Source organism: Candoia aspera, chromosome 1 (genome assembly GCF_035149785.1).
Source record: "Candoia aspera isolate rCanAsp1 chromosome 1, rCanAsp1.hap2, whole genome shotgun sequence".
NCBI classification, from domain to species: domain Eukaryota; kingdom Metazoa; phylum Chordata; class Lepidosauria; order Squamata; family Boidae; genus Candoia; species Candoia aspera.
This window is the reverse complement of record NC_086153.1, coordinates 50486090-50630268: the sequence shown is the minus strand read 5'-3', so window position 1 is coordinate 50630268 and position 144179 is coordinate 50486090. Positions and strand designations below refer to the sequence as shown.

Genomic DNA, 144179 nt, shown 5'->3' with positions numbered 1-144179 from the left:
AAAGTGGATGTAAGGCTGAATGTATGTAGAAGCGTCAGAGATGAGAAGTAACAAATGATGTTCATTGGGTTTTTATTTTAATAGGAACCTACTTTATTTAAATATACTGTAGCATTCATTGTAGTTTGAAATTTACAAGGCAATGGCAATTAAAATGGGCTAAAAAGCACTAAGAATATATGGTTAGCAAAATACACCATCTTCCTCAATGCTTTTTCAAAAATTCAGGCATAAAATACATCCATGGGGATGTGCTCAAAAACGCTGGCTGCTTTGGTGAAAGAAAGAAACTCACAAACTAATACTGTATGCAAGAGAAAATGACCTTAATGTTGGAAAAAAACCTTTGAAAAATCAAAACTGATAGATTAACTAATGCCTACTGAAAATATATTGATTTGCCTGCCCATCATTTGTGGAAGTACATTTTTTAAAAAAATTGAAAATGCATTCTTATATCAGAGTTATATAATGGTCAAAAAGAAGAAAGCCATTGAAAACATTGGCTAGATCTTCTTTGCAAGAATAAAAAGCATCTTGTTGGAGACCCAAATGGCAGCTATACTGATTGCATAGTACTGAAAGCATGAGATCCTTCACAACCTGGCTCCAATTCACTTCTGATAATTAGATATGGCTGACTGGCATGCATGCTTTGTATGCTAAAACAGTGCAAAGACAGCCTGTGGCATGTTTCAGTATCAGTGCATCAAACAGAGAGGGGTGAGATTACTAACTGGCATATAATTATCATTCATTATTTAAAGCAACCTGCTTTAAGTAATGCAATAAATAATTTACAGAGAAGACAGGTAAATTAGACAAATGCATTTGGCACCAGTTGGCTAATTTCATTCTCAAGTGTACAGTATTAGTTTAACACTTAAGAGACCTAAAGCTTAGTTTCATTAATATTTATTCTTTGTCTGAAGTGGGTTACTTATTCTGTTGACAGAATGGATGGATATGTAAAACCATGCAGAGCAAGCAGCCGAAATGTTCCCCTGTATTATTGTAAGAATGCCTTAATCCGCTTTCAACCCCTCTTTCTTTAAACATCTGTCACATAAAATTGCCTCAAGCCAAAATTCCACATAATGTTGGAAATTCTTTGCCTGGAACACACACAAAAATATGCCAGTTCCCAATGGGGGGAAAAATCATTCTGGACTTACTTAGGAGGGTACAAAAGAATTCAAACTGTGATGTGAAGATTAACTGCCTTTCTTAGAAAACCCTTCTAAGGTTTTCTAATAGCTCTTTTCTGTATTTACAATGTTATGATGTCTGAGGTCTTAACTGAATCAATGGTCTTAAAAGATCTATGGTTTATTTACATAGGGATTCATAATGATGAACATAATGGGAGTAATGGTATGGCTTTGCACTGTTTTCCTTAAGATGGCGGGGAAACCCAGTGAAACAACTGATTAGAGCTGTTATGGAATACTCTTTTCGTTCTTTTCTTTAGCTTACCCTCCATGGGAAGCTGAATGGAGCACCCAAAATTCAAGGAAAGCTTTCTACGTTAGATAAGGCCATGCAGGTCGTGGTGAGAAATTTTGAGAAGAATGGAAGGAAAAGCAAGGGGTTTGCGTTCTTTGCTGAATTTACAAGCAAACCAAATTGAATTGCTTGCATTTCCAGTTAAAACAGACACAAAAACAGGTAGCTGGTAATCAGATAGCCGTTGCCAGTCAGAAGAAATCAATCTCCCCCAGTTTGGCCCTTTCCTGTTGTGCTGTATTAGTGCTCCCATCACCCAACCAGTTGACCAACCTATCCAGAAATTGCCAATCTGGAACAGCCTGATGAAGATAATTCTGGGCCGGAAGGACAAAGAGATGGAAAGCAGTTTCCTGTATTTCCTCCTTAGCCCACCTCCATATTTCACCCGTAACATTCTCTGGAGTAGAGTTCTGGGCATGCAAATGGTTGCCAAGAAGTTGAAGAATTCAATATGCCAGCAATATCTGTGCCACTGAGAAAAAGTCCCTCTATCCTTGTGGGGGGAGATGGGCAGTGATAAAAAAAAATCGATAAATAAACAAACAAACAAGAATTACTGAATACAGCTTGGGTTTTTGTTTTTGTTTTGTTCTTAAAAAAATTCCTAACCAGAATTACTGTTTTGGACACTTTAACATATAATGCTAAATGATGGTTTCATAGTTTTGGAAAACCAGTGCAACGAATGGTGGGCAAGAAACACACACAACATATTACTAAAAAATTCTAACAACTATGGTGCAGCCAGTTGTTCTTTTGATTTCATCTTACATTCTCCATGCTCTTGCTATAACAACTCTTGATAAGTTAACCATTTCTCTTTACCTGCTGTTTCTTTCCTGTAAAATGCTTCTTGTGGTGAGACCCATAAAAGCATTTTCAGGCACAGTCTGAATTTATATCTATTTCATATTCTCAATATGGCACTTCTAATATAATGATTCTTAAGATCTACATTAACCTTAACATTATCATACCATAAGATCTAGCTGCAAAAATCTGAGTGACCGCATGATGGCAGTCACCTTTATTATATACTTCGCTGCCTTCTAGTGGTCATTCAGATTTTTGCAGCTCACATATAAGAGCCTTAAATAACTGGTACATTAGTTAAATAAAGCACAGTGCTGTATTTTTAGAAACGTTCTTTGAAACATCTGTTCTTAAATTAATATCAGAAAGTCAACATTCACCTTACTGAATTTGTCCATCTACAGAATTTTAAATTTCAGTCCTGATAGAGATGGCATACTATTTGAATGCAGAATTCAAGGGCAGATTTAATGCCATTCAAATCAATGAACTTAACTCCCTCCACCAGAGAACAATTGTCAGCCATTATTTTAATATCTCCATAATTCAACCATATGGTTGAATCCTGCTGAAATGCATTATTTTGCTCTTTATTTTTTCTCCTGCATGTACAGTAGTTCCTTCCAGATTCTAGACACAGCTCTGTGTAAATTGCTACAATTTTATTTATATAATCTAAATTACTTCTGGATACTTAGGGTCTATGAAATCATGCATTTATGAAAGCAACTGAAGACATAACAGTACTTTCTGAAAGAAAAATACTGTATTTTAGAAAAAAAAAGTACTCCTGATCTTGTAAAAACTGACATGACCAAATTAATATTTTCTTTATTATGCATGCAAAACATTTTTATTTGCTTTTTAAAAATAATTTTAAATTGTTCTTCATCCATATCAATACAATATCAGTAGAACACTGATATTGTAATGGAATTCAACCATCTATCAAAAATTAAAAATTAATTAAATATATGAAGGGAAATTTAATCATTCCCTCTATTGCCCTAAACAGATCAGTGAAAACCTCAACTTCATATGGTTGTTAAGTAGTTTGTGACTAATTGGTGCTTCTAAAAATTCCCATGTGTGTGCATGCATGCATCTGTGTGGGGATATAATGCACACACATTATTGTGAAAATGTTAGGCCTTGGTTTTGCACAGAGATTTTTGGATGTAAGCCCACTGAGCATAATGGCTCCTGCTCCTGAATAAATATGCATACAGTAGCTTTAAACAATTAGAGGGATGGGTTTATTCTTGGGGATATTAGCCATAGTAGCAAAATGAAGCATCCATTTTCAAGCACACAACATCTCAAAATATCATAAGGCCTCCACCAGTCAGAAGACCATCATCTTCATTTCTAGCTTTTGAACGGTCAGTATCGAAAACAGAGTGCTGGCATGATGTTCTAGAGCTGCAGTCTTTTCCAACGACCATTTAAACCAACGGTTTTGTTTCTAACTAAATATAAACCTGACTGCACTGTAAACAATGTGAGTCAGTAGCTAGATGTTTTGTGTGCAATATGACTTGCAGAACATGGTCATATTTTGGACCACCTTTGATCTGTTTTCTTTTTAGCATAGTACCAGATAGTTTAAGTGGACACCTGTTCCCTATTGATTAAATGCAATCTGTCTTCCTATGTCCCAAGCTGACAACCAAGAACCCTGATTGCATTACTCTCTCAGGCAACCGGCGTCCATCTTCCTTAATGTCCTTCTGCTAGCCTTCAGGAAGATAGATCCATCAACAACCAGTCCAAAGAATGCCTTGAGTTTAGCTCTAGTGTCAGAGTCATTTGCTGAAACGGCTTTTAGGATTTTTCACTTAACACTGAGCCAAACGTCAGCTACACTTTCTTGTAGTGGTGACAGGGTGCCAGAACATGGAGCCACATAGGAAAACAAAAACAAACAAACAAACCCCCCCCAAGATCTACACATTACAGAGAGTGGATTTGGGGCAGAGGTTTTGCACTGCTGCTAGGTAAGAAATTGCTTCCTGAGCCCAGCTCAAAAACACTTGTCAAAAATATAACATTAAAGTATGTCCTTTTAGATTCAAATGTACATCCAAGGAAAAATATGCCAAGGGTTCTAGCAGGCTGATTCGCTGTACCTTATGGCCACATATCATTTGAATTGTACAGCCACGTGACAAGGTAACTTCACACACCATTAAGGAGTAGGATATTTGGTGATATGCTAATTTAAGCTTATTTGCTTAATTTAGGACCTTCTGAAAAAGCAATGTATACTTATCTTTAAAAATTCACGGCAAATTCAGTGGTTCCTTCCATCTCTGAAATCTCTGAGGAATTTTGACAAAGGTTTTAAGAAAACTGCTTTTCAGATAGATTCTATCCATCCCTTGGTTGTATCCTGATTCCACCTCAAATGAAAAACATGTGGCAAATTTGAAGACTCCTGAAAAGGTGGAACAGTTGAAGAAAATTAAAGTTTAGTAGAGAGCTTTTACATATGTCTACAATCTGCTAGTGCAAGTTCTAATTAAATAGAGCAAGCAGTGGGTGATTTCTTGCCCAACTGGTGCACCAAAGACAGTATGAGAAAGACACAAAACACAGAAACTCTTGCAAGACCTTGTACAAAGAGAAAACTTCTTTTCCCCATTCCCCTCCCTAATCCAAAAGACAAGCAAATCTTGATAATCACAACTGGGAAGTATCTATCCACCACCTAAAGTTGAAACATTTGCTTCTTTCTGGCTGAGCTGAGTGAAGAGATAATGGACATCAGTTTTCTTCCTGTCTTCACAGTTATTGTAACCTCATGAGTCTTCAAATTATCTTGCTTTGCAGTCATTTTTAGGCTGAGCTGGTGCCATATGGTCTGTAAATCTTTGTTACAATAAATGGGAAGGTCAACATATCCAGTGACTTGCATTTGTGGGACTTATTATTTATTCTACCACCATCGCCAGCACCTACGTGTTATTTTCTACTAGATGTTTTCATTCCTTTCTTGTTTTCTCACAACTCACAACAGTGTCATCTTGAGGCTGTAAAACTTACCTTGTTTTGGTATTTAAGCTAGTTGCATTACCCATTTTCATTGAATTTCTGTTCTGGGGAAAGATAACACTGATAGGACAAAAAAAGTTTATCTTTAAAAGCATGTTAACAAACAAACAAACAAAACTTTACTATCCAATGGATTTGGTATTTGAGAATATTTATCAGGAGATTTAACTATACCAGTTCTAACTTTCAAGTGAAGGAAAAACATGGAAACAAATTAAGTTGACATAGATAAAACCATTTGCCCAGAAACTCCAAACTTTCAAAAGGGACTTATATTCTTAATTCTACTGGCTGAATTCTCATTAAGTTGAGACTTATTTATGTCCAATATTGTAATCATGATCATGATCATCTTATCTTTATGACAGATGCCAGAACAATCCAATGTGTTTAAACTCAAAACAGATCATGTTTTAGCTTGTCATTATAAGATCCACCACTCTGAGTCATCAGAGGAGGGAGATCTTGTGTTCTGTTGCTTTATGGCTGTCCTGAAATGAATTGGGCTCTGTGTGTAAAAAAGTAAATGTATTTCACAAGGCCTTTATGGGCCAAACTAGATTTAAAGGAATAAAAGTGTGAACTGAGGATCTTTCATTCATGTTACTGTTTGCTTTCCTCACCTGATCTGCATTTTGTCCCGGCTTCACCCAAAGATACACAAAAGCACAAATCATAATCCAGATGAATCTACACGTAGCAACATTTCTCCAGCAATTATGTTTGAGGGCCTAAGGTAAATATGTGGGAAATAAAAAAGGCTTTCTCACCTATTTGGCTTTGTTACAACTGTTAATGAATCACTGTCTGGAAATTCATCAGTTCAGAAACAGGTTGTATTGTCTGTTTTCCATCTGAAACTGTGTACAAGTTAATTCCAATCAGAATAGCAGTGGCTCATTCCAAAAGGACTCTCCATAATATTCCTGGGCAAAATATTCTACATCATGCTGGCTGGGGAATTCTGGGAGATGAAGTCCACACGTCTTAAAAGTTGCCAAGGTTGAGAAACACAGTTCTAGGTGTTTGACAGCCATCTTACTTTTCTCATCCTCTTGCTTTTTTCTACATGCAAATACTCTACAATTAGGGACTAAAAATTAGCATACCCTGAAGGACAGCTCTCTAACATCTATAATGAAGCAATGACCCTTTGGGTTGAAAAAGGTTATTTCCACCTATTTTGCCTATGCACAGCTTCAACCGACAGGTCCCAACGTTGTTTAAGAAGAGAGAGATCTTCTCAGAACATAAATGTTAATTCATTAAATTAATAGCTGTTCCTGCTTGGCAAGCCAATGCTTCTGAAGTTCTTCAATATCTCAGAGATGATGATGATGATGATGATGATGATGATGATATAGATGATGATGATATAGGAGGAAATATGTCTGTGATTTTATTTTCTGTTAATCCTGCCTGCATGTTCTAACTGTTATCTGGCTGGCAGTTTACTGTTTTATATATCTCTGACAAAGTGGTTTGCAAATTATTTATACAATAAGCATTATTAATGAGGTGTCTCAATAGCCTAACTAAATAGAGCCAATAAGGAAAGATGTGCCTTCAAGGTGGCCTAGCCAGTGAGATTCACTTCTTTGACATTAGACAGAGGAGGGTCTTTGTTTCCAAAGGCAACCATAGCAACCGAGAACATTCAGTCATATAAAATCTCATACAAATATCCCCATTTTGCAGAAAGAAGAGTAACAGTAACTAGAACTCAAACAGCAAAGTTCATGACAGCTTTGAAACATAACCTTTGATCACCAGTTCCAGACTCAGATTCTCTTTCCAAAAGATTGGAGAGAATTTCAAGAGATATGTGGGTGGTGACAGTCCTGTCATTTTGAGTGTCCATATAGATAGGAGAAAGGGGTCTTTCTGCAAAAATATTGCAAACCTCCACCTCTCTATTACCTTAGCTAAAACTCTGGTTCTGATTTAGCTCATCTATTGTGTTTTCTCTGTCTTTTGTTTGCCACAAGTGAATCTTCTCACCTTTCCTCAATATGCTGCTATCAAAATCTTCATCAGTGCTTCAGACAATGACACTCTTCTTATATATTTATCCTGTTTTCAAGATGGTTTTTTTTTCACCCAGGGGTGGGTGGGCAGGCTGTCTATCCTACCCTCCAAATTCTCTTTCAGGCATGCCTTTAGCTGCTTGGACAACTCAAATCCCTGCTGCTGTTGAGAGCTCTGATGTTATTATTCATTTATTTATATTTGTTATAATTGCCCATTCTAACAGACTCTGGGCAGTATACAAAATTAGAAAACAATAATAACAATTAAAAACATAAAACAAGATGGACAGCCTGGACTAAAACAGTCATAACAGCAACAACAAACCACAACAGGGTCCCCCAAAATACATTAACCCCAGGCCTGGGACCAAAGTCAGGTTTTAAGAGTTTTCCAGAACCCCAGGAGAGAGGGTGCTGTCTGTAACTCTGAGGGGATGCTGTTCCAGAGGGTGGGGGCCATGACATAAAATGCATGCTTCTTTGGTCCCATAAGATGACAGTATTTAACAGAGGAACACACCCACTTTGTCTGAACATACCAGGTGAGCAGAAACAATTGGGACTACTTAGTCCCTCAGATATCTAGGCCCTATGCCATACAAGGCTTTATAAGTAATAACCAGCACCTTGAATTGCATTTGGAAGCCAAATGGCAACCAATGCAGCTTGCATAGCAGCAGTAACACATGGGTATACTGAAAAGCACCCATTACTGCTCCAGTTGCCACATTTTGAACCAACTGTAGCTTCTGAGTAGTCTTCAAGGGCAGCCCCATGTTGAGTGTATTGCAATAATCTGGTCAAAAGATGACCAAGATGTGAGTAACTGTCTGAAGGGCCTCCTGATTAAGGAAATGGCACAACTGGTGCACAAGATGAACCTCTGCAAAGGCCATCTTGGCCACAGCTGCCACTTGCTCTTGGAACAGGAGCTGTGAGACCTGTAGGAACCCCACGTTGCACCACAGTCTCAAATGGGGAGTGCTGCCCCATCTAAGACTGATAGTAACATACCTGGGAGGCCAATCACAGCCACTCAGTCTTGTCAGGATTGATCTGAATTAGGTTCCACCCATGCAGACCTGAACAGCCTCCAGAAATTGGTCACTACACCAACAGCTATACCTGCACAGCCCGGGGTTGAGATATAAAGCTGGGTATCATCAGTATACTGATGTTACCAAACCTGAACCCTGGATTACCCTAGATAACCTCACCCAGAGGTTTCATGTAGATGTTGAACAGGAAAGGGGTGAGTGTTGAGCCCTGAGGCACTCCACAAGTGAGAGACCATGGACACAATCCACCAACTGAAACCAACCAGTGAGGAAGGAGGCAAACCACTGCAACACAGTATCTCCCACTCCTCACTCCTGCAGCTGGTCTTGAAGGATACCATGATTTACAGTGTCAAAAGCCACTAAGAGATCAAGGAGCACTAGGATGGAGCCACTTCCCACATTCTGGCTCTGCCAAAGGTCATTAAGAAGTATGACTTGTGCTGTCTCTGTACTGGACCCTGGTCTGCAACCCAACTGAAATATGTCCAGATAATCACTTTCCTCCAAAATCCTCTGTAGCTGCTATCTAACCAGCTTCTCCACAATCTTCCCCAAAAACAGAAGATTGGAGACTGGATGATAATTGTCCAAAATGGAGATTGACCTCTTGAAGAGGGGGTGTACTACTGCCTCCTCCAAGGCTGGCAGGACCACCCCTTCTCTTCAAGATGCCACCACATGGACCAATTATTATTATTGGCACTTAAGATGTTGCCTAATCTGGGAGTGAAATGTCTGCAAGAAAACAACAAGGTTCAGAGAGCACCAAGGACTCCACATATTATTTTATTATTATTATTTATTCAGGTATTATATGTGCCAATCTTGGGGCACCAAGGATAACCCATGCGGCTGCATTCTGGACCAGCTGTAGCTTCTGGATACTCTTCAAAGGTAGCCCCATGTAGAGCGCATTGCAATAGTCTATATAGGAGATAGAAGGGCATGAGTGACTGTTTGAAGGGCTTCCCAGTCCAGGAAAGGGCATAACTGGCGCACAACACGAAGTCGTGCAAAGGCCCTCCTGGCCATGACTGCCACCTGCTCTTCAAGTAGGAGCCATGAATCCAGGAGGACCCCCAGATTATACACCTGGTCTATCTGAGGCAGTGCAACCCCATCCAGAACTGAAGATGACAATTTCCCAGATACAGAGGAGCCATTAATCCACAGCCACTCCGTCTTACCAGGGTTCAGCTGAAGCCTGTTGTTCCCCATCCAGACTCCCATAGCCTCCAGGCACCGAGAGAGGGCAGTCACAGCATCACTTACCTCACCCAGGACAGAGATGTATAACTGAGTATCATCAGCATATTGATGATATCTCATCCCTTGGTGACAGATGATGTCATCGAGTGGTTTCAGGTAGATGTTGAAGAGGAGGGAAGAGAGAACCGAACCCTGCAGCACCCCACAAAGGGGGGGTCAAGGGTTGGATATCTCACTCCCTATCACCACCGATTGGCCATCTCCCGGGCCACTTTAACAATCCAGTAGCGGCCAGGATTTAACAAAGAGGTGGGTGAATAACAGACAGAAGGACCGTGTCCACTTCCTTGGACATCACAAAATCAAACTAAGTCCAGATAACCACACAAGACTGTGCCCCAGCAACTCACTTGGACTTGCCCAGTCAGAGTCCAATTCTGAGTGAATCTGCTCGATAGCATGAATATTCTTCACTTTGGCCCAGCAGATGATCCTGCAGCCCAGGCCCCCAACAGGGAGTGGGTAACCCTAAACAGGGCCACTGGGCAGCTTTTGGCAGATGCCATAAAGGGCAGAGAAATAACAATATTTCACCACCTTTATTACCACAATATAGGACCAGATATGGGCTCTCAGTCATGTTCAATGGGATTCACTCTTTGTCTTTCTCCAATGATGCTTCAAGCATCACTGATGATGCTTCATCTTCTGGAGCTCCTCAGAAAACCAAAGACCTTCTTGGTATCAGGACACAGAAGCCATACAGGAGCAATCCAGTCCAGGGCCTCAGTCACATACCTGTTCCAGGCTGCAGTCAAGGCCTTGGCTGAATTTCCCAATAGGTCCTTAAAGAAAACCTCAACCTCCCTCTAGAACCTGAACCTGATAGGGTCCATCAGTCACTGGGGGCGGGCCAAACTAACAGGGTCTTTCTCCCCACAGGAGTGGGTGGTCCCAGCAAGTTGGAGGGTAACCAGAGAGTGATGTTGCAGCCCTAAGGCTTCTAACGATCTGCAAAGAAGAGACTGAGGGAAAGGAAGGTGATAGGTATGATTTTTTAAAAAAATATTATTTGTTAATGCAAATGGTAGAAGAGAATATAATTAGATAATATAATTAGATAATTATAATTATCACAGTCAGTTTGGTGTAGGGGTTAAGGCACCAGTCTAGAAACCAGGAGACCATGAGTTCTAGTCCTGCCTTAAGGCATGAAGCCAGCTGGGTGACCTTGGGCCAGTCACTCTCTCTTAGCCCTAGGAAGAAGGCAATGGCAAACCACTTCCGAAATCTTGCCAAGAAACTTCAGGGATTTGTCCAGGCAGTTGCCAGGAGTCAATGCAGACTCAGGCACCAAATATAAACTTAAAATAAAATAAAACAATAAAATAAATATAAACACAATTAGATAAATTCTACAGTTGTCATGTCCACCCTGTGACATCCCCAATGAGATGATGTTTTTGAAGTCAAGTGACTTTGTGATACTGACTTCAGCTGATACGTCCATACTTGGAAAAGCAGTTTCAGAAAGGAGGCCTCTGTTCCTTAGATTCACAGCCAGATCACCTCTGCTTTTCTTCAGTTTAGTAGTTCATTTGAGTTTCTAGATCTTTCTGTATTCACTGAATACATTATCTAAATTCTTTAATGAGACAGGTCTGCCTTTGATTCAGCAGTTCTGTTTTGCAGTGCCTGGCTGCATGAATTGGGCTCACTTTTTAAAAAAAATGTTCTTCTCTCTCTCTCTCTTTCTCCTTCTCTTTCTCCTTAAAGTGAAGAGTAAAGAGAAGGAGAAGGGAAATATAGCATTTCAGAAATAAGCTTATTTGTTTTAACTGTAACATACAGCTGCAGGAATCTAATAGAAGTTGAATAATAGAAAATTGTCCTGATTCACTAGAGAATATTCCAGAGCAAAGTTTGGCACACACATGTTCAGTGGAACAACATATCTCCATCCATGTAAAAACTCTTATCCAGGCCCCTCTTAACTGGCTGGACATCTGCACATGGGAACAGATGCATTTTCTTACTGAGGGTTGGCAGCTGTTTTGCAATGACATAACACACTGCCAACTGGAACTGGATGAGGACTATTGGAGTCTAAGATAATGGGCTGTTTGCTTTTTTTTTATTTCCTTCTCTCTCCCCATACTATACATTCATCTACATTTGCCTGGCTTATATTACTGGTTGCTCTAGGAGATAGGTTCAAAGCTACATGGTAAACAAAATCTTTTAGTCTCTGAGTCAATCCATCCATATAAAAGATTTGAATCTTTTCATCAGCAGCTGTCATGGGGTAATTCAAGGCATTGTTGTCACTGAGAGAATGAAATCCATTTCAATATTACAAGCCATTGTATTGACAGTTAACTATTGTCACTGTAGAATTTTATTGGTTTATGAATAATTGTATGCTGCCTATTTTCAAAATTCTATATTACTTTCTAGAGTGCAAGAGCTCCCTGTCATGAAGACTTTACACTAATCTAAAATATGAACTAAGGAAAGCAGAGAAAGGGAAGAGGTAAGAAATATGCACTTCACTAGCTTATGTTTAGACTTTTCATGTGCTTAGAATAAGTTAGATGCTACTTTACATTAGGAGTTGGGAACAATGAGCTGGTGCCAATGGTTCACTGGAAATGGTAAGTTTCTGAAGGGATCTGAAAGAGGTACAAGAAGAAGTATCACACAGATACTGTGCAGCTAACATGGAAGGAAGGGTAGAGTCTTTTAAGATAGCAGGAGACTTTGAACTGTGGAATCCATGAAAATTAAGGGTGGAGATGTGAGGGTGTGGCAAAATGCCATGTGGAGATTTCAAGGTAAGGTACTGGTTCTGGGAGCTGTCACAAAGCTAATATAGAGATTTAAAGAGGGGTATCATATTTTCAAGAATCTCCAGATTCCATGGAAGCATTCCTAAAATTCCATTTTCTCCCACTTAGGAGCTTCAAAGATACATCCCGTGGCCCACTGTGTGTCACAGATGGGTTGTTGGACTGGTGAGAGTTATGAGTGACTTGGGCAACAGAGAGCTGAGTAAATGTGAGGGAACCGAGGTGAGATGGGAAAAGACCAGAGAAAGAAGCATTGCAATAATGTCAATGGACCAATATGTCTCATGTGGTTCTAGAGAAAGACCACATTTTTGCAATGTTGTATGAAGAACACTGGAATGACAGATGGAGTATGGCTCCAAAGAAGAGAGAAATCAAAGATGAAACCAGGGCAAGAGAGATGGAGAAGATGGTACCATGATAGTCTTATTCACTTTCTATCTATAGCCCTTGCTTACTAGTCATGGGGGGGTTTACTTCTAGTCTAGAACACACACGCACACGCACACTTAATCTGTTCAATCGTGTCTGATTCTTGGAGACTACTTGAACAAGTCCCTGCAGTTTTTTTGGCAAGGTTTTTCAGAAGTGGTTTGCCATTGCCTCCTTCCTAGAGCTGAAAGAAAGTGACTGGCCCAAGGTCACCCAGCTGGCTTCATGCCTAAGGCGGGACTAGAACTCATGGTCTCTCAATTTCTAGCCTGGTGCCTTAACCACTATACCAAACTGGCTCTTAAGACTTATATAAGGTATCATAATTCACTTTCAGAAGAAATCAAAGGAAACTGACTCATCTGTGTTAGTTTTAACACAGAGGGAATGTGTCAGTGCTTGCTTTTGCTGACCTTTTAACATTTTTATGATTTTTCAACAAAGATATTCCATCAGATGGATTTTCTTAATCACATCTCTTTCATTGTACCAGAACTTGATTCTTATTCACAGTCAAAAAAAGCCATGTCCCAAGAGAGCTCTCTTTGTTTGAAATGGTATACACAGCAGTGAGAATCACAGAGTTCTTTCCAGGATTTGAGATATTTTCTGGAGGGCTTTTTTTTCCCACAGATATTGTATGAGAGAGAGGGGGGGAGAGAGAGAGAGAAAATGAGACCCTGGGTCAGGTAAGATAAACAACAGCCTAGGAAATGTTTGCCAGAATTAGAGAAAAACATTGCCACACAAAAGCATTCAGAAGGGGGAGATTTAACTTTCATGAATAATTAAAATTAAGCAAATAAAGTAATTCTTCAACACCAGCAATTAAACACACTGTATTTTTTTTTTTTTTAAATATCTAAAGTTGACATCCAGATGCTGGAAAGTGCTACATCCTGATTAACAAAAATATTCTCTCTGCTCTCAGATCTTCCTTCCTTATTTTGATTGCAAGACACATTAGAAAGAAATTCTTTCCCACTACTGTCCACTGATCACATTACTAAAATATTTTCAATGCTAAACTCCTTTCCTATAAGGGAAGCAAAGGAAAGCACACCCACAAGTATTTATAGTGCTTTCATTGCTTGTTACTGGAAGCTTGTGTCTGTCCATTTGTGGAATGAAAGAGGCATATTTATTTATTTATTATATTTTTAATCCACCCAATAACAAGAATTCTTTGGAAAGATTGCAAAACTATTAAAAGACTAAAAAAAAAACCCCAACAACAGTGAAATACATCAATAAATCAATACAGAGTATGGGAAAGAAAAATAAATGAATTAAAATTTAGGTTTTAGAAGCCCAAGATGCTATGCTATGCAGGCAATTACAGTCAAAGCTAAAATATCAACATCTAAAACACAGAGTTATCATAATTTGTCCCTTCAGGTTATTTATCCCTTCAAGGTAGAATCTATGCCAGTAGGCAAGGATTTTCAGAAGCTTCGGACATTGATTGTACCTTGTGAGCTTTTCACAGAGATCCATCTCCCCAACTTCAAAGCTGTCCCAAATGTGGGCAAATGTCTCTTAATGATACTGTGGATACCAGCCTTAACATTGCTGCTGCCTTTTTGGCTAATGCTTGAAGCAGCAGGCAAAGAACAAATCCTGGGAATCCCTTTTTAAAACTCCGTATTACCTTGAGCACTCACCCAAACCATTTAATCCATCCAAATTTTTACATAAAAATCATTCCAACAATATGAAAGCCTAGTCTGTTATGATTATTTAAATGCTACCTACATGCAAAATTAAGTGTAATGTATTTATTCTTTGGTTAAGTGTTGCTGAATGGCTGCACATTTGCATATTGGATATACATCTTTTTTCTTTTATATCTATTTTATTTAGAATCTGAAGATCTCTGCCCTATAGCTGAATCCCGTCCTTAGCATGTCGTCACTCTTTTTTCAGCCATTCCATGCCTAAAGATTGTGAATATTAACTGTCCAAGGTGGAACAGATTGTTCTTGCCCTTACTTAGGACGTAGCTAAAGGGCGCTTGTGTGAATATGTTATCTTTCTCTGTACAAACATCTCCCAGTGAGTTTGCAGAACCATGGCTTCATAAATGTCAGGAGCAAACCATTCTGTTGGGGGTTTGGGGCAACACAAACAGCCAAGGAAGCTTCAGAGTGATGGAAAGATATACAACATTCCTGCAATAGAATCCTTGGCCATCCCACACAATAAATAAAATCCACTGTGTTGTAATAATTCAGGTGTCGGAGTGATGCTAGGTATGACCAGGTTTGTGTCCACTCTGAGCCATTGATTTTCTGGCTGCTTTGGGGCCAGTTTATTTACTTCATCCCAACCTACTTCACACGGTTTTGTTGGAGGAGAAATTGGGGACCAGATTGCTACATACATTGCCTTGAACTCCTGAGGAACTACTCCTGCAAAGAAATATATAAATCTAACAAATAAGCTAAGAACCAAAAAAGAAGGAAGGAGGGAGGGAGGGAGGGGAGGAAAGAAAAGTGGCCATGGTGCTTTGTTTTGCTCTGTTTTGCAGCCTCATCTTCTCGGTATCCTCCATCACTTGTAAAAGTTGAAAAGAGGCTTCTGCATGCACACAGTCTCTACACAAACAGCTCTTCCAGCTTTTTCACATGCTTCTGACCATTGGAAGAGACTGCAAGGCAGCATGGAAGCTGGACACAAGTTACCACTGGGAAAAACAGAGGAGAGATCCTCACCTCCTCCTCTGACAACATGAGAGCTGTTGAGATGACCCAAACAGCTTCATTGAGGCAAAGCTAACTCACCTTGCTTAGGGGATGTATTTTGGGCAAGTTACTAGTCTCAGTTGGTTCCAACCTTTTCCCCCAAGGCTGCTGAAGGGGCTGCTGAATTATAGAGGCCTTTTGTCTAATCTCCTGTTACATTCTAATTGCAAATACAATAGTAGGCAAGATTTGGGCTATGACTTATGCCAGCTTCATGGCCAGAGATTATGGGAAGTACAGACTAAACCATCTGGAGGAACCCAGGTTGTCTATCCCTGGTACAGATAATACTGAATCAGTTGGACTTAAGAACCTGCCCTTTCCTATGTTCCTATGACTTGTAGCACTCCTTGCCCCATGCCACCCAGATTTGCGAGTGGCTGACATCGAGGCAGCTGGACCTGGAGCTGGAGAAAATACAGTACAGAACCACTCAACTTATTAGAGGTAAAAATATTCCTGCTGTTTCCAAAAGACTGTTCCTGAAAAAACTATTTAGAAACCACCATAGAATGCCCCTGAAGGCATTCATAAGTATCCGGAAACTCCATGGGTTGACTTTTGTGTCGGATGTCTCTCTTATTTCAGTCTAGCTGGTGAGTCTTAATCATGCCAGCTGTGTGCCTTGGGGGCAATTTTATCTTGATATCTATTGCTATGGTTTTTTTCCCCCAAGTAGCTGCTTCCTCTTTTCTTCAATAAAAGAAGTCAGTGTCAATAAAATGCACAATATATATGCAGAAGAATTTACAAGTGGAGCCCACATGAAATTGCACATGTTCTATTGATAAAGGAGGAAAAGAATGGGCATTGATGGGCAACAGGTGGGTTGGGAGACCTCAGTAAGGCTTTTAAGTAGCAGTGAGTGGATGTACTGACTATTGTGTTTTGAGACAACTGAGGGGAAACACACATTTTTAAAAAATTCAGAAAACTGTAGGATGTACAGTGCTTCTATATGGATATGTTGTTTTAATATCCAAATGGACTAAGCCAAACTTTAGGAAAAGAAATACAAGTATATAATACTGGTAGTTCTTTCCTGAAAACTATGACTGACTATGCCCCTCTTCTCCCTTTCTCCTATTGTATGTTTGTTTGGCAAATTCACATTTATAAGTGTTTCTAATGTAAGCCTTTCCTACATATAATTGTCCATGTGCATGCTGATTTTTGCAGCTGTAATCTATAATTATTTACTATTTGTGCTTGACTTTAATTCACTGTTATTTAAATGCTGAATATTGAAAATTGTCATGTTCCTATTTTGAAAAGAAACAAAATGCTTAAAGGAACTAAATCTAGTCTTGGAACTAAAGGCCTGGATGCATCCTCTTTAATCCTACATTGTTTTCTGGGGCAGGTTCAATACCTGAAGCTGTGATTTATTCATTAATCCATTGTCTGGATTTTTTATTTTTTATTTTTGCCTTTAAGTCTGTGTTGTCTCTCGGTGACTGCCTGGACAAGTCCCTGCAGTTTTCTTGGCAAGATTTTCGGAAGTGGTTTGCCCTTGCCTGCTTCCTAGGGCTGAGAGAGAATGCTTGGCCCAAGATCACCCTGCTGGGTTCATGCCTAAGGTGCCTAGGACACTCAGTCTCTCAGTTTCTAACCTGGTACCTTAACCACCACACCAAACTGGCTCTCATTCTCTGAATTATTTTTTTTTCAGTTATGACTCTATTCCCAATACAAGAAACTTTGTACGGTCCTTCCCTTTTTGTGACTGATAGAGTCATAGTACATAGGCCAAGCATTGCAAACCAAGTAGCAGGTGGTGGCAAAGACCTGTACCTGATAGCCATGACAAGTTAGTAGATAACACTCCTCTAAGCAAGTATACAGCATCTAGGCCATCATTCCAAAAGACTTTGGTTCACCTTCATGATATATGGGCTACTGGATGCAATTCAGTTGTGCTTAGTTTGTTACCCCTATCAGTGACTCAAGTAATCAGAAATGGAGTATTTTGTATTATACTTGAACCGGGTTTCCCACTTATTTGGGGGAAATTTGCCAGAAAATCCAGTTCAGATATAATGCTATCCTTTCAGTTTTTGCTTAGCTAAACTGCTTCTGCTGCTCTGGAAATGAACCATTTTCCCTAGGATTCCAAGAAATCTAAGCAAGCTACAAGGTGTGGAAGTAAAAAAGAAACAAAGGAATTATGAGACAATACAATTGTGGCACAAAAAAATAACTGGACTGGGCATAGTATCTAATTGCTCAATAATGTTTTATCTGAAACGTTTTATTTTCCTAAGGGACAATTAATCATCCTAAAGTTTATTACATGGTTATAGTTGATATAATTAGATTAAGTGAGTCCTATTTTAAATGGATTTGAACAATGCACCAGTACTTTGGTTGCACACATCTCTCAGTGAAAATGCAGAACTATAATCTGGTTTATTATCATGTGTAAAAGTAGTCAGAATCTTAGTGATGCAACATAGCACTGTGTAAGATAGAGCTATGTTTATGTACTGTATAATGCTGGGAAAAATTGTATTTTTCCATGCAGAAATGGCAGGACACACTATGTATGTGTCCTGCAAAGGCCAGTGCCCCTTTCCCATCAAAAAGGATTGCATGCTTCAGCTTTTAGGTCACTAAAATTGGTCAGTTTAATTGAGGATAACCTAATTTCCCCCTTCCTTTATCATCTGAGCACTACAGCACTAGCTGTAGAGAAACCTAAGATTGGGAAGGATTAGCCTAGAAGTTACTTGAAGTCCTCCCTTCTGAAAGCACCACTCAGGTTATTGCTTTTTGTAGGGGGCTCTGCAGCCATTTTGGTATCAGCCTGCCATTTCATTCAGCTGGATGGAGAAGCTTCTTTGGGGCATCTGGAACCATGACAATGGGTTTGGGATAGGACTGGGAGTTGAAGAGCTAAAGATGCTGCAGAAAATAAAGCCCCTTCATTTAAGGGTAGTGGATTTTTTTTCCACAGAATGTGTTTTTTTGGCAGGTTTCTGCCATCTGTAAGAAATAGCTACTGCTTATTTTTAGACAGTCTGGTTATATCGTCAGTATAAAAAAACACCTAGGAGCCAAAAAGAAATCGAAAATCCTTTAAAAACTCCAAAGGTTCTGGGATTTCTCAGACTAAAGACAAAATGCCATTTCTCAAGGCTGTGTTTCACCCACCCACCCACTCTCTTCTTTTGAAAAGTGTTTTGGGAAATTACTCAAAATGTGATTTGCTAAAACGGTGCATGTTGACCACATACACAGTTTCCTTGGCTGATATTATGTTATGGATTCAACTCAACAATGCTCTTTGGCATTGTATTCTCTCTTTCCAGGCCTACATTGTTCAATTGTCTTCTGCTTTTTGGATCCTGCCTCTCACCCACACAAACACAGTAAGGGTGCAGTTAAGAGACCACATTCTGCACATTTCCTGGCAGTCCAAGGTGTCCAGCCAAGAAACAAGATTGAAATTGATCCCTTATTTTAAAAGGGCAGTACTTTCTCTAGAACAAGAGCAAAAATCCACTGGCTCTCTAGATGTTACACTCCCCTGGTAGGATTAACTAGCAAGGCCAATGGAGAATAAACTGAAATTTAGAAACATATGGAAGGGTAGAAGTTGCCCAATGTGAAGCTAGTTTAATCAAACCCTTCACTTTTTTGCATTGGAGGTAGCTTAGACCTCACCCTAGCAAGATGAAGTAGGATCATTCAGATGGTAGATTTTGGAGTGATTCATAAAGATCCAATGCTGGCTAAAGCATTGGGGGGAGGAAGTGTCCTTTGGACCATGAGTTGAGGAGGGATAATATTCAGTGACAAGTATTTGGTTTGCATGTCAAAAAGTTTCAGGTTCTGTACCTGACATTTCCAGTTAAAGGATCAATAGCAGATGATATGATGGATCCATGAGGCTTTAAATAGCTTTCACTAGTCAAAATAGATGACACAGGACTAAAGGGACTTTATATAAGGCAGCATCCAATGATTCATTTTAGAAGTTTCCCAACTTTTGTTCCTTGCCATATAGATCATTTCTTCAGTCTAAAGCTCTGTGCCTTGCAGAGATCCATACAAGGAGTAGCTGAATTCTTTTAGGTTCACACAATTCTCTCCTACTGTGAGCACTGAAAAGCAGCTTCTTGGGGCACCAAACTGCTTATAATGCCTATCAAAGCAGCTTGAATAAATAAAATATAAGTATGGGGTTGAAATATATATCTAATCTGCTTTACTCTAGCCATAACAGTCTAGGCAAGGTTGTTGAGAAGGTGGGTGGGCCCTGGATGAGATAGATTTGCTGAATTGCTTACAATCTGGATTCAGGCCTAGGCAAGGGTTGGCTGCTCTTCTGGATGACCTGGAGTAGGGTCTGGATGGTCCTATTAGATCTCAAAGTGATATTTAATATAATCAGTCATGACATCCTTTGGGGCCACCTGCAAGGGATGGAGATTGGAAGCACTGTTTTGGAGCAATTCCACTCCTTTCTAAGTGGGCAGTTGTAATTGGGGTTCCTGTGAGGAAGCAGTCAATATGTGGTGTCCCAGAGCTTGACCATCTCTGTTATATTATTTAACATCAACTTGAAGCCCCAGGGAAGAGGTCACCCATCAGTTTAGAGTTAAATATCATCAACATCAGGCTGAGCAGTAGCAGTGGAAGTCATTACTCAGTGCTGGTAAAAACAGCCTTTCTTCATAGAAGAATACTTTTAACTGGGGATAGCAACTGATATACTTCCAATTTTATATTTTGTTCTAATGCCTTGCATTATAAGTCAAGTAGGGTCTGATGAATAGGTATCATACAAATTATTGAAATAAATGAATAAATAAATGGAAACAGAAGAAACTAACTGTGTGGTTGGGTTATCTCTTCACAATTAAAAAGGAATCTGGCCTTGTCAGTCATGCAGATCTGAAGAGTCACTTTAGAATATCAAATTAAGATATAATTATGTCCCAGATCTTAATGCATGCAAATCTCCAGATGATCATCAAAGCCCAAACATACCAACAGTACAATCTATTCCCAAGTAATCCCTATTGACCTCACTGGGTTTTAGTCCCAGGTAAATGAATCAAGGATTGCAGTGTCAGTTAGTTAAACTAAGTTCCAAATAAAATCAATATATATATATAAATAAGAGCTAATTTATCCCATTGATTTCAGTGGAATCTATGTTTAATGTATGGCACAAGTCTAAACTTATTAAACATTAGTAAGTCCTGTTGAGTTAAATGGAATATCCACAAGTGTATGAAGAGATGTAGCTTAGAATTCTTCAGAAGACATGTAAGAGATAAATGTTTAAAATAAATATGTATTTTAGATATAATCCTTTTCAATATACTCTATTTTAAAATATGAGAAATAATATATCCTATTCTAGACTCTGTGGATGGATGGATGGATGGATGGATGGATGGATGGATGGATGATAGATAGATAGATAGATAGATAGATAGATAGATAGATAGATAGATAGATAGAGGTGTTGCTCTGGGAATAGTTCTGAATCTGATTATTTAACTAAACTTTTGGAGCCCCAATGTGAGGAATTCTCTTAGCAATATAATTTGCTTCCTATCTGTTTAAGGTAATGCTGTTACAGTTCTGATATGGAGCCCAGGTCTATCCTTATAACAAAAAGCCACCTTGCCATTTCCTAAGAGATCATGTTGGGCTCTTTATATTTTTAATTCATTCCACCTTTTTACTTAACAAAAGACAATGATTATATTACTTCTCAGATCTTTTTTCTTGAGATAAAACATTCCCATTTTTTCCAGTCTTGCTCCAGAAATCTAGTTATCAGTCCTTACCATCTTTCTTGTCCTCTGAATTCTTTGCAATTCACCTTCATCTTTGTTAAAGATGATATGGGATGAGCAAAGACATGTCATGTGCAAATAATGACACAAAGAGATGTCATTATAGTGCAACTTGTTATGTCTATATATCTATATCTCTTTCCAGTTACTTATATGTATCAAGATAACCTGAGCCATTTTGAAACATATGTTTGGGCTTTGATGATCATCTGGAGGTTTGCATGCATTATGATCTGGGACATAATTTTTTAAATAAAATTTTATTATACTGACTTAATTAATAAAAACAAAGGATAAATTCATCAACAATGACATAACAATTCATTGCAACAAATCAGATGTACATTTCTCCTTCCAGTGTTTATGATAATTCTTTTAGCCAATCCCATGCCTGAAAAATCCAAAGTTTTTGATTTCTTAATGGATTCCAAATACTAAGGATACAGCCAAAAGAACATATATAGTTTTAACATACAATGATTGATCCAAAGCCATATTAACAATGTTGGGTCAAAATACAACAATAACAGGATAAGATTAATTTGCTGGCAAATTATAAGGCATGATCATGGACAAAAAATTCATTCAGAAGAACCCAAAAGAACAGGATCTAAAACAGAGTTTTAGGAAAACATTTGGTTGCCAGTATGGTGTTATATCTTCATGGCCATGTCAAGCCATTATACAAAGTTTGAAGGACAGAGTGATGATTTGCAAACTGATGTAGAAATGGAAATGAATGAGTTTAAGGTTTAACTTAGCATTCTTCCATGTTAAGATAGTAAGTTTTAAAATGATACAATAATTTGTAAATAGACAAATGCCCCACATCTGTGAATAGAATCCATAGATTCAACTTCTTTAAACTTCTTTAAACTTAAATAAATCTATGAATTGGTCACACTGATTATATTCATTTAACCAATTTGTAACTTGTTGGTGAAAACAGTATTGTGTAAAGAGCCTTTATATCTTACTCAGTGGTGAGAACTGGTTAGTAGGACTCACACCAAAAACATCTTTGGTAGGTCTCCTTAAAGCAGTGAAGAAATTGGAAACATAATTGAAATACAATTAGTATGTTATTATACTGAACTGTTCAAGAGAAAGCATTGTGTAGGCTCTCTGTGACAGTCCATGGGCCAATCTAATAATTGTATCCAGATAATTTGCTTAGTGGTCCTGGAGAGGACAGTGATGCTAATTACAGATCATTCCATGGCTAAGGCAGTTCAGCAAATGCACTTGCTGCACATAAACAGAAACTACACACACCTGGGAGTATGTTGGCGGCACTTGCTCACATAATGTCCTGTTCAGACTATGAGGTGGCCAGACAGAATTATTATCACAACTCTTTATTTAAAACAACTATTTACAGTAGTAAAGTCCTGGTGAATAAATAAGGCAAGGCAATTTCAATCAAGACCACCCAGGCAATGACGGATGAACAGGCAAGGCTGCGGGATCAGACTGTGGCAGAACAGCAAGGCAGAATTCAGCTAACTCACTGATTGAAGCTGTCAGGCTTGGTGAAGCTAGAGTGCATGGCAAGGCAGAAGCTGGAGACAAGGTTCTGTGAGCTGGCATGCAGATAGGACCGGGCTGACACGTGGAGGCTAGGCAAGACTAGACTGGAACCTCTGGGCAAGACTTGGCTCTGGAGGCTAAGCTGGGCTGGACTGGAGATCCCAGGCAAGGCTGAGAGCTTGAAGCACAACTGGACTGGACTGGAGAGTCTAGGCAAGGCTTGAATCTGGGAGCACACCTGAATTGTGCTGGAGCAAAGCGACAAGGCTTGGAGCTGAATGTGAGGCTGTGCTCAGCAGGGACAGCAAGAAGAGGCTCAAATGGAGTGGCTTGTGCAAAAGATGGTTCTGCGGTAGTAGAAGATGCTGACGCTGGTTCCACTCTGGCTACAGGCAAGGCTTCCGACGCAGGTAATGGCTCTTCCACAAATGCTTTGAGCTCAAAGGATCGGTTGTCTCTGGCAGCTTGCTCCTCACATGCCTGCCTTTTAAAGTAATCCCTCCATGCCTGTTCTCTCCTGCAACCAATCAAGCTGCCTTCTGATTCCTGCGCTTCTCAGCTCTCCTGTCTCAAGTGCTGATTGGAGAATTCAAATCCCCCTCCAGAGTTTGTCCAATCTGCATTTGCCCACTCTGCCGAGTCACTTCCTGGTTCAGCTTCTCCAATTCTCTCCTGGTGAGTTTCATTTTCCCCTTCTGACTCCGGATAAGTTTCGTTTTCAGAGTCAGAATTGGGCTCAAACCTCACACATAAGTGAATTTAAGTCAACTTAGTTTCAATAGTAGCCCAGCCCTAGGAAGATCTTCCATTGTAAAGGAATACTTAAGCTGATTCTCAAAGATATAAAATGCTAACATGGTGCCACAACTTCTGATGCAAACTGGCATCAGCAAATTGTACCATCACATATTGCACCAGCACACTGTTTGGGTCAATGCTACTATTCTGGCAACAAATCAGACAATGAAAAAATAATGCCGTGTGGTGGATGATACCATGGAGAGTATCTAAAGTTCAGCCTTGTTCAGATTGATTAATTTACTGCTGTTCATTCCTCATAATGCTGGATCTCTGAGCCAATTCTTTCCTTGTACCCACTTCTAAGTTTACAGTAACACTGTAATCTCTAAGTTAGCTTCTTGTTCAGTGTCAATTTGCAAACTCTGAAATATCTATTACTTTGTGACTATATTAGCAATTATTGAATGATTGATTGATTATGTGCTATCAAATTATTGTCAACTCTTACCAACCACATAGATGGATTTTCTCATTGGCAATCTGTCCTTAGCCATTATTATTAGCAGTTAAGTCCTTCAGTATTGGTCAAGGCATGAGAGTGAAATCCAATAATTATTTTCTTTCAGGTTTCTTAAGGAAGGCAGCATCCAACATGCAAGACTATGGAAAAGCATTTAGATATCATTTTCCTAAAAGAATTACAAGGAGCCTCTTGCCCCACACAAACATATACCCAGGCTGTGTTGACATGAAAGAATAGCTGACCGTTAGTCAGAATAAACTATTACATAACAGCTAAGTTATAATAAAAACTCTGATTCCAAATCAAATAAGACTCCCAGACTGCTCTCAGTGAGTCACCAACAGCTTTATAAACATACAAAATACTTGACAAGGAAGTCTCTGATAATTTTTTAGCAATTATGTCTGTGAATTGTTTCTTGCTGACATCACTGTTTGAAATTTCCCATAAGCTTGTGTTCCCTCTTCACGTCAGTTCATTAATCACCAGAACTTGGGATATTTATTTCCCTACCAAAATGTTAAAAAAAAAAAAATCAGAGAGTTTTCATGACTTCGAAGTCAGTTGATGTGTGAAATTTGTAATTATCTAAGGCCTAGGAAAATGTTCTCCTGGCTTCATTAGAGGAAGTGGTATTTTGTTCTTGTAAATAAGTTCCCGCTAGTTAGGGTAGCTCTATTGCTATGATTTGCAAGCTTTCTAATGTGCAATCATTTGTTCTTTGTTCACTTGGCTGCTCTGTGCTGCAAAAGGTTCTAGGCAGACCTGGCACAAAAGAGGACAACTGTGGTTTACAGGTTGGCCCTTGTGGGACATGCTCAGAAGTGTTTGCATTCTGCTCACTATCTATTTAAAGCAGCCCAACATCTGCAGCACCTGCAAAACCACCATATTGGCTTGTGCTCTTTCTTGGGGCTCAGACTTTACTGATACTCTTCTGGTATGTTATAGGAAGAGAAGGAAGTAGAGAAATTGCACTAGCATCTACCATAGCTACCAAGCAGGTAGCAGGCCAAGAGATGGCTGATATGTTTGCAGGCCCATAAAATCTTAGGTTGGGCTTCATTCTGATGATATATTCTATGGTACAAGCTGAACTTGTTGGGCATCTGCAGCTTGCAGTATTCATCTAACAGTACAAGCAAGAGTTGAATGTAGAAGATAAAGATCAGGACAAGCTGCCTCCCAGGAAACTTGCCTTCCCATGCTAATCTTGAGGAGTCTGATTAATTCTGAATCAGGAAGTGGGTCTTTCTTAGACATAATGGGCTATAATAGTATTTAAACAAAGCAATGCATTTGCATGTTTTTAATATGTTAATACCTGCCAGGGTGCAACCTGAGCAGCTTTTCTGGGGGCTGCGGGGAAGAAACTACCACCTTTGCAGTGCCAATAATAATTGCCCTTTAAATGCTGCTATGGCTTCCCTTACACCGCATAAAGCATGTTCAAAGAGAACTTTTTGTCTGGAAAGAGAGAAAGAATTAAATGTCCCTCTCTCCACCCTGTGTAATTCTGAAGCTGTTTAGGTCCCTTCTCTTTCCTGTTGAACTGCACTCATGTCATATCTAGTCTGGCCTTGACTTGACTTGGTCCCTCCAGTCCCAGCCGTCTCAGGTTATATAATGCACAGACTTAAATAGGGACAGTCATTCAGCTTATATCCAGAAGTAACCTCCTTGATTAATACCCTCATCCCTTGGCCAATTCCAGTACTGAGAACAGGTTCTTGGGCTAAGTCCTTAGGCAGGCCTTGCTCCAATTAGTCTCTGGGAAAGCTAAGCAGAGCAAAACCCCCCCACCCAATTCCTGCATAATTTATCTCCCTTATCTTGGACAAGTGACTCGACATTTTGCAGTAACATATGATTAGGAAGCCAAAGGAGAGCCAGTGTCAAATGGTAAGCTTCTTAATGTGCTCTGGCACAGCCAATGTGAGTGAAGGAGAGATAAACACAAATACAGAAATACACATACATTGATCCAAGAAAGAAGTGGAGCAGAGGCAGAGGAAATGGCCTCATCACCAGGAATGCGGATTTGAAAGGCACGTGTGGTCCAGCCATTTTTTAGAAACGTGCTGTGCCTGAAAACTAGAGAGTTGCTGAATTCAAATGGGGATTGAATCACCAATCAACACACAACCTTAGGCAAGTCATTCAGTGTATGCTGAGCCCTGGATAACCCTGGATTCAACTGGAAACCAGATGTTCCCTGAGCACTGAACCATCCCAAGTAAATAAGTTGTAAGAACATATGTCCTTTCAAAACATGCCATTTCTGGGGGCTGTTATGAACAGCAGGCCAAACTGTGCATTTCATACATAGCTGCTGGCATCTAAATGTTCAGTGATGCATTAAGCTCAGCACAAGAGGGCTGGCCAAGTGTGATTTGAGCTACAATCCTAAACATGCTTGGTAGGAAGCATTATTAAACTGCAAAGTTTGGAATAAACACTCAGATGAGGGGACAGGTGACCTTCCCCTTTAATATGTAGAGAAAAGTGTCATGTAAATGAATGGATTGCAGCCATTGGCAATGTGCTGGGCAGCTTTGGAATTTCAGGTACAGTAATTTGGAAATAGGGTTCTACTGAGGGCAGTGGGGTTTAATATCTAAGTAAATGCTCTCATTCCTGAATGTTGTGATGAAGGAAGTACATATGAACATGACTCTCAGCCATGGGGTAGCATCCCTTCTAACATGAGAAAGGCCCACTTAATTCTCTGCAAAGTAAAAAGCCAGAAGGGGGGTGGGTTCTGCCAAGCAGGGCCCACCCTTATATTAGGCAGAGTATTAAGACTGTCACTGGAAGTAGATTTATTTGTTCAATTACCCTGCCTTTCCGTTGATGGATACTACTCAAGATGGCTAACAAACAATCTTATACAATGTTATTAAAACATAAAAACAGAAGTAAAGTGCATGAAAGCCCTCCATAAATACAATAAAATTACTAGAAATGAATCACAGTGGACTATCCAAGTAACCACATTTTCTTCTTATGGGCTAGAATCTAGTAGAACTTTATAAATGATTGTATGATGGCACAGGAATTCAAATGTACTCCAGCCTATATTCAATATTATTTGCTCTTCTGCAGAAGTTGTTCTGATCATAGTCCAGCTTACTTAGCTGCTGCCAGCTCTTTGGGACACCAGGAAACCTGTTTAGTTCTACTCTGCAGGAGAGGGAACTCAAAAGCAATCATGTTAGGGAACCATTTCCCTATTTCAAAGGTCATTGAGGGCTTTCACAGAACTATCTGCAAGTTGTCAGGAACATCTTGGAAAGCCATCAGAAAACCATTCAGAACTATCAGCCTGCTGAAGGAGGCCATGTTCATCATCCCAAGTTCTGCAAAGACAGGAAGTCTTAGTAAACCTAAACCAGAACTTGATCAATCCACAAAAATGGGAAAGTAAAAGGCTCTTCTTCATCACCCAGATCACCATTATTTCATAAAATAAAAAACCATAGGCTCCTTGTGTGACCTATTGAATGAAAATTATTTCAGAGCTCCTTTCTGGGATGTCTGAGAAATCACTGAGGATTGGCATAGTCCCAGATGATTGGAAAAGGGCAAATATTGTTCCTATTTTCAAAGAAGACCTTGGTAATTACAGATTGACATTGATACTGGGCAACATTCTGGAACAAATTAATAAGCTGTCAATTTTTCAACACTGAGAAAAGATTACTGTATATTGCTTGACAGGAATCTGTGTGCATGTGAAATGTCCTATCCTACCATCAGATATACACTGAGCTGGTGGAACCATCATATCCAATTACTGTAAAGCAATGGCTTTGCATCAAGCTGGACAGATGTGTTAAGTACAGTACAGCAAGACTGTATTCGACATGTTTTTGTTCCACATATTTTTGAATGACTTAGATGAGAAGTTAGAAAATATGATTTTCAACTTTGCAGAAGACACAAAGGTGGGAGGATAGCAAACACAGAACAGGATCAAGAATCAGGAGGATCTTGGTAAGCTGGAACACTGGGCAAAACCCAGCAAGATGAATGTCTACAGAGACAAATGCAACATTATATATTTGGGTAGGAAAAATCAAAGACATGAGCATAGGATAGTGCGGGGAACAATACTAAGTCAGCAGTACATGTAAAAAGAATCTAGGTGTCTTGGTGGATCACAAGCTGGAGGTAAGTCAACAGTATGATGCAAAAGCAAATGCAGCCCTAGGCTGCTTCAATAAAAGTATAGATCAAGAGAAATCATCATTTTTCTCTATTCTGCATTGACTAGACTGCATCTATATTATCTCATTGTCATGAGTACCGTTGAGCTGAAGGCATCAGCACAACGGCACACATGACAATACCTAGGAAGTAGAGGAAGGGAGTTAAGATAAGCAAAGCACGCACAACAACAGACACAGACCCCGAGGAGAAGGGAATGACCCCGGCCGGATGACCCAGCCATCAGGACACAAAAGAGGAAGAAGGAAAGACAAAGACAGGGCGGATCACGAGGCACACCTGAAGCTGTCAGCAAAGCGCAACGGAGATCGCCCAGCTGACAGCAATCACCGGCCGGAGAAAGAAACCAATTATGGGCGAAGCCCGGGGCACCAGCAGGGGCCCTGCAACCCTTCACCTACCGGCACGGAAGCATGCAGGACTGGGGGGGGATGACACAACCCAAAGTGGGGGGGGCGCTGACCGGCGCGGGCTATTTAAACCCCGCACCGGCGCGCTCCCTTCACTCTCAGCTTTTTTCTCGTCTAGCACTACGCTGAAATAAACCTGAACCTGCTCTTCCCTGAATCAGTGTCTGTGTTTCACTCAGTGGTAGGCAGCGCATGACACTCATCAAGTTCTGCATTTTAGGAAGAACATTGACAAACTGGGGCATGTCCAGAGGAGAACAAAAAAGATGCTAAGGGGCTTGGTTACAAGGAATGGTTGGAGGCAATGTGTATTTTCAACCTGGAGAAGATAAGATTGCAGAGAAACATGATAGCTTATTTATTGATGTCTTTATTTATTTACTGGTTGCCTGACTCCCAGTGACTCTGGCAGAAGATGGGGCAGAATTGTTCAGAATTATTTCAGAAGACAGGACCAGAAATCATGGATTTAAATTACAGGGAAGTACATTTCAGCTGTTGCAACGTTTCAGGTTATGGGCAGTATCTTGAAGGGCTATAGATGTATTGCTGTCTGTTGCTCTCTGTAACTGCTGTATTGCCAATGTCTGTAATAAAGAATTACAGAGAGACAGAAAACTTTTTTTCCTTCAGAATAAAACCGTTACAATGGCAGACTATGCTTCCATGCCAGACATAGGAAAATTTTATTGTGCTACATAAGAATTGTTCCTCTTCAGCCCCCAGCCAGACATTCAGAACTTTGAATGAACTGAACCTTATTTCTAGAGGGAAAAAAACCATGCTAGGTTCAGAATGAAAAATAAGATTCCTCATACATTCCCTGGGTTCCATGTAATATAAATCTGTTTTTAGTCCCAGGGCCTGGACCCTAATCTCAGTTTTAAAAGAGCTAAGTAAACATGCTCAAAGAGCTAAATAAAGGTCCTTGGATCATGAGTGAGCTTTAAGGAAAAAGGAATTCTGTAGCCCCCACAGTGCCTCTGCAGAAGCCCTTGGAAGTTTTCTAAATTACTCAGTAGCACAAACATAGATTTTGCTAACAATCTCCTTAACTTTATTATTCTCCTAGATCACAGTGATCAAAGAAAGGAGTCTTTCAAATACCTTGATCTTGAAGGCAAACCATAAAAATGAACATAATTGTTTTAGGAACTGCTTCATACAAATGGATTGTTGCATGGCTGTATTTTCAAGTGCCTACCAGCAGAACATCAAAACCAAGGCTTAGCTTGAGAATTAAGTAATGGCTGTTCAGCTTTTCAGACAGAAAACTCATTAGACATGATTCTGACTAACTCAGCACATGCATGATGTAGATACCTGGAATGGCAGTACTCAAAACAGCTGAAAGCTGTTTCATAGATGTCTACTTGCCTCCAGAAAGTAGCTACATAATTTTCTTTAACAGAGGATGTAGCCCAGAAAAAGAACATAACTGATGCAGAAAATTTTAGGATAAGGGACTAGAATATTAGACTTACACTGTAAGAAAGACATAGAAAAAAATGTTGAAAAACCAAGGAAACAAACAAGACCTGAAATGAAAAAGGTTTATTTTCACAGTTATGAAAATTGTTGCAATAGAAACAGATAGTGAACATTTTGCATGCTTTGTTGTTGTTGTTTATTCGTTTAGTTGCTTCCGACTCTTCGTGACTTCATGGACCAGCCCACACCAGAACTTCCTGTCGGTTGTCAACACCCCCAGTGTCATGAGTAAGGATGGCGAGCAGGGGGCTCTCACCCAGACTGTCAAGCGCATGCGTAGCACTGAGGAACTGTTCAGCCATTCAAAGAGACACAGATCGGGACCGCCTTAACCTTTGGGGTTTATATGGCTGGGTTTTCCCACGCTTTCTCAGTTTGTTAGGATTCTTGTTAAGTACTACTAATAAATATTAGAGACCAAGTCCTCGCCTCAGTGTGTTTCCTGGTAATCAGGACACCCAGCTCCCCCAGGGAAGAGTCCGTCACCTCTAGAATATCACCCATCCATCTTGCCCTTGGTCGGCCCCGCTTCCTTTTGCCTTCCACTCTCCCTAGCATCAGCATCTTCTCCAGGGTGTCCTGTCTTCTCATTATGTGGCCAAAGTATTTCAGTTTTGCCTTTAATATCATTCCCTCAAGTGAGCAGTCTGGCTTTATTTCCTGGAGGATGGACTGGTTTGATCTTCTTGCAGTCCAAGGCACTCTCAGAATTTTCCTCCAACACCACAGTCCCAAAGCATCAATCTTCCTTCTCTCAGCCTTCCTTATGGTCCAGCTCTCGCAGCCATATGTTACTACGGGGAACACCATTGCTTTAACTATGCGGGCCTTTGTTGTCAGTGTGATGTCTTTGCTCTTAACTATTTTATCGAGATTTGTCATTGCTCTTCTCCCAAGGATTAAGCGTCTTCTGATTTCCTGACTGCAGTCAGCATCTGCAGTAATCTTCGCACCTAGAAATACAAAGTCTTTTACTGCTTCTACATTTTCTCCCTCTATTTGCCAGTTATCAATCAAGCTGGTTGCCATAATCTTGATTTTTTTGAGGTTTAGCTGCAAGCCAGCTTTTGCACTTTCTTCTTTCACCTTCATCATAAGGCTCCTCAGTTCCTCTTCGCTTTCAGCCATCAAAGTGGTATCATCTGCATATCTGAGATTGTTAATGTTTCTTCTAGAGATTTTAACTCCAGCCTTGGATTCCTCAAGCCCAGCACGTCGCATGATGTGTTCTGCGTACAAGTTGAATAGGTAGGGTGAGAGTATACAGCCCTGCCGTACTCCTTTCCCAATCTTAAACCAGTCTGTTGTTTCGTGGTCTGTTCTTACTGTTGCTACTTGGTCGTTATACAGATTCTTCAGGAGACATACAAGATGACTTGGTATCCCCACTAAGAACTTGCCACAATTTGTTATGGTCCACACAGTCAAAGGCTTTAGAATAGTCAATAAAACAGAAATAGATGTTTTTCTGAAACTCCCTGGCTTTTTCCATTATCCAGAGGATATTGGCAATTTGGTCCCTAGTTCCTCTGCCTTTTCTAAACCCAGCTTGTACATCTGGCAATTCTCACTCCATGAATTGCTGAAGTCTACCTTGCAGGATCGTGAGCATTACCTTACTGGCATGTGAAATGAGTGCCACTGTTCGATAGTTTGAACATTCTTTAGTGTTTCCCTTTTTTGGTATGGGGATATAAGTTGATTTTTTCCAGTCTGATGGCCATTCTTGTGTTTTCCAAATTTGCTGGCATATAGCATGCATTACCTTGACAGCATCATCTTGCAAGATTTTGAACAGTTCAGCTGGGATGCCGTCGTCTCCTGCTGCCTTGTTATTAGCAATGCTTCTTAAGACCCATTCAACCTCACTCTTCAGGATGTCTGGCTCTAGCTCACTGACCACACCGTCAAAGCTATCCCCGATATTGTTATCCTTCCTATACAGGTCTTCCGTATATTCTTGCCACTTTTTCTTGATCTCTTCTTCTTCTGTTAGGTCCTTGCCATCTTTGTTTTTGATCATACCCATTTTGGCCTGGAATTTACCTCCGATGTTTCTAATTTTCTGGAAGAGGTCTCTTGTCCTTCCTATTCTATTGTCTTCTTCCACTTCCACGCATTGCTTGTTTAAAAATAATTCCTTATCTCTTCTGGCTAACCTCTGGAATTTTGCATTTAATTGGGCATGACCTTCCCATTTTGGGTGGCCCTTCACGGTTTAGCTCATGGCATCATTGAGGAGCTCAGGGTCCAGCACCACGACAAGGTAACATTTTGCATGCTACATACAGACAAAAAGGATTTTTATAGCATTTTGTTTCTTAGGCTGCCTCAAGACAGTTGGGCCCTAGTGTTACAAATCAAAAATTATAATGCAGCTATTCTATCATTCCTTCAGTGGATTTTCTGCAGTAAGAAAATTATGAAAAAAACAATGGGAAAAAATAGAAAAATTGCACATAGATAATGACATGAAGACTATGAGTGGCAGAATAGAATGGCATCAATTCTGTGAACAAGGCAGGACAATTGTGTAGCCAAGGCCTCATTTGGAAACACCCTAATTCAATGGGTGTAGGATTTAACGTTTCATTCACAATGCGATCCTATACATATTTACTCAGAAATAAGTATCTCCATTTTTTCATTTTCTTTGCCTGTGTTAATTTTTATTAAAAAGCATCCATTCATCCTCTTCTCTTCATGTAGAGTGTTTTGAAAAAAACATTCCCAGTTTAAAATTCATGGGGTTTTTCACAAAGATCTGATACATGTGTTTATCTTTGGCAGAGCCTCATTTCTGAAAGACTCTTTTGTCTTTCATCCAGTCCGCATCAAAACTAAAGACACAAGGATGATTCAATAGGCCCCAATTGCCCCAAATAGCTCTTCCTAAACTGGAGTGTACTTTTCTAGGACTTGTAATCCCAACATATTTAAAAGGCAGCATGTTAAGGAAGAGTGGTCTAATTAGTCCTTAGCATGCCCTCAGATGAACTTTGCCATTGGTTCCAGGAGCACAGAAACACGCTTCTAACAGATTACAACTATTCTTTGGAGAAGAACTTGAAATTACAGTATAATGTTTGCTTTGATTATTCTGGAATTTTTATGACAATGATGAGTGAAAGGCCCATTTCCACAGCAGCTAAGGTCAGCTCTGGCGGATGACTCACTTGTGCCATCACTCTACACAAATAGCATGTGCTCAGATTATCATCTGGTAGAACCATCCACATCACAAGGTTCCACATTTCCTCTTATCCAGCATACATCCACTGCAAACCACAAGGAAAATCTTAGCAAGTTTCCGTAAGAAACTTTAGAGAAAGAACAACACAGTTTTTATCCTGGGGGGAGAAAGAGCAAGGAAAATTGTAACTCCCCCCTCCTTTCCTTCTCAGGATAAGTTTGAAAGAAGTATTGAACGGTGCTAACTGCCTTTCCTGGTAAACATCCTTTGCTGTAAAGAAAGTCTGTTTCATGGAGAATCATAGAGAGCAATGCTCTAGCACTGGGAGGGCCCAAGTGCCCATGTCTTGTGGTGATACAGCCCCAATTCTTCTGAGGTTCTAAACCAGGACAATGCCACAGCGGACTAAGAGGATGCTAAAATAACAAAACACTTGCCATGACATACTCACACAAATTGTGCAATTACATACTTGTCTCAGGATGTCTGATGCAAGAATATAAATTATGACATTTGCACAATTAGGCCAATAGCATATGTTGTCTTTCGCCTTTCCACATGGCAGGCTGGGTAGATCAGGATTATTGGCCAGAAATTCTGCCTGCATTCTAAGGATTCTTAAAAATGGAGAAAGAGGAAGGCCTTTAAGACTCTAAGAGCCCCAAGTCCAGAATGCTCTTTTAAGCTTCTGCCTCTCCTTTCTTCTCAGTTCTTGGTATTTTGTTTTTCTCCATTGTAGTCAGTGGGCCAGTAGGTGGGATTATGTGAGAAACCCATAGCAGCAAAGTAATTCTTGGGGTGAACATTTAACTAGCTAGTTTTACCATCCTGAATGATGTATCATTCCATCTATTTTTTTTTCCCAATGCTGAATCATACTTTGGATGGATCCCCCTTCATTTCCCCCCTAAACAGTCATGAAATAGAAAAAAAAGTTTGTTTTTTTAAACAGGCAACTGGTAATATCAACTTTGTGCTCACTAGAGGTATTGGCCTTTAAAGCCATAGCCCCAGTCCAGATGGAATTATTGGAGCTGAAGTTTAACAGATATAGAGGTCATAAGGTTGGGAAAATTTGTGTTACACAAACCAACAGCATGCCTCAAAATCCAGTAGGTGATTCTTCAGCCAAAAACATCATTGAGCAAAAGATCCCAGTATTGTCTTTGAAGGAATAGCAATCAGAACAAAGCAACCTAGCTATAAGTCTTCTCTGAGATAATGACAGATATTTCATCTTTCATTAGCACTTCAGTTAGGCTTTGATCATGAGAAATGAACCTTTTTGCAAGTGGCCAGAAACGTAGCATATGATCCAAACAATATTTTAACATTAGAAGATTACAGACTGTTTTTGCTTTAATAAGATCATTCATAAACAATTTTACTGGATACCATTGGACAGGGCTGTGCTCCAAAAAGAACACAATGCAGGTCAGCATGCAGAGGACAGGGAAGGAGATGGAGTGTAGAAAGAGTAGCAATATTGAGAATTAGTTGTTTGCTTACTTTCCTCTTCATTTCTTTTTCTGTTGTCTGTCGCTCTAAGCTAAGCCTTTCCCTCTGAAGCATTCTAAAAAATGCAAGTCTTTGCATCAGTGGCAGGTGGCACCATCAAATAATGTGGCCTTGGGGAGCCATATACCCTTGAGCCAGCACTGGTCTGTTGGATTGCAAGTCTGCAGGCAGGGACTCTTTCACTTAAAAACAACAACAACTGGAACTCTTACGAAGTGATACAATTTTAGAATTAACAAGGCTTTTAATAAAGCAAAGCCCTTCCCAACATCACAGGCCTGAAGAGTTATTCTTACATTGGATGGTACTTTCTAAGGCTACAGCTTATTCTCCAGTTTGGAAGGAGAAAATGGATCCCCAGGGGTCATAACACTGCAGTCTGTATGACAGCTATTTGCTATTTTATCCACAATTTTGGTAACCATTCAGTATTATTTTTATTGTTTTATTTGTATTGGATATTTTCTTTTTTTAATTTACTACCTTATTTTGGACTGCATACCCAGTACATTGGTTTAAAAATACCCTAAATAAATGGACCTGTGGTATCAATTTTACAGATGTGAGGAGGTATGCCGGTGAGTAGATAGCAAACCTGTGGCAAACTCTCATACAGACTTTGCTTGTAGTCACAATTCTACACATATATACTTTACACATCAGAGGAAAGGTGTGAGGACTCTCTGTGGTTGTCCCCTGCCCTCATTTCCCACGAGACATTTTACTACAAGCTTAACTTCATGACTATGTGAAATCATTCAAAAATTACTGGTTTTTACTAATGCAGATGAAAGGCAGAGAGAAATGCAATGTGTACATCTCCCCAGATTGTTTTGTGAAGCATTATCCAATAATATCTCCAACCCCAACCAAGAAATAAACAACAAACGAGCCATGATACTGCCTGAGAGTCAAGCTCTTACGGCGGTGCCCAAACCAATTTGTAACTCCATCCCTCTTGCATCTGTCAAGTTTGGTTCATAACATAGCAGGCTCTCTATGAAATGGTCTATTCCCACGGAGAATTTCATTACAGAATGATGCTCTATGTGAATAGTAATTTTGTTTTATTTGCCTTGCGCATATGGGAATATTTATCTTCAAAGTTTTTTCCTCTGGCTCAGAGGCTGCTTTGTAAAACAGATGGTCTTGTGTGGCCTAATTGTATGATGATTTGTTGTGTGATTCAGTAGCATTGTTTATTTATACAGTGGTTTGATGGAATTTGTACACGGCATAATATTGTTCCACAATGCTTTCCTTCAGGAACACGTCCCATTTCGCGGCTGCAGTTGTAATTAGAGGGGGTTTGGAAGACCCTTTGATCTCAGTTCACTTGCTGTTCTGAACCAGCAAGATTAAAGATGAGTCCCTGCTGAAGCCAGCCTTGGCTGCTGGATTTGGAGATTTAGACAGTACGTTTGTTACCCCTGTCAGGTCAGTGCAATCACTGCTATCTGCTATTAGATGTTGCTCCAATATTTAGTTGTGGAGTACTGTACTAGTAAAAGCCTCCTTATAATGGAAGGGCCCTCACACATGATAAGCATTTCAGGGACCAGCCAGAATATCTAGCATTAATCAGTATTGATAATTGTAATAACATTCAGCAAAAAATCTATGGCAGAATCCAGCCATAAGCATCCTGGTCATTTCATATGGAATGCTAACTTTCTTCTACTGAAACAAACAAACAAAATACCTCTTTTTTCATCTTCATTTTGATTGCTAGTATTTCCTTCACTGTACCTTTAGTATACATTTTGTTCTTTCATAATCAGACATATTCAGAAAGCTTATTCCTGGATGAATTCTAAAATACTTCTGGTAAGGAATCTCTCCAACTTTGCCAACTGGGAATTTAGTTTGATCAATTTTTCAAAGGGAACCCTCTTAAAAAATAACTTAGCTTGCTCTGGGATTGCATGCCAGAATTCTAAACTTATTTGCCTTCTGACATCAAATATTCCTTCCACTAAAGGCTAGAGATTTCTGAAGACCTGGCTTCAAATTAGTAATATTCTACATTTTTTTTTCTTTTCTTTTTTTTTCATCAAAAGTATATCATTTGGGATATATCTAAGCTCAGTTTGGGCTCCAAGTCTTCCTAAACATATTCAAATCATATTTAAGATAACAGGTGACTGAGCAGAATAACCAAGTATCAGAATTCTATATTCATTTCAGTCTTCAGTACATTCATTTTCCTAAATGTAAAATGTAAGGTTTCTGTCATTAATCACATTTAATTATATTACTGTTGGATTAGTGACAAATGGATGGCTCTGACATCCATACATTAGCATGTGTCAAAAGCCAACATTACATTTTCAGTTGACAGACTGCATGAAGCATATAGAGGAATACCATGTTGTCTCAGAAAAGGACCAAGCCAGAATGAATGTTTTACCAAAGAAGTTTATTGCTAATATCCATTTAAAATAAGTAAATGACTGCTTTGCTTTGGGCACAGCATCAACATTAGTTGGTGTAACATAATAGTTAACCTTCCCTATTACATTTTTACTGCACCAATGAATTAGTTCTTACTACACTTTTTTACAGCTTTCCCCAGCCTGGTGGCCTTCAAAGTGTATGACCACATTCTAGCAAGATAGTCCAGCGCAACATAATTTAGGTTTGGGAAGGCTGCTTAGTATATAGTTTGTATCTATTGTTGTAAAACTAGACCATGGACGGCTCCCAACTTTAAGTCAAGTAGCAACCTAATAGAACACCTGCAGTCCTAAATGGATCTACCACTTTTCTTATGTTTTGCCACTGGGGACCTAAATTGTTATTCAGATCTAGAAATGTGATTGTAAGCTCATCAGGAGTTTTGCCAGGCTTCAGCTAACTATTGCTATAGCTCTACTATAGATCGCATGAGTGCAAGGTAAGTATCTTTCTGTTTCCCAATTTTCTTGGCTGTCTGCACAGCAAGTTCAGTTTCAACTTTACCTTGTAATTAGTGAGTGTTGTAAGAAACATATTCAAAATTATATTCAGCTGGAACTCCTTGAACTCTGCTACTATGAACTGTGCATTGTCCAAGACAGACTTTCCAGGCATTACAAAGCATGTAAATGTGCTATTTGGCCAATCTATAATGTGATATCTATCTATCATCTATCATCTATCACTCTACCTCCCTCTAACATCTATCTATCTATCTATCTATCTATCTATCTATCTATCTATCTATCTATCTATCTATCTATCTATCTATCATCTCTATTCATTTGAATTTTTGTTGAGTGGATTGGGTATCCATAATTTTATGCATCTTTATGCATCTTTAAAAATAATGCTGTTCCCTCTGTTCATGAATAGCAATTCTTCTTCTCTCTGTTTTTAAAATGATTAACTGCTTTGGGCAGAACTAGGAATGGGAAACATCAGGATCCACCTCAGATACTGCACTGCCAATCTGTCCATGCAGGCATGTCAGGTAGCAGCAGGACTATCTCTTTCCAATTGTTTCTGCCCATATCATAAGATCTGGCAGGGTCAGCATGCTTTGGATCCCCTCACTGAAGGAATGTAATCTCATGGAACCTCAGAACTGTGAGTTCTCTGTCATCATTCCTGCACTCTTCAACAGTATTATCCCAAAGTCCATGTGGTCCTAACCTTGGAGTCCTTTAGGAAGGCTGAAAAGATCTGACTCTTCCAGCAGGCTTTTGGCTGTAGTATTTTGTGAACCCGCTAGTATACTAGGACTATTTTGTTTGTAGCATTCCTAGGATAACTGTTTGCTATTTGGTTGACCTACTGTTATATTATGTTTTTAACTTGTCCTGCATGCCTCCTTGAGTTGTTTGACCATAAGGCAGCCTTACAAAACCAACCAACCAACAAATAAAACTATCCTTGAATCAGTCTGATGTGCAATTTGATGGCAAATACATTGTACAGTCCTGGAACACACCAGTCTGCAGATATTGTTCTTGGTACCTACCAGATGTCCCAATCCAAGTGACTTTTTTAAAAAACACATTACAAAATAGGAAGGTGGTATAATGCAAAGCAAATCCCAAGCTTTCCCTAGATCATGACCATATTTTGCCCTGAAATTTATAGTTTTGATATTTTGGAAGGAGGATTGTTATACGTCCATGTCATGGTAAACTCCTCTGCTGCAGAAGTTTGTGTTCTCTGACTGAATATTGAGAATACTGGTAAGAAAATTAGCTGGGGAAAGTGCTTGGGTCTGTTTCTGTGTCTGTGTGCATGTCTGTAGTTTAACACTGTTATCAGTTCCTTCTAAACTTCAAAGAATAAAACAAGTTGGGGTTGTGTATGTGTGCATGTAGATGGGTATACACATTTACTTTAAGGCTTTGGAATAGTGATCAAATGTTTAGTGTTTCTCTTTAGGCTCCATAGTCCCATCTACATGATTTGTTACCAAACTGCCTTCAGAGTAGGATGCTTCTCAACTGAACATCAGGTGAGACAGTATAATGGTATGTGGGAATGACCTTAGGAGAAAGGAGGAAGAGCTTCAGCCTAGAAACTGTCTGATAAATGAAATCTGAGTCCAAAGGGGATGGAGAAAGTCTCTGAGAAGGGACCCTCCCTAGTTTTGGGGAGAATAAAATAAAGGAGGGGAGAGTTACTTTCAGACTTGCAAGATGCTGTTATTGTAAACTTACAGTAAAGGTAGTGTTAGTCCTCATGGTTGGTGCTTCTTGTTTGGACTATCCTGAAGGACTGATAGATAGTTAATTTGATTCTACTTCTCCCTTCAAACTCAAAGTAGTTATCAGTGTATTTCCAAATGCAATTCAAGTACTGTTTGCTACTTTTAAAGCCCTATATAGTATAATGGTATGCGGGAGGGCTGACATATAGTTTGGGACCTGGGTATCTTTCCCAGATAAATTCTGCCTGCCCCACCCATGCTAGGTCCTTGCTTATCAGGGGGTGCAATGCTGTGTGTGTCCACTGGTGAGCATCCCCCATAGGGACTCCCCTCTTATAGAACAGCCTGCAAGCCAAGGATGGCCCTCCTGTTACAGCTTTTTAGAAAGTTTACAACTTTCTAGAAGACCTAGTTCATCTGGAGGGCCTCTGGGGATTCATTGCAGAATCACCAATGCCAGAATTACTTTTATTACACTGTTATATTGCATTATATTTTCTATTGTATGATTTTTTTTATTATTACTGTTGCATTTTGTTATATATTTTTGTGAACTGTTTAGAGTTTGACTGGACTGAGGTGGTGTATAAATTTCAAAATGAACTTCGAAAGTTCAAAAGAATTGCCAACCACAGGCGGTAGCAGTAAAAATTTTAAAAGAGTAGGACCAGACTTGCCATTAGGTAGACAGGTGAGTGCTTTAGAAAGCAGACGCTGAGAGCAATGTAGTATCTGTACATTTCACATAGCTTGTCCTACAGCCCTAAAGCAGCCAGCTGTACTCAGATGTGATGAAACATTCTGCTCCTTGAGTTAAAATAAGATTCAGTTGAAAGTAAAGCAAAGTGCAATATGTGTGGTGGCGCGGGAGGGGGGGCTGCTGTTTTGTTCTTTGCGTCAAGTATCAAAATGACCAGATCTGGGCTGCAAAAATTAGTATGACCATTAGATGGAAGTAAAGAAATAGAGTTCTAACTCTTTGCTACCATCGTCTGGTCATCTAGAGTTCTACAACTGTCATGAGCACTGATGGTGAGCAGGAGGGGGCCCCTATCCAGGGGGGAAAATGCATGCGTAGTACTGAGGAGTTGAGCAGCCCTTCAAAGAGACACAGAACAGACCCACCTTGACTTTTGGGGTTTATCTGTCTGGGTTTTCCCACGCTTCTTCAGTTTGGTAGGATTGATGTCCTGACTAAGCAAAGACCATGCTGAGATGAGGAGAAAGTCACTATTGTTTTATTACTGCTATTGTAGAGAGGAAATCCTACCAAACTGAAGAAGCGTGAGAAAACCCAGACAGATAAACCCCAAAAGTCAGGGCGGGTCTGTTCTGGGTTTCCTTGAATGACAGCTCAAAGTCTCTAAACTATGCATGCGTTTCCCCCCCTGGATAGGGCCCCTGTCCTGCTCACCATCAGTATTCATGACAACAGCTCCAATCTGATAGTACTAGATAACCTATTCCAGAGATGTGATTATTTTATTATTTGAAGCAATGATCAGACTCTCAAAGTTGAGTCACAAAAGATGAATTAGTTAAACACTGAAATAGGCTCTGAAGCTGGAACTGCTTTATAAAGGGTAAGTTATGCTGAAATATGTGCAAGCTGAACAAAAACCCAGGAAACAGTGGTCATTGGCTCTCTCCTGCCAAAATTTTGGTTTGGCATTAAATAGTTCATTCAAAAGCAAGATTAGATTGTTGGAGCACTACTGCATGGGTTACTTCATGCCCCTGGGAGCTGGTCTTAGATTCCAGCAGGTTCCTTCATGAAATGAGCATATCCAATTTGATTGAGAGTTCTCATCAGTTTTCTGTTCCGTTTAATTTTATTTTATTTTTATTCAGATGAAGAAATTACTGTTACACCCATACCTTCTGACAAGCCAACTACATGACTTCACATCTACTTTATAACCACATATAATTACATAACCTCACCATTTATTTTCTCCCAGAACTCATGGCTCCTGATAGACTCTTCTGTCTGATTTAAAATTCAGATTTTGGACATTAAAAAAAACTCCACAACCTAAAACACTTATACAATGAGTTTTCTCCCTGCCTCCCCCCACCAAACTATCTACTTTTATTAACCACATTCTTATTTGAACAATATAGAAAGAATGTTCTGTATAGGATAAAGGAAAAGGCAAGCTATACTAGCTAAACATTTGGCACAAGCACCTTTGTTTAATAATGCATGTATAACTGCTTGTACACACTGGTTAATAATGGAGCTGTTCTCATATTTCCATCCCTACATAGGAAAAGGAACAAAACATGACCTGAAAAGCATTTATTATGTATTTTACTCTTACTAGTTTGCTTGTACTGTGCCTTTTTTGGTAGCTGCTACAGTATGAGCTAATTACAGGATGGCCTTGACTTGAATCTTTGTATATAAATTAAGCTCTTTGAGCAAATAGCTGTTGCTTAGCCTAATCTGCCTGGTTTGTTGTGAAATATCTACATCATCTACATGTACATCTACATCATCTACATCTACATCTACATCTATCTCCATATAGAGTATTTTGGGTTCTTGATCTTAAACATAGTGCCCATCAGGATCTCCCTTGGAAATCTCCAGATTCTATGCCTTACTTAATATGGCGTTTTTTGTTTTTGCTTTCATTTAACAAAATGAAAGCAAAGGGCCTATCACAAAGCAAAGGGCCTATCACAAGTGACATTTGTGTTTCTAATTATGCTCTGGCATCTTTCTTATACCTTGCCTTTCTCCCAAAAAGCAGGTAAGCATTCTGGCAGGTTCAAATAAGTGTTGGAGAACTACCTGATCAGTCTGCCATTAGATAAAGGGATGTTTTTATGCCTGGCCTGTGACAGTCATTCTCTGAGAGCACCTGTAATATGCTCTCAGAATTCCAAATGTTTCTGTGTTTCTTGCCTCATGTTTCTTGCAGGAAAGGCAGGATACAAAAGAGCTATTAGAATAGCTAGTATGCATTCTCCTATCTTTATGGGTGATGCCAGAGGGTTCAAAACCTGAAAAGGGAGGATCTAGGGTTGTCCCCTCCCTCATCAGCTGTTGCCCCTACCTCCATCATCCATCATGCCCCTTCAGGGCATTACTCTCTGAGAATCACTCTGAGCCACTTCAACATGGGGGACTTTGGAGTGAAACCCCCCATGATGCTTCAATTTAAGGAGCCCTCAGGCTGCGACACACAAGAGTGATGCTACTTTGGAGGCCAGCATGGCTATCTAGAGAGGCTGCCCTTCCTGCTGCCTTGTTTTTAGGACTCTTCAGAGCAAAACATCAACTTGGATGAGGGCTTAAAAGCACCTGAATTGGATGAAGATTCCATTTGCATCACACTCTGTCCATTTATACATGGAATAAATCTTTGGATGTTTTTATGATGGAGAAAACCATAACTGACCTACCTATAAGCCACATTTAGTTTTGGAACTCCCTCTTGAAAGTGGTGGACTCTGTCTCTCTGAGTTTTATGCACTGGTGTGATTGCTTATTTAATGATTCAAAATGCTATATTGCTTATGTTTAAACTTTTGTGCCTAAGGTATTTTAATCAGAAAAATCAGATATTTACTTTAAAAAGCATTGAAAATAGCCATCACCCTCTAACAGTTCCATCTGAAATAACTTGTTTTAAAACTCCATTTTGAGTTTGGACCTTGTAACTTCAAAAAAGCTTTTCAACTTAATTGTATTTATTTGAAAATAGTTTGCATCATTATTCTGAGCTGCAGGGTACAGTCACTGATTTTGCTGACTAAATAACTACTGCCTTACATTATGTAAACAGATCATAAATAATTCAGGTTTTGTGGGTGGGGGAGACTCCATCCCAGGGAAGAGCAGCTTGGCTCCATCTTGGATGATTTAAGAAGGACTTTAAATCTGTATTCTTTCTTCTTATTGGAAAAGCTTTTATGGTATTTGCTGTTGCTAAGTATTTGGAATTTTCCTGTTTGATATTGTCAGCTATCTTGGCAATATACCACCCCTGAAAATTGAGTAAGAAATATAATAAATAACAATTACTATAGCCAATAGAAGACATCTGAGGAAACTTCTAGAAGATAAGTGAGAGTGGTAGCTCTAGCTCTATCAAAAGAGCTTCCAACTTATAGAGGAGGCAGCCTTTTAATAAGAAATAGGGTTGTTTCTTTTATTCCTGGTCCTTGGCTGTAATTAAGTATTATGATGGTGGTGTAACTTGCTTGCAGTCATTTTAGGGTACACTCCTAAACATGTATCTAGAAGTATGTTGCATGGACCTCAATAGACCTTGAATAGACATATGGTATACAGATCCATTCTTGGGACTTCCTGTGAAATAAGGCCTTGCAGCAGAAACATCTGTCCTAGTATTTGACATTCTTGAGTCTACTCTTTCTTCTGTTTTGCAACATCTTGCCTGACTGAAGGTTGTGGGAAATTCAAATGGTCCATACACCTTTGAGTTTTATGGCTTGGTCCTAATTAAGGTATTGCTCAGTTTTAGATTTATTTAAGGATAAATAACTTACAGAAAGAGAACTGCCTGCCAATTAGAAGAGATGCTGTAGTATTAGACAGCACAGTAGTTTAATATTAGGAAGTTTCATTTTGTTTGGCACGTTCTCCCATCAGAATTATCTCTGCTGGGAAGACTTATTTTGGACCAAAACATATATTATGCTATTTCCTGTTTTAAAATATCCAGCCTCTGTTATTCAAAAGAAAAAAAAAAACTAGAAATAAGGCCCTGATCTCAAATGTGTTCCCAGTCTGAACTGGGTCCATGTACTAATTTTGATGTAAAACTCATACACCTGACTTGTGTTCCTGCTCCAGCCTTAACATTTTTTGGGGGGGGGGGACCCTCAATCATTAAAGTTAATGTTTCTTGAACTAAGTCAACATAAAACAGGTATGATTTTCTTCACCATACTATGACTCCCAGAATGCCCAAATCCAGCTGTGAGGAGCACATGTTGAGAAGTAAGTTTCTTCATGTGTATATCTAGCTAGATAGGGCAGTGTTTATCTGTATGTATAAATGAGCAGTGCATGTACAGCTGCTCAGTTTGGTCCAACTTTCAAAGGGCACACAGAAGCTTTAACAAATTCCTGCTTCCCCAAATCCTGCCAACTGGTCTTTGCTGAGGAGGAGAAAGACAAGATTCAGTTGCTTTCTGTCTGCCCCCCTGCACCAAGAAGCTGGTCATTGAAACTACCATTTTCTTAGAAAGTGTTTGCTATGTTGGAACAGAGAGACAGTGCATCATCCCTTCCTTTCCTTTAAATTGGAGTTTAACTGATCCTATTACAGTACCCTTTTAAGCAATTAATTGCATTTTTTAAACACAGGAGCAAAATACTTCTGTACTCCATCTGCTGCTGCAGTAAATGTGCCCCAGTGAAAGGAGTGAGTTTGCACGCATAACCAGCCTTTTGCACAGATTGGTCTGATGACACACAGCCCCATCAAAATTGCCAATTTCATCTGTGCCTTCTGATCTGGCAGATTCTGTTTTTGGACTAACTGCTTGTGAGCAGAACAAGATGACCAAAGGCAGACTCCAGTCTCATCCCATCCTCCAACTCTAGAAAGGGTTTATGTGTGTGAAGTGCAGAGTTTTAGAATGTTTGAGGATATATACAGTTTATAAAAAACAATATTTAAATCTACCCCTCTGTCTATATACAGGCTGAAAGGGAAAAAAAGGTAGCTTACGTCATAAAGATGAAAAACAACATACAAAACGCATGTATAGCAAATATTATAAAACATGTATTTGTAGTGCAAGTTAAAAGTACAGGGGACTCTACTTATACTGGCCAGCTCGAAGGAAGCACATGATTCTGAGTAATCAACAAGAGCCCCCATATTCAAATTCTTCAGAGTTGACAGTATTAACAGAATACAAAAATATGGTGAGAATTTACACATTACACATAAAGTACTTAATTTTTTAATAGTTTACAATAGAGATCTACAGATATGTTTCCAAATTAGCTGGCTTCTTACTACCCACCCTATTTTAATGCTATAGGTGTGGTTACATATACCAAAAACAATCTCAAAGCAATAGCTATACAGCAACATATTAGGGTCTGAAGATGAGACCAGTACATGTTAAATATTTCACTGGCTTACTAAATTGACAGTTTATTCATTTACAGTTGTTGCTTTAATCTTAATAGACTTGTCTTTGAGACGAAAACTAAATGTCCTTTATTAATAACCTCTTCGGTATTAAAACAATGGCATGAGGCTTTACATAGAAGCCCTCCTAGGCTTTCGGCAAGAAAACAAGGTGTGCGTGGCTTTTCTTTTAAAGTAGACTTTCTTAATCATGTAGTATCAGAGTTCTGTTTTGATTGGGTTAAACTAATCACTGTTTTCAGGATATTTCTGAGTTTGTGTTCCCCATGTATGAAGCACATTTCTAGCCATTTATTTGGTCTGAACATTTGTGTCTGTCTTCTCTGTCCCCCAACCCCTATGGCAATATATATTCTTGTCTGATCGTATTACACAAAAATAAATAATGCACTGTTAATTCTAAAAACTACAAGGGACAGAGAAGGGTATCTATGGCATAACAATATAAAGATCAAGTAAGCCACGGGATAGATACAGCAACTCCACTTAATGGGGTTTTTCCTGTTTTTTTCCTTTCACATAAGAACTCTTAACAAATTCTTCCAGTGTTTATTTTTAAAAAAGGTTTTTCTTTCTTTTCTTTCTTTCTTGTTAGTATTTTTGCTTTCCTAAAAAATGCTTCTTGTCTATCTCACTAACCAAGTAGATGAAGTGTAGGATAAGGCCTTCACGGTTTTGCATCAGACGAAACGCAAAACAATGAAACAAACTCTCAGTCCATTCGGACTAGTACCGCTTTTTTCTTTTTTTAAAAAAAACATGGATGATGTGTTCTTTTTGTTTCTTTCTTTTTGAATGTATCTTTTTCTTCCTTTCTTTCCAGAGAAAAAATGTACACACTCCAAAATGCTCCAATACATCCCTTAGCTGCATTTGCAAGACTTTACAATCATGTTTGAAAGCTGTTCAATTTTGGGTGTTTTGCCAATGTAATACAAGATAGTGAGGGGTTCTAGATCCTGGGATACACAGCATGGAGATGCAGATGCTTCTGGATTGATTGTGTTATACAGGCTAAGTACCTAGAAGGAAAAAGAAAAAAAGATGGTATTTCTTCAAATTCTCCAGATATTACAGGGGCAAGCAACTTTGGGTAACTAGGGCCACAGGGCTCTGACAGCACCATTGACAGGGTGATAATTTATTCATTCAAAGTAATTATACTCAAATTCTTTTCCTCTATATAAGCCGGAATCAATAAAAACACAGATATGTAAAACATCCAAACAATAGAGAACTTTTACAGTGGTGAAGTATTTTTTTTTTCTGAAACAGCTGCTTGATTAAAAAAAAAGGACAACATTGTAAATATTGAATACCTTCTAAAATGGAAGGTTTTCTCCAGATTATGGGCATCATAAGAGGGGACAGAGTTGAAAAGTGAATCTCCTCTTTTGGCTTTTTTTAAGGTGGGGGGGTAGGTGGTAGGGTCGTCTAAAATAACTGTGTCAAGAAAAAGCAAGGGCGAGAGAGAAATTGTCCCATAAACATTTTGCTGTTTGGCATCAAGCTCCACTGGCAGGGAGGGTTGGGGTGGGCGGCTGGCCACGCCTGACCTATTACTGATAGTTTCTCGGTTCCACACATTTCAACTTGTTTCTAAGAACAAATGAACATCCTGTGGGATGAGGCCAATTCTGTCCAAAATCCTCTTCCAAAATGACCCATCAAATGCTCACAGGAAGCCCATAAGCAGAATAGAGAAGCCCTCCCCCTACCCCACTATTGTTCCATCAGAACTGATCTCTAGAAGCATGCCTTCTCAAGATAAATGGACCATTTCTATTTTTTAATGGTCAGAGAACAAATGTTTAAAAAATGCCTGCAAAACAAGCAAAATAAATTAAAAACAAATGTACCATATAGCCTCCACCTCTGTAAACACTGCAAGTTGTAATTCTTTCTGTAGATCTGAATACGTATTTCAACTGTCAGGCATTAGGACCATTCCTACTCATTAAAGGTACTCTAGTTGTCAACTGCAGGGCTTGCCATCAATTCGTATTTCTTTACACTGGCTTTTTGGCAGTGGGATGCTGCATGGAGCTGGTTGCTTTTTTACTACCAGATAAGAAAGCTTTGCTTTATTACCAAAGGGATAGAGCAGGTGTCCAAGTTTGAGTTTTTTGAAGCTAAGTTTTCTCTGAATTTGAGAGTCAGAGTCAACTTTGCCATTATGCATCATGTAGTGGAATGGAACAGATACAGATTTAAACAAAGGCTATACTGCTCCCATTTTTTATACATCCTTCAACACTGCAACCATAACTGTGGCCTTCTTACTGCCACATGGACGTTCCTTTTATAACCCACATTTAAATGAATGGGAGGGCTAAGATCAAGAGTAAGTAAAGGTAAAGGTTTCCCTTGACGTAAAGTCCAGTCGTGTCCGACTCTAGGGGGCGGTGCTCATCTCCGTTTCTAAGCCTTGGAGCCGGCGTTGTCCATAGGACACTTCCGGGTCATGTGGCCAGCATGACGACTCGGAACGCCGTTACCTTCCCGCCAAAGCGGTACCAATTAATCTACTCACATTTGCATGTTTTCGAACTGCTAGGTGAGCAGGAGCTGGGACGAGCCACGGGAGCTCACCCCGCCGCGCGGTTTCGAACCGCCGACCTTCCGATCGGCAGCTCAGCGGTTTAACCCGCAGCGCCACCGCGTCCCTAAGATCAAGAGTAAGTCTATGCATATTGAATGCTATAGTCTGAAGGAAGAAATCTTCCTTCATGAAGCTGAACAGAGTGAAAATCTTCCATCTGTTCTAGAACACTGTTCACACTGGATTCTACACATTCAGCAGAACATAGAAAGATTTCAATATTTCAGTATTTTCCACCAAAGGCTGTAGCTTGCAGGATCATTGAGGCAGGACCCATGGGTATAGCCTAGCTTTTCCTTCCATACACCCTGAGGAAAATAGGCTGATGACAGCTGAACTGAAACAAGACTGTGACCCTAGCATCACTGAGCATGAAAAATCTAAGTGGAACCTAAAATAAAACATTACAGTGTTTCTGACAATGCAAGGATTGCTTCTGCTGCATCATTCTTTGATTTCTCTTGGGCTTCTTTACAAGGATCTGAAGTACAGCTTTTCTACTTTTAAAATACTCTCTTGCCCCTTGCTTTAATTTCTGTCAAGGTTGTATGCCCAAGATAGATCAATCAGTTAAGTTACAACAAACTGAAATGGGGAATCTTATATTATTAAAATATTTTCTTTTCTACTCTACAATCTCTACTCAGATTGTGGCTTTGATTGACTGGCCTGTCTTTAATCCAGAAAAGGAACAGTCCTACACAATCCACACAACTGATTCAAAAACTCAAACACAAGCTATTGAAGAATTGTGCTTAGAATGTATTATGAGGACCAATGTTATTATTTAAATATTTCAGCTATTTTAAGAAAAGTCTGATAGCAAATAAGGACTTTTATTGCTTTGGAAATGTTTCTTATTTTTGAAAAAAGGTTGGGTAAATGAAGTGTTACCATGATATGATCTATCAATTAAATTAATTAAAATACAATTTGAATTGATAAAATATGTTTTGCTCTGATTTATAGCCCTAAAATTACTCAGTTTTGTAAGATACTTACTCTACTGTGCTGAGTATCTGAGCTCCATAAATAGGGACAAGCTCCTGCACAGAAATTTGCATGGTATCCTTTAGGTTCATGTATCCATTTCCATCCAAGATCTCTCTTGAAATCAATATAAAATGGACGCAGGCAGCAGTTATCTTGCACATTCCTGTAAATGGAATTGCAGACATATATATTTAATAAGCTTCTGCCAGTGGGACTGCTCCTATGCAACAGATTCCTTGATGCAATAAATCATTCAGAGATGCAACAGAAAATCACTCAGAGATGCCTCTTTTGTTGGTGAATTTTATGAAGTTTACTGATTTTTTATGGCACACTTTCAGCACTCTCACGTTAATAAGATGTAGTTTCCAACTTGTCAGAAATAAATCTGAGCTTAGTGCATAGGACTGCATCTTGAGTATATTCCAACATAAAACTGGTTGGACAGAAGAGTGTCAGTGGGAAAACTCTTCCCAATGCAAACTGCAGCTTTAATGAAGCGGGGTGGGGGTGGTAAGGGCCACAGCAAAGGATAAAATAATGGTATTATCAGGCTCCCCACCTCCAGAATGGCTATTGGCCATTTAAAAGGCACATTGAGAATCATTCTTCTGCTTTGGTTCTCAGTCTGTCAGATTGTGGTAGGGAGAAATCCTTGATTTTACACATACAAACACAAACACATACATTGTGAAGTTTAATGCTCTATCTTTGTACTGTATGCCACTCTGAGTTCACAACTCACAAACATTCAGGCATAAAAAGGAATTAATGAATGAAATGTTCAACATTATATAGTCATTATGAAATGGGACAGGAACAATTTTTAGGGAACGTGTATTAAAACAGGTTTTTAAGGATGCATTAAAATGGCATATGACTGACAATGTATGGGAAAATATATTCAGAAAAGGTCATCTCTTCACTCCTTATGTTTATGTTTATGACTTTATGTTTTACTTTGTTTTGTTTTGTTTTTGTTGTTTGGGAATCAGGTGGCCTAAAAATTAAATTAAATTAAAATAATAATTGTGATCTGCTCCTTTCCAGCCAGGAGTTTAGAGGGAAAAGGAGCATGGTGGTTCTTGTTTCACTTGGCTAATAATGGCTTTGTGTGTGCCATACAGAGTGTTAAGATTTCCTGCAGATATTTCAAGTTTCTGTTTCTATCTTACAATTTTTGTATATGCAATCAGTCATAACTAGATATAATTCTCACATTCATCTCTAAGACTGGCTAGAGATTTTTATTTGCATCCTTAAGTAAATTATATTTTTATGTTCCTCTGCTTTCAAGAAAAATGGATCTCAAATATATATTGCTCAAAGCAGAAGAGGAAAGTGGAACAAATTCTAGCCTGCTGGCTGCTAGCGTTCTTGAAAAGGTGGATCTTGTTCTGGTTAACGTGATTAGAGGCACATCTGCAACACATCTGCAGGTGCAGAATCAAGAAGCTGCTTTAGCCATTCATAGGAGAAAATATGAGTCCTCAATTTCCAGGGCAGTTAGACAACAGTTCCTCTCTTTTTCAAGGAACCCTTTATTTGAACAGTGGGCCAAATTACAGGTCTAGCTGAAAGTGAAGGAATTATAGGAGCAGGGACCTGACAATCAGCCCCAAATGACAGATTCAGCAGATGCACAACTCTCCTGGTCAGTCTCCCTCATTACGATGACATGTACTGCATTGCTATTCAAATCATAATAATCATTTCTACAAGTTTATATATATATAGTTTCTTTTGAGGGGAGTCTGATTTTTGAGACTTCATGGACATATCCACGCAATTTTCCCTGGAACAGTACGGAAGGGTTTATCATACCATAGCCTCCCGTTCTGGCCTATAGTCCTGGTAGTCCCTAGAAGACTCTGTTCAGAAAGGTCCTGATTCTATTTATCTTCCAAAGCCAGACAAGATCAGCCAAATGCTGTCACTTCCTGCAGTCTATTTTTACAACTGCATCCATACAAATAAATTAGCAAATGCAAAATGTATCCAGATGAATGCTCTCAGTTATGCTATTTGTATGGGTGGGGAGGGGCAGAGGAATCTTTCTTTAACTAGGCTTATAAATGGTTCCAGTAGCAACTGACTCTGAGTGGTTTACATTCATAATTTAAGCAATAGGATCAAAACAAAATACAGCCATAAAATATAATCACTTGTCTCCCGCCTGAGAAATAAGCAATGACCCAACAACAATAAGAGCACCCCCCCCCCCGCAAGAGTGAAATAATATAACCCCATCAGACCTGAAAGGCTTGCCAAAAAGCCAATTTTTCATGATTTTAAAAGAACCGAAGGAATTGGGCCAACTTGATCTCAGGGGGAATGGGGTTCCATAGAAAGGGTGCAATGATCAAGGAAGGGCAACCCTGTGGTTCCTGCAAGTGATTCTTTCTAGGGATAGGAATCTAAAGCAAGCCTTCCCTTCCAGATCTTGCTAGACAGGCAGTAGCTACCAAAGCAAGTGGTCCTGCAGATATCCAGGACCTGAGCCATGTATGCCTTTAAAGGTGAAGAAGAACACCATAAATTGCAGCTGGAAGTCAACCAGTAACTGGTGCAGCTCTCGAAGAAGTTGTGTTATGTGGGCAAAGTAACTGGTCTCCATGACTACCTGAGCCACTGCTTTCTGGACCAGCTACAGCTTCTAGATCTGTGTTTCGCAACTTTGGCAACTTTAAGATGTGTGGACCTCAACTCCCAGGATTCCCCAGCCAGCATGTTGAAGTCCACACATCTTAAAGTTGCCATGGTTGAGAAACACTGTTCTAGATGGTCTTCAAGGGTATCCCCAGATAGTATATTGCAGTAATGAGAATGAGAGGTAAGCAAGGCACGAGTGATAGTCAGTAGCACCTCCTGAACCAGGAAAGGCCATAACTAGTGCACAAGATGGAGTAGTGGAAAGGCCTTCCTAGCCACTGCTGCCACCTGCTCTTCCAGCAGGAGCTGTGAGTCCAGGAGGATCTTCATATTACAAGCCACTTCTGCACAGGAAATGCAATCTTATCCAGTACCAAGGATGGAATATTCCTGGCATCCGAAGGCTTCTGAACCCAAAGCCACTCTAACTTGCTGCAACTGAGCCTAAACTGCTCCCCATCCAAACCCTAACAGGTTCCAAGTATGGGACAGACCCTCAGCCACATTTTCTGATTTCTGATACTGCATCAGCAGCTGCTCAATTACTACATGATTCTGAGCATATGCTCTTGCTTTATACATTTAAGACATTTTACTAGAGCATAGTAATTCTATTTGTTTAATTTTTCAGATTGGAGATCGCCTGCCTTCCAAACTAGAATATGCAGCCAAAATGTCACAGGGACTTTAACGGAGGTGCAAATAAAAGCAAATGCCATTCTTTAGTTAAATTGTAGTATCGATTGCCAGAAAATGAACAGATGAGATTTAGGATTGTACATACAATATGATAAGTTTGAAGGCTCCCCCACCCTCTCGATCTGCTCCTTGAAGTTATGAAGCAGCTGCTTAATGGTTTCTTTGCCAACTATACTGAAGGAAGCGTCTTCTTCAAAGCAGCCACCCAAGTCCTTGAGCAGCTGCAGCCCTTCAAGGACTTTGAGGAACAAATCCAGAGGAGTACAACCTTTTATCCACAGATTGTGTGTGTATGTGTGTGTGTGTGACATATTCCCTTCAATGGAATGCTGTTAAAATGATAAATAAAAAACAGAAATTAAAAAAAAAGTCTGCATTCATATTTCTATGCATGCACACGAGCCTGTAACATCTTAGTACATAATTACCTAAAACAATAGGCAGCATCTAAAGCACGCTTCTTCCGCCGACTGGACTGTTGCGACTCAAGTCTGTAGGAGGGTAATAACATTAGCAGAAGATGTGGGTTCTTCCCACTGTATTTTTTCCTACTGGACTTTAAAGCTTTCTCACCACTGGAATAAGGGTGGTCATCAATACCTTCAAAAAATACATTTTGGTAATAAATATTGTGTTGCTTTTTTGGAACAAATTATATAAAGTATCTCTTCACAAGAAACCTAAATCATAGAATAATCAGGTCTGCTGGCATCAGCTGGGCTGATTTAAGACATGCTGATACGTGTATGTGAATGTGGGAAGAAGGGACTGCACTGAGTTAAAGATCCTATTTTCTTATTTTCTCTGCATCATTTCAGATCAGGAACACCTGCTTCATTCATATCAATTATTAGTCACATGATCAGTTATAAGTTTCCTTCTTCCACAATTGTTATAAATATCCACATGATCTTTATTTATTCCCAAGCAAATATTAATTCTTTTCATGCAGGGATATAGACAATAGTGTGTAGCCACAACAAACCATGGAGATCCATGGAGATAGAGATCTAAATGAAGCAGTTAGAGAACCAGCCTCAGGGAAGCAGCAACCATGCTGCAAATATTTTATTTATTTACTTATTATTATATTTATACACTGCCCAACTCACTATAAAAGTGCTTATCACAGTCTAGCAAAGGAGATCTGCATGCTGATGCAACAGATCATGAACAGAAATCGTTAACACAGATAAGCATGTGAATCTAGTTACAGTACCTGCATGGTCATCTAGACTCTATTAGTGTGCTTGGATGTATCTTCTGGATACAGTTAAAGTCACCAGTTAGGTTACAGCCAGGGTTTAAATTAGTCATGTAAATTCTGAATGTAAATTTCTCTGAGCATCAGTGCTGATAACTATTGGCACCTAAAGAGTTATGGTTGGATGCTCAGTATTAAGAGGCACTAAGCACTGGGTCTTTGTTTCAAACAAGGAGTTGCAAGATGAATGCACAAAGATCACAAAGGCAGAAAGATTGATATGAGTACTAGTGAAGTTGGAGAAACAACTATGGAAAAGGTACCTTGTTATACATGTTCTAATCCATTATCATACCAACCGGTTTGAACAAAGATAAATTCAGCAGTTTTTACAGAATGCTACTCCAGATTTTTAAAGCATTTGTTGAAGGACCTCTTTTCCCACTCCATCTGACTTTCCATATTTTCCCTCATTAGTAAGTATAACAACATTGAACATATTGCAAGATCTGCTGAAACACTTCATATTTATTAAGCAATTATTTCATTTTTAAATTTTCAGTTATTACCTGCAAATCTTGCCTCTAATTCTTCACTTTTATTTGGGATAATATAATTATTTGAAGGCACAAATGTACAGCATGGACAATGTAAACTGATCTTAAGTCCCAAGTTCCTGTCTGAAAAACATAAGAGAAAGAAAATTTGCTTTATGTCAGGTCAGGCCAGACTTCAAACTATTCAAACTTAGGGTAACTCTCAATAATTAAAAGATTACTGTCACCTTTGTGATGGAGCCATTCATGAACAGCATCAGTTACATCAAAAGATAACCATTCACCTTCAGCTCTTGTCTTCACGACCTTGCTATCAATATAACGTTGCGTAGGTGAGGTGGGATCTTTGTTTCTGATCATCTGCAAGGAAAAGAAGAAAATTTATATTCTGTGATTTGGGGTTCTCACAATTTAATTTGAAGAAAAGTAGCTAAGGGGGATTCAAAACAGAATACAGAAAATAACTGCAAAGTTCAAGAGGTTGATCCATCCCTATCTATATCTATCTATCTATCTATCAATCAAAAACAAATTCTAACATAGTGCTTTGACCAACTCTTACACAGCAGAATTACAAAAAAAACCAATATTGAAATATTTTGTAGAGATAGACAGCTCAACCTGTATGAGTGAGATTCTTTCTTAAAATGTTCTTTTAAACAACATTTTAAACCAATGCAAGATAGATAGATAGTTTAAGACATTCATCCCTGACTGTCACTTTCATGAACAAATGCTTTTGTAGTGGTTTTTAACCAAAGAAAAATGGATATCTATGCAAATCTGTTCCTTGTCAGATTTCTTTTGCATAGTGCTTTGCATAGACTTTTGCATTTCTGAAATGTGGATCACTGTAATACAAGACAACCTCTAGAAGGCTTTGTTCATGACTGCACTAAGAAGCCAGTGCTTCTTAATATCTGAAATCTGGAGCCCATGACAAAGAATGGCTTTCAAGATGGTGACATCATACTCACTACCTGGACTGCAACTTACAAATGAATGTGACAGTTCAGGTACAGATTTTAATATATTACTACTTAATCTATTGATAATGAAAATATAATAAACAAAATGTTTAAGATGCATCTGTGAAAGTTTTGCAAGAGGTCTTAACTGCATGGTAGTGCAAAATCCAATATCATGGATACTTAAAATAAAGAGTTTGGTTCAGACTTCAGTATGTCCTGTTCCTTATTCACAGCATTCCAGGAGACCAAAGATGTGTCAAATGAGCATTTAAAGGGTGAGTCTCATATACCTACTTTAAAGTTCTCTCTAACCAAGATCTTTCTTCCCTTAAAAAATACAATGTGGTCCCTAGGAGTTGAAAATGACATGATGGCACATAATCAATCAATCAATAGTTATATTGGAAATCCAGTACTGATGGGACAGAACAAGCATCTCATTTCAGATATTGCCAGAATGGACTAAAATGTAAGCCTTCCCAGGTGGACCAAACAGGAAACATGACCAGATGAGCTAAAAGTATCTAGATAGATAGATAGTTTAAGACATTCATCCCTGACTGTAACTTTTGTGAACAAATGCTTTTGTAGTGGTTTTTAACCAAAGAAAAATGGATATCTATGCAAATCTGTTCCTTGTCAGATTTCTTTTACATAGTGCTTTGCATAGACTTTTGCATTTGTTTTGCATAATGTAGCATAATGTACATTATGCATTTTGCATAATGTAGCCTTACTTTATTGTAAGGCTACATTAACAGAATCTTGCAAGTCTGAAAGTACAAATCTCCCACTGTCTCCTTTGCAGTCTGAGAATTAGGGAGAACCTGTTCTGAGTCTCTTTCCATTATGCAGCTGTGGGCTACACTCTCTCTTATCTGACTATTCCCTAGGCAGCATCTCTTCACCCCATCTCTCAAGGTCTTTCTCACATACCATTACATAAAGTAAACATATTCCTAGATGTGCTAAGCTAATTTTCCCTACACTAACTATAATCCAGACAACACACATTAATTACAAATGAGGTACTGACAATACCAAGAACTCGGTTCACCTATCAAGCATGAGTCTTTAACTTCCCATGGAACCTCTTTTACAGTAAACATCCAAGTATTTTGTTTTCATCAAAGTATAATTATGGCTTCCTACATTTAGGATGCTTCTAGGCATATACTTTGCCCAAATCCTTTTTGTCTGTCTTGGCCGGATGCCCTTCATCTCTAAGAGCCTGCCCAATGGAAGTTAACTTGTGGCTTCAGAATGCATGATCTCTCTACTTTTTTACCACTGAGAATTACCATTTCTCCATTTGTCTCAGAAGATAATGATAGACAGTACTTTTCATTGCTCTCTCTCTCTCTTCCTCCTCCTGTCAGTTCACTGTCTTTCTCTCTTATTCTTAATCCTTCTGGGATACCTTCAAGCCTTTGATTTGTAACTAAGCTTTCATAATTTGATATGTCTGTTTCTTTTCTCTTGGTATACCTCCTTTTTTCAATTAAGTCTTGAAGTCTCCACTTTACTCCTCTTTCTTGGAAACCTTATAGAGAAATTCCACTATTTAGATGATAGGCTAGTCCTTAGTGAAATTCCACTGTCTAAATGAGGGCTTTTCCTTAGTTCCTGTATACTCAGTTAATAGATAGGTTTCTGACCTACTGGATAGTAGCATCTTCAAAAAAACAAACAAACAAACAATGCCCCAGGTCATAACGGGAAGCAATTCCCTAGTGCCAGACTGATTCCATAAACATTCACTGTCCCTAAAAGAATTTTTGCAACATAGATGCAGATTCAGACATGTCCTAGATAGACTGGTTGATCCCTCACCAAATTTCAAGCAGTAAGTGATCTGAAGCATGCTCTCCAAATAAGATCTTAAAGCAATCTATATTCATATAGGATGAAGGAATTCTTCTGTATACCTGGCCCCAGACCAATGAGAGCTTTAAAGTTAAAAATTGTTTTACGTCCAGGCTCCAAAGGAGCTTGTTCTCTGGGAGCATTGCTCATCACACAAATGCTTAGGGCTGTGTCTTCCCTTGCAAAGCAAAAGTAACAGAATTAAAGTCCAGATGCTAGAGCTGGATGTCCACTACAGTCCAGTGGGTTAGAGACTCACACTGATGACATGCCCAAGAGAAAAACTGAAATCTGTCTCAAACACAAGCTACATCTTCTGCAGTCTGCTTTTTCCAAACTTTCCTAGAATATTTTAGCTTTCTTCTCACCCAGTAAATATGACACAGCCATTTCATTATGCAAAATGTGATTTGATATATTCAAAATCTTTTCGGTTTACAGGATTTTCCCTTACCCCCATCTCACAAAAGCATGACAAAAAGCAAAATATTTTGGAAATAAATATATTTTTTTTATTTTATTTTTCACTATGAGGGGGCCAGAGTGAAAAAAATTGGAGGAGACAGCATTTCTCCCTTTGAGGATAAAATGAAGAGGGCCATACAGGGTCCCTTTAACTTCGCAGAGGAAAGATGATTTGACAATATAATAAATATACTAAATGTTACATAGTAAGTATATAACATAATAAATATAATAAACAGACCCTTCTGCATCTTAGTATGCCTGGATATTAAGCGGTGGCATTAGTGCAGATGCCTGCTTCTTTGCTTGCTTGCTTGAAAGTGATTGATGTTGTTGGCTGTTTGCTGAAAAGTGTTCCCATGAATAACTTTTGACAGCAGGGTTTTTGGCAACTTCAGCCACCTGCTAAATACTGCAGGTCAAGTTCTTCCTTCAGTTGGACTTCCTTAAAGCTATGCGGCTGCAAAGGGAAATAGTCCTGCAGAAACGGAAGCCAACTGGGGTCTTTCTTTTGGCTGCAACCAGCTTTGTATCTGGCAGGCACTGAGAACAGAGTGTGGACCTTAACAAGCTATTGTACGAGGTACAGCACTCTTGCCAAAATACAAAAGGTACGTATGACTTGCCAAATGTTTTAAAGCCGATAGTTCTGTGATCTGCTTCCTGTGATCCTGCCAAGCACGTTCATCACGCAAGATTACAAATAACAAGTACATGTGGCACACAAATTTAACCAGCTTACGGCTTGTATGGATGTACACAACTACAGTGGATATTAATTGTTCATACTACCGTAACAGTCTCTTACCAGCGGCTTCAATTTCCCCTATTTGTACTTCATCATGGTGAAAACTGGCATAGTTTAAAAATGAAAGTTTCTAGCCTTCGTGTTTGTGAGAAAAACATTTGAATGTATTCAGGGGCTCTAAGGAAAAGCTACCATGGGCCTGCACAACTATCATTTCTCTGGTGCTTTCATCTTTATTTCTTCTTGGTATTGCTAGAAGCACCACACCTTAGTGTCTGTAATCTCTTCAGCTTACATAAGGATAAAACAGTGCTCTAAGTTTGTCTTTCTTCCCGGGCCAAATATATTTTATCAAAAAGTCACCTTTGCCAAGATTTTTTTCTGCTAGAGGTTAAAATGTATTAAGCTGTGAAAATACTGAAAATGTAATTTATTTTTGACTTGCTTCAGAAATGACGACTCTGGATACTGTGTATTTCTATGCATCCATCTGCAGCCGTGTAAAGAACTGAAGAAAAGTGCACAGTAAGTGTGCAATTAGCTTTTTGATTTTTTAAAAAATGGGATGGACTACAACTTAAGACTGTAGCTGCTTGCATAAGCTGGTTTTGTGCTTCAGGACTGAGTGGGAAACGCAGGTAATGATACTTCCCACCATGAAGCTGCCATATTACACCAGACTTCCTTCAGTGTACTCACTTGCACTAGCAGATTCCCATAGGGGAAAATCAGTTGATAGTTGTTTTCTATTAATCATGTTCTAAAATAATTTAAGGGGATTGAATTATTTAAAGGGACTGAAACTGGGGCAGAAGAATTTTATTATAAAGGTATCGTTCTCCATCTTACTAGTCAGCCAAAAAAGTACCCTTAGAGATAGAAGATGTTTTATCATCTTGCCATCCTTTCTGTCTTATTCACTTTATAATAGGGGCTGTCAAAATAATGGATAATTCATGGCAAATCAAACCCCTTCTTGACTATCACTTGCCTGAGGCATGTTAGGTTCGATTAAAAACCTAACTAAAGATAAAACTAAAGCAAGTTGTTCCTATGGATGCTGACTTATGGAGGTCTTCCTGTTCATAGGCAAAAAAAAGGTACCTCTTGGACTTTTCAAAATCCTATATAGTTTTCCTTGAAGTCACATATGCTATTTACTTTCATTGAGAGTGGATGTGGTTTTGTGGGGGGGCTGGATCTGGGGATTTTCCATCTTTAGTTTTGGACGGGATTGTACTCCTCCATTCAAGAGTGGTACACAATCTGAGGGTTGTCTTAAACACATAGCTCTGGCTCAAAGAGCATGTGGCAGCTGTGACCAAGAGGTCCTTTGCACAACTTTATCTGGTGTGCCTGTTGTGCCTGTTCCTGGATCATACGGCCCTCTAGACTGGCACTAATGCCTTAGTCATCTCACAGTTGGACTACTGTCATGCTTTTACATGGAGCTAACCTTGAAGACCACTTGGAAGCTGCAGCTGGTCCAGAATGCAGCAGCCCAAGCAGTGTTGGGCATGCCTCAGTATGCCTCTATGACACCACTACTTCTCGAGTTGCACTGGTTGCCATTAGGCTTCCAGATGCAATTCAAGGTGTTGACCATCACCTATAAAGCTTTTCATGGCATAGGATCAGGTTCTTTGAGGGACCTCCTATCTCCCATGGTTTCTGCACATCTGGTAAGATCAGAGAGAATCAGTGCACTAATTAAACAATGCCATCTATTAGAACCCAGGAGACATGTCTTCTTTGTTGCAGCACCTGCTGTCTGGAATGTTTTCCTTCTCCTTTCCCATATGGTATGGTACATTCCATTCCTTCCAGAAGCTTATCAGATACCCAGGAATGCTAAAGAGTACCAGTAAAACCCAGAATTTTGGCTCCGTTCTTCATGATGCTTGATGTGCTACCAAAACATGACATTGTTTCCAAAGGAAATCATTTGAACCCATTCTTGTTTTATAGTCTGTAGCTAATAAACTACCATGACAACAATACTGCCACAACCATTCAAAATAAGGGATAGGATGTTTTGCCCTGCTCTGCTCTTTGCTCATCTCAATGTTTATTTCTTTTTCAAATGCCTATTTGTAAACTAAAAATGGGTCAAAGCCTTATTTTTCTAAGCAAGAAGCCTCTTAATAAAATAAAGATGTGATGAAATCAGCAAAAGTGCTACTGAGGATATGTGTTCAAAGACATTTCCATAACATTCAACCTTTTATCTGATTAAATTCCAGTAAATCCTGGATTTGGCACCAATTTTTATAAGCAAAAGAAGAGTCACTGGATGTTTGAGCTTGTTTAATCATTTTATTTCCTCCCCGCCCCCCCTTTTGAATTAGTTTTATCTGTCAATTAGAATTACTGGGGATCTGGAGAAAAAGCTGGAAAGTTATTGATGCATGGACAGAAACAACAGCAAAACTTCATTGGCAATTTAGGCAAATGATGGCCTGTTATACTGAGCCAGAAAGTATTAGTTACCAGTTTTAATTTTTGTTTATATTCATATATATAAACTGAAGACATCTATAACTTAACCGCAAATTACTAATTTGGGGAAAACATTAAATTGAAGAGATCTGTCAATAATCTAAAAAGAAACTGGGATAACCATTGTTATTAGAGGAAATTACAGAGGCAATCCAATCTATGAAATTGGGGAAAGCCCCTGTTTTTGATGGCTTTCCAACTAAATGGTACAGTACAGAACTTCTATAGTAGTGGCACTGCAGCTCTAGAGAATTCTGGATGAAGCAGATTATCTAGACCCCTTTCAGTCAGGTTTCAGGCCCGGTTATGGGACGGAAACAGCATTGGTTGCACTTATGGATGATCTCTGGCGGGAGCGGGATGGAGGCAGTGAATCCATCCTTGCTTTTCTTGAATTCTCAGCAGCTTTTGATACCATCGACCATGGTATCCTTCTGGACCAACTCAGGGATTTGGGGGCAGGTGATGTGGTTTTGTGCTGGTTCGCCTCCTTCCTGTCATGAGTAAGGATGGCGAGCAGGGGGCTCCCATCCAGACTGTTAAGCGCATGCGTAGCACTGAGGAATTGGTCAGCCATTCAAAGAGACACAGATCGGGACCGCCTTAACCTTCGGGGTTTATATGTCTGGGTTTTTCCCATGCTTCTTCAGTTTGTTAGGATTCCTGTTATGTACTAGCAATAAACATTAGAGACCAGTTCCTTGTCTCAGCGTGTTTCCTGGCTGTTAGGACACTTCCTCCAGGATCGGTCTCAGTCGGTGTTAATAGGGAGTGAGAGATCCACCCTGCAGCCCCTACTTTGTGGGGTTCCGCAGGGCTCAGTTCTCTCTCAGCTCCTTTTTAATATCTACATGAAACCACTGGGCGCAATCAACCATCACCACAGGATGAGGTATCATCAATATGTGGATGATACTCAATTATACATCTCCATCCTGGGTGAAGTAAGTTATGCCATGACCACCCTCTCCGAGTGTCTGGGGCTGTGGGGGCTTGGATGGGGAACAACAAGCTTTGGCTGAACCCTGGTAAGATGGAGTGGCTGTGGGTTAATGGCCCCTCGGTTCCCAGGAAGTTGCCATCTTTAGTTCCGGATGGGGTTGCACTGCCCCAGACAGATCTGGTGCATAACTTTGGGCCCTTCTGGATTCACGACTCCTGCTTGAAGAGCAGGTGGCAGTCATGGCCAGGAGGGCCTTTGCGCAACTCTGTGTTGTGCTCCAGTTATGCCCTTTCCTGGAACTAGAGGCTCTTCGAACTCATGCCCTGATTATTTCCCATATAAACTACTGTAATGCATTCTACATGGGGCTACCCTTGAAGAGCATCCAGAAGCTACAACTGGTCCAGAATGCAGCCACGCGGGTAATTCTAGGTGCCCCAAGGGCGGCATGTGTAACACCTTTACTGCGTGAGCTGCACTGGGTGCCAGTTTGCTTCTGGGTCCAATTCAAGGTGTTGGTTATGACCTTTAAAGCCCTTCATGGCACAGGGCCAGGCTACCCGAGGGACCGTCTCATCCCCATCATATCAACCCATCCCACCCAGGCATGCAGAGAGGGCATGCTGAGGATCCCATCTGTTAAAGAGTTCCATGTGGTGGGGTCGCAGAAGTGTGCCTTCTCTGCAGTATGTTGCTGGTCCCATCAATTACACAATGCTATTTCATGGGATCTCAGAGCCATGTCTTCTCAGTCACTAACCCTACTCTTTGGAACGCCATGCCCCCAGAGACTTGTCTGGCCCCAACCTTGCCATCCTTGAGAAAAGCTGTCAAAACCTGGTGTCATGATCCCAGATCAAACATTCCCAGAACATCTGATCTGACCCGCATGCATGAATGAAGTCAACACGTGTCAAGACTTGCAAGTTGATAGAAGTGGGAGGGGGGACAAGCCAGGAGTGTGAAAGTATCTTGTTTAGGCTATCTTTGGCATCCAAGGTCAAGCTGCTGAGCCGTTGGAGACATCTGCACAGAACTGAACGAACTGGCACGAGAAGGGGGGCTGCATACCGAAGGAGGGGAGGGGGTTGACTTCATTGGGCTGTTTAACTTGGAGAAAGCACGGGATCTTCTATTCACAACTTTTTCACTGTACTGTACATTACACTCCATTAAAGAGATTTCTACTTTAACCATGTATGAATCAAATTTAATGGTAAGCTAAGTAGGGCAGTCATCACATAAAGTTGCAAATCATCAGTCCGACTCTGCATGTAAAATTTAATGGGGACCCCCAGCAATTGTCTTTTTTCATGACTAATGTGGGAGCCTACATGAAAGAGTTTGGGGACACCTTCCCCACAGAATACTCTAAAGTGAATTTTGTGGGGTCCAGGCTGAAGGGATCAGCAGCGAACTGGCTGGTGCAGTTGCACGATGCAGCAGCTCCTGAACTCCGCAGTTTGGATGATTTCATGACAGCACTGAGAGAACGTTCCAAGTTGTTATTGGTCAAGATTTTGTACCTATCCTTGAATTGCCTCTCTCCCCACCAGATCAGTGCTCTGCCACAGACTGGTACAAAAAGGTTGCCTCGGTTTGGCTGGTCATCCAACAAGCCCTAACCAATGCTCAGAACACTTATAAAAAATTTGCTGATCCCAAGCACTCTCCTGAATGGCCTCTAAAGATTGGAGATAAAGTTTATCTCTCCACCAAATTCCTCTGTTCACCTCAACCATCGAAAAAATTAGGACCAAAATTTATAGGACCCTTTCCTATCACAAAAATCATTCATCCTGTCATTGTGCAACTGCAACTTCGGCATAATTTAAGAAGGATTCACTTGTTTTCCATTGCAGCCTTTTGAAGCCACTTCGTGAATCACCACAATGGCACCCAGCATCCCCTACACTGACTCCTATCATGATTGACAACGGACAGCATTTTGAAGTTCAGGACATTTTGGATTCTCACAGGCATTGTGGTTCATTACAGTACCTAGTTTGCTTGAAACCTTTTCCTGATAATGAATGGGTTTCCAGTCAGCATGTTAATGCACCTCTTCTGCTTAAAAGATTCCATACTAAATACCCCAACAAGCCTGCCCCTTAGTTAGCTCATCTCCATTTCCCTTAATCACATTAGCCCTTTTTCTTCTTTTTACTAATTATGTTTCAGGGTTTTTTTTTCAGGTGGATGGTATGTCATGCTCCCAGGTCAAATGTTCCCAGAACATCTGATCTGACCCGCATGCATGCATGATGTCAACACGTGTGAAGACTTGCAAGTTGATAGAAGTGGGAGGGGGGACAAGCCAGGAGTGTGAAAGTATCTTGTTTAGGCTATCTTTGGCATCCAAGGTCAAGCTGCTGAGCTGTTGGAGACATCTGCACGGAACTGAACAAACTGGCACGAGAAGGGGGGCTGCATACCGAAGGAGGGGAGAGGGTTGACTTCATTGGGCTATTTAACTTGGAGAAAGCACGGGATCTTCTATTCACAACTTTTTCACTGTACTACACACTACACTCCATTAAAGAGATTTCTACTTTAACCACATATGAATCGAATTTAATGGTAAGCTGAGTAGGGCAGTCATCACACCCAGCTTTTGAAACAGGCCAGATGATATGGTGGTTTGTGATCCTGACTGCTGGAGGATGGATGTTTGGTATTTAAGTGTATTTTTCTCCCCAATGCGGTGTGTTTATCTATGTGGTTTCACATTGTATTTTTATACTGGTTTACTTTGTATACTGCCTGGAGTTTTTGGATTTGGCAATCTATAAATCTAAATCAATAACAAAAATAAGTTATAGTGAAAACCCATTAAGGCTGGACCTTAATGTTAAGTATTCGTCTCAGGGCCTTACTTTAGAGAAATTGGCCAGATAACTAAAAAAAAAATACAGATTAAAAAAAAAAAAACTTAGCATAGATTACTTGGAAATGCAAAGATTTACAGTATACCAGATTGGTGCTCCTGGCTTCAGTGGAACTGATCAGCCTTAAATCTGAGCAAGTTGATTTAACTGGATTACATATGAAGTTGCAAGTGAATTAAAGCTGGGTAAAAAGAGCTCGTTGACAGCGAGCAGTTAGAAACAAAATAAAACAAGCTCCTGGCTTGAACTCCATGGAACACAAAACAGCATCAACTGAAACAAGACAAAATGAGGTCAGATGGGGTCACTGAGGATGAAAAAGACTCCACCCAGGACTCTGTCATAATTTTTAGAAAGTAAGGCTGAAAACTTGTGCTTGATTTATTTGAGAATAAGTTGCACTGTGCTGAACTGGATTCATTTCTAAGAAAGCATACACAGGACAAAGCTGAAACACTCTAATGATAAACATGTTTATATATCTTAGAATCAGTAGGACACACTGAGTAAAAATGCATATAGACCCAGCCCTTATGAATGTCAATGGATGTTATATCCCAAGTGTATTTATTAATGTTTAGCCCTAAATCTCATTGTGTTATCATTATGGCAACAGGAGCAGCAGAAGAAGGAGCATACATTGCTTATTTAATTCAAGGATCATTCCAGTAAGTTATGTTCTCCTTGCCCTGGTAAAGTAAGAAAGCTGACATCTTGTCTGTTGTAGCTTCAGGATTTTGATTTTCACCCACAGCAGATCCACAATTTAATTAAAACAGGGAGCATCCAGTCCCCTAAAGGCTTAGGGGCAGCCTCCAGGCAGTTGCAAAAGGTATGTTGTTTATTCATTTAGTCGCTTCCGACTCTTCATGACTTCATGGACCAGCCCACGCCAGAGCGTCCTGTCGGTCGTCAACACCCCCAGCTCCCCCAGGGACGAGTCTGTTACCTCTAGAATATCATCCATCCATCTTGCCCTTGGTCAGCCCCTCTTCCTTTTGCCCTCCACTCTCCCTAGCATCAGCATCTTCTCCAGGGTGTCCTGTCTTCTCATTATGTGGCCAAAGTATTTCAGTTTTGCCTTTAATATTCCCTCAAGTGAGCAGTCTGGCTTTATTTCCTGGAGGATGGACTGGTTTGACCTTCTTGCAGTCCAAGGCACTATCAGAATTTTCCTCCAACACCACAGTCCCAAAGCATCGATCTTCCTTCTCTCAGCCTTCCTTATGGTCCAGCTCTCACAGCCATATGTTACTACGGGGAACAGCATTGCTTTAACTATGCGGACCTTTGTTGTCAGTGTGATGTCTCTACTCTTAACTATTTTATCGAGATTTGTCATTGCTCTTCTCCCAAGGATTAAGCATCTTCTGATTTCCTGATTGCAGTCAGCATCTGCAGTAATCTTCGCACCTAGAAATACAAAGTCTTTCACTGCCTCTATGTTTTCTCCCTCTATTTGCCAGTTATCAATCAGGCTGGTTGCCATAATCTTGGTTTTTTTGAGGTTTAGCTGCAAGCCAGCTTTTGCACTTTCTTCTTTCACCTTCATCATAAGGCTCCTCAGTTCCTCTTTGCTTTCAGCCATCAAACTGGTATCATCTGCATATCTGAGATTGTTAATGTTTCTTCCAGCAATTTTAACTCCAGCCTTGGATTCCTCAAGCCCAGCATGTCGCATGATGTGTTCTGCGTACAAGTTGAATAGGTAGGGTGAGAGTATACAACCCTGCCGTACTGCTTTCCCAATCTTAAACCATCTTTGTTCTTGATCATAGCCATTTTGGCCTGGAATTTACCTCCGATGTTTCTAATTTTCTGGAAGAGGTCTCTTGTCCTTCCTATTCTATTGTCTTCTTCCACTTCTGCACATTGCTTGTTTAAAAATAATTCCTTATCTCTTCTGGCTAACCTCTGGAATTTTGCATTTAATTGGGCATATCTCCCCCTATCACTGTTGCCTTTTGCTTTCCTTCTTTCTTGGGCTACTTCTAGTGTCTCAGCAGACAGCCATTTTGCCTTCTTGGTTTTCTCTTTCTTTGGGATGTATTTTGTTGCCGCCTCCTGATCAATGTTGTGAACTTCTGTCCATAGTTCTTCTGGGACCATATCTACTAAGTCCAGTCCCTTAAATCGATTCTTCACCTCCACTGCATATACCTTAGGAATATTAGTGAGCTCATATCTAGCTGATCTGTGGGTCTTCCCTAATCTCTTGAGTCTGATCCTAAATTGTGCAAGAAGAAGTTCGTGATCTGAACTAGAGTCAGCTCCAGGTCTTGTTTTTACCGACTGTATAGATGTCCGCCACCTTTGGCTGCAAAGGATGTAGTCAATCTGATTTCGGTGTCCATCTGGTGAGGTCCATGTATAAAGCCATCTCTTAGGTTGTTGGAAGAGAGTGTTTGTTATGCAGAGTGAGTTGTCTTGGAAGAATTCTATCAGCCTATGTCCTGCTTCGTTTTGTTCTCCCTGGCCATGCTTACCTGTAATTCCAGGTGTCATTTGACTGCCCACCTTAGCATTCCAGTCTCCCGTGATGAAAATAACATCTCTTTTAGGCATGTTGTCCAGTAGGTGTTGCAGATCCTCATAGAACTGCTTTACTTCAGCTTCTTCAGCATCTGTGGTTGGGGCATATATTTGGATCACTGTGATGTTAGATGGCTTGCCCTGAATTCGAATTGAGATCATTCTATCATTTTTTGGATTGTATCCAAGCACTGCTTTAGCCACTTGACTATTAATTATGAAGGCTACTCCATTTCTTCTGTGGTCCTCTTGTCCACAGTAGTAGATCTGGTGGTCATTTGATGTGAAGTGGCTCATTCCAGTCCATTTCAGTTCACTGATGCCCAAAATGTCTATCTTTAATCTTGACATCTCACCAATAACCACATCCAATTTGCCCTGGCTCATAGATCTTACATTCCAGGTTCCAATGGTGTGTTGATCCTTAGAACATCGGATTCGCCGTTCACCACCAGCACCGTCGGCCGCTAGCCGTCCTTTCGGCTTTGAGCTAGCTGCGTCATCACGTCTGGGGCTAGTTGAACTCATCCTCTGTTCCTCCCCAGTAGCATTTTGACCATCTTCCGACCTGGGGGGTCTCATCTTCCGATGGTATACCGACGTATCTCTGGTTGTACTGATCCATTTAGTTTTCACGGCAATACTGGGGTGGGTTGCCATTACCTTCCCCAGGGATTGCATTTAGTCTGACCTCTCTCTCATGACCTTCCCATCTTGGGTGGCCCTTCACGGTTTAGCTCATGGCATCATTGAGGTGCTCAAGCTCCAGCACCACGACAAGATAATGATCCTTTGCTGAAGTGCAAAAGGTATAACAGATTTGTAATTTTTAACATAACAAAAGGCAACAATTATCAAACAGATTAATGCAGAGCAATTATTTTATCTATTTGTAATTTTAATTCAGTGTAAATGAAATGAAACCAGATTTACTTTTTGTCCTTGCCGCATTCCCTATTTTTTGAAATGAGGTCTGCGACATGGCTTTTGGGTTGGAAAACTTCTCCCTGACCCACACAGCAATTTTTCAATATCATGCCAAATGGAAATGAGAAATATGTAAATAAATGATGTGATTTAGAATTGCAGCCATTTAATTGAACTACATAAATTAAAATGAATGTTTGTGCTTTATGTATCTGACAGATACCAAACCATCACAATTCCACAACTGCATGATTATATACACCAATGAAGTACCTTGACTATACACTTTACTACATATATTTCTACACAATTGTTACAAATAACAAAATCGCATTGCTTTAACAAAATACCCAGTGCATACATAGCTAAGTAGTTTCAGCTCTCCCAATACCACCAGTTTAACTCCAGCATGAATCCATACTAGCATGGAACTCCCTTTTCAATGTTTCCAAGTGATAGTTACCTTACTGGTGACTTGGGCATATACCACTCCACACAGGCAACACAATTCCTATTGCTGGGAATAACTTTATGGAATCTTCAACTTTCAGTGTCATACTGCACAGATTTTCAGCGGGATGGTAAAGACTAACATCCCCATCTGCAGCGATAATGACAGAGGATACTTCCACCATCAGCAATTCTGGCTCTCCATCAAAATGTATCTCGGCTAAATCTGATTGTTCATATCCCAGTCTCTCAGTCACACTTTTTTCTAAATTTCATCAGCAGCCTCGCATATGATTTAAGATTACTTAGGTTTTTTCAGAGACTGTAATAATAGGAGTTTATAATGCAACATTAATGATTTCTGGTCAAAGTGAATCAACAACTGTAGTACTGAATGGACTCCAGGTATCTACCAAAAAATTCCTGGTGCCTATACTGTACAGCAGTACAATTCCCTTGGGACTCAGTGGAAATGTCAACTACTTTTAGCTACAACCCAGTATAAACTTACTTGTAAGCCCCACTGAAACCAGTGTGATTTATTTCTGAATATAAACATGTGTAGGATATATCAGTCTGGTACAGGTAGTCTTCACTTACTGACAGGCCGCTTAAAGGCCGTTTGAACTTACAATGGTACCACAAAAGTAGATTTCTGACTGGGGCCTGAAATTACGACCCTCACAAGGCCTCCGCGATCATGTGACTTGGATTCGGCCTTCACGGAAGTGCTGGTCATTTTGGATCACATGACCACTCTTAGGCACCAGGAAGTCCTCCAGGCTGGATTTCTAAGGCAGCAGGCCTGGTGATACGGTTGCACTACTTCCTGTGATTTAGTAGCCGGCAGAGGGAGCCATGTGTGTGCCTTAGAGTAAGTACTTTTTCCATACCGTACAGGAAAGGTAAGTACTTTTTCCATACAATACTGTTTTGATTTAGGCTTGCCTTTAATTTTTTCCCAGTTTTTGTTTAACTTAAGTAGAGATTTGCATGGTGGCATGCATCTTCCATCCTCTGCCTGTCTAATTTTTAATTACATTTAACAATACTGAATGATGGTTAACTTTTTTTTTTAAAAGTAGTTTTATAAAAATCAGATTTATATACAGTACTGTACAATAATAAAAACTGCAGACTTTACTACAGCAGGAAAAAAGTTACAGTACTGTACAGTACCTTTAGACCTGTTTAGTCCTGTACTGTAGAACAAAGATTCCAATGAATCCAATGAAGACCTTACAGTAAAAGTTTTTAATAATCAACCAGTAATATTAGCTGAAAATAACAGTAATATTAACTGAAAATAATACTACTGTAGCCACAGAAGCATTTCCATAGTCACATTTTGGTGGAAAACATATGACTATCACACTCTGACCCCCGAAATACTGCAAAGTAACTCCTGGTTCGCTTAGCAACCGCACCGTTTGCTTAACAACCGAAGGAAACCACAAGCCCCGATCTTGAATCAGTTAATGACCACTGTGACTCGCTTAACAACTGCATAAAAAAAGGTTGTAAAAACGAGTCTGTCTCACTTAACGGTTATGACTTACAACTGAAAATCTGGGCTCAATTGCGGTCATTAAGTGAAGACTACCTGTATACCTGTCACTTAAGAAACAAATCTAAAAAAGAGGGATCAGAAGCAAGAGATGCAATTATAATAATTCAGTACAGGTTGTCCTCACTTAACAACCACAATTGAGACTGGAATTTTGGTTGCTAAGCAAAGTGGTCATTAAGCGAAACTGACCCAATTTTACATCCTTTTTTGCAGCAGTTAAGTGGATCACTGTGGGCATTAAGCGAACCATGTGGTCATTAAGTGAATCACATGATTTCCCACTGATTTTGCTTGCCAGAAGCCAGCCAGGAAGGTAAAAAATGGTGATCACGTGACCATGGGACGCTGCAATGATCATAAATATGAACTGGTTGCCAAGCACCCAAATCATGATCATGTGACTGCAGGGATGCTGCAATGGTCATAAGTATGAGAACTGGTTGTAAGTCAGTTTTTTCATCACCATTGTACATCTGAATCATGACTGAACGAATGGTTGTTAAGTGAGGACTACCTGTAGAGTAAATCTGTCTTTGGATATGTAGTTTAAAGTGGATTTCAATCAGCTTCTAATAAACTGCAAATGCAAAAGTACCTTAATTCATATATGCCATTAAAATGCAGACATTTAAATATAATGTATGTTTAAGTTAACTTTATACCATTTTTATTGGTTTTTCTTTCTACAATCAGGGAACTGTAAATTTGGTGAGGGAGTGAGATTTCTCTGTTACAGAGCCTTAGATCTCTTCTCATAAACTACTTTTCCCAGAGTTTCCTAAGAAGAGAGAATGAACATTATTAATTATTTAACCCTATAGTATCTAGATGTGCTCTAGAAAGATGTCACATATTAAGAAAAAGTATAAGAACAGCAATCATCAAAGCTTTACCTGATATAGTTCTATCCGTTGTTCCGATACACGAGCTTTTGGATTCTGTAAGCGGAAGACTCTAAATTCCGCCTTCACTAGGTTGGAAGCATTTTTCTCCATCGCTGAGACATCAAACCTCACTCTTCTAAAGTATGGGTTCTGATGGCTTGTTGAGATGAAATCTGCAAGCAGTTAGCGTAATGGTTTAAAATTATAAATATATTGCTGTTTTACAGGCTGCAACATAAGACAGACTCAAGAAACAGTGACGGAAATATCTGTAAGATGATTCAACTTCCAGCAACCAACTTTGATATAATTACTATTTAACTGGATAAACAAACATATGTGTGTGGTTATAGAAACAGCAGATCAATAGTTATCAGAAAAAACATTGCCTTGAAGCTTTCTTTCAGGGCATGCATTTACCCCTATTCTTTGAAAGCAACAGTGGATTATAAATTGGAACACACTTACAGCAGCTATAGTTTCAAAAATGATCCATATAGTTCCATACTGGAACTAAAAGCCAGTAGCTATTAGTTTGCAATGGCCATTTCAAACAGGAAAGCCCAGCCTCCCTTAGTTAGCCCTAAAATGGGCTGGGATTCCATCGACCAGAATTCCCAGCCACACTTAGCATTAGCAATCCCATTTGCATTAGAGTTAACTGTAAGTGGGAGAATTTATGCACAGCATCCCCCTGGAGATCTGCATGTGCACTAGTTGCACAAATCTTCTGAGAACCTGGCTTTGTCCCCAGGCCTGGGGTTATGGTAATTGTCAGGCCTCTGCTAGTTTCTCTTCTAGGGAGTTGGATTGTTTTTCCAGATGTACATGTCTTTTTCTTCATTTTATCGTTTCTTATTTTTGTGATGTAAGCCACCCACAGTGGTTTGGGAGTTGGGTGGGTTCTAAACCCAATAAAATAAATGTATTGGCAAACAAAGCAATAAAGAAATAAGATGCTTGCCTGCAGTCCACCAGCAGGAGTGATGTGGCAAGTGAGAGCAGGTATCCCAGCTGATTTGGTGGGGATGGCTGGAGCAACACAAGCTCACAAACATTTCCAGTTTCTCTTTCTTTTGTAATTAACCACAAGTACATGGTACCCACTACGTGTGGGTTGGAGGAAGGCTAATCATTCCCCTCTTTTGCTTTGCTTTTAAACATTAATCCCATGTGCATTTGCGGGAATGGTTGTGCTTTTTGGCTACCTCGACTACCTGCTTGGGCAGCCCCTTGGAATACTAACCACAGCACTGGGCAATTTGCTGCACCAGCCAATGAGTTGTAAGCCAATAACAAACCTTGGCCTCACATTCGGCAATTAGCTGCCCACAGAATAACTATTTCTAAACCACGTGTGCATGTTCACGTGCAGCCTAGCTCAGCAAACCATGCTGTGGTTATCGTGTGGCAGGAATGTGCCAACCGAGGCAGCAATGTGTACTTCAAAATCATCACAGCCTACATTCACCACAGCTTTCACCACTTGAAAAGTGGTAAACCATCCCTGAATAACACTTTCAGATCTGAAAAGGAGTCAAGAAAAAGGATGCATCTCAGCCACAGCCACACCCACTGAATAGTCTTTCAAAATAAAAATATAAATAACCTTAGATGTAAAAGCAGGTCCAGCATATTGATACCCACTGTTTGCAAACAGAGGTTCCCAGATTCACTTTCAGTGTCTGCGGTTTGCAAAGATATCAGACAGCAGAGCCGAAAAGCCCCAGCATTTAGCTGGAAATACTGGGGCCTAGACAGAGCAATGTAGCTTTTCAACATCATATTCTTTGAAGCTGTTTTGTAGCATTCACTTGCACATCTTATTTTACACCTCTGCTTACTATATAACAAATTTAGAATTAGCCAATAAATTTCCTTAGCATAACAATAAACATCACAAAGTTCCCACATCTGATATTGAGCTTTTCAAGATAAACACATAAATTACCAGCAATGAGTGTTTAAGAGATACATATACTTAGTGTCTGCAATCAGAAAAAAAATGCTGCCAAGTAAATAGCATATTTATACAAAGACTGAAATAATAAATTATTAAAGTACCATGAACTACATAATTAGCAACATAATTATCATGTCAGTTAATAATGATACATTAAATTTCACTAGATTGGCAAACTTCCATGGTTGAAATGGAAAACCTTAAGATTATCAGAAAGTTGCAGATCATCTCCATGTATTTTCAATTACTAAGCAGAAAATAACAATCATTCAAAGAAAAGACATTTATTGGAATAACGAATCAATTACTTGATCCATAGCCAGGTAGTGTTCAAGTGATTTCTGTACTGCATTCTGGTTGATGAACTTATCCATTAAAGTGTCAAAAAGATATTTGTGTAGCAAAGTCACTCTCTGCTAAGAATGTACTAAAGGGATTAGGCTCTGCTTGTGCTGCGAGATCTCTTAGGAAATGGGCAATGTTGGCTGGGGACAGGGACAATTTAATTTCATGTCTGGAGAACTACTGACTGGGGAAAATTGTCTAAACGCCTTTTATCTTTATAAAGTGAACTCATATACTTACTGACAGAAATAAATTTCTAGGCTATATTTTGCCATTTTCCTAAAAAGGTCCAAAAGCTGAGGGTTAGTATGTATTAGATGAGTATAAACCAGTGTTTTTTTTAAACTTGGCAACTTTAAAATGTGTGGGCTTCAGCTTCCAGAGTTCCCCATGCTGGCTGGGGAATTCTGGGAGTTGAAGCCCACACATCTTAAAGTTGCCAAATTTGAAAAACACTGGTATAAACAAATTCAAGCAGGGATGATTATACTCCTTCCATTGGGAATTAGAGTTTTTCCTTTACCTACTCAGCGGTTCCTGAGTAGGTCATCACTCAATAGGTAATCATCAGAAGGTAATGTCATCCAGTAGGTAATGTCACTCAGTAGGTCATCATCACCCAAAGAAAGACAGAATCCTATTGGATTTTGTAAGTCCTTGTCTTTAAGGTTAGAACTGAAAGGTCAGGTGGGTACTACCACATCCACAAGGTTAACAACTGACTTCATCCAAAAGCTGAGCTAATCATTTCAGCCCACTGAGACAGCCAGAGCTGAAAAACTTAAATTTCTATAAAATAGACTGTGCAATTGAACTGAGAATTGTCTCTGGTTACAGGATCATCCAGTTCCAGGTTATAATTCTGTATACTTTGTAGAAATCATATTTGATATTATATTATCATTCACAATGTAAATTATACTCTCTGAACTAAAATTGTGGACTTTTTGTATGATGTAAATGCGAACCAACCCTCTTACAACATTTGGCAGCTAAACTGGTGAGAATCCAAACATGCACCTTTTCTCAAGAGAAAACAGTTTTCTTATGTGGCAGGCCCAAATAATTGTAATGCCAAAGGAGCCTTCTGCATACAGGCAACATTTGGGAACGACTGCTCTCCACCCTCGTAGTGGGTAAGATGTAAGAACCAAGAGGGGCTTTAAAAGTGATTTTGATGCTGGTTATAGCCAGATATTTTTCTCCGTCATTACCGTTCAGACTCGACTGCAAACAGCCTGCAGGCCAAATCCAGCCCACACCTGTTTTTATATAGCCATAAGTTAAGAATGGACAGGCAGGTGGGTGGGCAGATCACCAGGCCTGAGCCTCAGCCAAGCTCCTAGAGCAAGGGGCAGAGTTGAGGGCCAGGGGCAGTGGCAGGGCATCCTGGGCAGTCACAGCCTATCAGCAGCCTCCTTGCTGCACTCCTTGGTCTGCTGCCCCCACAGAGGCAGAGGGAGGTGGATCTGGTCCTTTTCAAACAAAGTTTGCCAACCCTTGTTCTATATCCCAGAAGTAGAGTCATTTGTCTCCTAATTTTACCATGAAGGGACCCACTGAAACAGCCCCTTCCTTTTCATTTACGATATACTGTAAAGTGCCACATTCACAGAAGTCTGAGAAACCTTGAGAAATTTTCCCCATTTCACAGGAATAACCATAGATGAGAGTCTGCTCTGTTTCAGTTACAAGAGCAGCTTTTTTTCTTTTCTTCTCTAGAGAGCAGAAGCATCAAACTTTCTTTGATATGCTGTCCTAAATGAGTGGAACTAATTCAATATGTTTCCTGTTGCAGGGAGACATAAACAACTTTTCTCATTTGGGAAAAGGCAGACTATCCAGGACTGCCTTTACTGATTTGCTCACCCTCTCCCGTTCACATGTGCTTACAGAAACAGGAAAAGCTGAGAGAAATCAAACCATTCCAGTGAAAGTGGGTAATAAATGTTCCCAAGATTTATGATTTATTTCTCTCTCTCTCTCTCTTGTATTCGTTAGACTTTTGGCAGGCTCCCCTCCTTTTCTCCACACATCCCCTTTTCTCATACTTTGCTGTTCCTTATTTACAGCAACCACAAGCAGGGCTTTGATGCTGTGTGTGAATGTGTGTGTACGCAAATATTTATAAGAGTCACTTGATTGTGATTAAAAGTTTTTGTAATGCCCTGGCTCCCTTCCCTAAACCTCTGTCTTGTAGGTCTGCATAAAGTTATTTAAGTTTCAGCTGATAACATAAATTAATTAAAGCAAAACTAAAAGCACAATGAGCACAAACCAGTCCCTTCTGCTCGAGATAAAACTGTTCTTCCAGGCCTGTTTAGAGCTTCCTCCCTGAACCACATATGGGCTTCGATCCAGAACTGTCTCCTCCCTGTTATGAAATGTGATAACTGATAGATCTGCATGGAAAGCAAACCCAAAGGAAGCAGTTATTAATCTGCCGCCATGTGACTTTCTGGCAAGATCCACCCGTTGCTGCCCAGCGTGCAAAGATCCCAGGCTTTCTGCCTATTCCCAAAAACAAACGCACATGGCATCCAGTTGGAACCTCAAGGTACGCCTAAGTACTGCCCTCCCTCACTCCTATCCTCTTGTGATTCTGATGTGAAAATGCCATAGGAGGAAAGTTGTTTTACAGTGACCTAAAATCAGGAGTCCAGTAGCACCTTTTCCAACAAATTTTATTAAGGCATGAGCACTCCTGAGCTGCAGCTCACTTCATCAAATACACTGAGTGGCTGGACTGATGCAGGATTTAAATCGCAGAAACTGTCAACAAATGCAATGAGGGTTAACTGATAAGGTACTTGCAATCTCCCTCACCTGTAACCTGCATCTGCATAAGCAACCTATCTTTCCCTCCCTCCCCCCACCTTCCCCAATTTAAAATTTAAATTAAGTTAAAATTAAGTTCCTGATGTGAATATATGGGCACAGATGATAAATGCTGGGTAAGGTGCAATACAAAGGGAGTTAAGCAAATAAACAAACACATATCCTAAGAGCAGATTAATATCAAATAAGTGCCATTATTCCAATGACCATTTGAGGAGCAAGGGTTGGAAAAGCTGCAGGATGCAAGCTTTTAAAGCTTTCTTTTCTTCCATCATTTTTCCACTTCAAATTTTCCTCCAAAGTGGTCCTCCCCCCGCTCCCAATCTGAGTGTTTGCTATCTGTAAAATTTATATATCTATAAGGTAGGACTAGACTGAAGTGTGAAATGGGTTAAACCAAATCCCTCCCCCCTTTCCCAAAGCTAGTGATCTTTAGAGGTTGTTCAGAATAAAGATTTTGGGGTTATGATGAGCAGTTAAATGAAGGTTTCGGCTCATTATAAAAGGCATTGGGGGTTCTTTTTGGAATAAGCTGTCAGGAGCCATGTGGCTGCCTGAATGTGCTGAAAAGGTTATGTGCAGCTATTTTCAGCTTCTTTCAAGCCTTTGGAATGACTGAGATTAAGTATCATGGCCTCATCTGTGGAGGACTCCTGAGAGGAACAAGACAGATCAAGTGATTCCACTGAACCATCTGTATCAGTTAAACAAGACTTCAGCATAGTACCTGAGTCAGAATAATTTTCCATTAGTCTGAGAGCAGATTTAAAAATGCAGCCATACAGCCTAGGTGAACAGTAATGCCACTGGGTTGAATATTGGAAGTATCTCAATGGACCCTTGCAAGGGAGAAGATCTTGGGAATGGAGGTCTACCCAACAGAAGACTATCATGCCTGGAGATCCTTGCAACTAAATCAGGCCTAAAGAGCAGTAGCTGAGCTACTGAAAGGCAAATCAATAACCCTAATAACCATGTACCAGACCAGGTTTAATTAGTTCCATCTGAGTTCCATGAGTTCCATCCATAGGGGTAACTACAGCCACTAGTATTTATTTATCGAATTTGTCACCACCCATCTCCTCCCACTGGAGAGACTCTGGGCAGTTACAACAAAATAATAAAAATAAATAAATATATAATAAAATTCCAGTATAAAAGTGCACTATAAAACAATTACACATAGCTACTAAATATAAATAAAGTCCAGATGGCTGTGATCTCATTCAGTCCTTGCATAGGAGGGGCACTTCAATGCACTAGCCAACCCCAAGTATGACTATATAAAGCTTTATACTTTATATAAAGTATAAAGCTTGTGAACTACATCTTCTTGTACCTGGGCTTCTTGAAAGGTTGCTCTGTAGTTCTTTGTTACCTAGACTCTGACTTTCACTCTCCCCCTCATTCCCTAGAACTTTGATATCTTTACTGATTACTCTTTTGTATAGCTCTCTGTGAATAACTCTTTTTGGAACTAAACTTTGGTTATTACAACTATGCCTTTGCCATTCCTAGTCTGTGACCTAAGATAGGACTGAAGAATGCAGCTTATAGAAAGTATAACCATTAGTAATATCTGGTGAATGGTAAAGGCTATATGATGCCATCATAGTAGAGAAGCAAAGATATTTCAGAGTGAAGACAACTGGCTTTATCTGTCACAAACGTTTTAAAACTTGTGCCTTTTAAAAACCCATGTGACTAGAGGAGAAAGTAGAACAGAACAAGTAATAGTAAATGATAAATAGTGTAACAATCAACCACTTTCAGCAATCTTTAAAATTATTGTCTCACTCTAGCTAGTGTGCTGCAGCTCCTTCTTAATGTGTGAGCAATCATGGCCTCCGGAGGACTAGATGTCTATGCTTCCCTCCAGTAAAATTGGGAGTGATATCTACAGATATAATTCTGTGTATCACATCTCCTCCCTCACAGGAGCAACAAGTATCTACATCACAATCATATTAAATGACTGCATTTTCAAAAACAGTTGCTTGGTTAAAAATGACTGCTCCCTGTTTCATATGACATATTCAGCATATCTACAGGTATTTTAAAGAGCTTTGTAAAAAAAAAAGTGTTACACAATATGCTAAGTTGGTTCTTTAAGTAGGCATATGAAGGACAATCAAATCATACCAAAATAAGGAGAGAAATATCTGAGCAGGAGCTGAAAGACATGAGTGAGACTGGTAATAGTACTTAAAATTATGAAAATAGAGGGAAAAAGACATAGTTCTGAAATGATGACAGGAGTTGGCTATTATACACAGGAATGAATGAAGTTTAAATTCTTTCACATGTGTCTGCATGTGAAAATTGTCCCAGGAACTGCTGATGTAATTTCCATCACATTTCAAAGTAGCTTCTCTGTCACTGGGCATTAAGCAGATAATCACTTCTTCCACAATGTTCCTGGCAATGTCCATATCAACAATCTGAAAAATACTGATCCCTAGTAAATGACTTGAAATATGAGAGGGACTTTACTCATTAAAAGATTGGCTGATGGATAGGCAACCTATGTTCATTACCCACAAGTTTCAAGTAACTTCTCTAGTTTATTGCTACTTAACAACTGAAACTGACTTGATCAGGGGAAAGTGTTGTAATGAAGCCACATAAGGCTGGCAGCCTTACCAATGGACTATACATGGATATACACTCCAGGCTAAAATGTAATAAAGCAAACTTAAGCTTCAGAGATACCCATAGAAAAAAGACAATACTTCCTATTGACTTTCTATGGGGCAGAACACCCCAGGAGTATCACAAGTAACTTGTTACCTTTATTAAAACAAGGCTTGCACAGGCATTGTGGAAGCACTGCCAAAACTCACTCTGGGCTTTGCTCATTTTGTCTGAGCAATCCTGTTAATAGGTAATTGTTTGACAACAAAAATCTGAGAACCTCTGAAAGTGACTTCTTGTCCAGTCCTAACACCAATGAAATTACTTGTTTTATACAGTACATGGAGGGGAAAGGAGGTGTAATACAAATTTATTTATCATTTTAGGGGACACAGTATTGCAGAGTTTGAGAACCACTACTTTAGAAGATTTGGGGGTATGGAGACACAACCCTAAGGTCTGAACTGGCCCTCAAGGTAGAAAAGTTTCAGATCATTTGACCCCCTTTGGTTTTTGGTTCTGTGGTCGGTCAGCTGCATTCTTTTTGTTTGACATATGTTGTTTTAATTTTAATTGTAGGTCACCCAGAGTTGCTGTGGAGTCAGGTGGCCTTGAAACTGAAATATAAATAAATGAAAATAATTGCATATAACTAGCACATAACCATTTATTTATTAAATACATTTATGGTTGCCCATCTTAACCAATGTAACTCTGGAAGATGAACAAAAAGATAAAAACACCCTAAAGAAACAAGAACCTTTAAAAAAAAAAGCCAAGGCCACCTTAAACATTTCTCTGACAGAATAAACAAGCACATCTATGCCAGTTCTGCTAACACCCAGCCCCAATACCTGGTGGAAAAAGCCAGGTCCTCAAGACCTTCTGGAAGGCCAATGGGATCAGGGCCATCTGAATCTGGGGGAGGGGGGGAATTGTTCCATAAGGAAGATACCACAATAGAGAAGTTGTGCCTCCTGGGTTGCCCAGGTGATACTATTTCACAGAGAGGTCCTGGCGCATGCTTACCCCATTGGATCTAGTGGGATGAGCAGAAACCACTGGAGATAAGTGGGTCTGCAAATTACCTGGCCTCATGCCATACAGAGTTTTAAAGGTGACAGTCAGCACCTTGAATTGTTCCAGGAATCCTTCTGGGAGCCAATACAGCTCACTCAGAAGTCATGTTACACAGGCATTACCATGGTGCACCAAATCTGCATATGCTATTGCATTCTGGACCAACTGAATGCTCTTCAAGGGCAGCCTCATGTAGAACACCTTGTAGTAGCCCAGCCAGGAAGTGACTATGGAAAGGTGACCATGAGCAGTGCCTTCTGATTTAGAAATGTGTGCAGCTGCACCCAAGATAGATTGGCGCAAAGGCCACAGCTGCTCCTTGAGCAGAAGCCATGTGTCAAGGAGGATCTTGGGGGAGCCATGTGCCTGGGGTGTTATCCATCCAGAGTTAATGATGGAAGAACAATGCTACAACCCAGCCTGAAACACAATTGGAACAGACAACAGACAAATAGGCGATCAGGTAAGAGATAAAATTGAGATAGTGGTTTATCTCATATCTGCTCTTCTACATCTGTACATACACAGAAATAGCTGCTATCCTTTTGATGCTTATCCATGAGGCACCATCAGTATGCATGGAAATGTATGTCATTTCCCTCTTTACCATAATCTGCTTCACTTGGCAGCATCACCATCTTTTCTGAAACATTATCAGGGGAGGATCAGAAAAGAGAAAGTCCACATCCACTTGACCTGCTGCAGGTATATAAATCTGGAATCCTAAGTGGAGCTGAGACTAAACACAGAACAAACATTCTGAGGAACAAATTTACTGATTCTGCTACCTTATCTTCTCTGGGGCTCTGCAACCATTTGAAAAGGATTTGAGTGCAAGCGAGGCACTCTTCCATAATGTGTTAAAGCAGCCATATTCCCTGGAAGGCTCCAGTAGATGTTTTGAAGGTGCTTCCTCTTGTCTGTATGTGCCTGTGACAACATATCTACTGCGACTGCCAGCAATGCCAAGTGGCAGTGCCTATGCACACGCCTTCAAAGCAAATACTGCTATTTTAACACTTTGAGGAGGGATGCTTTCCATGCCCCAGTGGGCTTTGAAAAGCACTCTTCTCAAATGCTTTGCACAAACCTCAATTCACAGTATTAGCCTCAACCACATTTTCCAGTGGGGGGAAAAAAACCGACTAATTTCAGTTTAGGGGGGAAGGGATGACAATTAAATAAACTCTTTGCTTTGTATTATTGCTAATACAGAATGTTGAAAGAGCCAAAATCCGTTCAGCTAAGAACAGATTCATTATGAAATGAAACACTTAAAAGGACCAAAGAAAGTGGAATTTTGCATGATTAAGAAAACCTTTTAAATGAGAATTCACAAATACAGACATTGATAGATTTGTATGCCAGGTCTGATTTTTCTCATTTCAGAAGTGGGAAGTTGTCTGCAGTTTTCTCCCGAAAAACCATGTTTCTTTTCCCCAAGTTATCCATCTTCTAGGACTTGTCATTCTTCACCCCTGTGCTAGACTATGATATTTGCCATGAGAGTAATGGATACCATTACATTTTAGGGATTACAGGATGATTAATGAAGTTCTATGTCCCTGGCCAGTGAACACAGAGTGCATCTGAAACCAAGCAATCACTGTTGGTGGCACTGTGACAGAATGCCGCATTGGCTCAGTATGGCCCGCAGTGAAATGCTTTTGCTTTCTTCAAAACAATCATGGAATCCTTTCCAGGTTTTGAAGCTGCTCCCAGTTCAAAATTCAGAATTCTAGCCATGCCATGCCATTCCCACAAAGGGACAGTATTAAAGGGAAGATTTAATCAACTTTCTTCTTTCCATTTCAACTACTCTGCAAAATAGCCAGAACGGCTGGAATTGTGGGAGTTGTAGTCCTAGTATATTTGGAGAGAACCAAAGGGGGAGGCTAGACTAATCAAAGTTAAATAATTTGGGGGCTGCAATCCCATGCTCATTTTAAACAGTTCTACACAGATCTATTCACATATTACCACTGAATTCAATGAGATGCATTCTCAGAAAGACAGACAGACAGACAGACAGAGAGAGTCTAAAATACCAAAAGTGATAACTGAATAAATATGTCAGAACTGGGATGATCCCTGTTAAAATCACCATTCAGTATGAAACTCAGTAGGTCAGTCAAATTCTTAGCACAACCTCTTGCATAGGGCTGTTTTACTGTACAGATACACTCAGGTTTTGTTAATGCCTGAGCAAATTAATGGGCTGGTACTGAATTACCTCCAGGTATTGGTGCTGTGGTGGATTCCAGTGCTGCTGCTGGTTCCCAGGGAGGGAACACATTCCAGGCAGTTAAGAGTCTTCGCAGCCCAGCCTCTGTTGCTGGGAAGGTTAAGGGGTTCAGGGTAGCTCCACCCTAGAGCCCTTCTAGGTTATTTCCCATTAGGTCAGTTGAGTAACTTTAGTCTGGAAAGATTCTGTCTATATGGTGAGAACAATAAATAACTAGAGTTGGAGATATCGGCTCAGTGTGGTTCTTGGCCTGGTTCCTGACAGGTGCTGAGGGACTTCAGTCTCCATGGCCTGGGGCTAGGACTGACTTAGGATTTCATGGCCTCCATGAGTTTGTGCCAGGTGATTTCTGGATCAACTCATAAAAGTGGCCATACCCTGGATTCAGGAGCTGTTGGCATATTATCAGATGGAAGAGGAATTTCTGCTTATCCATTGCTATGGTTGGATCACTCTCTACTCACCATGAGTCCTGTGAACACAACTGACACATGCAGGGATGGAGGACTAGTTGGATGGTCTGCCCTAAAAGGCAGGTAGTTTCTTGCAGGCACTAGGGGATTTTCCCAGCAACCTGACCATGAGCATAGTTGATCTCTGGAACTCAGAGACAGTGAGGACGATGGATGTGGCCTCTCCCTAGTTGTCAACCTGAGGGACACTAAGAGTCAAATAATGAAAGGTAAAAAATGAATATAATGAAACAGGAGTATCAACTCTTCAAAATGTCATTAAGATGACTTGCACCCTCCTGAACAGGTGCAGGGAGGAAAATCCATGACCACTTCGCAAAATGTTTGCAGATAAAATCACTCATATTTGCGCTGACTTAAATGCCTTGTAACATATGTTGTAGTGGTAACATATGAGTGCCAAAAAGCTGCATCCCAATGCATCTTTGTATGAACCTGATTTTACTATCCCATTTCTCACTTGTGAAGCCAGTTAGGAGAACTTGCATAAGTTGGGTGCAGATAATATTTGCATTAGTTTAATATTGCTTGACTGACAAAAAAGGTCCGCATAGTTAAAGCAATGGTATTCCCAGTAGTAACATATGGCTGCGAGAGCTGGACCATAAGGAAGGCTGAGGGAAGGAAGATAGGTGCTTTTGCTGTGGTGTTGGAGGAAAATTCTGAGAGTGCCTTGGACTGCAAGAAGATCAAACCAGTCCATACTCCAGGAAATAAAGCCAGACTGCTCACCTGAGGGAATGATATTAAAGGCAAAACTGAAGTTCTTTGGCCACATAATGAGAAGACCCTGGAGAAGATGCTAATGCTAGGGAGAGTGGAAGGCAAAAGGAGGAGGGGCCGACCAAGGGCAAGATGGATGGATGATATTCTAGAGGTGACGGACTCATTCCTGGGGGAGCTGGTGGTGGTGACGACCGACAGGAAGCTCTGGCGTGGGCTGGTCCATGAAGTCACGAAGAGTTGGAAGCGACTGAACGAATAAACAACAACAATATTGCTTGGATACAAAATAAAACATCCCTTTGTTGTCTTCAGATGTGGTGGTTATGCCTATGCTTGGTTATGCCAAGTGCACTGGGGGGTTGGGATAATTTAAAAGGAAGATCCATCATCCCTAGTTGAAAACAATTGTTCTACTTTTTAATTAAAAGAAACCAATTATTCTATCTCTGGATGACCTAAAAATCTGCTTTCCTGGTGGTACTAAATCTGGGCTTCAACTGAAGTATCCTTCAAGCATCAGGACAAGCAGATTATATTTGATGCCCAATATTACACATCTATGACTTAAAAGGAGCTCAGTTGGGATGTTCAGAGAACGAAGTTGAGTTCATGGCAACTGAAACAGGAGAGATTATTTCTAGCCCAATTCGTCCCCTCCATATTCTCCTCTGATGTTTCAGATAAGCAACAAAAGTCCTTCAGCTTTTGCTGAAACATCTGAAAAAGCCAAAGTCCCTTCCAAAGCACCATCAAAATTGCATCTTTGGCTTGAAGATAATGTCTCCTGTATCACCACTGAAATAAAATATGCCAGTAAATGTGTGTTGTTTTTGGAAAATTCTCAGGTATGCACTTCAGTATTCTGCTTACATTGGATTTTTTTTAAAAAAGGAAATATATCCAGAACACTTTCATCTCCTTCCATGAAGAACAGCTTCTCTACTAGCTTATATTAATGTTTGTGAACCGCAAACCTGCCTCCTATCTCCTCTTAGCAAATGGAGGATGGAAACTGAGACAGGCAAGATCATTTGGCTGCATAAAGTTAGCTATTCTGAGAGAGCATACTGGTTAAGAAATTGAACTACAGATTAGAAAATTCCCAACATAAATCTTCTTTCTTCCATGAATTCTTATGGATCTTGGGCAAGCCACAGATTTTTGGCATCAGCAACCTGAAACACCTGCAATATGGGAGGTCAATAATCCTGACTGACTTTGCAGGGCTATTATTTTACTTATTTATCAAACCATCTACTTCAAAGGCTCTATTACAAAGATTACAGCTAGGTAATGTGCAGAATTTTGTAAATGCTTGGAAGCGTTGGACAAACATTAAGCCTTAAATTAGATTCACCCATTGCCTTATTCAAAAGGAGAAACTTCTGATTGGCAAAACCTTTCTTCACATGTCCATCAGATCCTTTTTTATGGGATATACCAGAGATTAAACCTAGGGTCTATTGCATGCAAAAAGTTACATTCCTTCCTAAATTAATAGCAAAACCTCAGATGCTAAAATGACCAGAATACACCCAATGTGTAAACATTAATTTAAATCAGCCTTCCCTGCTAATTCCAATCCTGAGTAGATGAATGAGGCAACAAGACTTACTTAATTCCAGACACTTCTGACTATCTCAGTGTTGCTAGCTTGGAATTATCTGGTGCTACCAAGTCTCTCTTATTAGGTGATTAGAGCAGTGACCTGCTAGCTGTCAAAGCTTCACCCAAGGCTTGGCAATAAATCTTGAAGTCAAACCCACCCCTAGGAGCTAGTAGAAGCGTCAAGGACATGGCCTCTTAATCTGTTATCGCAGATATAAAAAGCCCTAATAATGAAGATGGTGAGCTACTGCAGAATCAAGCAATCAAGCCTTTTATTTGTAACAGTCTCAGGGTTTAAATCTAATGTCTCTTCGTCATGCCCTTTCAAACATCTTGCTGCTTGTTTCTAAGTGTTGGAGGTGGAGGGCATCTGCACCAGGTTTTGATAATGGTCTGGTCTATCTCAGGCTCTTTGCTTCCAGCCTTGCCAACTTCAGCCCTCACACAGACTATCCTAAAAGTATGCACAAATCACTCTTCCTTTATTAAAAATTTAAGTAGACATCATAGTCCCACTATTCTTTAGAACAATCTGTTGCTTGTCAGTGTTTCAATAATTCTGGGGGTCATCAGAATGGGAAAGATCATTGAGAACACCCAACTTAGGCGTACAGACAGGGTCAGGACCAAACTAATTTAAACGTAACTCAAGCATTGTTTGTATGATTATTTCCTAGATATTCAATCATCTTCAGTTTTTGTTACATTATGAATCACATTTCAGTGGCAATTTTTGGACGTGATTTGGAGACACTACCCAAGTTTTTTGTGGGCTGCACATACAGTACCTGTGAAGTCACAGATTTTGCACTCCTGGTTTAGATTATCAGTCATATTCTATTACTGGTATGGTATAGGAGCTAATCACCAAGGGATAACCACAGCAGTCAGACAGATCTTTCCCATCCAGGTCATCTAATTTCTCCCAGTTCATAGACAGCCAGGAAAATAATCCTAGAAAGTTGATTTTGGTATATGAACCTCTGTTTCAATACATCAACTTTGTCATCTGGTGTATGAACTTTCCTATATACCTGACTCCCAGTATGTTATAATCATCTTATTTTTTCCAAGAGTTCATGGGTAATAAAGAGGTGGAATAATAAGGTTTGGCACAATGAGATGGTGAGAGATAGACTCTTAGGAACATAATGCTAACCATAGCAATAGAAAATTTGCTGAAGATGTCCAAGACGCACTTGCAGCAGGAGATGAAAGTCTGGTGCCAGCATGGTATCCAGACCCAGGTAATAAAAGCAGCATGTGTAGTTTGCGGTATTTCTAATTGACTGCTGGGAAATTTTGACCCATTTGTATGTTAAATTAAAACGCATAAGGTACTCACACAATACAAGTTAGAGAACAATGTTATGTGAGCTATACCTAAAGCTTTATATAACTATAAAGTACATGTATACAGTGTTGAAATGTCTCCATGAAACATTGATTTTATAGCATCCAACATTTTCAGGGCTTTCAGATAGGCAGTGCATTCAGAATGTTAACTAAGACTGGCTGTGACCAGATTTTTGTTATCTAGCAATGGGATAGAGGTTTATAGTGCAGGAAGCTGGATGAACATGAGAATATACACAAAGCCATGCTAGATCAGACCAAAAGTCCATTAGGTCCAGCAATCAAATGCCTCTGGGAAAAACCTTCTCCCTTTTTCCTTCCTTAACAGAAAATGGTGTGGTATACTACCTCTGCACCTAGAGACTTAAGATAACCATCATACATAGGAGTTACTGATAGCTATTTTCTCCATAACTTTGTCCACATCCTGCTGTTTAAGCCATGTAAGTCAGTAGCCAACCTCCAGTAGTAAAATCCATAAACTAATTATGCACTGTGTAAAGAGGCCTCTCTTTTGTCCTGAATCTCTTGCTGAATACTGTTACTGAATGACTCCAGGTTCCAGTAGTAACAGAATGGGAACATCTCTGATTTCATACAGTGCATCATATCCTCTTTGATCATCTCTTGTATGATCAGGTTGGAAATTAATTTTGAAAGACAGATGCATTTAAGTTTTCAGAGTCTGGCCATCATAGGAACCAGATTACATAGCAAACTCCAGTACTGGAAATGTAGACTGTAGCTGACCTACGATTAAGCCATTTGATGATTATAGTCCCTACTCAGCTCTTGGCTTGCCATCTATTTACTGCATCAGTAGGAGTGGCACAGCAAATATAAATTCTTCTGCCAAGGTTAGACAAGCATTTGCTTATTCCTTACATGTTGTGTTTTGCACAGGCCAGTTGGTAGTTGCATCGCTTCAAATACAATTTAAGAACATACTACAAACTTGCTTCTAATATGTAAATACCTGACCAACAAAAATGCCAAAAATTCAACTCCAGGAACAATGGATTCTTGTATTTTTGCCACCAAGTTCTCATCAAAGAACCACAAAGGAATCAAAATGAATTGGATGTTTTCCCTGCACCAAATTTGGCCTTGTTTCTCCTAGCCTCAAAAACACTTCCACAATTACACTATTACTGTCCAAGTGTTTTTCTGCCATTACAGAAATAAGACTTGGCTCACAGTTACAGTGGTATATATCCTTGTCACAACTTGGTGCCTTCCAGATGTGCTGGGACATAACTCCTGGAATTCCTAGCCAACCTCAGTATATTTGGAGGACATCATATTGGGGAAGGCTGCACTATAAAATGAAGGCATAGGCTCCAGTGGATTAGGTTGCAGCAGTCATAGAAAGGCTAATGGGACATTTGTAATACCATGAAGATGATTTTGGTGGGTGTGTCATCATTCCCTCTATTTCCTATAGTGATACTCTGAGTGTTATAACTTATATAGCCCAAATGGAACCACCCATGCATAACAGATCTTTTCCCATATCTCAAAATGTAAGGAAAACCCAAGGTTTGCAAAAATAGAAAAAACTATTGGAGAGAACAAGGCAGAAGGAACCAAATTCAGCTTAGTCAGAATGCTCTGTCCTGATGGATTTCTAACTACACGGGCAGAGCAGAATATAATGGAATATCTAGAATACAGAATGTTGCACTGCTTATTGCCTGTCTATAGCCATATGTGAAAGGTAATATAGAAAATCCAGGAATGATAGAGTTAGGATGCAGGCTTTGTATTTCTTTTCTAACTTTTGAAAAATATCAATCCTATTTGCTAAGCTATATCAGATCATCACTTTACTTTCTACTATTTCCTCACAGATCATTTTCTCTTGGGTTCTAAAAATAGGAAAGGACAAATTCATCTTAAAAGTAGCTGGAACCTACATAATCACAATATTTGAGGATTCTGGTGGAAATTGAGGAGTTTAGGAGTGAACATCCTAAAGTTTTCAAAAAAAAAAAAGTCCCCATTTTTCTCAGCCACAAAAAGGCAATAACTGGGAGAATACAATTTTAATGACTACTCTTACAGCTGAAAAAGTTTTGCTCCTAAGGTAGATATAAGTTATTTCATTTTTATCACATCATAGTCTATATGAATTAGCAAGCCTCATTGTGTTTTCCTCCCAGGCAGTAATAGACACTAAGGCCAGCAGTGAGGCTGGATATTTTAGTCTTACAAGAGTTTTTGTGGTATAAGTACATTGGTACATGTCTACTCTAAAGCAAATCCCATGTTCAAGGTATTGAATGGCAGCCTTTATTTTTAATTTATTACCTGACATAGATTTTATGTCATATATAGCTTGCTGATGGTAGATATGCTGAAACTGAAATGATTTGGTTTAATAAGCTTTAACTATACCAATAGGTTATGGACCTGTAGAAATCTGAGGCTCTAAATACGTACTGTAGTCTGAGCTACTGGAGTAGCTTATAGGCCAATGAAGATAGCTTAAACTTCAAACCACTATGTGACTAGAGAAGATATGGGAATTCATCAGCCTGGATGATCTGAGGGAACAGGAAGGGTCTGTCTCTTTCTACAAAAATCTTACTCCCGGACTGCTTCCTATGTCTGAATAATTCATTCTTGGGAGAAGCTGCCAAGTAGACTTGCCTCTACTATTGTAGAACTTGTCACCCCTGCTCATTTTGGACTTCTCTAACCACCTCTGGGTCCCTGAGAGCCTGATAAGAAGCTGACCTTTAGTTAATCCATGGCAGGATCCTTCTCCCTCTCAAATAACTCTATAGGACAGTGTTTCTCAACCTTGGCAGCCTGAAGGTTGAGAAACACTGCTATAGAGTATTCCTATGTATTGCCAGGACACCACATTACCTCTTTAAACAAGTACCTGCATTTATGTTAAAACTGTCCATGTGAAAGAGCTTATAATGACACATGTAGTTCCACAGTCAGAACATGCTCTGAACACTCCTCTGCTCTACATCAGTCCCAGAAAACCCAACTCAACCAAACTCTGGGGTTGTAAGAAGAGGAGAGACAGTTACTCTTCTTATTGTATGAAACAGAAGGCGGTACTGAAGCATGCTGTGCTGAGGGAAAGTTAAATTGAAAACATTTTGAATTATTTATAGAGCTAAATAAACTTTCCCTAAATCCAATTTTCTCCAGCAGTGTCACATGAACCACAAAGCCGTCATCCATGACAAGCTTAGCAGTGTTGAAATCAAGAAAATGGCAGTAAAAAGACATTCTCAAGCTATTTCACAATTCAGTTTGGGCACTGTTAATGGCTATGTTTATTTGTCTCCACCTTAGTATCAGAAAATCCAACCAACTCTGGTTCTTCCAACCTTCTGTTAGCTCTTGCTTAAAAGATGAAGAAAATCAATGAACTGATTCTTGATTAACCTTTGGGGAGTGTCAGATAATTGGAAATGAATTGTGTGAGATGGATGCATCATAAAATAACGGTGAATGACATTGTTGATAATGCTGTAACAAATCTGCAAAAAAGATTTATGCAAACCTGGTAATACTAAGCACTGGTGTGGATATGTGTTTCAATACTAAATTCATTTTGTGGACACTCCCTCAAAAATATCCTAGTACAGCTGAAATAAGTATGTTTTGAACTTTTTAAATCCAGGCCTGTGGCTGGGAAAGGTATGTGTGAGATGGCATAGCTTAAGTGATAAAAGATTATTGGACTGGCTCTAACTGACTACAATGCAAGGTAGTTTGTAATACAATTCGGCCAATATACTTCAACAGTGTGTTGGAGGCCTCTTGCAGAAGAGAAAGGAAAACAAAACTGTCATCCAGCATATCTATTGTAATTGTTGATTCGCTGTTCCTTTTCCATACCTTTATTTCTTGTTCCCTTTCCCTTAATATTATCCATATTAGTCAGATCGATTTGATTAGTTTTCAGATTGTGGGGAAGTATCTATCTATCTATCTATCTATCTATCTATCTATCTATCTATCTATCTATCTATCTATCTATCTATCTAATCCATGACCACGGATATCTACCATGATACATTTCAGCACCACTCAAGTAGCCACCAACAGCACAAACTTCTTCTTGGAGTCATGTTGGTTGACAAACTTCCAAATCAAACAACAACTGAAGCTTCTCTACCATTTCATTTTCTACGAATATCTACAGGGCCTATAAGAATTCTTATACCTAAAGATAATCCTGGAAACTGCTTCTTTCCACTCTCATCAGAGAAGAATCATTGCTTTTCCTTGAGGATATAGGCCCAATGCATATTTTCTGACTCTAGTTGATAGTGTTATAAATGAAACTACTTATAGTAACCTTTTCTGGTATCGTGAGGGTTGTAATTACTCAGGAAATCAAGGGAAAAGGATTAAACCTTTTGTAGAAATGTTACAGATTTGCTGGGTTTATATGTAGTGCTAAGTAATAAAGTCACTTGTTGGTTTGTAAACTATAGCTATGAATGCTGAGGTGGCTTATTTAACAAATGATATTTATACAAATCATGGTTTAGCACGAGGAGCGAGTCCAGACATTGGCTTTTAAATGGGGGGATTAAAAGCAAAATGAGTCCATTATTCTCCTCTTACCCAACCCCCTGCCAGACCCAGAGTAGCAACCAGAAGTCACAGCCTTCTCACAGACAGCAGAGTCCCTATCAGGAAAGCAGTGATGCTAACATGGGAAACCAACCATCATATCATTCAGAGTACTGCTTCCTGCATCTCTTGAGCATAATCCCAGTGCCAATGCTCTCTTGCCCTTTTTCTTAACTGAAGACATCAGCAGCTAGTTATGAATGAAGGATCACTGATGTATAACTAAAGAAACACTGCAGTGGTCCAACAAAAACACTGACCACTTAGAAATAAGATCTAGGCTTTTGTTCCCTTCCCATTCTTCTTTCTGTTTTCATTTGAAGTAAAAGCTGATAAATATTACATTATCAAGGAAAAGGGTTTGGAATTTAAGGCATCCAGGCAGAGGCTCTTCTTGGCATTTAACTGCATAGATGTGATTGCTTGGTGCCAGAGTATAGTCAACCAGTTCTGCATACAGTAATTCAGATGAAGACAATGAACCTTTGGTTGATTAACAATGAAAAAAAAGTCCCTTCCTACTTGAAATGAGAAAGGGTCTTTACATGGTGATTTAGGCACAAACAATTCTTGGTTTGGTCTGGGATTATAGGACATTTAAATGATGGTTCTAAGACCTACCCTACCAGAAACCTATTGCTGCCTTCACTGCAACCAAGTTAACCTGTTGGGAGGTAATGAACATATAAAAGGTCCTCCAATGGGTACTATGCTGACAGCCCCTCACATAAGGGGGTTCTATGTGGAATATGTTGATAATCACAAATATAGAGCGTTTCCACACTTGTGATTTATAGCAACATCCAGCTGGGTGATGGTTGGGTGATACTGTCCATCATTAAGGTAGAAATCCTCAGTCACCAGAGAAACTGCTCTTCCCAATAATGCAACAATATAGTCCCACATCCCCCTCTGACCAGATCAAGTATGGTATTAGAGATACAGGAAATAGGGCAAGATATCTATTCCAAAAGGAGCTTGTGTTTATTTTTGTTTTTAAATTACATGCCACCTTAAAAACTATACTTTTTCCAGAATGGCTTTATCCAAGGAAGGGAGGGATAGGTTAAGTATGAACATTTTGCTGAGGATAGTCATTTAATTTAGATTTACCCAATCTGGGCACCTCCAGATGCCCAGACATCAATTCCTAGAAGTTGCCAGCATGACCATCACTGAGAATTCTGGGAGATTCTCTCTCTACATATTTGGAGGGAATCTATGCTGAGGAAATTTGATTTAGTCCCTCACTGTTCAGCCTAGCAGTATGCAATGTTGGACTTGAAATTTACTCAGCCTGACTATATCCAGGGATCACCTAAAACATTTTGCAATTTGAAGCAAATAGCTTACTTCTTTCTAACCTATGATGTGTAGTAACCCTGAATATGTGAAAAACTGGCTGTAGCTAAACATTTTATTTCAGATCAGTAGACAGAGAAACCAAATCCCCATGCAGGTGTTCTGGCTTTTTTCCTTAGCAGATGGGAACACATGGACTTTCAAAAACCAAACAGCTGAGACTGGCCAGAGAGGTGCAGATGGGAGGAACAGCTTGTTTTTCGCATGGCTTCATATGCAGCATAAAATAAAATAAAATATACTGGCATAAACATTGCAAGTGCCAATTGATACTTATCTATTCAAATTTGGAACAATCCTTATAACTTAAAGAAGGGAAATACTTTGATCATGAGATTTGGCTGTCTGCTTAGTCTGCTATCCCGATTGTACTGATGAGCAAGTCAAAATGCCAAGCAACTCCTCCTCCACCTTTTTTGCTAGTTTTCTTTAGACCAATAATGGATTAGACAGCCCTTCAAACAGAGGATAGTCCTTGGAAAAAATGGGACAGACCATCCTTTTTTTTAAGCAGAAATATAATGGTTGTGTTATTGCCCACCAGCCTTGGATCGGCAGACACTCAGTATGCTTTGCACCACAATTCTATTCAGGCTTGTGCAGAAATTTTTCCCATTAAATTTATTGGAGTTTATTCCTGTTAAACATAAGAACCATTGGATTGTTCGACATATAAGAGATTACTATAGCATATTAATAGAATGTAACTGAATATAGTAAGAGGTTTCCTGTATGTAGTCAAAGCACTTAGACATTTTAATTCATCTCCTCCCTTTTATAAACACAGATTTTTATTCACTCTATTAAATGAACATTTGAGGGCCATTGAGAGCCCTAAATAAGGGTGTTAAATGTGCCAAAAATCTGGCTTCATCATGAATAAAAATAAACTCCAAAGAATAACTTTTAACAAACATTGTGGGAAAGGCATTGCACTGCTCTAGCTTAGAAAAACTGCATCTGAGAAAGATTCTGTAATATACTGAAACTCAGGTCACAGAAGAGCTTGTGGGACTTTAAGTAGCACACACCTTCCACCTCTTGAAATGCTGGTCATGGATTCTGAAACATGTACTGGCTTAGCAATTAAAATAGACACTTTACCAGTACTTTACTCAAGATGGGGGGAGGGGGTTGAACAGAAAATGCAAAGGTGAGTATAATGTATGAATTTATAGTCAACTTTAATTTTTTTAAATAAAGAGTTGTGAAATAGATCTGTTTAAGATGAAAAAAGCATGGTGGTGATAACCTCTCTGCAGTTGACTCATATTCATGCTAAGTCCTAATGTGGTTTGTTTAGCTTGGCTTGTCCCTCAGTAAAGCCCGCCATGACTTTGTGTGAACCCCAAAAGGGATAAGTTGTTTTTTTAAAGGGAAGGAGTTTGTTAGAAAAACAGAAATAAGGCACACATTTCTAAACTTACCACTACAACTGTCTTGCCACTGGGTTAGAATTGATATATTGTTTTCCTGACCCTTTTGGCCTTCACATATTTTGTGTCCCAGACAGTCCAAAAACTGACCAATTTAAAATACTGTAAAACTGGAGGGATGCCCTAGCTGGAATAAACCTGCAAGTCATATTGAAAAAAGATGAAGAATTTGATATACCCTGAAACTATTTTAACCCTGTCGTATGAACAAAATCCAGGAAGATGAAGGAAAAGGAGATACTTTTACAGTGTTCTCCTCAGTGGGGGACAGGGTTTCCCATGGCTTTTTGGGATCCTTTTACAGATGCAACCAGGCATAACCAGGGGCAGGGGGTTAAAGTCAAGATGCCTGTCGTGACCATGTGTTCGAAACTCTGCCCCTTCAACCATACAATTGTGGCAATTTGATCACACTGTTCCAGCCTCCATCTTCACTTTTTTGACATCCCCATAGATACCCCTGGATGCCATCTGTTGCTAAGAAGAGGCAAACTGTGCCACCTGTTGCTAACACAGGTGAGAAATTTTGGTTCTTTTCTCAAAGCTATGCAATTGCCAGCAAAAGAGGATTCATATAAGGAAAAGAAAACCATTATTTGTTCCCACTGGCCCAGAGGCAACAATTTATTCATATTTTGTATTCTTCAATTAGGTGTTGAAATGGAAATTGGGAAAACAATAGTTTGATGCTTAATGATATCCAACAACTAGCTGAACATTAGGAAAAACCTGATAGCAAGAGGAATGTGACAATGGAACCAGTTACTAAGAGATGCAAGAGGCTCTCCTCTACTGAGTGCTTTCCATCAGATACTGAAGAGACATCTGGCAGGGTTACTTTAACGTGGATTATTTAAAAGGGTTCTTCCAAATCTATAGCCCTATCATTAACAATCCAGCCACCCTTTTTCCCAGTCAAATGATTCATGACTGTGGCACTACTATAGGATTAATAGCCTTTTTAAAAAGACTTCTAACATAAGAAGTTGGGTAGTTCTTCCTGTTATCTGGACTTCCTATTTTTACTATATTTTTGCACTCTAGAGGGAAAAAAAGAACAAAATTCTACAGTGCTGGAACTGGGATCAACAACTCCAGTGATGGGTCCTGCCCCTTCTTCATCAAATTTCATCCAGCAAGAAAAGGAACCATTCCACCTTGGAAGATCACCCCATCAATGGATAAATGGCCTTGTTGCATACATCAGCTTGAGAAGACCTATGCTAGAACCTTTCTTTGCCTTTGTTAAATAGGAGTGGGGAGAGGGTCAACCTCTGAGGAACCCTGCAAAGAAAGAAGTTTGAGCCAATCTCTCCCCTCTTATCAATACTGGCTGGAAACAAACTCAGAAAAAGGAGAATCACTGCAACACTGTGCCCCCTAATCCCAATTCCTGAAGATAGTCCAGAAAGATACCATGATTGATAATGTTAAAGGTAACCAAGAGAGCAAGCCAGACACCATCCCTGTCTCAATCCTGCCAGAGGTCATCCACAAGTGTAATCAATGCCATCTCTGTACAGGGCCCTGACTGAAAAGAGTCCAGATAATCTACTTCCTCCAGGGCCTTCTGAAGCTGAGCCCCACTAGATTTTCTACAACCTTCCCCATCTTCAGAAAATTTATCCATCAGATGCCTGGAATACTCATCACAGTGGCCCTTAAGATTGTCTTAATGTCTTCCTGAAGGGGAGGGGACTGAATAATCCTGAAAACGGCCAATAGCTGGCAATCTGCAGATGAGATAAGTATGGAAAAATAAGTATGTTTTACTGCTGTTATTGCTCCAACTTTGATCTTAATATAATTTTGATCATGTGTTTGGTCTAACTAGTAATTTGTCTTCCTCCAGCAGCATTCCAGAAGTACTCTTACAGTATGTTGCTTCATCTCCTGGAGCTCCTCAGACAATCATGAAACCCACTGAGATCATCAAAAAAAAAGGGGGGGGTGCCATTCAGGAGCAATTCTATTTGAGGCTGCCCCTTATTCCAAAAGGTGACTAAGATCTCAGTCAAACTCCCAACAGCTTCTGAAAACACATGCACCTACTAAATAGGTCCATCCTTTCCATCAGGGAGAAATAACTGGAAAGCTCAAAAAATCAGAAAATGATATGATCACAACAAAGGACAGATATTTATGTGCCCTATCCTCAGATCATGTCACAACCACCCTGACATAAAAATAAATCCAGTGTGCATCAGGCCCTCAGTAGTCTGAGTCTAGTCTATAGTTGTCATGATGGCCATGAATTGTCAAGCTGTAGAAGAGTATGGAGCCTTGAAGAAGGAATGCAAGAATGGTTAGGTAAAAATCTACTTAGCCCTGGGATGGAAGAGGAGGTAAGAAAGAATAACCCCACCTCAATTCTCTTCAGTATAAGAGGGGGCATCAGGTTTTTCAGGATTCTGTTACTATACCCAGTAACAACAAACAGTCCTTGGGGTGTATGTTTCCTGACCTGGCCTACCTCTAAGGACAGACTTTAGCTCCTTCAGATTCCACATCAAATGAATGCAGTTTGAAGTCTCCCAGAATCAACATCTAGGAAACTCCACTGCCAGCCCAGCAACAGCAATGAGCGGCTCAGGCAGGGAAGCCACTGTGTGATAGGGAGGTCAGTAAGCTGCAGCAATGCCCTTATTAGCATATAGACTTTTTAATATTTAAATTTATTTACATTCCCAGTGAAAGGTAAGCATTAGGGGCAGCAGAGTCTACAAGTACCACTGCATGTTAAGCTAATGGTTTATTATCATGCAGCAGAGACAGTATGCTACCTATAGAGAGTAGGCTGCGTTTGACCCCTAAATTGTTCTTGTGCTGGGGGTGGTTTAAGGCTGCTGTAAGGCCTGCTTTCAGCCCTGGCCTAGCCACACTGGACTCCTACCACATTGCTCAATAACAGGGTAGAATTCTCAGACTGAAGAAGTTTGCCTACCACAGCTAACTGCAATATAAGCATAAAATAGGTCAGCAAGAGCTCAGCAAGGCTTTCTGACTTACGATTTAACTTTAGCAGCAACCAAAAGTTGTTTCCCTACCAGCTGAGAAAGCTTAGAGAGAAACAGGAATAGATTTGTGGGTGAAAGGATATCCATGCAGGCTTAGGTCTGGTGATGAAAATAAACTTATAGGCTGAGTAAACATTCAGAAGTTCCTTGTTCACCAGTTTGCGCACCTTCCTCACCTCTATTTTGCCCTGTTTCTGGCTGGTTGACCTATGTCACATAGTTTGAACTGGCTAGGGGTATAAGGGACTAAAATGGTCACCTTTCAGTAAGCTAGGCAGTGAAGCATAGAATTTGTACAGTTATTAGAAAACTGAGCAATTATGCTGACTGTTGAGCAGTCACAAATGTCAATGCACTGAAAATCTATACAGTATTTGTTATGATGACATTCATGTTTTGCTTCATGAATACTTACAATGAAGTAAGTTACAGACAATAGAGGCCTGTAACCTTTGAGGGGATTTTTCTTTATCAGGTATCAAATAGAGTCCTGTGCATTTATTTTATATAGTGGAGCTAGAAAAATGCCAGCTAATTCAGTACATATGGAGAGAATTAATCTCCAAATTAGGCATTCAGAAAGTCAGAAAACCCAGAATTTCTGAAGGAACAGACCTGATGCCCTCTCTGAGAAAAACCTCCTACCATCAAGGAAAGGTAGAGATGGGATGAACCAGTATTAATTTCAAGAGGCTAAAGAAAGTGGATAAAACAAAACAGAGTAAGGCAGCAAGCTATGATGGCTGCCTGCTCCAAATGTGACACAGAAGGCAGTGGTTGTCATGCTTCATTCAAGAATTTGAGAAATGAATTCCAGGCTCCTATGACAAGACATAGTGGGAAAACACAGCCTTGTTTCAAAGCTGGGACTTTATGAAGAGCTAAAGAAAACCTGGGCTTGAAGAAAAGAGCTGAGGAACTTCCTCAAACTAGAATACTTGAAGCATCTGTATAGCATCTTTGGAAATTTCTGCTAAGGAAATGTATTATCCTGGTATTTAATAATCCCTAAAACATCTCAATGTTTAGGGAAAGGAGGATTCCATGAAGTTGGACAATCAAACTATACACTTCTTTGGGTACTGGAATAAACATTTTTCCAGTGTGGAAGTGCATAGCGCCTGCAATATAGGTGAACGTGAGCTACAAGCATCCCATTATAAGACAACCAGTCAGATATCTATGTTCATTAAGCCATGCACTCTCAGCCAATCCAAAGCATTCATTTGCTCAGCTAGTATTGGACTAAGAGGAAGTTATCACTTCATGTTTGAAAATGGAGTCACTTATTTTAAGAATTCCATTATATGAGAAGTGAATCCTATCTTGAGCCCTTTCTCAGACAAAAGTCAAGTCCCCAATGAAAAGCAACTTTTGTACTGGGCACTTTCAAAAATCCAGTCTTCACATGAATAATGAGGTGGTAACAGTCCCATGAAAAGCAATACTGCCTCATCAAGTGAATGTTTGAAATGATCCTCAGTCCAGAAAGAATAAATGACCAGCATTGTTGATTAGGCTTACAAGGCATCAAGGGAGAAGCACAAGACTCCAACTGTGCTAATATAAAAATAATTTTAAAACATCTCAAACTCTTATACTAACCAATCATGGCCATAGGAGGAACTTGCATTTAAAAGATGGGAGGAAGAAAGGCTTATGTGTGTTTTGCACATTGCTAAAATAAATATGGTGATGGTGTAAGGATATATTTAATCAATTACAAGAGCTGGATTCATATAACACATTATGGCTTAACCGTGCAAACTCAGCCTTGCAGTAATGTTGAAGAAAGAGTTAAAAAATAAAACTTCAGTGCTCTTCTCCTTTATGACTCCTTCCCTCCCCCCATACACTGCCTCACTTTCTCTATATTTTACTCACATCCCTTGTACAATATCCAGACTGAACATGCTCATGCAAGAAGAATCAGCTTTCATCCAAGCTATTTACTTAGGGCCAGACAAAAGATATCTGCTGAACAAAGAGGCAATTCTAATTCTAGAAATAATTGAAAGTTAACAATAAATAATATATAGTGATGTAATGTACCTTTGTCTTAGTTCACCTTCCAGTTGGGTTGATTTCTTCCATTCTCTGGCTAGGTTTACACATCAAAGTATGGGATGGTTTCTTAAGTAAGCTGTTGTGGCCAGGTTCATTCAACCTTAGGCTATAAACCATATCTTATATGGGTTCATCATACATTGTGCTAAGCTAAACCCACAAATGCCTTATGACTGACTGATGGGAACCCATAAATTATCTCACACACATATGATGCTTTCATGCAAAGGTTTCATGCAAAATTCTATTACTCACATCATTTATAGTATGATGCCATGATGTGCATGAACTTAACATGGGTTTTAATGAAGGCCAGTGGACTCACCACAATATGTAAACCTAGCCTATATATTCAACAGACCTCATCATCTCCTTCCTAATCTCATTTTTTCCACCAAATATCTTAAAGGAACCATATTCCTTTAAACCTTATATATACACGCAGATATAAATGCTCACAGGGAAAAGACTTAACTTGCTTTTCAATGCAAATGCATTTAATACTAGCATAATATTTAACTGATCCCACCTCCCCTGTGACATGAAATTTAGGAATGGGATGCAGATGGCCTTCATGTGCAACCAACTACACTACATGAACAAGCTTGGGGCTCATGTACTTTCCTCACCGTCACCCACACACCCCTTCTAGTACAGGCATGAGAAGATGTAAGAGGGAGGGGAGGTAAAGCACAATCAGGTTTACAAGGTTCTGTTATTATAGCCTGTCTCAGTAAAGTTAAGTTCTAGTCTGCCTGTGGAGTCTGTTTCCTGATCTGGTCTACCCTGAAAGGCTGACATCAATCTTGCAAACCTGATTGTGCTCTACCTGCCCTCCCTCTTACATCTGAATGAATCAGGGAGGTGCCTGCCTCATTGTTCCAAACACTGTCTTGTTTTCCAAGACCTAAGGAATGTTTCAGTTCTCTTTGCTTATATAAAGGTTTGTGCCTATTTCCCTCAAGGTCATCTCTCTGATTCTCTACAAGTAGGAAACAAAAGCTTTCATTTTCAGCTAACCACTGTATCCAAACTGGGTTACATGAGTTTAGTTTTAATAACATATGGCCCAAACAAGGCAATTTCAGATCTATATTCTGAAATCTAAAAGTAACCAAAAGTTGTGCATTGTACTAATCTCAGTGATTTCTTTCATAAAAAAAAAAATACAAATTGGTGATTTAGAAATGGGGTGGCCGGTCTTAGTGTCCCTTTAATGCTACAGCGTGGCTTGGAAATGGTGAAGTCCCCGTCTCCCATCTGGCTCTTACCAGTCAAAAGCAAAATGCTGTTTGTGATTTTCTGGCTGCAAGCAGCCATCTGGAGGACAGATGGGGTGATTCCAGGTATTCTCCTTGATCCAGAGAACATTTCTGGACTTCAGGAAAACCTGCCTGAGCCGGAAAAAAGTTACCGCATTGTCAGCTCCTCCTGCTGAACCAGCAGGGACAGCCATTCAATCCACCATTCCTGCTGGAAGCACTCAGTGATTTCTTTCATGAGATGCATCAACCCAGGTTTGTTTGACAAATCACTCTTGAAACAAATCATGACTTAGCACAGTGTATAAGGATGATTAATGAAGAAGCAATGATAGGTGCTGGTACCTATTATTGATATTGTCCTATTATGGACAAGCAGATTAGGCTAGTGCTTAATAATGGTTTATCACAGAATCTGACCAGAGTTGTTGAATAAAGATGAAAGTGGAGGCTTGTTCTTATATTTTAATCTCTACAATTTGATTGGTAATAAACCTCCAATGAGAGTTCACTGATTGAAGGGAAGTCTACTCTTTAAAAAGTGCCAAAGCCAAAAGGGAGAGGGAGACAGAAGCCATCCGTCCATCCTAAAAAGGCTGAGTTATGATGAGTAATCTGAAAATCTTAGTAGCCACTTCACATTTAGCCCCCTCAGGCCAATCAGCTCAATGCACATTTTGTCAAAGCTACCCAAATGCCTCCTTTCTGCTTATTCCTTAGCAGTATGAGAATTACGAAGAGAACTCTACATGTCTGACAAGAACTATGTGCCTTTTGTAAAGAAAGATGGTGAACAGAGACAGAACACCAGAGACAGAAAAAGAAAATATACAGTGAATGAAAGGCTGAACGCACCATAGGGCAAGCCACAAAGAAGGGCAAAGAAATATGTTCACAAAAAGGGAATGCCTCTCCCCACACAAACTATATACTCCCTTTTCTCCTGAAGTGGGCGAAAAATTAAGAATTCAAGCACAGACTCCAGGGATCCTGTTTAGCTCAAGGTCAGGCATGATATTCTGTGAGACTACTGGGTCAGCAGCTGGAAACTTAAACAGCTGCTGAATTCATTCTCTATGCAACTAACAAAAGAGCACCATGTATGTTTTGATCAGAACAGATTCATCCCTGAATTTCTCTCCACCCCCACTCCATCAACTTCCCAACACACACATACCCTAGAGATCTGCTTCAGAAATGGAATTTCCATGCTAAAGGAAGTTCTGGAATGCCAAAGGTTGTTTCATTCTTAATAGGGACAGAATGTCAGAACTTTTCCATTTTAAAAATACGATTAAACAAATAAATCAATCATAAGCCAAACACAAAAGAAAATGTAGAGAGTTCCTCTTCTCTCACCATGTGACTAAGAGTTTTCTGATGGTCCTGACTGCTGCTTCTGATCTATTGTGCTAATAAAAACATCCACTGTTGAGTAAACGTCTGAAAATAAATTTCCTTGTGTTCTCATTTCAATTTCCCCATGCATTTGGCTGTCATGTACCCCTCTGTTAGTTGTGTGGAAAATCTGCTGTGAACTTTCAAGGACCCCAGATTCAGGTATTATACAACAATATGTAATAATGGGGAAGATGCATTTCATTTCCATTTGTTTTCCATCACAAGTTATTTACCTGAGATATTCTGCTGTATTTTATCAAGGCCTTTGTAGGGTGACCAATGAAGCATCATGAAATGCATGCACTCACATGCACAGAGAAGAAAGAAGATCCTTGGGAAAACAATTATCCCAGCAATGGAAACACAGAGACTGTTCAAAATCAAGTTACCATTACGATGATAAATTTAAACATGCCACAAAACAATCAGAATGTATTAGAAATTAAATCAGGATTTAATAGTGTTAAAAAAGTTAGATATCTAGGGATAGAGATTTCAGTCAATACTAGCGATTTATTTCAAAATAATTATGTTAAAATATGGAAGGAAATTAAACAAGATTTATTGAGGTGGGAAAAATTAAACCTATCACTTATGGGACAAATCTCTGCAATTAAGATGAATATTCTGCCGAAGATGCTATTTTTATTTCAAACTATTCCAATATTTATAACTGATAAAAATTTTAAATTATGGCGAAAAGATCTTTTAAAATTTATTTGGCAAGGGAAAAGACCAAGAATTAAATTTAAATTACTACAAGAGGATAAGGAAAGAGGAGGCTTGGGTTTTCCCGATTTCAGGCTATATTATGAGGCATGTGGTCTATTATGGTTAAAAGAATGGATCACCCTACAAGATTATAAATTATTAAATTTAGAAGGACATGATTTAAAATTTGGATGGCATGGTTTCTTATGGTATAACAAATTGAAAGTAAATAAAACATTTAACAATCATTGTATTAGACGGTCTATTCTTAAAATTTGGGAAAAATATAAATCTATTTTAACATCGACAATACCACTGTGGATTTCCCCACAAGAAGCTTTTGTAAGGCGAGAAACAATAGGAAACCATAAGTGGTTAAAATATTTGGATTTAATAAACTTTGAAGGGACCAAATTTACAATGAAGACAAGAGAAGAACTGGAAAATGAAGGATATTCATGTCAATGGTTTACATACATTCAATTAAAAGAACAATTTAAAATAGATGCCAAAAGTTACAAATTTACAAAAAAACGATCTTGGTGGGATGAACAAATTTATGCTAATAATGACCACATGATATCTAAAACATATAAAATGTTATTACAAATGAGAATACTAAATGTACAAATTAAGCAATGTATGAACAAATGGGAGAAAAATTTTGGATACAATATGGAATACGATCTTTGGGAAAGAATGTGGACTAAGGGATTAAAATTTACATTAAATTATAATTTAAAAGAAAATTTTTACAAAATGATGTACATGTGGTATATTACTCCTGAAAAATTATCGAAAATGTTTCGAAATACGTCAAATGTTTGTCGGAAACGTAAAAAAGAAATTGGTACTTTATACCATATGTGGTGGACCTGTAAAAAAGGGAAAAAAAATTGGTCATCTATACATAATATAATTTGTAAAATGTTGGCAGTTAACATTGATAAATTACCGGAACTCTACTTATTGGGCTTTATGAACAAAGATTTGGGAAAAAAAACTATGGAAAACTTCTACTGTATTTGATTACTTCGGCCTGAATTATCTATGCCGCAAAGTGGAAAGAAGAATTAATCCCATCTGCGGAAGAATGGATACTTAAATCCCTAAACTTGGCACAAATGGCAAAACTAACGGACCAACTAAATGATAAAAATATGGAAGATTTTCTAAAGGACTGGACACCCTTTTTTAAATATGTGGAATGGACTCAAAAAGTTAATATGAACATATAGTATGTAAATAGCAAATTATTTTAATTATTTAATCTCTTATTAGAATTAATGAAGGTAATTTAGAGAATTAAGGGGGAAAAAACACTAGGATACTAAGCTGTACCATCTAGAAAGTTGGAAACCCAAATCTTTCTATTTATTTATTTATTTTTCATGTTATCCCTTTTTTACTATTATTATTTTTATTTATCTTTTTCCTTTCTTCTCCTTTTTTTTCTTTTTCTTCTCTCTTCTTCTCTTTTTTGTATTGTAAGATATTATTGTTTGTATGTAATTTTATGTTTATTTAAATAATTAATAAAGATTCAATTAAATAAAATCAAGTTACCATTACAAGAGAGACCTTCTTTCTTGGAGTACTCACCTAACCTCAGCAGGCTGGTTGCCCAGAGAATGAACTCATCCAAAAGTGTGTGTCAAAGTTGGACATTTATTATCAGGATGCCTTGTACCAATAACACTTTCTGAAAAGATCTTCAACAGCAGCTTCAAAACAAGGATTGCTGTTGTCAGGCTTGAACATTTCTAAAGCATAAACAGATAACCACGGCCAGGCTACCTGTTTCCAGAATGGCATGTAGTTGAAACACCACTGAGCCAAGCCAGTTTTAAAACATGGGTGTCAGAATCGGAGCAATCCACAAGAATTAAATTGCATCTGGATGCATCCTCCTGACACGAGTTTGTAGTTTGCAGTTTGTAAAAACCTTTTGGAGTTTGTTTAGAAGAACACTGAGCAGCAGAAAGGGGGGGGGAGTTTCAGCTCACATTCCAAAGGTGCCTTATCACTCAGTAACCATGACGACAAAATGGCCTTCAATTAGTAACCATGGTGACCGGACAGGCAGGCACAGTTAATTGGCATGGCAACAGAGGAGGAGGGTGGGGAATGAGGGCTTTTCCCAGATGCTGGCAAGCGGGAAATTCAGATGTGCCTTTGTATCCAACCTGATGTTTTCTCTTTAATAAAATTACTCACGTATATTCTAATGGCCTGTACTTGGAGTAATGTATTAAGGCTGTGATGCCAGGAACCTCACAGTGGGATTCAAAGTAAAAGCAGATCCAACAGCACTCCCAAACAGTGAACCTGATCCTTAAGAGAAGTACAACTCTGTACCTAATATGTTCAACTCATCTGTGATCAGACAGACTTCCTACTCACAGAACTTTGGTTTTGTCTGAACTTAGTTTTATTTTATGAGCCCTTATCTATTCTACTGCTAACCTAAGATGTATATTCTGTATAGCAATTGCTGCAGTTCTTCATGGAACCAATGCATTACTGCCCCTGGAATTCTGAGAAAGAGAAACAAAAATTGTCCAACCACCTATACAGGTTAATACAGCATGAGAATAGCCAGAATGTTATTTTTTTTTATGCTGCCCTTACCCAGACCTAACGCTTTCATGGCTGGCAATGGTGGGCGTGGGTCTAATACATTTGGAATAGGCCAGCTGTGAGTGGCTTCTCTTGTACTTTTCTAAGAGAATGTACCCATAATGTTTTGATATCAGAATTATCCACCTTGCAACAGTAACCGCCAAATGTTTGTTTGCCAAATGGTTATTAATGAGGTTGGAGAGTCAAAGAAAACTAGTGGTTTCCTCAAGAAAACGTCTTCACTGAAATACTTTGTTTTCTCTTGGAAAACAGTTCTGACAAAGGATTCCAATGTTTAATAACAGAACAATCCCATTCATATATATGCTAGTTAATCAGCTGATCTGATGATGATATCTGGCATTCTGGCTATGTGTGACCATCCTAAGGTAAATAAAGTCTTCCAAAGGACAAAGGTACCAAAACAGGTTTGCTGAAACAGTCTAACACTCTATCCAGTCCAGTGTCTGTTTCTGACTATAGTCAGTCAAATGCCAAAGCAACACATGTTAGTCAGTCTTCTCCAAGCTTGTTGTTGTTTATTCGTTTAGTCGCTTCCGACTCTTCATGACTTCATGGACCAGCCCATGCCAGAGCTTCCTGTCGGTCGTCAACACCCCCAGCTCCCCCAGGGACGTGTCCGTCACCTCTAGAATATCATCTATCCACCTTGCCCTTGGTCGGCCCCTCTTCCTTTTGCCCTCCACTCTCCTCTATTTCAGTTTTGCCTTTAATATCATTCCCTCAAGTGAGCAGTCTGGCTTTATTTCCTGGAGGATGGACTGGTTTGATCTCCTTGCAGTCCAAGGCACTCTCAGAACTTTCCTCCAACACCACAGTTCAAAAGCATCTATCTTCCTTCGCTCAGCCTTCCTTATGGTCCAGCTCTCACAGCCATATGTCACTATGGGGAACACCATTGCTTTAACTATGCGGACCTTTGTTGTCAGTGTGATGTCTCTGCTCTTAACTATTTGATCGAGATTTGTCATTGCTCTTCTCCCAAGGATTAAGCGTCTTCTGATTTCCTGACTGCAGTCAGCATCTGCAGTAATCTTCGCACCTAGAAATACAAAGTCTTTCACTGCTTCTACATTTTCTCCCTCTATTTGCCAGTTATCAATCAAGCTGGTTGCCATAATCTTGGTTTTTTTGAGGTTTAGCTGCAAGCCAGCTTTTGCACTTTCTTCTTTCACTTTCATCATAAGGCTCCTCAGTTCCTCTTCGCTTTCAGCCATCAAAGTGGTATCATCTGCATATCTGAGATTGTTAATGTTTCTTCCAGCGATTTTAACTCCAGCCTTGGATTCCTCAAGCCCAGCATGTCGCATGATGTGTTCTGCGTACAAGTTGAATAGGTAGGGTGAGAGGATACAGCCCTGCCATACTCCTTTCCCAATCTTAAACCAGTCCGTTGTTCCGTGGTCTGTTCTTACTGTCGCTACCTGGTCGTTATACAGATTCCTCAGGAGGCATACAAGATGACTTGGTATCCCCATACCACTAAGAACTTGCCACAATTTGTTATGGTCCACACAGTCAAAGGCTTTAGAATAGTCAATAAAACAGAAATAGATGTTTTTCTGAAACTCCCTGGCTTTTTCCATTATCCAGCGGATATTGGCAATTTGGTCCCTAGTTCCTCTGCCTTTTCTAAACCCAGCTTGTACATCTGGCAATTCTCGCTCCATGAATTGCTGAAGTCTACCTTGCAGAATCTTGAGCATTACCTTACTGGCATGTGAAATGAGTGCCACTGTTCGATAGTTTGAACATTCTTTAGTGTTTCCCTTTTTTGGTATGGGGATATAAGTTGATTTTTTCCAATCTGATGGCCATTCTTGTGTTTTCCAAATTTGCTGGCATATAGCATGCATTACCTTGACAGCATCATCTTGCAAGATTTTGAACAGTTCAGCTGGGATGCCGTTGTCTCCTGCTGCCTTGTTATTAGCAATGCTTCTTAAGGCCCATTCAACCTCACTCTTCAGGATGTCTGGCTCTAGCTCACTGACCACACTGTCAAAGCTATTCCCGATATTGTTATCCTTCCTATATAGGTCTTCCGTATATTCTTGCCACCTTTTCTTGATCTCTTCTTCTTCTGTTAGGTCCTTGCCATCTTTGTTCTTGATCATACCCATTTTGGCCTGGAATTTACCTCCGATGTTTCTAATTTTCTGGAAGAGGTCTCTTGTCCTTCCTATTCTATTGTCGTCTTCCACTTCTGCACATTGCTTGTTTAAAACTAATTCCTTATCTCTTCTGGCTAACCTCTGGAATTTTGCATTTAATTGGGCATATCTCCCCCTATCACTGTTGCCTTTTGCTTTCCTTCTTTCTTGGGCTACTTCTAGTGTCTCAGCAGACAGCCATTTTGCCTTCTTGGTTTTCTCTTTCTTTGGGATGTATTTTGTTGCCGCCTCCTGAACAATGCTGGCAACTTCTGTCCATAATTCTTCCGGGACCCTATCTACTAACTCCAGTCCCTTAAATCGATTCTTCACCTCCACTGCATATTCGTTAGGAATATTGGTGAGCTCATATCTAGCTGATCTGTGGGTCTTCCCTAATCTCTTTAGTCTGATCCTAAATTGTGCAAGAAGAAGTTCGTGATCAGAACTACAGTCAGCTCCAGGTCTTGTTTTTACTGACTGTATAGATGTCCGCCACCTTTGGCTGACATGTCCATCTGGTGAGGTCCATGTATAAAGCCATCTCTTAGCTTGTTGGAAGAGAGTGTTTGTTATGCAGAGTGAGTTGTCTTGGCAAAATTCTATCAGCCTATGTCCTGCTTCGTTTTGTTCTCCCAGGCCATGCTTACCTGTAATTCCAGGTGTCATTTGACTGCCCACCTTAGCATTCCAGTCTCCCATGATGAAAATAACATCTCTTTTAGGCATGTTGTCCAGTAGGTGCTGCAGATCCTCATAGAACTGCTCTACTTCAGCTTCTTCAGCATCTGTGGTTGGGGCGTATATTTGGATCACTGTGATGTTAGATGGCTTGCCCTGAATTTGAACTGAGATCATTCTATCGTTTTTTGGATTGTATCCAAGCACTGCTTTAGCCACTTGACTATTAATTATGAAAGCTCCTCCATTTCTTCTGTGGTCCTCTTGTCCACAGTAGTAGATCTGGTGGTCATTTGATGTGAAGTGGCCCATTCCAGTCCAATTCAGTTCACTGACCCCCAAAATGTCTATCTTTAATCTTGACATCTCACCAATAACCACATCCAATTTGCCCTGGCTCATAGATCTTACATTCCAGGTTCCAGTGGCGTGTTGATCCTTAGAACATCGGATTTGCCGTTCACCACCAGCACCGTTGGCCGCTAGCCGTCCTTTCGGCTTTGAGCTAGCTGCATCATCACGTCTGGGGCTAGTTGAACTCATCCTCTGTTTCTCCCCAGTAGCATTTTGACCATCTTCTGACCTGGGGGTCTCATCTTCTGATGGTATACCGACATATCTCTGACTGTACTGATCCATTTAGTTTTCACGGCAAGAATACTGGGGTGGGTTGCCATTACCTTCCCCAGGGATCGCATTTAGTCTGACCTCTCTGTCATGACCTTCCCGTCTTGGGTGGCCCTTCACGGTTTAGCTCATGGCATCATTGAGGTGTCAGCACCACGACAAGGTAACGATCCTTTGCTGAAGTCTCGAAGCTTCAGCTATGCCAAAGCAAGACCTAACAATATAGCATGAAGGTGATTCTCATCAGAACTTCAGTAGGTTCAGTTTGTTCAGTAAGTACGAAATGTAGCTTAAAACTGATATTTACCAATATTGCCTGTTGGAATGTGAGTTTCTCAGCAGCATTTCGACATTTCTGAGCAATATGCACATTCTCCAATCAGTATGCATATTGCCAGGTCAAAACATACAGTATGCCACTACCAATAGATATCTGCAGTTTAGTAGTTCACTAAATCTGCATAATAGCTACTTTTACCAGAACTTAGCCCAATGATAGAGAATCTGTTTTGCATACAGAAAGTCCCTGATTTAATCCCTGGCCTCTCCTGAAAAAGCTAAAAATGATTTTAGTCAGAAATCCTGAAGAGCTGTTCTTGCCCATATAGTCAATACTGGACCTGTTTGTTTGTTTGTTTGTTTGTTTGTTTATTTATTTATTTATTTATTTATTTATTAGCATTATCTGATTGGACAACTTCCAATGTTATACACATTAGCTGTGCAATTTCATCACATAATTTTTATGATTAGCATCCTTTGATAAACTTCTCTTTTTGAAGTCATTCCACTATTACTACCCTAAAGAAGAGAGAATTCCACGAATTAACTGTATGTTATGCAACCTTAACCACCCCCACCCCCCAGCCTGTTGTTGTTGTGACCTACATTTCCTTTAAACTGTTGTTATGAGGGGTGTGGACTGTTCTCTCTACACACTTTCTCCATATTTTGCCTCGTTTCATGAACATTTAGCCTGGTTTCCTCTTGGCCATCTTTTTCTTCCAAATGGAAAAACACTGGCAAAAGCTGGAATCCACCAAAGGCAACTCCATGCATGTTTATGCAGAAGTATATCCTCCTTAAGTACAATAGGAACTTACGTCTGGGAAAGTGGGAAAGGCTGGATTTCAGCCTCATTCCCATTTGAAGCCCATTAAGTACAAGGATCAAAATCAGAATTACACTGTGACAGTAATTTACAGTATAACAAGAATGTTCCACATGTTTTCAAAAATGAATTGTATGTAATGTGAACAAATATCTTCTTGAATAGAGACAGCCTTGCAAATTTATACCCAGGCTACGAGGTGTTACTATTTTGAGAAGAAGGAATATAATTAAAAAGAATGATTTAAAAAGGTCACTATTTGAGACCCAAATGTGTCAAAATGACTGCAGTTCAAATGTGCAAAAGTCCTGTTGATATCAGTTGCCACAATTCAGGGAAACAGTCCCAGATCCTCCGCTGAGATTGCAGCTGCAGATGAGGACAGAAGCTGTTATCCGGATAAAGATCTGGGTGCAGAACAATCTGCATTGGGAGCTGCTCTGCTCATTGGATCATGTCCAATGGAATAGTCAGCTTAAGAACAGCTAAAGCAGTATCATAGTAGGATGGGCTAGAGGTAATAGCACTCCTCACTGTATTTTCAAGGACTTAACCATGACAAAGATAAAAAAAATAAAGCAATGCAGAAGTGGCAGAAGCCTCCATATGGGCTTGAGGAGAGGAAGAAGATGCTGTTGCCACTGCTAATGCCTCCCAGTCCCACCTCACCTTTGCTGTACCTGTCCTTACCCCTGTGCTTCCCCCCACAAGAGCCCCTATATTTGGTATGGGTAGCAATTTTGCTGGCCTCATTTTGGATACACAGCAAGAAGAACATGGAGGTGGGGATGGAGGCACAGCAGTGAACCCAAGATTGAAGGAAAGCACATTGCAAGAGGGGTGGAAAAGCTCTCAGAAACAGAGGCCTTCTGGATGATGTTTCAGGATCTGATGTTTTATTGAATCTTGCAGCATGTTTTTAATATCTTCTTTGCAGCCCTACTTTCTTAGACTTTTCATACACTGACTGGGACATCCAGACAGGTGCACAAAACTGGGAAAATCCTGGCCAGATTGAGACAAATGCTTAAGCCTATATACAATTGGTGTGGATAAGTAACATCAGGTTTCACTTCATTTGTGGACTCAGTGGAATAAGCTGTGCTGTCTTGACCTAATCAATAAACAAAAATAGAAACAAAAACCTGCAGTTTGAGGATGGCAAATCCAGGCTTAAAGGAATTAGTATCCATCCACAGATCCTAATGAATTGTGAAGGTCTTCCCAATTTTCAAAGCAGAAACAATGCCAGTCACATCCAGCAAATTAAATACACAAGTACAGTATCTTAGGTTTGCATTTAAAATGGTGTAAGTCCAGAGGAGTTGGCGCACAAAGCATTACTTCCCTGAAATCCACAACTATCCAGGACTAGTCCAGTGGAACATGTTTCTGGGTTTCCCTTGCCCCTGGGCCTTCTGCAGAAAATGTTTGCAATAGTTGATCCTCATTCTGACAGAATGAAAAGTGATCACAATCATTTCAGGGTCTTTAAAACTCAAGAACAAATCCACACTGTGCTCCCTACAATGCAGTTATGGCAACTGGCACTATGGTAAGAAAATCTGATTATGAATTTTGGAGCTTTCACCTTTTTGGAAGGTATTTACTGATGAACATGACATTTTCATAGAGTTACAGGATGCTATTATCCCATTACCAGAGAAACATTTTGAGCACAGCTGAGAAGAGACTATTTAGGCAAGATAATACTGATGGTACTTCAACTACTTGGCAAAGTATATTTTCCCTTGACAACTCCTCAAAATCACACTCAGAATGGAGAAATCCACTCTTTCTCTGGATGCTTGCCCCTTGGCACTGGCTAACTTAACATTTTTATTCAATTACTATTTATAAAAGAAAGGGAGAGAGAACAGGGTAGCTTTCCCTTATTCAACCTTTAAAAAACCAGACTCAAGTTGGCTAGTAATATCAAACAGAAGATTTTAAAGTCATCAGCAAAGCACAGCATCCTAAAGGAGAAAGAGGGAACGATATGTCTGCACAGAGACATTCTGCTCATCCAACCACTCCCTCTCTGCCCCTCAACCATTTCTGCCAGGAAGAGCTCCTGTTCTCTTTGGCACACTCCACCATGGGCTGCTTTGGGGGACATTGTTGAGGGTTACAAAGAACAGAGTCTTCAAACCATTCCTTGGCTGCAGAAGGAAAATCAGTCATTTTCAAGAAATGCAGGTTGGCTTGTCCGAGGTTACAAGTCATCTCCATTAAAAGAAATTGCCATCAATAAACATCACCAGTGATGTCTATAGGCACATGATTGAACTTCAAGGCCTTACTAATCAGAAAGAGAGAGAGAGAGAGAAGAAAGGAAAATGTGGCATAGGAAAGCTTAAGAAAAACAAACTTTAAGAAAAATTTAGAATCTAAACCAAAAAAACCATAGATGAAAGATTGTAGGATGCTTAGCAAGAAACCTGGATGATGGCTAACTAAATATTGAATAAACCCAGGCCAAGTAAGACATAACATTGCAAATATTTAACAGCGGCAAACTCCTGATGCCTTTTCTTTCCTTTCCAAATTCACTATAAAAATAAATGCACATTATAAATAACCCTTGATTAAACTCTTTAAAAAGTGAAGAAACTTTCATGTTAATTTCACAGTTTTCCAAGTACATTAGATCATGGCTGTTTCTGATACCTTTTAAGACATATAGTGCTTACAGAGAACAAATTATTAGCCTGACAAATACAAGTAAAAAAGAAATCTAATGAATAGGCCTGTGCAAAGCTTTCAGTGCAGCTTTGCAACTCTAAGTGATGCCCTGCTTTCAGCTGTTGTGGTGCTACCCCAAAGCAGTATCTTTGCTGGACATCACCAGACTTGTTCACTTGTCTAGAAGACATTTTTGTTGAAGCAAAGTAGCCAGGTAAAATGACTGGTCTGCCTTAATGCCTTCATTGGAGGCAGAACACCTTGCTTTCCCATGCCAAGCACTGCTTTAGCAACTAAGGTCAAGGTAGCTCCAGAAAGCAAAGTGCTGCTATTTTATCTGTTAGCAAAATACTTATCAGTCTGCATGCAATGGTTTATAACCAATGGGTTATAGCCAGCAGCCCTCCAGGAGCATAAACTATGTTGGTTTGCTCCAAGTAAGAAATTCACCAAGTCCCTCTGCACACTGCAGTGCCACCCCAGAGATTTAGGGGATGCTCCCAGATGGTATGAGATATGGCAACAAAGATTGCACTAGGCATGGGAAAATCAAAGAGAACTCAGTGTTCTGCCTTGCAGAAGTGATTTGCAATTCAATGGTTTTATGGGTTTTCCAATTCAATGGTTATATGGGACTAACAGATGTTCAAATGAAGTGAATTGGATGACCTAATCTTGAACATTAGTATTATTTTCAGTGGGACAAAACAGAGCCAGCCTTTATTGGATCTGTCCATGATAAATTTATGTAAAGCTGTACTTATGTGCAATTGTTTATATTCCCAGTGCTATTTGTGCTTGCAAGGAAGCTTGCCAGATCATTTTTTTTAAAAAGCCAGAATTTTGGAAACTGTAACAGTGGTACATTTAGTTGCTAATCAGTTTGTTGCATTTTAAGATATTATGGACCAATACCCATTTCAGCAGATATGTGAAACGGTTACCCTAAAGGAGTCCAGCGCTGATTTAAAGCACGCCTATAACTGCAAAAGCAGTAATACTACAGAGGGAATGGGGGAAGATGGAATACAACCAAATGAAAGCAGATAAATGTTAAGACCCAATAACTGACTTGCACACTCCTGATAAGTGGCCAATGCTGATCAGTAGTACAAATGTAAACCTAGAGAAAGAAGTAATTCCCAAGAGTTGTTGAGAGGAAACATGCCTTCATAATGTTTTTGTTGGAGCAAAACAATGTTCAGCCTTCTATATGAATTCCTCAGAAATCAAAATGCTCCCAAGTAATTTTGGGTGTTACCAAGTCTTTATCCAAGGCTAATAATTGTGCTGTTTGGCCTATGTAACTAGAAGAAGGATGTTGTTGACAGATGGTGGTAACTATCAGAGCAAATTCTCGATCTCACAAAAATTGCAATACATTTATTAATGCCTCAGATGACCCTTTATACTACTCTCAGTTTGTTCCATTACCTAATACACACCATTACTAACATACATTTAAACTCTCTTTTGAATGTAAAAAAGAAAGCTATAGAAATTGGGAGCTTTGGGTAAGAATTTTAAGCAAAGACTGTGCACATAATCGCCAGTTAACAGATTAGTGACCTGCCAGCTTGCCAGTTAGGATCCCATTAGAGCAGGAAACAGTAGGCGTCATCCCCATGTATGGTAAACATCCGTAATGCCATTCCAGCTATGTGGGAGGGAGGGTATATTTATACTTTAGTTTCTCTGCCTTGCCAAAACAGTGGCAATGAATGTTTCGTATATATTACCAATATGCCTCTGTCAGCTTGTAATGCCAAACCATGATGATCTGTCTTCTGTGTAATTCTGGTAAGAAATGCTGGCGCTAGTGATTTAAAAAGCCTTCCTCTGGAAGATACGCCATCATGCACAGACTTCGTATGCAATTGCCAAACATGCAAAGCTTATCTGTAAGGAAGCAACCATGCGGCTGATCTTATTCAAAAGTACTCTAAGTTATTTCCTTGTCTAGAATTAAAATCCGACATTAATGCATCCATCCATTCTATTGTTGAATAACTGTCATTATACCTATTGCTGTTGTGTAAAAGTATTTGATTTTATTCACCGACACTCATAACTGGAAGGAATCTTGATGGGTATCTACCCTAAACTGCTCACTGAAGAATCTGCAGTACTAGGACTGGAGTGGGGAACTATAGCACTGCTGAGACTGGGCTTGCCTACCTCAGCTTTCATACCTTTAAAGATTCTCATGATCATTGTACAACAACTCCCACAGTTAGAAGGTTCCATCCTAATATTAGTCTAAATCTGCTACCCTGCAGTTTTCATCCTCTGTTCTATTCCTGTACTCTTCAAAGTCTGCTCTATCTTCTGTGTGATAGCTATGTGAAGGCAGCAAGCACAATTCCCTTTATTTTTTTCTCTTCTCCAGGCAAAACTGTTATTTCATCTCTCCCTCCTGGTACTAGGATTTTGAGGTCTTCCCTCTCCTGGTAACCCTTTTCTGAACAGGCTCTAATTTCTTAAAACTATGGCACTCATAAATGAATACAGCATTTCAGATATAGTTTGACCAATGCAGAATTGAAATAATTTTGCAATCCAGTGTTTGGAAACGTAAATGTCCTAGGATGCACAAGCTTTTTCACCCCCCAAACCATGACCAACCCCACCCTCCATGGCTGAAGTCTCAAATGATTCTGCAGGATTCTCATTTCTACAACAGAATAATTGATTAGAATACTAGCAGTAGAATCCTCATGTTCTTCATTTCAAACCTTATAACTTCCTTTGAATCCAGGTATCAATATCTTTCTACCTAGACACCCATATTGTTGACTCTTACCTAACTGGAGGTTCAATTATTCTCCAAGACCTTTCATCATAATCATAAACCTCACATTGGGTTTTAATGATTAAATGGTTTGATTTGATAGAAATAATGTTACTAAGGTTTAACTAATGGTAAGAGATTATATTTGTAAATGTATTCATATCTGTATTAGAGAAGGTCAGAAGTCACTTTCTGTTTCTGGTCTCTCTCTGTTCTGCACTTTTATAGTTTTTTTTTCTTTTTTCTTTAGTTCTGTAGTCTATCTGTTCTACATTTTATATTTTTTATTTTAATTATATTCTGAAAACTAATAACATTCTTTTAAAAAAATAGAAATAAAGCTTTACTAAGTGATAGGCTCCTGTTAAGTTTCTATTAGAATCCAAAGTCTGGCTTCTCTACTTATATTTCTGGTATTTTACAAGGAGTCATGTCTTATGATCAAGTTATTAGTTTTGAGCCAACAGTTGTAGTGGTCAAGTAGGGAATTTAGAGCATTTTGAGAGGCTTATAGCAAAGATGTAAACTGAAGCATACCCAATTAGCATTTTTTTAGGTCATTCAGTATTTACTTACTTTTTATATCCCTCCTTTTCCCCAAGAGCTCAGATGGCTTACACAGCATTCCTTTCTCCATTTTTTTTCTCAACAATAACCCTATGAGGTAGGTTGGGTTCAAAAGATTCAGTGAGCTTCTATGGCTGAAGGTGAACTTTAACTTGGATTGCCCAGGTCATAGTCCAACACCTCCATCACCATATCACACTGATTCAAATTGTTGTGACTCTGGAATATTTAATAACAGCTAAGCAAATATTCAGCTTCCTCGTTATGGCTGTGAACATTCATGTTCTGGAACTTCAGTCAGATCATTCACTGGCTGCTATATGATTTGCAGTGTTGCCTAGGAAGCTCAAGGCTTCTTCCATTAAATTCATAAATTCATATCTGGGAGATACAAAGTTATCTGTTCCTACTATATCTAATTGTCCATCATCAATCGAAGTGTGGTTGTCTGTGTTCCCCTATTCTGAAGCAAATCATTATAACTTACATGTTCTATTCCTTCTTTCTCTTTCCAAAGCTACCAAGCCCATGGAGGTCAGAATCTTGGCCCTCCAGATGTTGTTTGATGCCAGCTACTATTGGTCAGCAAGCTTAGCCAATGACCAGGGATGATGAGAATTGTACAAATAATTGGGCAATGGCCAATTCCTCATTCTGGACCTTGACTATCTTTTGGAAGATAATTTCTACAATGATGTGACCAACTAGAAAAAAACCAACAGAAATGAGCTGCTCCAGAAAATGGTCCACACACTATAGTTTATTTCTGGAACAACTTGCCTAGTGCCACACTACAAATAAAATAGTACCTCTGCCCATATTTAAAGACAAATATATGTTACACCTAAGAACATAAGAAGAATCATGTTGGATCAGGCCCAAAACCTCTTCAAACAAGCATCCGGGGCCTAGTGTGGTTGACAGGAATCTATGGCAAATCCCCAAGGAAGACATAAACTTTATAGCTTCCTTATACTTACCTTCCACATTACCTAGCAGGAAAAAGCTGAAATTCATCCTACAGAATTCAACTCATTCTAACTGATTTTTTCTAATTCCCGAAGTCATCCAGTCATTACATTTTGTAGTAGTGAACTCTACAGCTTATATGTTCCATGTGAAGAAGGACTTCCTTTGTCTGACCCAAATCAATCACCATTCAGTTAATTTCAGTTGTAGTAGTACTAAAATACATGGACTTCACCAGATGGACAACACCGAAATCAGATTGATTACATCCTTTGCAGCCAAAGGTGGCAGACATCTGTACAGTCGGTAAAAACAAGGCCTGGAGCTGACTGTAGTTCAGATCACGAACTTCTTCTTGCACAATTTAGGATCAGACTCAAGAGATTACGGAAGACCCACAGATCAGCTAGATATGAGCTCACTAATATTCCTAAGGAATATGCAATGGAGGTGAGGAATCGATTTAAGGGACTGGACTTAGTAGATAGGGTCCCGGAAGAATTATGGACAGAAGTTGGCAGCATTGTTCAGGAGGCGGCAACAAAATACATCCCAAAGAAAGAGAAAATCAAGAAGGCAAAATGGCTGTCTGCTGAGACACTAGAAGTAGCCCAAGAAAGAAGGAAAGCAAAAGGCAACAGTGATAGGGGGAGATATGCCCAATTAAATGCAAAATTCCAGAGGTTAGCCAGAAGAGATAAGGAATTAGTTTTAAACAAGCAATGCGCGGAAGTGGAAGATGACAATAGAATAGGAAGGACAAGAGACCTCTTCCAGAAAATTAGAAACATTGGAGGTAAATTCCAGGCAAAAATGGGTATGATCAAAAACAAAGATGGCAAGGACCTAACAGAAGAAGAAGAGATCAAGAAAAGGTGGCAAGAATATACAGAAGACCTGTATAGGAAGGATAACAATATCGGGGATAGCTTTGACGGTGTGGTCAGTGAGCTAGAGCCAGACATCCTGAAGAGTGAGGTTGAGTGGGCCTTAAGAAGCATTGCTAATAACAAGGCAGCAGGAGACAACGGCATCCCAGCTGAACTGTTCAAAATCTTGCAAGATGATGCTGTCAAGGTAATGCATGCTATATGCCAGCAAATTTGGAAAACACAAGAATGGCCATCAGATTGGAAAAAATCAACTTATATCCCCATACCAAAAAAGGGAAACACTAAAGAATGTTCAAACTATCGAACAGTGGCACTCATTTCACATGCCAGTAAGGTAATGCTCAAGATCCTGCAAGGTAGACTTCAGCAATTCATGGAGCGAGAATTGCCAGATGTACAAGCTGGGTTTAGAAAAGGCAGAGGAACTAGAGACCAAATTGCCAATATCCGCTGGATAATGGAAAAAGCCAGGGAGTTTCAGAAAAACATTTATTTCTGTTTTATTGACTATTCTAAAGCCTTTGACTGTGTGGACCATAACAAATTGTGGCACGTTCTTAGCGGTATGGGGATACCAAGTCATCTTGTCTGCCTCCTGAAGAATCTGTATAACGACCAAGTAGCAACAGTAAGAACAGACCACGGAACAACGGACTGGTTTAAGATTGGGAAAGGAGTACGGCAGGGCTGTATACTCTCACCCTACCTATTCAACTTGTATGCAGAACACATCATGCGACAAGCTGGGCTTGAGGAATCCAAGGCTGGAGTTAAAATCGCTGGAAGAAACATTAACAATCTCAGATATGCAGATGATACCACTTTGATGGCTGAAAGTGAAGAGGAACTGAGGAGCCTTATGATGAAAGTGAAAGAAGAAAGTGCAAAAGCTGGCTTGCAGCTAAACCTCAAAAAAACCAAGATTATGGCAACCAGCTTGATTGATAACTGGCAAATAGAGGGAGAAAATGTAGAAGCAGTGAAAGACTTTGTATTCCTAGGTGCAAAGATTACTGCAGATGCTGACTGCAGTCAGGAAATCAGAAGACGCTTAATCCTTGGGAGAAGAGCAATGATAAATCTCGATAAAATAGTTAAGAACAGAGACATCACACTGACAACAAAGGCCCGCATAGTTAAAGCAATGGTGTTCCCTGTAGTAACATATGGCTGTGAGAGCTGGACCATAAGGAAGGCTGAGCGAAGGAAGATCGATGCTTTTGAACTGTGGTGTTGGAGGAAAATTCTGAGAGTGCCCTGGACTGCAAGAAGATCCAACCAGTCCATCCTCCAGGAAATAAAGCCAGACTGCTCACTTGAGGGAATGATATTAAAGGCAAAACTGAAATACTTTGGCCACATAATGAGAAGACAGGACACCCTGGAGAAGATGCTGATGCTAGGGAGAGTGGAGGGCAAAAGGAAGAGGGGCCGACCAAGGGCAAGATGGATGGATGATATTCTAGAGGTGACGGACTCGTCCCTGGGGGAGCTGGGGGTGTTGACGACCGACAGGAAGCTCTGGCGTGGGCTGGTCCATGAAGTCACGAAGAGTCGGAAGCGACTAAACGAATAAACAACAAGTAGTACTAAAAGAGGAGAGCTACGCCTACCCACTTTCTTCACAGTGTTCACCTGTTTATATGCGTTTGTAATATTTTTCTTGTTCATCTTGTTATGTTTGGTCATCCTTGTCTAAGCTAAAAGGCCTCATATATCCTTATCCTTGCTACACCCTCTGGATGCTTTAGAGTGTGATTATCTGCTTTAATTCCAGCTCTGCAATATCCTTCTGGAGATGCAGCAAGTAGAACTGTACAGAGTACTCCAAATGGGGTGGCATCAGTCTTGCAACAAAATACTGCCATCCATTACTTTCTATGCCTTTCCTAACGATACTCACATGGTTTGAAAATGCTCATTGATGCTCATATTTTGCTATTAACTGTTTTTCCCCATCAAAAGCAGATTCTGCCAACAAAATGTATGATGGCTTCACTAACGGATTTCATCTTTGCTTTTTCCTTCTGATCACAGTGGCTATTTGTAGCTATTAGAAAGTTTGGTGTTTACATTCATATGCCTTAAAATGTGAGTTGGCATTTGTCCTTGGGGACTCCTTTTTTTAGTATAAAGCCTAGTTTGGCTCTTTGATGAGTAACAGCTTTGGGGGAAGGAATGAAGGAAAGACATTATAACATGTTTATTTGAAAGGTCAGATCATCATTTATTATGGGAAGGGGTGTGCATGTTGAATACCAGGAAGGTAGAGTGCATAAACCCAGGCTTATTTCCCTGAATTCTGAAACCACATGATAGGGCCATATTGCTGCCATATGTTGCTACCAGATGACAACTGCTATCAAACGCAGCTACCAATAACCTGCCACTCTGTTTATTTCTACATTCTTTTTTTAAACAGCTTGGGTAGACAGTAATTCAAAGGGAAAGAACCACATTTCTAAAAGGTATTCCAAAATATATTGCACCCATGATTTTCTCTTGCAATGATACCTAGAAATGTAGAGTTTACCTGTCTAAGAGTAAAATCAAATCCTCAATCCCTTTGGACTGGGCTGGTATTTATTCTCCCACCCAAATAAAACTAAAAACAAAAGAGATCAATTTACACTCCCAGGATTTACCATGAACACTTATACATACAGTGTATATGGCTCAAATTCTGTTATTAGCATTTCATTCGCAGCTGCTAGAAAGGTTTCATATCCAGAAACCCATAATGCATGGATCAGGGAGTCCCAGTGGTTCTGGAGAAGATGTTCATTAAAAGGAAAGCTATCTGCATTTCAACAAAAAACTAAACCAGAATTACTGAAAATTCTGGCTTACTGACAATCACTTCTAGCAATAGTTCCCACTAGACTCCTTCTGTGTGATTACTGAATCCTGTCTGATTGAATAACCTAAAACTCACCATTGTTTTTGCCACAATTGGCGAAAAAAAAAAACACCACTGCCCCTTTAGAAATTGTGACTCAGCAGAGCTATTGTTGTGCTTGTATTTTTCAAACTCCAGATCAAAAGTATTTTACGAAACGTGTAATGCAATCCTACAAGCATACCTAGACATCAGTTAGGTTATTTTAAGACACTTGCAGTGTTATAAAAGATTTCATTGTTTATGTTGCTTATATGTAATTCTTTAGAAGCTCATAATTATATTGTATAACGTTATAAACAGAAAAGCTTGGAAAGATGCTAATCAAATTTTTCCTCATGATATGTGTATGTATGTTTCCCGCCTGGGGCGGGAAAGTGAATAACCCTTCTTGGGGGTGGCTCGCACCCTAGAGTCCCTCCCACCAGCCTGGATTTTATGCCTTTCTTGGATTCTATATTTATTTACTGTATTTTATCATAACTGTTTTTATGAGGTTTTAATGTTTATATTTCGTGCTTGATTTCATTGTAAACCACCCAGAGTCCCTCTTTTGGGGGAGATGGGCGGAGGCTAAATTTGATTAATAAAATAAAATAAAATATGCTACTCTACTATGCACAGTTACAAATATTTTAGACCAAACTTGACCTTAATATTATTCTTTCCCTCCTCAGTATCTTTTCTCTTTGTTTCTAATCCTATCTCCACATATGCACACATTTGTGTATTTGTGTGAGACATGTATACACACACACACATACATACACAAATACACAAGGCCTTTTAATTTTTTTACTATTGCATCAGTGAGCTTCTTCTAATAACTTTGCACATGATTATTTTGTTTTGAGGAATATAGGCACTGCTTCGGATCACTTTTTCAAATGCTATTTGCAAACGAAAGTTCTCCCATGAAAGAGACAAAATGACACACAAACTTATATACCCATTTGTTTTTTATATATATTTGTGCATTATTATTTCTTATGTAGACAAAATGACTGTTAACTTTCTAAATTGCCAAGAAAATTATTGATAAATATAGATAACAGGATGCCTATCATTCTCTACTGGTAGCAGTAATAGCCATAGCCTGCTATGTCCCTGATATCTATATTTATATTAAAATCTTTTTTAATATCCTCCCATTTATGCTGTAATGAGTTGCTGTTTTTAACTTAAGCAACTTACCAGTAAATGGAAAATATTTCCTTTTCTGGATCCTTTATCTTACAGTGATTATATTGTTTTTCCCTCTTTCGTATAATCTCTTGCTTATCTTACATTATTCAGCTATTCGCTCTCCTGTTTCAGAACTATGTCTCTCCTTCACTGTATGATCATCTTCTCCTCTATGCTGATTGTGAAAGTTAAAGATTAAAATAACAATAAAAAGGGATTGTAAACTACATGGTGCTCTAAGCCTTTACCCTAAGCTTTGACAAAATTTCCATGCCACCCTTGCGGACTGGAATTTATCATTTACTCAGGCTTCACTCCTAGATACATTTACTCCTACACAGCTGGCAAGAGTCTTCCTTCTGGCTTGCTTCATGTATTGTGTATAGCAAATTTCTCCAGCTTAGAGTCCTCCAAATGGTTTCAAACTGCAACACCCAGAATGGCCGGGCACTGCTACCCAGTACAAGTTGGAAGGAAGTTTGGGTGAGAGTTGGATTTTCAATTTATTGTTCCATGTATGTTGGGAAAAATAGTGCTGGGGAAAGTAGAGGCAAGATGATCCTGCAGGATCTTTAGTTTGTAATACTATATGGGAAACCTTCTTGCATGATATATAAATAGACATACTTTATTTCCTCTCCCTTGCAAGTTATAGGCAGAAGGAATGGGAACTTTCCTTGGTATCTCATTCAGTGTGGTCCTCGGTCCCCATATCTCTTTTCTTTTTACGTCTGCAAAAATCTTAATTGCCAGAGTTGGTCCTTAGAATATTTCAGTTGTGCATTCATAGTTCCTAACGTAATTTCAAGTTTTATTATTATTAGCCTATATTTTTCTTTATTTCACAACAGCCAGCAATTTTTCCATCTCCCTGGCGAATATATGTTCTCTTTTCTCTGTAAGCCTGTTTTGGCATCCAATACATCCATATGCTGAATATAGGGCTTTTTTAAGGGGAGGAATGGGAGGGGGGCTACCTAAGGTATAGTTCCATATGAGAAAAGATCAGGTTGGTGTTTTTCATTCAAGACAGGAAAATCAAACAGTTGAAATATAAGGCCAAGGACTCTTTCAGTATTCTGAGTTTTCTACATATACTCCCATTTGCAGGGCTGTTGACTTCAACAGACAGAAAGCAATGGATATAGAATTCAGTGAGAGGAAAATGGTGGGGGCATTCAAGTGGACATTCTTACCCCAGACCTCTTAAACGTTTAGAAGAGCCCTAACTGAATAACCATTCTGCTGATAGGAAAGAGAAGTACCACAGACTCCTCTACTGGACTTTGAGCCACAGTAACCAAATTCTCCACTTTTCATCAATTAAATTCTGTTATTGTGCATAAGGAAAAACACAGTGCTGTGATCATCTACTTCCCAGCCCAGACAGTATGAAATAGACCAATGATCTATTTCACTCCAAAGCTCCATTTGAGACTTGCCAGCTGCTGACTTGCAAATGCTCAATGTAAACAGAAAACAGAATCAGAGGACCCAGTAGTTGGGCTGTCTTTAAATTCAAGGCAGGATTTTGAACAAAAGGATACTTGGGTAAATACCCTGACACTGGCCAAATGAGGATAATACCACAAATTTCTGTGGGAGAGAAAAAGAATGAGAGATTTACTGCTGCATTTTGCTTTGCCTGTGTCATAATTGTTGATAGACTCTCCCCAGGAAGTGTTGAAATTACCACTGTTGATACTGACCCAACCACTAAAATTAAATTATCTTTCCCAGAACATTCCAATCTTGGCTTTGACAAAAACGGATTGAAGACTGTTGAACTGATATATACATTTTTTTTTACAAAAGGGATATGCAAGATAGGGCCCTCTTCTAGGTAAGACATCCCTTGGGGTTTTTTTTGCAATATTTCTTTTTAAAGGGGCAACTTGAAAAAACGACTGGAATTCCATATAGTGAGTACTAGATTTAGCATCAAAAGCCACAGTCCAAAACTGGAAGAAGTAATGAATGGATCCTTATAAAACAATTGTCTAAAAATGTGTCAGGGTAGAATGTAATTTTCATTAAAAAGATTAAGTCTTTTTCAGGTTGAGCACTTAGTAACTTCACAGACATGTCCATGTAATTTTCTTGGTAGCAATATGGAAGTGGTTTACTATTGCTTGTCTTGGGATGCAACAAGACAGGATGGATTTTAGAGGCAAAGGGCCAAAAAAATGTGGCCCAGGTAAAATATTTTTATTTTTTTCTTTATCTTTTTCTTCTCTCTTTCATCTATATTTGCACAATATAGTAGTAATTGAAACTTATTGTGCGCTTCAGTCTTTTCACACTGGAATATGATATGGTTTTCATTTAAAAATATTTACCCTCTATAGAAATTGCTGAAATAAAACAACTGCATTAAATTTTTTTGTTTATGTGTGTGCACCTTCAAGTCATTCCTGAGTTCGGGAGACTGCCTGGACAGTCCCTGCAATTTTCATGGTAAAATTTTCAGCAGTGGTTTGCCATGGCCTTCTTCCTAGAAGTGAGAGAGAGTGACTAGCCCAAGTCATCCAGCTGTCTTTGTACCTAAGGCAGGACTAGAAGTCCCTGTCTCCTGGTTTCTAGCCTGATGCTTTTAACCATTACACCAAACTGGCTCTCATGAAACCTTTAGAATGATCTGATTAACAGAATAGAATCTCTAAGTAAAACAAAGTAGAACCTGCTAAAAAAAAATTCATTGGATATGGATTTTTCAATATCCAGTCAATTTTATCACTTAGGATGCTAGATCTTCTCCCAGTCACACTGGCTACAACTCTTCCCACTACAGCATGTATTTTGGCTCACCTGCTTATCTATAGCATGTAGTCTGGCTCACCAGTCACTCTCTCTAAGCCATAGGAAGGAGGCAATGGCAAACCACTTCCAAAAGCTTGCAAAGAAAACTGCATGGACTTGTCAGGCAGTCTCCAGGAGTCAACAGTGACTCGAAAAAATTCTTGAGAGTAGAAATCCTCAACATAGGGATAGGCAAAATTGTCCAGGAGGAGAGTCTAAGATCATCTGTTCTGTGTTTGGGTGCCTTGGGTATAAAGACAAAAGGAAGTGACCTCAGATGAGCGACCTCTTAGGCAAAGAGCAGGTGAAGGGCCAGACAGACAGAAAGGAGACCAGAATAAATCCTTGATGCTCTATCTATGCCCTTCTGCTCACTTGTGATCATGAAATGCTGTTGGATCTGGACCTCCAATACTGCGTTATTACAATGGGTATGTTTATGCTTCCTGCTGCCTAGGAAGAAATAATCATGCAAATTAAGAAAATCCATGAAAATCTATCTACCAAATAAGCAGTAAACAAACAAACAAATAAAGGATTTCCCATTATACATGGGAAATTATGGCCTAGTTTACCTTTGTTCTTTATTTGTGGATGGAACAAGAGTGGCAAAGGGTGAAGCCCACACCATAGCTTTTTTTAAAGAAACATTTCCTGTACTCTTTCTTTCTTTCTTTCTTTCTTTCTTTCTTTCTTTCTTTCTTTCTTTCTTCCTTCCTTCCTTCCTTCCTTCCCTCCCTCCCTCCCTTCTCTTTCTTTCTTTCTTTCTTTCTTTTCTTTTACACAGAGAGAGAGAGAGAGAGTAGGAAGAACATCAAGAACAAGAGGGGATCTGAAACGTCTACAGAGCCAAAGGAGATAAAGTTCACACAAAAGTACTTAAGTGGCAAGAGGTTCTTCACACAACATTTAGAGATTAGCAGCTATTACTCTTTTAGAAAAGAAAATCTGGCTACTTGGAGAGCAATGGGATACTAGTCACTTCTTAGAAAACGATTGGTAATAAAAGAGGTTCATAATCCATATTTACAATAAAATTTAAGAAAATATGAGTATGGTTCAGGCATTACAGCGGCCATGCACAGGGAAGAAGTTGGGACCACGCTGTCTAGCCCAGCATTTCTCAACCTTGGTGGCTTTAAGATGTCTGGACTTCAATTCCCAGAATTCCCCAGCCAGCATGCTGTCTCAGGAATTCTGAGAATTGAAGTCCAGACATCTTAAAGTTGCTAAAGTTGAGAAACACTGGTTTAAGGGCTTATTCTCATGATTGTATTCAAGTGGTTTCACCTACCAGCAGGCTAAACATTCAAAATCAGAGCACTGCAATGGGAATAGGGAAAGGAGGCACTGGGATTGCCAGAGACAATTTAAGTGCATCTTTTTAAATGTTAGCCTTGAAACAAAATCAATGTTGCAGATTGTCATGACTGTAGGAGACACTAGTTAAGCTCAGTTTAACATGAAAAGCATGAATACTTCCCCTCCTACCTACATCTTCCCTTCAAGTCTTGAAGAAAGGAGGTTGCATACAATCCTAAGACTTGTTGCTGTAACACCAAGACCATAGCTTTACTATTATGCTGAAACTGAGCCCAGGGGTTAGGACTTTTAGCAAACAGATGGAGAAACTCCTTTGGGTTGCACTTTAATGTGAACAAATCCACATTTCCTGAACCAAAACTGAATTGAAATGCAATTTCCCATTTATATTTATCCTTTTCCAAATTTGGTCATGCTATTTTCCATTTTAAAAAAAGCACATAAAATGCATACCAAATGCATATAGCAAGAAAATGTATGTACTTATAAAAGAAACATGCATAAAATGCATGCTACATTTTATATGGACTTCTTTTAAAAAGAAAGAAAAAAGAAGACTGCTGCAGAAATAGGACAGAACAAACTAAAGCTTGGAAAAATAAGGAAGTGAGTGAAATTGAACTTGACAGATTAGTTCATCTCTACTAATGGCACTTTTCTCCTTTCCCTATTATGCATCTTTAGCAAATTACACAAAGCAGCCAACTCCTCTTATTTTCTGCATTTGGCACTGCAAATGTTGTAGTCATAGGTATTAGATCAAAATAATGATGGCATGGTTAGTTCTCAACAAGAGGAGAGAAGCAATTTGTTCACAGCAGATTATTCCCAGCAGCAAGATGAACACCCATTCTTTGAGAGAAGCCATTTCCAAAGAAGCAAACAAAAAGAAAACTAAACCACAGTCACAACTGGGATGCCAGCACATTCTACTTTGGGCTTCTGCAGCCTGGTGTCTTCTTAATGTGTTGGAACAGCAAGACCCAGAATCCCCAGCCAGCGTACCATCTAGATATTCTGAGAGCTACAGTCCCCGTATATCAGAAGTACACAGGATTAGGGAAAGAAACCTAAACAAAAGAAACAGCCTTTCCTGACAATCCTGTTGATGAAACATTCCTAGCTTAATAAGAATTTAAATTAATACCTGGAGAAGCACCACAGTTCCAGCTAGAAGCAAAAAAGAAAAAAGCATTTCAAAAAACTAAGCAAAAAGTATAAGGTATGATTTGTAATGGGAATGAAAACATTTGTGTATTCTCATGAAGACTTGTTTTGTCAAAATGCACTGGGAATTTGGTTGAATCGGTAATGTAGAAAGGCTGAGATGAGAGACACTGTGCAGGCAAAGGAAGCCAGAGGCCAGCTGGAAGAGGTTCTCTAGGATCACACTGTCACTGGAAAGAGAAAGCTTCTCACACATCAATGCCTCGTATTTCATTTCCTGGGAATGTTGACAGTTAGCAGCACATGTTTAGGAAAAGAAGTTCCATAACCCTGAAGTCCTCAGAGCTGATTCTGAAGAGCAGAGCTGTGAAGATGCTGGATAGAAAAGGGAGAAAAATAAGAAGCTTCCATGTACAAGTAAGGATTGCTTCAGTGTTCTGTCTCCTAATCACAGTCTAGAGCAGCTAAGAAACAGCATTCAGCTACAGTGTAGCTTAGAATAAATGCAAGTCTCCATGGTTTCCATGAAGTTCATTGGGGAAGTGCAAGGGATGACAACAAGGAAGATTATAGGGATCTACTTTGTTCCAGAACTGGAGCTCCCAAGGACTCCAGTAGTCATTGAATACAAACATTCATTTTCTCCCATAAAAGTGAATGGCTGCCATCCATGCCTATGGAAAAAGGAACTCAGCATTCCATTCCAAGTGAAGCCAAATCTGGTGAGGGATGTGGGGAACTTTCACCCAGCTGCTTTTGGAATGCCACAGGTTGCTCACCCTGGGAGGCTGAATGTTAAAATTCATCTCATACAGAACAGAATGGGAAACTATGTTGTCCATGCATGGAAAAGAAGATGAGCACTTGCATAGGCACTCCCTGAATGAAATCCTTTTCCTTATGCCTGCACATGTGTAAAGTGATGCATACTGACACAAATCTACCTATCGTCCGTCCATCCATCCATCCATCCATCATCTACAAACTTAATCTAGACATTAATCCATTGGTCTAAACTGGTAGTAACTAGAAAAGGGATCTTGGAGTCATGATGGGCAGCTTGAGGAAAATGTCAACCAGGATGCAGCTGCTATAAAAAGGAAAATTCCATTCTTAGAAACATTAGGAAGGAAACTGAAAATAGAACTGCCCATATGACAATGCCCTCACACAAACTGATGGCAATACCACACTCATAGGACTGTGTACAGTTCTAATTCCTCCACATTAAGAAAGATATGAGAAGACTAGAAAAGGTGGAGGAAAAAATGTAGGAGCAACCCATTCAGGAAAAACTGTCTCAAGGCTACTCAGTTTGGAACAAAGGAAAATAAAGAGGGTCAGGTGTGTCCACAGGTATGGTCAAAAAGTCAAGAGGGTGGCTGCAACAGGGTGGTCAAAGCTCTGCCTGTTTTATGTGACACACATAAAAAATGGGAAGAGCTTTAATCACATCATCACAGCCATTGTTTTGACTTTTTTTTATCATATTTTGCGACGCATGGTAATGTAAAATCTAAAGATAATGCGGAAAAGGGAAGAGAAGCTTTTCTTCCTTTTTCACAATTTCAGAACTTAAGGTCATCTGCTGCAACTTAATGCAGGAGATTAGGGACTAAGGGAAGAAAATGCCTGTTCACAAAGCATATAATCAAACTTTGGAGTTTGCCATTTTTAATAATGGCAGCCATTTTGAATGGTTTCAAAAGGGGACTGGGCAGACTCACAGAGAACAGGCTATAAAAGACAAGAAATATTGGTGGCTGTTTACTACCTCTTCAGTCATAAGCAGCATACCTTAAATATTGGCTTCTGGAAGCCACAGTGGGTGGTAGCTACTATTTTCCATTGCAGGTTTCCCAAAATGCTTGTAGCTGGCTATTGCATGATACTGAATGCTGGACTCAGGGAACCTATGGCCTAATTCAGCAGAGATCTCATGTTCTTACAACCCACAGAATATAATCTATATTTTGAGCCTGCAAATATTTATTCTCCTTCTTTTGGTTATCAGGAGGGCTAGAACCTTGCTTTTATTCATTTACTGTATTTTTATACTGCTAAATAATTAGAGTTTTTCTAAGCAGTATTTGAGAATTAAAACTTATTAGAAAGAAAGTAAAACAACATAAAGACCTACATATAGCACAGCATATGACAGTACAGCATATGATATAAAAATCAGAAGCAGCTATAATTGTTGTTTATTCGTTTAGTCGCTTCCGACTCTTCGTGACTTCATGGACCAGCCCACGCCAGAGCTTCCTGTCGGTTGTCAACACCCCCAGCTCCCCCAGGGACGAGTCCGTCACCTCTAGAATATCATCCATCCATCTTGCCCTTGGTCGGCCCCTCTTCCTTTTGCCTTCCACTCTCCCTAGCATCAGCATCTTCTCCAGGGTGTCCTGTCTTCTCATTATGTGGCCAAAGTATTTCAGTTTTGCCTTTAATATCATTCCCTCAAGTGAGCAGTCTGGCTTTATTTCCTGGAGGATGGACTGGTTGGATCTTCTTGCAGTCCAAGGCACTCTCAGAATTTTCCTCCAACACCACAGTTCAAAAGCATCGATCTTCCTTCGCTCAGCCTTCCTTATGGTCCAGCTCTCGCAGCCATATGTTACTACAGGGAACACCATTGCTTTAACTATGCGGGCCTTTGTTGTCAGTGTGATGTCTCTGCTCTTAACTATTTGATCGAGATTTGTCATTGCTCTTCTTCCAAGGATTAAGCGTCTTCTGATTTCCTGACTGCAGTCAGCATCTGCAGTAATCTTTGCACCTAGGAATACAAAGTCTTTCACTGCTTCTACATTTTCTCCCTCTATTTGCCAGTTATCAATCAAGCTGGTTGCCATAATCTTGGTTTTTTTGAGGTTTAGCTGCAAGCCAGCTTTTGCACTTTCTTCTTTCACCTTCATCATAAGGCTCCTCAGTTCCTCTTCGCTTTCAGCCATCAAAGTGGTATCATCTGCATATCTGAGATTGTTAATGTTTCTTCCAGAGATTTTAACTCCAGCCTTGGATTCCTCAAGGCCAGCTTGTCGCATGATGTGTTCTGCATACAAGTTGAATAGGTAGGGTGAGAGTATACAGCCCTGCCGTACTCCTTTCCCAATCTTAAACCAGTCTGTTGTTCCGTGGTCTGTTCTTACTGTTGCTACTTGATCGTTATACAGATTCTTCAGGAGGCAGACAAGATGACTTGGTATCCCCATACCACTAAGAACGTGCCACAATTTGTTATGGTCCACACAGTCAAAGGCTTTAGAATAGTCAATAAAAGAGAAATAGATGTTTTTCTGAAACTCCCTGGCTTTTTCCATTATCCAGCGGATATTGGCAATTTGGTCTCTAGTTCCTCTGCCTTTTCTAAACCCAGCTTGTACATCTGGCAATTCTCGCTCCATGAACTGCTGAAGTCTACCTTGCAGGATCTTGAGCATTACCTTACTGGCATGTGAAATGAGTGCCACTGTTCGATAGTTTGAACATTCTTTAGTGTTTCCCTTTTTTGGTATGGGGATATAAGTTGATTTTTTCCAGTCTGATGGCCATTCTTGTGTTTTCCAAATTTGCTGGCATATAGCATGCATTACCTTGACAGCATCATCTTGCAAGATTTTGAACAGTTCAGCTGGGATGCCGTCGTCTCCTGTTGCCTTGTTATTAGCAATGCTTCTTAAGGCCCACTCAACCTCACTCTTCAGGATGTCTGGCTCTAGCTCACCGACCACACTGTCAAAGCTATCCCCGATATTGTTATCCTTCCTATACAGGTCTTCTGTATATTCTTGCCACCTTTTCTTGATCTCTTCTTCTTCTGTTAGGTCCTTGCCATCTTTGTTCTTGATCATACCCATTTTGGCCTGGAATTTACCTCCAATGTTTCTAATTTTCTGGAAGAGGTCTCTTGTCCTTCCTATTCTATTGTCTTCTTCCACTTCCACGCATTGCTTGTTTAAAAATAATTCCTTATCTCTTCTGGCTAACCTCTGGAATTTTGCATTTAATTGGGCATATCTCCCCCTATCACTGTTGCCTTTTGCTTTCCTTCTTTCTTGGGCTACTTCTAGTGTCTCAGCAGACAGCCATTTTGCCTTCTTGGTTTTCTCTTTCTTTGGGATGTATTTTGTTGCCGCCTCCTGAACAATGCTGCCAACTTCTGTCCAGAGTTCTTCCGGGACCCTATCTACTAAGTCCAGTAAAACACTGAAGTGGCATTAAAACGCCTGAGAATTTTTCTGAAAAAAGTTCTTGAGAGGTGCAGAAAAGAACATAAGGTGAGTCTTTTTGTGGAGGACATTCTACAAAGGACACCTCAACAGAAAAGATATTTTCTTTGTTAGCCATTCCCTGTGCTTTGCAGAACAGGATAATATGGAGAAAACTTTAGGGAGGATCTTAGGGTCTTGGTAAGTAAAGCAAATTGGCCTAGAAACAGATGGCAAATGGCAAAGCACTGGCATAATCTGATTGTGTCCATCCTAATGAGCAATCAAGCCATCCTAGAACATTTTCACAGGCAATCCTCATGTATAATACTGCAGTCCAAAAAGATGGTTATCTGAATAACTGTTACAGTACTATCTTTGTCCAGGAAGTTGCTGGTATATCAACCTAAATGAAAAAGGAAGGTAAAACAGGATGCTAACCACAATGAGGTGCCATCTTAGATCACAACCCTTGATAATTTTTCAGTGGTTTTATGTAGAAGTTTAAAAGTTCAAGGTATAAAACAGAATCCTGAGGAAAGAAGTAATTCCCCAGCTGTCCAAGTATTTTTAAATATTTAATATACCTCCTATTTCCATAGACTCAAGGCAGTTTATAATAAACCCAAAATACATTTACATTTACGTGCATGTAAGTTTTTTAAATTATAAAACAACATTTGCTCAGGTACCCATACCATTAGGAAGTTAGAGTAGAACCACTCTATTGCAGTATCTTTTTGTTCTAACTTACTTACTTAGCTTACTTAGGACAATTCCATGGTTGGTATTATTGACAGCTCCTGAGAGTTCAAAAGAAGCAACATATCTCTGCCCCTCCTGGACCAGGTCATCTCCATAATAGTTCCCAGAGTTAAAACGACTAGTGAGTCATCTAATTGAAGGTTGAAAGGATTAATTAATTCAACCAACTCCTGTACAGCTAAAAATTATATGTCCTGCAAAATCATGTGCTCAACTTTCCCTATAATCTCCAAGTGGTTCACTTTATACAACTAAAAGGTGAAAATTATAATTCAAGGATGTGGATTTATTTGACTTCAACTCCTGGCAGTCACAGCCAAACTAGCCAATGATCAGGAGATGGGAGAAATAGTGCAATAACTTCTGGAGTGCCACAAATTCCCTACCCATTCTATATACAGTCAGAGAGGGAAAAAACAGATATGCTTTTTATCTGCATAAAATGTAACATGGACATATCTCCCAGTTCTCTTTAAAAACAGAAGGAGAACTGCACTAGGAAGCATGTCTCATAGGTTGAATCACAAATGTGACGGGTGGTGCAATAACCCACTACTTCTGCAATTCATGAAAAACTACAAAGCCTCCTGTGGTATATTTTCAGGGCTGGCACATTTATTTTGGCATGAATTACCTCTTCATTTCTATAAAGAACTTCTTTGTCAGAGTTCATTGCTCTCAATTCACAGTTTTTATATAAAAAGAAGAGGCAGAGAAGAACGCTGATCTTCTTTCTCTAAAAGCCACAGCCAAATGAAAATGGAACACTTTTTCCATTCAGCAGCTCATTGTCTTGTGTGATTAGTCTTCACTTTTTACACTCGAGGAGGTAGGGTAAAATTTTATTTAAAGCCTATCAATTCTATCCAAATATGATTCCCTCTGAAAGGTCAGGATTTCAGTCTCCTTTCCAAAAAGAGAGAACCTCATCTGAAGTCAATTTCCTCAAGGGCACAGTACTAAGATTCCAGCGATGTCTTCCAGGTACTGTGGGACATTTCCAGAGAGTGTTATTTCCCAGCCCAGCAGAATGTGCATTAATGTCATAATGCACATTATGGGAAGAACTGTGACTCTAGAAAATAATGAAACCATGCAATTTATTTGAATGCATTTGTTACACTGATTCGATTCTATCAGGTTGAAATATATAATACAGATTAATTTAAAAAAACAAGTACCCCATATAAATTATTAATAATGATCCACACAATGGACTGATTCAGCTCTTCCATTTATTCTATAAAAAGAAATTAGGCTGCTGCAGAATTAGTTAGATAATTAGTTAGATAGAGAGCCAGTTTTGTCTAGTGGTTAAGGCAACAGGCTAGAAACCAGGAGACTAAGAGTTCTAGTCCCGCCTTAGGCAGGAAAGCCGGCTGGGTGACCCTGGGCCAGCCACTCTCTCTCAGCCCAACCCACCTCACAGGGTTGTTGTTGTGGGGAAAATAGGAGGAGGAAGGAGTATTAGGTATGTTCACCGCCTTGAGTTATTTATAAAAATAATAAAGGTAGGATAGAAAATAAATAAATAAATAAATAATTTGTATATTAATTGAAAGAGGATAGCTTTCATAGTCTTGAATCAGAGTAAAAGCCGGGGTAGAGAAAGGTAACAAGGTATGATTTCAAGAACTTCAGCATTACATGGACAAATTTATCCTGAAGCAGAGTTCTCAAGACCTTCTGGGCCACATGTTAATAGTTTCACATACATTTCACTGGATCTTGAGTACCAATTAATTACCCATGTTCTTCTCACCTTAAAATATGTTGTCAAAAATTCAATACAACCCTTCAGGTTCCAGCAGATTCCCCAATAGTACCTCTGTATCCTCCTTTCTTCCAGGAGCCTATCACCTCATCCAGTGCTTGCAACAGGGCTGGAGCACCATGGGCATTCATGGGAGTCCATGGGAAGAGGTACAAGTGACATAACTCACACCACAATGTCATCATGCAAATTACATAAATTGTGTAATTTGCATTAGTCATATCACTTTCGCAAGTTGGAGTTTAGCAACATTGGACACATGTTTCTTGACCTCTGACATGCCTGAAGACAACTAGCTATGAACAACATATTTCCTTATACTCTCAATGAAGTTCCTCCCATTCCTTTTGTTTAACTCCCATTCCCTTAAGTGACATTTTTGGAGGCCAAGCCAATGCATATTTCCTTGGAAGTAAGCCAAGAATTCAGTGGCTTCCTAGTAAATTCTGGCTTAGTTCTTCACTCATCCATGCCTGTCTTGCAACACTGCATGCCCTTTTGGGAGACAAAGCCAACAGCCATGCCTGCACTGTGCTAGTAACCCAATTCCTCTGAAAGCAAAGAACCTGCACCTTTATAAACACTAGTAAATCAATTCCTCATTGATAAAATAGAACCAAACCATTCTATGTTGTTAGCTTAGAATGTTTTTTTTCATTAGATAAAATGCTGAGCAAAAGGGGAGGGGGAGAAGACGACATGAAGCGAATATTGGAACTAACGGAAGGATAAATCACAAGAGTGGCTCTGGTAAAGCTAAGGTACAGACTAGAGATTCAATTTAAAGAGTACAGGAATGGGGGGGGCGGTCTGAACTGTTCTGCATTAAATTATTTTAACTTTCATGTGGAACTGCTACAAAAAGTATAAACAGTTGCAGTTTTTCAGGACTCTGTAAATTTATATCCCAACCTCTGAACATCAAAGTGATAAATTACTCTCTAAACTTAAGCCCAGTTCTTACTCAAGCAAAACTCTCATTACAGCTAAAGAAAAAAAAAAGGTTTTCCTCTGAAAAAAGCAAAGAAAAAGACATAATTGGCTCTTTTATATGTATTAGAGACCAGCTATACAATTTAGACTCTAGAAAGGTGCATTAATAGTCCTCAGAATAAACTACTTTCTCACAGGATCCTAATTTTACTTCCAGGGTTCTGAATAGCCCTGAAACCAAAAATTCAGCTGCAAAACTAAAAGAAACAATGGCAACTGAAATAAAAAGTGGTATATGCATATGCATATATGTATATGTATATATGTGTGTGTGTGTGAGAGAGAGAGAGAGATTCTGGGTATCTGAATGCAAGTCACTGCAAGAGGCAATCCAACCAAGTTTGGCTACCATGAAAAAAGCTAAACCAGTCCAGATGGGGTTAATTCTTGGGTCAGAGACCACCAGAAAATCCAATGGCTCTAGCTAGACTGGAAAGTTAAAAACAACAACTTGTAGAAGGCAATGGCAAGCCTTTTCTCCAATGCTGCCAAGCAAACAACATGGACATGTCCATGAAGTCACCAGGAGCTGGGCTCAGTTTGAGGGTGATTTTTCCTTTACCTGAATATAAAGCCAAACTGACAGTTAATTCCTGCATGCATATTTATCAGGCTATGATTGCATATTGGGTGACTACCTACATGGATTATCACAGATAGAATTAGCATTAGGGCTATGCAAATTCTTCAAAAGAGGTGCTTTGCAACATGTGGGAATGTACTGCTGCTCTGGAAACTGCTCCTGGCTGTTTCTGCACATAGGTGCTCACACAATTGCTTTGGCTCATTTTTTCCCCAGCATAGCAAAATGGTGATACATCCATGCACAGATGCAGAAACAACCAACAGCAGCTTCCAAAGCAAAGTGAGCCTGGAAAAAGATGTGGTTGCTTTAATGGTTCAAGGAAAGGTGCTTTGTATGTACTCCCAAGCACTGCAAAGCATCTCTTTCCAATGATTTCCACAACCTGATTCAACCCATTTCAGATCTTCTTATACACAGTACTTTCAACAGATGAATGAGAAGTACATGCAGGAGGGAAGGAGGGGTCTTGTGGCCCTCCTAATATCATTGAAGAATAACTCCCACATGGTGACGAATGCTGGAAGTTGTAGTTCAGCAACATCTGGAAGGCCACTGATTCTCCATCTCTTAATGAACAACTTCTGCTCTGGCCTAAGCACTAATGTGCTTAAACCTGGTACTACACATAAATCTTGTGTAACTACCCAAATTACTAATAAATCAACACTGAACTAAAAAGACAAGTAAGGAGGAGAATATCCAAATGTTCCAGCATCAAGTTTTCCTTTCAAGCACAGTCATACTGTGGACGTTATGTTTAATTTTATATGTGCATTTGGAAATATAAGTTGTAGGTGTGACTAATGTCTATGTATGCATAGCAGAAAATGTATTTGATGATGTGAAGCAGCTCAACTGGATTACGCCAAAATGAATAGCAGGCTCTTGCCTAGCCTTTACCAGCCCCCAACCTCTTTCCCAGCCAGGAGTTGTAATCCCAGCACATCCAAAAAACACTGGGTTTGGGAAATCTGCTGTTGCTCAACTATATGTGTGTTAATTTGGGTAGAGATGCTACTGGGTTTAATAGGATCAAACCTGCTAAAAAGTATGTTCATGATTCCAACCTAGTGCATATCTAAAATACGTATTTATGTCATATACAGGTTTGTAGCTAACTTCTTTTTATCTTAAGAACTAATAACTGTTTTAGGAAACCAGGGAAGGAGCTTTACTAGTTGATCCTTCCCACTCTGCCCTTACTATTTATAAGTGTGATTGGGCATAAAATGATCAATCGATCAATGATATATGTTTGCTAACTCAACAGAACATATGTGTTGTTAGCAGCATTATCAGCTATCTTTCACTTTAAACGTTATGGCTTCCTCCAAGGAAACCTAGGGAAATGAAATAGCTAATAAAGTTTGTGATAAATACTTTATGTATAGTCTTAGCATGGAAACCATCCATTCTAATCAGTAGAGAAATTTCTAGGGTGATAGGAAGTAGAGACACAAGGGTAATGCAAACCAATGATTCAGATAGATAGATAGATAGATAGATAGATAGATAGATAGATAGATACACACACACACACACACACACACACACATTCTGAATACATATATCTATCTACTCAGAAACTCTACTGAGTATGCTTATAGGTAGGCACAGGAAAGTAATCTAACTGACATGTCTTTGCCTAACTGGTAGAAAACCCAGTTCTATGGATTTTGGGACACATTAAGCAACTTAGCCTAGTGTCTCTTACAGCTCCTTCAGCCCATCCAGCCAAATGCCCTTTGATTCCCCAAGTGCAGATGACTGGCAAAACTTTAGCACAACTCCACTTCAAGTCCACAACGTGAAAAGTTTAATATGAATAAATTCTGAGTTAATCAGGTCCCTTCTTTAAATGTTGACACAGTATTATATATATCCCATAAATACCTTCTTGACTAAAATTCATCCCAGGAGATTGGCACCATGCCAGGGCTATTCATATTTACTGTATTTATATAGTACAGTTGGCCAAAAATAATATTGAAGACAAAATATGCCTTGAGATATATACAATATCTCTTTGGGTTTTCCTTTTAAATCTCTTCATTGCTAAAAATATTTAGACTGAACTTTACAAAATGTCCCACAAAGACCTATCAGGGATCTGTGCAGTGATATATAGCCAACTATGAGTATAATTAGAGCATATTTGTAATACTTGAGCTGTAGTCTGTTACCAAATGCTAATGTCTCTGTGGTTTAAAAAAAAAAGTTTCTTAAAAAAAACCTGAATGATTACTCTTTCCCAGGCCTTTTACTCTATGACCTCAGTGTGTTTGTAGAGATCTCCTTTCTCCCCCACCACATTGTCTGCTTGACGGGTACTGGAGACTTAAACCTTTTAAGGCTGAAGGAAAAATGTGCACAGCAGCCTAGCCTTGTGTTTTCTCATCTAGATGGTAGCTATTTCTTCTTGGCTGTATATGTTTTTTCCCTTTAGACGGGCTCATCCAGTCCAATGTATAACTAGACAGCAGTGGAAAAATGGTTAACTCTTTTACTCTGATCTTCCCAACCAAGTATTTGCACAGGAAGCCTGGCTCGAGCAAGCCAGCCGTCCGCTCTTGAACATCTGATGCTCCCTATTGGCCGAGGCCTGCAAACTACACTTGTCCTCTTCTGCTGTTCTATTTCGAGCCCAGGATCCAGAAGAGTTGGGGGCATTTTCCCATTAGTGCTAAGATAATCCTTCATTTTCCATGGATAGTTGAATTTTCCAGAAAAATGTGTAGCTGTAAGTCATTCACTCTGGGTAGCACTGCCTCTTTCTTTGGCTCAGCCACATCAGAAGCATGATCAAAGAGATTAGAAGGGCTTTACCCCTTTTTCTCCTTATTTAAGATGGAAAACAGTCTCCAAATAAGCTCTCTTGGGACAGGAAGAAATTAGTTCCTCCATAATGTTAGCCACATCAGGGTGGGTGGGCAGGCAACTGCGTGTCCGGATGGGTGTGCACACGCACATGTATGTATGCATTCTAATGTCTTGAGTTCTCTTCTGCATTTCAGCATTATTGCTACAAATTACACCAGAAAGCTTGCACATCCCTCCTTGGCTCCAGCATGCTCTGCAAAATGTTTCTTCCCTCAGGGCAGCAAGGGTGGAGTGTGTTTATCATGGAGTTCTGGATGGTGCCTTAATTACAATAATAAAGCCCTTTTGATTCCCAGGGTGTCCTCTTCCCTGGATTGTCATTTGACAATAAAAAGAAGAAAGAAAAGGCAGCTCACTGAGAATTGGGTGCAGAAATCCCTAGCTGGCACCCTCACTCCCTGACTCTCATTGGCAAGCCCCAGCAAGCCTCAAAGCTACACGTTTGTAACAGTCAAAATAAATAGAATATTGAGATAGAAAATCTAGGATGAAGTTACCCAGATGGGTGCATTGCCTTCTCTATTACCTGCTTGTCAGAGGTGACCAGGTATGAGTATATAGGCTTCATATAATAGAGGCAGAAGAGAACAGATGAGAAAACCAATCAGCGAGCAGAGACAACTATAGAGCAGAGACAACTATAGTCAACATCTTGTGATCAAATTCTTTTATTCCTCCTACAAAATTTCTCACACTGACCTACATTTGAGCTTCATTCTGATATATTCCTATTCTCCTCCAGACACAGTAATCGGTTATTAGACTTCCATGGATTTCATAATCTAATTTTCTAGATAGCAAAAGAGTCAACAACTCCAGAGAGTAAAGCAATAATCCTATCTATGGATACCTAGGAGTAAGTCCCACTGAACTTAATGCAACTTGCTTTTGAGCAGACATATATACAGGATTGCAGCGCAACCCTGCAATGTTGTACATGCTTATGTGATGCACAGCATTGTTATTGTTATTTTATCTCACCTTTCTGGGTATATAAGCACTCTAGGTGACTAGACCTTTTTGGCCACAGCCCAACAGCAAGTCCAAACTGGAGCTGGGATTTGAATTCAAGGCTGCCACTGCCAAAGCTTAATGTTCAGCCTTTAGACCAGAGTGGCAGCCAGCACTTCACCCACATATGAAGCCAGCTTCTTCAAGCTCACCCTGATTTTCAGAAAGGAGTGCACCTAATCAGTTCCAGCTGAAATGTTCCCAGGCTGTGTCCAGGAAGCTAGCCTTTAAAAAAAATTGTTGGAGGGAGGTTGTACCTGGAGTGAAAATGACCACAAATGTGATGGACTATTAAACTGAAAAAGAAACCTAGAATGGAACTTCCAGGATCAGACAATTTTTTGGTAGGCAAGGGAAACTTAGTTTGAGGACCACAGGTAATACTTTTTTCTCTCCATTCTCCCCACTCCTGACTCCCACCCCATGGTGCACTGAAAATCTTGCCCAATTCCAACCTAACCTAGCAGTGGCTAGAGAAGAGGAGGCCACAGGATAGGAACAAGAGATAGGAAGCTGATAAGGCAATGGGAAAGGATGTGGGGGAGGGGGAATGAGGCAGAGGTGCTTCACAAGGAAACTAATCCCATTTGCAAGGTTTGTTGACCTAGGTGCTCACTGTGAAGGATCCAGGGCTAGCAGCAGAGTCAGCTGAAGTGGTGAGGTGGAGGGATCTGGGGAGAAGGAGCTGGGGAGCTAGTGTTCCCACCTGAAGGAATGTAAAGAAATCTTACCCAGGGAAGAATAACAGGAGAGAGCCAGTAAAAGGAGGCTTTATCTGCTCCTTAAAGATATCATCCCCGGCCAAATTGGGGTGGGGCGGGGTATCATGTAGCCTTTGCCAAAACCTTTATGGACTCTGAAAGGGGATGTCCCTGAGAGGCAAAGCCCAATTTGGAGTTTTGCTTTCTTCTTGAAGCCTTTGCATGTGCTTGCTTTTGGATGTGTAGGGTTTAGTTATCACAGAGGGGCAAAAAATAGACACTCTGCAGATGCTCAGAGGCACACCCACCCCTTCTTACTTCGTGTGTCCCAAAGTTACACCTTGGGGCTCCAAATATCTCCAGGGTTTACATCCAAACAGAGATGATTTCTAATTAAGCCTCCATGATGAAATCTTAGCTCACATCCTTGGATTTTCATCCTGAGGAATAATGTTGTTAGCTGTTCTGTGCTGCTCAAACATTGCAGAAATAAAACTGGTAGGGGGGTATGTCCACAGCCTCCATTTTGCAGAAGAAACCCCTTGTTACATTTTCAGGGTGTGGGGGGAGGGGGTCTGGGATGTCACAAAGCTGGATGGCAGTCTTAGGTACCGCCCTGCAATTTCTATGGGACCTGAATGGGCAGGCACCCACCTGAGGTCTCAGCACAACAGAGAAGACCCCTCTCTATGCCACACACCCTGTCGGACACAGCATACAATCCCGCAGCCCCAAACCTCTACCTGGCACAGGCACACACACTTATTCAGAGAAGACTTACTTGCGGACGGCGGGTGGTAACTCCCCATGTCAATTTTGTAAACTTCTTTGGCGTAATATTCCTCGTCACTCCTTTCCTTTTCACAAGAGGCTGCCCTGTGGTTCGCCTTCTCCTGCAGCAAGTCCCTTGTGCTGTTGTAGATCGAGATGACCTCCGGAGGAACCTCCTCGGGCTCCGGGTACTCTTCCGGAGGGCTGGTGAGTTTCAGTTTGCTCAGGATCTGGCCTCGGATCGCCTCGATCCGCTTACGCATGAACTGGTCCATGTCGAGGGTGCTGCACGTAGACAAGGCAAAGGCCACCGTGGCCAGATCCAGGGTGAGGAACACGCTCAAGAGACAGCAGTGCATTTTAGAAAGAGGTTTCAAAGTGAAAAATAAAATAAAACCCCAAACAGGCTTCTTTTCGCTCAGCTTCTCCTCTCCCACAAAGAAAGGACCAAAATGTTTCCTGGAATTTTCCGGTGGCGGTTTAAGGTGTGCAAACAAGGTTCAGATCCTTTAAAAAAAAAAAAAAGAGGGTTCTGGAAAATAAATGCAACAGATCGCGAGTCCAAACAGTAGCATATACCAGGTTGCCAGTCCGCCAAACTGCTTGATTTGGTTGCAAGTCCAGGCGCGAGTTTGCGAGCAGATGCGATGCTCCAGCAGATGTGGCGGGTTCAAACCAGAAATCGCTTTCTATTAAAAAACAAAAAAAACCTGCAACAGGTTATTGATAGCTCATTACAAAAAAAGGAATGCAACAGGTTGCAAAGGTTGCTTAAAAAGCAGGTTGCCTTTTCCCTCCCGGTGACCAAACAGAGAGAGGAGATAATAAAATCCCCAGAACGTTGAGGGCTGGGGGGTGGAATTACGTCTCATAGATTTAAAAAAAAAAAAGTTTCTTAGAGAGTTGAAGGAGTGCGTGGAGGAGGGAAAAAAGGAAGGGCAACTGGCCGCCACTTAAAGAGCAGGCTCCCGAGACTCGGCGCCCCGCTGCCCACAAGCTCCCACGCTTCCAGATTGAGATGGCACCGACTGGTAGTCGGAGGAAAGTAGGTCCGGGGTGGGGGGATGCCCCCCTTCTGGGAGGCAGTGCGCCGCTCCCCCCTTTTGCCCAGGGGGCTGGTGTCCAGCTGCGCGCGGAGGCGACAAGCGCCCACGTGTGTAGTGGTGTGTGTGTGTGCTCGCGTGCCGGCGCCGGGAGAGACCCCGAGACGCGCCAGGGACAGGCGGACGCCTTCAAGGTGGTTCTGCCGGCTTCCCTCCCTTCTCCTCCCGCGACTCTTGGTCTTCGCCCCCCGACCCCCCTCGCGGCGTGGGCGGCGATCTGAGCGGTCCTGCTTTCCTGGGGACGGCAGACCGCTGTGGCTGTTTGCTCTAACCGACCAGCTCACCTCCCTTTCCCTCTCCCTTTCCCTCTCCCTTTCCCTCTCTCTCGCTGGCGACTTCTGGCTGCACAACTTTTCCAGGAGCTCCCTCCTCTCCTCCTCCTTCTCCTCCTCAATTATTTAAAAGCCAAGCCGAATCAAGAAGGCAGAGCTACTGCTGCTTCTCCAAGGCTTTCGCGATTCCGCCCCCTCCACCCGCGCGCTTTCTCCGAAGACTGGGGATTGCAAAGCTCTTTTTTCCGCCCTCGCCTTGGCACCTTTCCTCGCGGAGTAGTAGGTGGCGTGCCTTTTTGCCTTGTCTTTTTTTTTTTTTTTTTGGCCCACGGCTCCCTCCTTCCTTAGGGAGCTTTGAAGAGATGGGGCTGGCAGGCACGCCGCCCCCCGTCCCCTGGTCTTACAGCCTCTCCCTCTCTCGGAGCCCCCTCGCTCAACTCACGGCTTTCGCCAGCAGAGAACCCCACGCTCCTGCCGGAGAGGGCGGAATGATAAGGTTCCCTCGCGGCCGCGGGTGGGAGGGTGTGTGTCTCCGCTGCCTCCGCAAAATGACGCGGCGAGAGAGCTGACAGGCTTAGTGACAGTGCCGCCTTCTTGAACCTGGACTCTGTCCTGCCTGCTCCCTTTCCAGCGAAGGGAAATGCCGAGAGAGCCCGGCAGGTCCGCATCCAAAAAAAGATGGTCGGGGACAGTGTCTTTGGCTAGGAGAGCTCGGATGCTACCGCGAGGAGGTAGCGGTGAAATAGCCGAGACTTTCTTAGGGGTGTTCCGATTTATGGGCTGCGAACTAGAGTGGGCGACCTGGTGCTTTCCAGATGTTTTGGACTTCAACTCCCACAATCCCTTGCCATTGGTCATGGTATCCGGGGCTGATGGGAATTAAAACCAAAACAGCTGGAAGTCCAGGCTGTCAGCCCCTAAGAAATAATAAAGCCTAAGATCTAGCTAGTCTGGACAGAGCAGGCAAACTCATTCCCACTTCTCCAACTGGTTCCCAAACTTTGCGGTCAGTGACCCATATATTTCATTCCAAATGAATGTCCACTTTCTTGCTTGCCTCCAGTTGTAGAATCTTGCCCAGAGTTATAAAACTAAGTTTTTACATACTTTTTGGCATGTTTTGTGCATGCTTTAAAAACACAAAACAAAACTTGCCAAATGTTCAATGGCTGCACGCTCCATCAGTTGTTGAATGCCTTCAAACACTGCAGGGAGAAGATCTGTTCATGATTATCACCCGTCACCTAATATTCATCGATGCCAGGGGTGGGCATCCATTCCAACATCAGGGGGCACATTAATGATAGGAGATGGGCTGCACGTGTGCATATTCAGCCTCCCCACTTCAGGGTTGGCAGAGGGGCCTAAGTACATCTTGCACTTTCACTGGCAAACTGCTTGCACACCTGTCATACTGTGGAAGATGATGCAAAAAAGTCCTTCTGGAAGTTCAGTACCCTCACCCACCCACATTCCATTAATTAACAGATTGATGTGTATGTGACCCTACTGGTCAGAGCTTCTCCAACATAGCAATCCCCAGTTGCTGACTGGTGGATTGCCAGAAAGGGCATGACAGGCTACATAGCTTACCTTAGTTGAAGGTGAGCTTTCTGCCTGGAATCTGTTCCAGGATGGGTAACCTCTTCTCCCACCGAACGAACGTTGGAGTGGGGATTCTAAGCTTCAGGCAGGCCCACGACTAGGGTCTCTGTCACCTGGGGCAAAAATGGATTCCGCATCCATTTTGGCGCCCCCCCAGCGCTCATTTTGGGGCCTCCCCAGGGCACATGCCCCGCTTGCCCCCCCCCCCCAGTTGCAGCCCTGGCCTCAGGTTGTGTACCCTGAAATTAGTTGATAGGGAAAACTAGCCTTTTTTTTCCCCTCAATAACTTAGGAGGGTTGTCAGAGGTTTGATGTGAATATGGTAATGTTTTTTTCTATCAAAACTTCCTTTGGAGGAGGCATCTTAAATTCACGGTTATCATCTTGAAGTCCATACAGTTTAATGGCAGACACGTATGAACATAAGGCAAAGCATTATTTAATGATTCCTGTATTGTTTGCTGGGGCCCAAGCAAAGCAAG

General features: G+C 39.9%; 1 protein-coding gene across 1 annotated transcript; it reads right to left on the bottom strand.

Annotated features, from left to right (window-relative positions):
• Window positions 1–45550: 45550 nt before the first annotated feature.
• TGFB2 (transforming growth factor beta 2) lies at window positions 45551–141959 on the bottom strand. Its single transcript, XM_063303671.1, has 7 exons — window positions 140728–141959; window positions 71407–71570; window positions 54882–55014; window positions 54667–54777; window positions 53322–53493; window positions 49552–49705; window positions 45551–46969 (listed from the first exon to the last, which is right to left on the bottom strand). Exons 1-7 carry the CDS (start codon window positions 141074–141076, stop codon window positions 46811–46813), a joined length of 1242 nt encoding a protein of 413 aa, XP_063159741.1. The 5' UTR covers window positions 141077–141959; the 3' UTR covers window positions 45551–46810.
• Between the last annotated feature and the right edge of the window lie 2220 nt (window positions 141960–144179).

Excerpts from the sequence above, each read along its gene's own strand:
- TGFB2 (XM_063303671.1), bottom strand. The coding sequence starts at position 141,076 with ATGCACTGCTGTCTCTTGAGCGTGTTCCTCACCCTGGATCTGGCCACG. Across the intron at positions 71,571-140,727 it reads TTACCACCCGCCGTCCGCAA|ATTTCATCTCAACAAGCCAT; the intron begins GTAAGTCTTCTC and ends AACTGCTTGCAG. Across the intron at positions 46,970-49,551 it reads CAGATACTCAGCACAGTAGA|GTACTTAGCCTGTATAACAC; the intron begins GTAAGTATCTTA and ends TTTTCCTTCTAG.